The sequence below is a fragment of the Salvelinus sp. IW2-2015 genome, linkage group LG17, assembly GCF_002910315.2.
Source record: "Salvelinus sp. IW2-2015 linkage group LG17, ASM291031v2, whole genome shotgun sequence".
NCBI classification, from domain to species: domain Eukaryota; kingdom Metazoa; phylum Chordata; class Actinopteri; order Salmoniformes; family Salmonidae; genus Salvelinus; species Salvelinus sp. IW2-2015.
Window position 1 is genome coordinate 25,537,043 of NC_036857.1, and position 144,179 is coordinate 25,681,221.

At 42.8% G+C, this 144,179-nt stretch overlaps 5 protein-coding genes and 1 pseudogene across 16 annotated transcripts in view; 3 read left to right on the forward strand and 3 right to left on the reverse strand.

Annotated features, from left to right (window-relative positions):
- The window catches only part of LOC111976307 (integrator complex subunit 11-like), a 13,151-nt pseudogene extending 2,164 nt beyond the window's left edge, over positions 1-10,987 (forward strand).
- LOC111977209 (lysophosphatidic acid receptor 6-like) lies at positions 10,064-13,492 on the reverse strand. The gene has a single exon (XM_024006570.2). The coding sequence runs from the start codon at positions 13,465-13,467 to the stop codon at positions 12,331-12,333; it is 1,137 nt and encodes a 378-aa protein (XP_023862338.1). The 5' UTR covers positions 13,468-13,492; the 3' UTR covers positions 10,064-12,330.
- Positions 13,493-37,418: 23,926 nt separating this feature from the next.
- LOC111976526 (arf-GAP with coiled-coil, ANK repeat and PH domain-containing protein 3) lies at positions 37,419-108,663 on the forward strand. Of its 2 annotated transcripts, none has more exons than XM_024005412.1 (23): positions 37,419-37,614; positions 71,835-71,892; positions 75,778-75,897; positions 76,959-77,012; positions 85,525-85,583; positions 86,674-86,857; positions 87,706-87,750; positions 87,877-87,972; positions 88,574-88,648; positions 98,007-98,122; positions 98,471-98,522; positions 98,967-99,067; positions 99,312-99,423; positions 99,638-99,846; positions 101,231-101,395; positions 101,599-101,816; positions 101,966-102,067; positions 102,196-102,297; positions 102,513-102,742; positions 103,132-103,241; positions 103,512-103,622; positions 103,827-103,888; positions 107,298-108,663. In XM_024005412.1, exons 1-23 carry the CDS (start codon positions 37,568-37,570, stop codon positions 107,402-107,404), a joined length of 2,535 nt encoding a protein of 844 aa, XP_023861180.1. In that variant the 5' UTR covers positions 37,419-37,567; the 3' UTR covers positions 107,405-108,663. The 2 variants fall into 2 exon arrangements, with proteins under 2 accessions (XP_023861180.1, XP_070304122.1); XM_070448021.1 differs by having other exon boundaries at positions 102,205-102,297.
- Positions 108,664-113,340: 4,677 nt separating this feature from the next.
- On the forward strand, positions 113,341-136,569 carry LOC111976811 (homeodomain-interacting protein kinase 1). Of its 7 annotated transcripts, none has more exons than XM_024005957.2 (18): positions 113,341-113,667; positions 114,153-114,919; positions 115,048-115,239; positions 119,438-119,619; positions 119,839-119,962; positions 120,168-120,287; positions 120,510-120,602; positions 120,801-120,982; positions 130,353-130,494; positions 130,625-130,829; positions 131,140-131,258; positions 131,513-131,641; positions 132,575-132,744; positions 133,193-133,330; positions 133,509-133,670; positions 133,869-134,071; positions 134,232-134,365; positions 134,507-136,569. In XM_024005957.2, exons 2-18 carry the CDS (start codon positions 114,155-114,157, stop codon positions 134,891-134,893), a joined length of 3,447 nt encoding a protein of 1,148 aa, XP_023861725.1. In that variant the 5' UTR covers positions 113,341-113,667; positions 114,153-114,154; the 3' UTR covers positions 134,894-136,569. The 7 variants fall into 7 exon arrangements, with proteins under 7 accessions (XP_023861725.1, XP_023861726.1, XP_023861728.1 ...); XM_024005958.2 differs by having other exon boundaries at positions 132,578-132,744; XM_024005960.2 differs by having other exon boundaries at positions 120,510-120,596.
- Positions 136,570-137,575: 1,006 nt separating this feature from the next.
- LOC111976772 (coiled-coil domain-containing protein 42 homolog) lies at positions 137,576-139,234 on the reverse strand. The gene is made up of 5 exons (XM_070447736.1): positions 139,154-139,234; positions 138,889-138,993; positions 138,571-138,771; positions 138,089-138,310; positions 137,576-137,890 (listed from the first exon to the last, which is right to left on the reverse strand). The coding sequence occupies exons 1-5, from the start codon at positions 139,232-139,234 to the stop codon at positions 137,717-137,719; spliced, it is 783 nt and encodes a 260-aa protein (XP_070303837.1). The 3' UTR covers positions 137,576-137,716.
- A 623-nt stretch (positions 139,235-139,857) lies between these two features.
- Positions 139,858-144,179, reverse strand: part of LOC111976771 (45 kDa calcium-binding protein) — a 16,630-nt gene continuing 12,308 nt past the window's right edge. For all 5 annotated transcript variants that reach the window (XM_024005884.2, XM_024005885.3, XM_024005882.2 and 2 more), the window contains exons 4-7: positions 142,841-142,954; positions 142,442-142,600; positions 142,027-142,202; positions 139,858-141,472 (exon numbers count right to left, since the gene is read on the reverse strand). In XM_024005884.2, coding sequence (XP_023861652.1) covers positions 141,296-141,472; positions 142,027-142,202; positions 142,442-142,600; positions 142,841-142,954 — 626 coding nt within the window. In that variant the 3' untranslated portion in view covers positions 139,858-141,295. The remainder of the gene's footprint in view (positions 141,473-142,026; positions 142,203-142,441; positions 142,601-142,840; positions 142,955-144,179) is intronic.

The window sequence follows — 144,179 nt, forward strand, 5'->3', positions numbered from 1 at the left end:
TGTTTTTCATCAGCAGGGACTGGTTAACTGGTCAGAATTGAACTAATGATGTATGGCGCTAAATACAGGGAAATTCTTGAGTGAAACCTGTTTCAGTCTTCCAGAGATTTGAGACTGGGACGGATGTTCACCTTCCAGCAGGACAATGACCCTAAGCATACTGCTAAAGCAACACTCAAGTGGTTTAAGGGAAAACATTTAAATGTTTTGGGATGGCCTAGTCAAAGCCCAGACCTCAATCCAATTGAGAATCCGTGGTATGACTTAAAGCTGTACACCAGCAGAACTCATCCAACTTGAAGAAGCTGGAGCAGTTTTGCCTTGAAGAATGGGCAAATATCCCAGTGGTTATATGTGCCAAGCTTATAGAGACATACCCCAAGAGACTTGCAGCTGTAATTGCTGAACAATGTGGCTCTGCAAAGTATTGACTTTGGGGGGCGTGAATAGTAATGCACGCTCAAGTTTTCTGTTGTTTTGTCTTWTTTCTTMTTTGTTTRKCCCCCCCCCCCCCCCAAAAAAAAGAATGTGTGTCTTGTGGTGGCATATTTCTGCTTTACCAAATGAGGAGAGTTACAAACTTCACACACCAGTCAGAGTTATACATAAACTACATATTTAATAATAAGAGCTTTGCAATAGCCTTTGACTTTCAATGATGCGCTATCTCTAATGAACCATTGAAAGTGTCAACAGAAAAGTACAAAGATCTTTTCTAGCCAAGATACACCCCTCTCAACTTACATGACGAACCACAGATCTTAGGAACTGTTCACAAAGAAAGACTTTTACTTGAGAGAGAGGAGTATCCCATTGCCAGATAGAATTCGCTATAAATTATCGTTCAGTTTGATCCCTAAGACGAGGTTCTAATCTTGTTCCTGGTACTTCATAGCACAAAAACATTACCTCATGTTATCTGGAATGCTCTTTAGGTTTTATCACCCAAAGACATCATAAATCTCCTCTGTCAGTGCTATCTCATAGAGGCCCATCCTCAGTGGAACACACACACAATAGTTAACAGAATACTGTATTTTGTCGAATAAAATAACCATTATAATGCAATACAAGCATTATAACATAATCTTGCAATTTTCCACAACAGTCTTCAAAGTGGTAGGCATGTTGTGTACATCAAATGATTTAAACCCCCAAACAATCAATTTTAATTCCAGGTTGTAAGGCAACAAAATTGGAGGGGGTGAATACTATTGCAAGCCACTGTACCACACCTGTCAGGTGGGTGAATTATCTTGGCAAAGGAGAAATGCTCACTAACAGGGATGTAAACAAATTTGTGCTTAAAATTTGAGAGAAATAAGCTTTTTGTAATGAGATCTTTATTTCAGCTCATGAAACATGGGACCAACACTTTACATGTTGTGTTTATATTTTTCTTCAGTATAAATGACAGAGTGAAAAGAAGGAAGTCTGTACATAATACAAATATTCCAGAACATGCATCTTGTTTGCAATAAGGCACTAAAGTAAACTGCAAAGAATGTGGCAAAGAAATTAACTTTATTTCCTGACTACAAAGTGTTATGTTTGGGGCAAATCCAACACAACACGTCACTTAGTATTACTCTTCATATTTTCAAGCATGATGGTGGCTGCATCATGTTAGGGGTGTGCTTGTCATCGGGAAGGACTGTTTTTTGGGGGGGATAAAAATATATACGGAATAGAACTAAACATAGGCAAAATCCTAGAGGAAAACCTGGTTCAGTCTGCATACCAACAGACACTGGGAGACAAATTCACCTTTCCGCAGGACAATAACCTAAAACACATTGCCAAATTCACCTTTCCGCAGGACAATAACCTAAAACACATTGCCAAATATACATTCTTAAAATAATTATTCAAGCTCTGTCTAGTTGGTTGTTGATCATTGCAAGACAGCCATTTTCAAGTCTTGCTATAGATTTTCAAACCGTTTGAAGTCAAAACTTAACTAGGCCACTCAGATACATTCAATGTCATCTTGGTAAGCTACTCCGGTGTAGCAAATATTGTACAGCCCAGCTCTTAGAGACTTACCCACAAATACTCACAGCTGTAATCGCTGCCAAAGGCTGACTCAGGGGTATGAATGCTTATGTAAATTAGAGATTTCTGTATTTAACTTTCAATAAATTAGATTTTTTTTCTAAAACATGTTTTCACTTTGTCATTGTGGGGTATTGTGTGTAGATGGGTGGGGGATTATTTTTTTAATACATTTTTTATTCAGACTATAACAAAATATGGAATACAGTGCATTCGGAAAGTATTCAGACCCCTTGACTTTTTCCACATCTTGTTACATTACAGCCTTATCGTAAAATGGATTAAATAGTTTTTTTCGTTATCAATCTACACACAATACCCCATTCAGACCCTTTACTCAGTATTTGTTGAAGCACCTTTGGCAGCGATTACAGCCTCAAGTCTTCTTGGCACACCTGCATTTGGGGAGTTTCTCCCATTCTTCTCTGCAGATCCTCTCAAGCTCTGTCAGGTTGGATGGGGAGCGTCGCTGCACAGCTATTTTTCAGGTCTCTCCAGGGATGTTAGATAGGGTTCAAGTCCGGGCTCTGGCTAGGCCACTCAAGGATATTGAGACTTGTCCCGAAGGTGAACCTTCGCCCCAGTCTGAGGTCCTGAGTGCTCTGGAGCAGGTTTTCATGAAGGATCTCTCTGTACTTTGCTCTGTTCATCTTTGCCTCGATCCTGACTAGTCTCCCAGTCCCTGCCGCTGATAAACATCCCCACAGCATGATGCTGCCAGCACCATGCTTCAACATAGGGATGGTAACAGATTTCCTTCAGACGTGACCCTTGGCATTCAGGCCAAAGAGTTCGATCTTAGTTTCATCAGACCAGAGAATCTTGTTTCTCATGGTCTGAGAGTCCTTTAGGTGCCTTTTGGCAAACTCCATGCGGGCTGTAATGTGCCTTTTACTGAGGAATGGCTTCCATCTGGCCACTCTACCATAAAGGCCTGATTGGTGGAGTGCTGCAGAGGTGGTTCTGGAAGGTTTTCCCATCTCCACAGAGGAACTCTGGAGCTCTGTCAGAGTGACCATCGGGTTCTTGGTTACCTCCCTGACCAAGGCCATTCTGGCCATTCAATTGCTCAGTTTGGCTGGGCGACCGGATCTAGGAAGAGTCTTGGTGGTTCCAAACTTCTTACATTTAAGAATGATGGAGGCCACTGTGTTCTTGGGGACCTTCAATGCTGCAGACATTTATTGGTACCCTTCCCAGGATCTGTGCCTTGACACAATCCTGTCTCGGAGCTCTACAGATGTTTCCTTCAACCTCATGGCTTGGTTTTTGCGCTGACATACACTGTCAACTGTGGGACCTTATCTAGACAGGTGTGCGCGTTTCCAAATCATGTCCAATCAATTAAATTTACCGCAGGTGGACTCCAATCAAGTTGTAGAGACATCTCATAGCAAAGGGTCTGAATACTTATGTAAATAAGGTATTTCTGTAGTTTTATTTTATTCTAAAAACGTGTTTTTGATTAGGAAAAAATTGTATGTAGTCAATTTTAGAATAAGTCTCTAATGTACCAAAATGTTGGATAATTCTAGGGGTCTTTTTTTGACTGACATTTTTTGAATTAACTTAAAAATATATATTATCCACCATCAAATCTCGCGTAGGGCCTCTAAAAGGCCCTGCCCTGCCCTAGTGGTCATACATACGTAATAGGACTTTTATTCTGCATCGTGAATTTTTGTATAATTTTATGTTTTTTTCTTACCTTTTTAATGGAAAAACTGTTTTTAAAAAATGGCTTTTTAACCTTTTAACTGGCACACCAAGAAAAAGTATGAGAAAATGTATTTTTTGGCTAAATTTGTATGGAGCCTCAATATAGGCCATAAATTAAGATGTTGTTTGTTTGCATGATTTAAACTTTGATAATGCATCACAAACATCTCAACCAGCCAGTTGTTGCCCAATTAGCGTAAACTAATTTTGTACTGAAATTTGCATAGACTTTTTCAGTCATCTAAAAAATGATGCATACATACATTTTACATTATGTCTGCTTCATTAATTTACAATGGAAGTTAGGACTAATATCAGATATTAATAAAATATGATACATGTAAAAATATGAATATTAGAATGCATGTAAATTAATGCGTTTACAGTGTATATGCTTAGAATACCAGTACAATTACACGTACTGAATGATATTGTGAAACATATTGAAGATAACAGTCATACAGTGAATAATGATATGGATTTGAAAGGATTTTTGGATTTGCACAGATTTAAAAAATCCCATAATATTTCTCCATTGTACATTATCTCTAGCTTTGACTTAATACCATTCCGTTAATCGGCAACTCAACTGACCGGTAGAGCATGTTTTTAAAGAGTTCCTCAAATTGTAAAACAACAACATATTAGTAATTTAATCATTCTGAAGTAATTTTTTAAAGGTCAACAACATTTTGCAACGTTCTCATTTCCCATTTTAAACACAATTAGTAAACTAAACGTGTGGTACTGTAAATTAGGTTTGGTTTTGCTCATGTTCACGTCCTAGCAACTTTGAATGCCTTCTTCAAAAAATATGGGAGTTCGATAATGAAATCCATATGATCATTTTACAAAATAGTATTTGTTGAGATGATAAAATATCCCAAACAAAATGTGGGTTTAATTTCTATTAACATTGGTTGTAAAGACTTGGTCAACCGCCCGGTTGAGCTGCCTGTTAAACAAATGTTAAGCAAAATTGTCCATTTGTCACATCCCTAGTGTGTAAAATGATTTAGATCCATGCTTATGTGTTCTATAATAAACCATTTTTATTCTGTGTTGTCATAGGGCTGCATGGATTGATAAGTGTCGGCCTGACATCCTCATCTTAGAGTCTACCTACGCCACCACCATCCGTGACTCAAAGAGGTGCAGGGAAAGGGACTTCCTGAAGAAAGTACATGAGACAGTGGAGAGAGGAGAGAGGAGGAGAGGTGAAGACCACCACACAGGTTTCTTCTGTCCCTTTAGCTAATTCTGTCTCTAGAACTTGTGCCTAATGGAGGAAATGTTGTACTCTCAGGTTCTGATTCCAGTTTTTGCCCTGGGAAGAGCTCAGGAACTGTGCATTCTATTGGAAACATTCTGGTAAGGTTGTAATTCCGAGTTTAATTTCCGAGTTCAATTAGTATTGTGATCATAGTGTCCATTTGTTAAGATGCCATTCATTTTGTGTTGATTTGGTGTTAGGCAATTCAGAGAAGGATTTCACAGTAACACTCTCCTCTCCTTCCACAGGGAGCAGATGAACACAAAGGCCCCCCATCTACTTCTCCACAGGGCTCACAGAGAAAGCCAATCACCTCCACAAACTCTTCATCACCTGGACCAATCAGAAGATCAGAAAAACCTTTGTACAGAGAAACATGTTTGAGTTCAAACACATCAAGGCCTTTGATCGCTCCTACGCAGACAACCAAGGACCAATGGTGCAGAAACATCATAGTTTTGTATGCTACTACTATAACATTACTTTACAGTTGACTGTATGTTTAGGCATTGATATGCTTTAGATACAGACAATTCCAATAATTTGTCCATTATAGATACTATTCTTCTTATCCCAGTGAATATTCTACATAGTCACTGTAGACCCGTTGTTATTATTAGGTTTATCCATGAAATTGTGTTGGAGCAGATAGTGTGCGACTTTCTAAATTAAATTATTGAAATATCACTACTGAAAAATGTGTGTGTTCCATGCTTTTCAGGAATGTTGCATGCTGGTCAGTCTCTACAGATTTTCAAGAAGTGCGCTGGCAACGAGAAGAATATGGAGAGTCCCATTTAAGATCTATACCATAAGCCTCCCGAGAGGTGCAGTGGTCTAAGGCACTGCATCACAGTGCTAGCTGTGCCACTAGAGATCCTGGTTCGAGTCCAGGCTCTGTCGCAGCCGGCCACGACCGGGAGACCCATGGGGCGGCGCACAATTGGCCCAGCGTCGTCCGAGTTAGGGGAGGGTTTTGTGCGACAGGGATGTCCTTGTCCCATTGCGCTCTAGCGACTCCTGTGGCGGGCCGGGCGCATGCACGCTGACACGGTCGACAGGTGTACGGTGTTTCCTCCGACACATTAGTGTGGCTGGCTTCCGGGTTAACCAGGCATTGTGTTAAGAAGCAGTGCAGCTTGGTTAGGTTGTGTTTCGGAGGATGCATGGCTCTCGACCTTCGCCTCTCCCGAGTCCGTACGGCAGTTGCAGCGATGAGACAAGACTGTAACTACCAATTGGATACCACGAAATTGGGGAGAAAAAGGGGTAAAAAAATTAAATAAATAAAATCTATACCATAAAACTTCAATTAAATGGCGAGTCTCAAATAGCCACCATGTCTAAATGAATTGTTTACGAGGTTATCATGAATTACAATGAATTGGTTTAATGTTTGATTTGTTACATTACAGATGCCCTATGCAGAAATGCTCCGCCATTTCCTGGTTGCAAAAATTCTAATTGTTTGCCTAATTTCAGTTTGTGACAAAATATGCATGTACAGTGTAGAGAATCATTGTACCATCTACACCGGTGTGAAATATATTCTTATTCGTTTGTTTGAAGCTGGTTTACAAAACCGAAAGTAAAAGATGCAAATCTGAAACTTAAGAACGGGAAGCATAGACATAGCACACATAGAACAGATCTACCGCTTCTTAGACTTGATTTCAATGAGAGTGACAGATCTTTCTAACTAACTGGCAAACACAAAAAGCCTATTTCGGGAGTAAAGACCCCCAGAAATTGGCTAATCACCCTCTACTGGCAAAAGTAAGATCTGCCAAAAAATGCACAGTGAAAGTAAAGAATCATTTTCTGTCATGGAAAGTGTTGTTTTAAAAATATATATTTTTTAGCCATACTAAGACAAACATGACAAAGTGTGTAAATAAGAACACATTAGTGCAGGATATGAAGAAATTTATTATAATGCTGGAAGTGGATGCTGGAATTAAAATATTTACTACGCAAAGGAGAAAATGCTGTGCACATTAAGGAAATAGAAGCCTCTCTCTAGTAAGTGCCTGTTGTGTTCAGTGATTTAAGCAAATAAATGCCTGGGCTATTAATTTGAGTTTTATGTAGATTACAGAGCTGAAGTAAATACCCATTTCTGCAAAGTTGGGGAGAAAAACAATTCTACTTTTCATTTTATGTTTATCAGATCATCATGACTGGGTATTGTGTGCAAGGCACCATCAGACACAAGATCCTGAATGGTCAAAAGAAACTGCAGATGGAAAATAGACAAACTGTAATGCAAGATGAGATTATATTGAACTTTATGTATAATCATGATGCTACTGCAGTAATAGATATCAAGTGGATATGTTGAAATTGAGATCGGTGAGCCAACCTGCTGAGTTTGTCCTCTGTCTGTGACCCCTGCAGTTGGATGTGAATCTGCACGTGGAATACATGTCGTTCAGCGCCCATGCAGACGCTAAGGGCATCATGCAGCTCATCCGCATGGCAGAGCCTCACAACATGCTGCTGGTGCACGGAGAGGCCAAGAAGATGGAGTTCTTCAAGGACAAGATTGAGCAGTTCAGGGAGTGACACCAGGATGTCCTTGTAACCCTATCTGTTTCAAGAATGTCAGGGGTTTAGAGAAAAGGATATAGAATTGTAGTGTGTGCCACATGTTTGAGGAGCACTGGGTAGTGTTTAGTAGTAGGGCACAGCAAAATGTTTTGCAACAGAAAACAACAGTCTTCTTATTAGACAAGTTCACATTTCCACCTCCCTCGTTTTATTCCATTTGAAAGGTTTTTCTCCTCACTGAAGAGCCCTGATATTACCATCATCAGTCATTCTATGTGAATACAGGCATCAACTCATTCATTCCAACCAACGGTGAGACGACCACTGTGATCACCAACCCCAGTGTCCCGGTGGACATTTTACTCAACCTGCTCAAGAGGGAGATGGCCCTTAGAGGTATTTTTCAGTACACCTGAGTCAGTCTCGATCTATGTCACTCTCAGTTAATGTGTGTGTTATTCACTGTGATGTTTCAGAGGCCCCTTACCTGACCCGAAGAAGTCTCGTACCATGCATGGGACCCTGATCATGAAGGATAAAGTAAGTTCTCAATTCCATCAACTGCCATGCATACAAAATAAATATTCTGCTTTCTCTATTGTTTATGATATAAAACGTTAAACCAGGGCCTTGCCTTGCTAATTTAACACACCCTGTTAATGGCTGAAATGGGCTCAGTGGGATACTTTGGCTTTTCATTAAATCTATAAGAAAGCTAAAGCTTTGTCTGGGAATTAATGCACCGTCTCGACACTTACATCACAAGAAAGACGAAAGATAACTTTATTTTGATCGGTGTTCATTGTTTGTGGATGTGTAAAAAGTAATTTAATACAGTCGATGCACTGAAATGAAACGTCCGAAAATGAACACTTGGATTATAGTGATATTATGTCTGATCTCACAAATAATGTAAAATATGTTTAGATAGGTGTAACCTAGAGCCACGTGTGCTGAATTTTAATGGGAGGGTATCCTGTTATTGACACACTTGTTGAATTATGCAAGAGAATGTGACAACAACAGTAATTAATGAGCCAGTCAAGACCGCACATGCGAGTGCAGGTAGTGTAGACAGAGCAAATGTTGTTTGGTGTTTGTAGCCATGTTCCTCCCCTTTATGTTAATTTATTCATATACATTTACATTTACATTTAAGTCATTTAGCAGACGCTCTTATCCAGAGCGACTTACAAATTGGTGCATTCACCTTATGATATCCAGTGGAACAACCACTTTACAATAGTGCATCTAACTCTTTTAAGGGGGGGGGGGGGGGGGGGGGGTGTAGAAGGATTACTTTAATCCTATCCTAGTATCCTTAAAGAGGTGGGGTTTCAGGTGTCTCCGGAAGGTGGTGATTGACTCCGCTGACCTGGCGTCGTGAGGGAGTTTGTTCACCATTGGGGTGCCAGAGAGCGAACAGTTTTGACTGGGCTGAGCGGACTGTATCTTCCTCAGAAGGTAGGGAGGCGAGCAGGCCAGAGGTGGATGAACGCAGTGCCCTTGTTTGGGTGTAGGGCCTGATCAGAGCCTGAAGGTACGGAGGTGCCGTTCCCCTCACAGCTCCGTAGGCAAGCACCATGGTCTTGTAGCGGATGCGAGCTTCAACTGGAAAGCCAGTGGAGAGAGCGGAGGAGCGTGGGGTTGACGTGAGAGAACTTGGGAAGGTTGAACACCAGACGGGCTGCGGCGTTCTGGATGAGTTGTAGGGGTTTAATGGCACAGGCAGGGAGCCCAGCCAACAGCGAGTTGCAGTAATCCAGACGGGAGATGACAAGTGCCTGGATTAGGACCTGCGCCGCTTCCTGTGTGAGGCAGGGTCGTACTCTGCGAATGTTGTAGAGCATGAACCTACAGGAACAGGTCACCGCCATATATACTAATGTTCCCAATGTATTTATTCAGATGAGACACAAATATCCTGATTTCTAACACACACACAAAAAAGACCTGATTCAATAAGAAAAAGTATACAAAAAGAAGTGACATTTGACAGTGAATTGAATACCTGAATTCCCACCCGAATCACAGAATTCCATTCATTATTTGTACTTACCAGTAAAATGTTTTATGTGCTATAATTCAGTCGATATCTGATAGATGACAAAATTGTGAATAGTTTGGAGTTTTTTCATGCATTGTCCAAGAATGTTGCATTTATTACAATTGTTTTTAAAACCTTAACAATTTAGATGACCAGTTGCTAGTGTTTGTAATTCAGGGTTTTTTATTCTCTGCCTTTGGCCTTGCAAGTTTTGTTCTATTATTGCCCTTGGTTCACTTCTCCCCCATTTGTTCCCCTGCTCTCCCTGGGTGTAGAGTCTTTGGCTGGTCTCTCCAGAGCAAGCTCTCAATGAGCTGGGCCTCAACGTGCACCAGCTCCGCTTCACTTGACGAGTGCAGCCCCACGACGCGCACAGTGACCCCGACACCCTCATCAGGATCTACACACACCTCAATAGGTACAGTAAGACAAAGTTTACCATTTTTATTCTTATTTGGGCAACGCTTGGGCATAAAATGTACAAAGTTTGTTCTATGTCTTGAGCAAAAAAAAGTATACATGTATCACAAAAAAAGAGTTACAGTAAAAGGACTAATATGAATGATTCATTCTCCCATTTCTCTCTGTATTGCCTCTGTTCTAGTCTACTGAAAGGTTACACCATCCAGCACCTCCCAGGCTCTTCAGCTGAAGAGCCCAACACCAAGGTGTTATTGCTCTCCTGGAGCTATCAGGTAAGGAGGACGGGTGTTGGAAATGAGTGTTATTGTGCCAGACCACAGTGTCTGCTTAGCAGTATGTCTGGGTACACTGTCCATTCATGGCTCAAACCAGGGTCTGCATCGCAAACACGCGTGACCGTCTGTTTGACAACGTACTAGCCAGTTGCGCCACTGAAAAGCGATGTGATTGGAGGCAGTTCAAGCTTTGGAGTGTGCTTACGGTACTATCTGAACCATGTTGTACTATACACATTATGGCGCAGCCCACAACCTTAAAGAGTCCTGTGGTTTCTATACCTTGTTGCTTGAGTCACCGTCGCCATATCCTGTGATGCACTTCTATTTATTTGACCAAAAACATTTAGCTACAGCAGTACATGTAGCGACCACAAGCCATAACCTTTTCGAATCTAACCCTTTTTAGATAAACACTATGTAAATGTCAATGATATGATCAAAATAGACTTTAGGTTAGTATGTTTCCTGATAGAGAAGATTTACTAATCACAAGTCAAACTACTCCATCACATTCTCAGATGGTTCATTTCAATCCAAATGATGTCAACCTGGTTTTATTTGTAGGATGACAGTCTGGGGAGCTTTCTGTCTCTGTCTACTCTGCTGAAGAAAGGACTTCCATCGGGATCGTCTTCAATATAATCCCATTGTTCAGTGTAACTTTCTGTAAAGGTCAGTATGTCTGTTGTACAAAGCTTGAATACATACAGTTGAAGTCGGAAGTTTACATACACTTACGTTGGAGTCATTAAAACTCGTTGTTCAACCACTCCACAAATTTCTTGTTAACAAACTATAGTTTTGGCAAGTCGGTTAGGACATCTACTTTGTGCATGACACAAGACATTTTTCCAACAATTGTTTACAGACAGATTATTTCACTTATTCACTGTATCACAATTTCAGTGGGTCGGAGGTTTACAGACAATAAGTTGACCTTTAAAGTTTAAGTTGACCTTTAAGTTGTGCCTTTAAACAGCTTGGAAAATTCCAGAAAACGATGTCATGGCTTTAGAAGCTTCTGATAGGCTAATTGACATCATTTGAGTCAATAGGAGGTGTACCTGTGGATGCATTTCAAGGCCTACCTTCAAAAAGGCCAGACTACGGTTTGCAACTGCACATGGGGACAAAAATCGTACTTTTTGGAGAAATGTCCTCTGGTCTGATGAAACAAAAATATAACTGTTTGGCCATAATGACCATCGTTATGTTTGGAGGAAAAAGGGGGAGGCTTGCAAGCCGAAGAACACCATCCCAACCGTGAAGCACAGGGGTGGCAGCATCATGTTGTGGGGGTGCTTTACTGCAGGAGGGACTGGTGCACTTCACAAAATAGATGGAAAATTATGTGGATATATTGAAGCAACATCTCAAGACATCAGTCAGGAAGTTAAAGCTTGGTCGCAAATGAGTCTTCCAAATGGACAATGACCCCAAGCATACTTCCAAAGTTGTGGCAAAATGGCTTAAGGACAACAAAGTCAAGGTATTGGAGTGGCCGTCACAAAGCCCTGACCTCAATCCTATAGAAAATTTGTGGGCAGAACTGAAAAAGCTAGTGCGAGCAAGGAGGCCTACAAACCTGCCTCAGTTACACCAGCTCTGTCAGGAATTAATTGAGTGTATGTAAACTTCTGACCCACTGGGAATGTGATGAAAGAAATAAAAAATGAAATAAATCCTTCTCTCTACTATTATTCTGAAATTTCACATTCTTAAAATAAAGTGGTGATCCTAACTGACCTAAGACAGGAAATCTTACTAGGATTAAATGTCATGAATTGTGAAAAACTGAGTTTAAATATATTTGGCTAAGGTGTATGTAAACTTCCAACTTCAACTGTACATGTTTGCAAAGGTTGGTGGTTTACGATGGCAAAAATTGCTTCACCAATTGTCTTCAGAGTTTGTGAGTAGAATATATAAAGCATACAATTACATTAGTTGATAGGATACAGTTGGAGCCAGTTTATCCAAACCATTCACTGTCCTACAGCAATGGTATAGAGCCCCCTATTCCTCCTGGCCCAAATCCATCTGAACCTGGCCATGGAGGGACTCCACTTACAGCGACTAGTGGTGAAGTAGTAGAGCAGGGGGTCCAGACAGCTGTTGAGGCTGACCAGAGCCAGGGTCACCTGCCGGGCATTGTAGATGGCATTGGCATGGGGACAGTGATGGATGGCCCCTTGACGGCGGAGCAGGTGCAGGAAGTGAACCACATGATACGGCATGAAGCAGAGCAGGGTGATAGCCAGGATGGTGTAGATGACCCTCAGGGCTCCGCGGGCCATGTTGGTCCGGATGAGAGCGATGCGCCGTGCCACCAGAGGGTAACACACCAGGATGACCACAGAGGGCAGTAGCGAGCCGAAGACGAGACTGAATAAGCTGTACGGCGCCACACGCCTGTCCCACTCGTGCTTTGAAAAGTTCTCAAAGCAGCTACGGCGATGGGGGAGACCTCCGCCAGGTTTGCTGTCCAGAGGTCCGACTCGGATGAAAGACAGAACAGCCACCCCCGCCACCACCCACACCGCCACACTCACCACTACAGTATACCACGAGTTCCGGAGCCTCAGATAGATGTGAGGATGGGCGACGGCCGTGTATCGATCCACACAGATACAGGTCATGAAGGCGATGCTGATGTAGATGTTGGCGAAGAACAGTGTTCCTGTAATGCGGCAAGCCATGTCTCCGAATACCCAGTCGTTTCTGTTGAGGAAGTAGTGGATCTTGAAGGGCAGGGTGCAGAGGATGGCTGTGTCGGCTAGGGCCAGGTTGATCACGTACACGTTAGAGGACGTGCGGGGAGTGATCTTGAAGATGAACATGTAGAGGGCTCCCACGTTTCCTGGCAGGCCCAGTGCCATCACCAGACTGTAGACGGCTGGGAAGAGGTATAACTGGTAGTCTGCTGGGGTACTGCAGTTGCCAGGTAAATCTCCAACAGATGTATTCATTGTTTCAGGTCGGATAATCAAAATGAGCTTGTAGGTGACAGAGCCAGTGGGAGAGTTTACTTCTGCTTTCCTTTGCTGATTATGGAACCTATGGTGAAAGTGTTCACAGTCAGATATTATCACTGTTGATGTTTTACAGAAGAGATTTCTCATCCTATCCTCTGCTTGCTTGACTTATCATGCCGTAATTCACCAATACAATCATAGCTTCCATTGTTAAAAGTTGCTGTTTGAATTTCTTTATCTGATTTACATTTAAGTCATCGAATTGAAACTATCAAGATATTTTTCCACTTATGAACACCATGTGTATTCTGTGACTATAGGCTACAATTCTTACCTATGACTAAATAAAGTAAACTGTGTTGGTAAAAGATAAAGTATCTTTAAAGAAAAAAGTACTTGCGTTTCTGAAGAACACTTGCTGGATCCACAAATCCACCAAAAAAAGAGTCAGCGAATTATTACACAGTAGGCTAATAAACATGAGCACTAAACAAATGCATTGTCTGTTTTCCCCCACACCTTCATATGAGCTTGTTGTCATGGGCTTGGACATTTCTTTGTGAGCTCTGTCGTGTGAGTGGGTGGTGCTCAGTGCTATATCAAGCTACACAGGAAACCTTCAGTGCGTGTACTGTGGTCCTCAGTGTGTGGGTTGTATCAGACACCCACCATCCTGTCAAGTCGTTGCCTCGTTATTTTTTGTTGAAGGTGCTAGACCTAATTAATAACAGTACAGGACTAGCTGTCAACACAAGCAAGCCATGCCATTGCCACAAGGTCAGTTTAAGATTGACTTACTTTATAATTGACCGACTATTTAATCTTCTACTTAACTTGCATCTTCTACTGAACTTGCATCTTCTACTGAACTTGCATCTTCTACTGAACTTGCATCTTCTACTGAACTTAGCATCCTTCCTTCTGACTTGCATCTTTCTACTTAACTTGCATCTTCTACTGAACTTGCATCTTCTACTGAACTTGCATCTTCTACTGAACTTGCATCTTCTACTGAACTTGCATCTTCTACTGAACTTGCATGATAGTTTATTGGATCCTTGATACTTCCCTGGGGGTTGTGTCCTCACTAAATGATGCTAAGCTTGTCAAATTGGTGGCACTTGTCAGTGCATTTGATATGCTATTCTGGGTGTCTTGACTCTTCTTCAACACTGGAGGGCGTTTAACACAAATCAAATGTCCTTTACTGCCGGTCATGTCATTGTCTGCAGCACAGCAACAAGCCATACCGCTGAATAGTAAAAGCAAAATTCGAAAGCACAATTATTGAAAGGGATTTTGATCCATATATTTGCTGTGAGGGCTTTATGGCTTTGTCGATGTGCTGATGCTTAAATGTTATTCAAATATTTCATGCAAAATAGGATGTTTTGACGTTGACATTCAAATCATTATTTGGTTCATTGTTTTGAGTTATTCTCTAAAATAATGCTAAATTATACACAACAATACAATACCATCATGGAATATCCAGCAATGCATATCTTTCATTCATCTTGGATGACTGGAATGTTACTGAAATCCGTTATTGATTTGTACTGTAAGGGTTGTTCAAAGGGAATAATCAGGTACTGTTCATGTTGTGAACTATTCCTGAAAACCTTAACTGTTTTGGACCTGGTTATAAGAACAGATGGGAAACCCCCTCCATCACCACCAGGGAGAATCCAACACAGCCAGAGTCGGTTAGACACAGGCAGCAATCACCGGCCAGATGTACTGTAGTCTACTTGGCCAAGCACAGCATGATGGATGGCTGACACACACAGTCACACTCACAATACACGGCTGATAAGTCACAGAATCAAATTAGATGATGGCTAGAGCCAGGAAGTAGCTCTCTCTCTCATCCTACCCTCACTCTCCAGCCCACCCCCCTCTCCGCTGTGCCATCGCCTAGCAACGCTGCTGCTGTACTCACCAGTCTTTCACAACATCCAATCCCACCCTCCCCAAGAGGAGGGAAAGAGAAAGGGGGATACCTAGTCAGTTGCCCAACTGAATGTACTCAACTGAAATGTGTCTTCCGCATTTAACCCAGCCCATCTGAATCAGAGAGGTGCGGGGGGCTGCCTTAATCGACATCCATGTCTTCGGCGCCCGGGGAAGAGCACTGCCTCTATCAGTGTTAGACACATTTTACCACAGCCACAAGACACGAGCGAGGGCTAAAATATATTTTGTAGCTGCTCATTTCATGGTAACTCTATACACTGTAATTTCCCAAGAGGTATATATGGCTAAAGTAGCCTATGTGAGGGTTTAGTAATTAACCCGTGTGAAAAGTGGGTTGAGAGCTGACAAGTAGTGTTTACTATGGAATCTCTGCATTCAGATCAGGGTCAGAAACCATACATATTTACTGATGGTGTGAGGAGACAATCATTGTGGAGAGACACAAAGTGTGTGCGTGCCTTCAGAAAGTATTCACACACTTTGACTTTTTGTTACAGCCTGAATTTAAAATGGATTAAATTTAGATTTTTTTGGTCACTAGCCTACACACAATCCCCATAATGTCAAATGAAATTATGTTAAATAATATATATATATTTTTTTACAAATTAATTAAAAATGAAAAGCTGAAATGTCTTGAGTCAATATGTTATGGCAATCCTAAATATGTTCAGGAGTAAAAATGTGCACTCACTCTGTGTGCGATAACAGTGTTTAACATGATTTTTTAAATGTTTAGCTCATCTCTGTACCCCACATACAATTATCTGTACAGTCCCTCAGTCGAGCAGTGAATTTCAAACACAGATTCAACTACAAAGACCAGGGAGGTTTTCCAATGCCTCACAAAGAAGAGAGGGGGAAAAAACTGACATTGAATATCCCTTTGAGCATGGTGAAATTATACTTTAGATGGTGTATAAATACACCCAGTCACTAGAAAGATACAGGTTGTTCTTCCAAACTCAGATGCCAGAGAGGAAGGAAACCACTCAGGAAATGGTATCATAAGGCCAATGATGACTTGAAAACAGTTACAGAGTTTAACAGCTGTGATAGGAGAAAACTGAGGATGGATCAACAACATTGTAGTTACTCCACAATTCTAACCTAAATGACAGAGTGAAAAGAAAGACTCCTGTACAAAATAAAACATTTCCAAAATATGCATCCTGTTTGGAAGTTTTTTGCAAGATATTCACTTTTGTCCTGAATACAAAGTTTTATGTTTGGTGCAAATCCAATACAACACATTGCTGAGTACCACTCTTCATATTTTCAGGCATAGTGGTGGCTGCATCATGTTAAGGGTATGCTTGTAATCATTAAGAACTGGGGAGTTTTTCAGGATAAAAAATTTACGGAATGGTCTTAGCACAGGGGGAAAAAATTACATAATGGTCTTAGCAGAGGAAAACCTTGTTCAGTCAGCTTTCCACCAGACACTGGGAGATTAATTCATCTTTCAGAAGGACAATAACCTAAAACACACGGCCAAATCTACCCAATGAGTTGCTTACCAAGAAGACAGTGAATGTTCCTGAGTGGCCCAATTACATTTTTGACTTAAATCTGCTTGAAAATCTATGGCAAGAACTGAAAATGGTTGTCTAGCAATGATCAACAAACAATTTGACAGAGCTTGAAGAATTTTGAAAATAATAATAGGAAATGTTTCACAATCCAGATGTGGAAAGCTCTTAGAGACTTACCCAGAAAGACTCACAGCTGTAATCATTGCCAAAGGTGCTTCTACAAAGTATAAACTCAGGGGTATGAATACTTATGTAAATGAGATACTTCTGTATTTCATTTTCACAACAACAAAAAACACGTTTTCACTTTGTCATTTTTGTGTGTAGATGGGTGAGAAATCAAATATATTTAATCCATTTAGAATTCAGGCTGTAACACAACTAAATGTGGAATAAGTCAAGGGGTATGAATATTTGTATCTGCATATCACACTGTATCTGCATGTACACTCCTCTACGTGTTTATTTGGACATGAAGCTAAAACTGTTTAATTTGGCTCTACTCCATAAGTATTTGGACAAATTCACTTATAGTGTATTCAATTTGTCAAAAGTTTAGGATTTGGTCCCATATTCCTAGCACGCAATGACAACAAGCATGTGACCACAAACTTGTTGGATGCATTTGCAGTTTGTTTTGGTTGTGTTGCGGATTATGTTGTGCCCAATATAAATGAATGGTAAATAATGTATTGTGTAATTTTAGAGTCACTTTATTGTAAATAAGAATACAATATATATTTTTCTGAACACCTAAATTCATGTGGATGCTACTATGATTACAGATAATCAGCAATGAACAGTGTATAATGCTTACCTCCCCTGTTATCGCCAATAGCGAAAGGTTAGTATGTTTTGAGGATATGATCTTTGTGCATCTGTTACTTTCAAACGCATTATTATACACGATTCATTCATGTTTACCTGTAGTCATGGTAGCATCCACATTAATGTAGAAGTATTCTTATTTACAATAAAAGTGACTGCAAAATCTGAATTTGTACAAATACTTGACACCTTCAAATGGGGGGCCTAGATACATAGTGTTTTCATTTCTAAACGGTAAAACAGATATATTTGAAAATACCCTCAAATCAAAGGGGACATTCTGTAGCGGAGAGTGGGGTAAGTTGAGCCAAATGGTTAGTTGAGCCACCCCTTGTTTCTACAAAACCATATACAAAATGAATAATGCGACCAAATATTTAGGAAGAGGTCATCATTTCATGGAGTTTGTGAAGGAATAAACCACATGGAAAAAGAGGTAAGTAAGTTAGGTCCATAAAACGGAGTTTCACCAAGTCAAATGTGTGTTATAGGTTTCATTATGCTTTAACCAAACCAAATGATACCGTTTTAATATTGTTCTATAAATCAGTTGGGATCTTCATAAGCTTCAATATGAGGTCCTAAAACGAGCATGAAAGTGCATCCTTGTAGCTGTGCGCAACTATAGTAAACATTTTTGCCTTGGTGTAAATTGAGCCAATGGCCACCAAAATCTATACAAATTATGATTATATTTTATCCGTTTTAAGCATTATATGTATAGTATTTTTGCAATGTGTCATGCATATGAACTCAAAATAGGGCATTATTGTTGTTATAGAGCAGATATCATCATGCCCTGTGCATACAAATATAAAAGAAGCAGGGGTCTAGCCCCCCTTGAGGTTCTTGAGAGCAGACAAGGAAGTGGGAGAAGGGAATAAGTCCATTCGAGCAGCAGCAAAGGATAAAAACATTGACTGAATAGCTAGGTTTCCATCCAATTGGCCTGATTTTCCTGCAAGTATTCTGAAATCTGCATAAAGAAAATATGCGGATTTTCCCACCAGTGGTGTTACTCTTGTTGTTGCAAACAAAAATCAGTGTGTGATAACAGTGCACACAAAATGAACTTTTTCGCTTAAGTTTTCATGTACTGAATAAAAATCTAAAGATCAATGTGTTTCCATCGCATTTTCAACTCTACCGATAGTTTTGCCACACACCATTGCGTTACATAGCAAATGTGCCTCCTCTGGTGTTGGCATGTGCGCAGTTTCTAACAGCTCGCAAATACTGTGCAGGTAGACTAGTCTACTTGATGAGATTATTATTGATAAGAGCGAGAATATTTTCATTTGTCAAACAGCAGTCAAGCATCTATCATCATGTCACTCACCAGAATAAGGCCCTTGATATTTATTGGAAAGGAGAATCAAGCTCATCACCGTGCACTTTCACTACCCTGTGAAATTCATCATCATTTATTTAATCTGTAGCCTAATAAACTGCATAGTGTCATGAGTCATAGTGGGAAGAGTCGAAGGACCACACACCATATCATCGCGTGACTCCAAGTTTACTTCGATATGATGGTTATTGTATCAATATTTGCGCATAAAGGCATTTCCACCATAATTTCTCGTACATTCATTTTAAAGAGACAAAAAGATCCCACCATGTCGAACTAACAAATTATCTGTCGGCATTTATAAAATTGTACAGAAACTTCCAGTTTCCATCATAGCTGTCAAGATTTGTATTATTATAGTGCATTCGGAAAGTATTCAGACCCCTTGACTTTTTTCGCATTTTGTGAAATTATAGCCTTATTCTAAAATGTATAAATCGTTTCCCCCCTTATCAATCTACACACAATAACGCATAATAACAAAGCAAAAACAGGTTCTTAGAATTTTTTGCAAATATATAAAAAAAAAAAGAATAACTAATATCACATTTACATAAGTATTCAGACCCTTTACTCAGTACTTTGTTGAAGCACTTTTTCTTGGGTATGATGGTACAAGCTTGGCACACCTGTATTTAGGGAGTTTCTCACATTCTTCTATGCAGATCCTCTCAAGCTCTATCAGGTTGGATGGGGAGCATCGCTGCACAACTATTTTCAGGTCTCTCCAGAGATGTTCGATCAGGTTCAAGTCCGGGGTCTGGCTGGGCCACTCAAGGACATTCAGAGACTTGTCCCGAAGCCACTCCTGCTTTGTCTTGGCTGTGTGCTTAGGGTCATTGTCCTGTTGGGAAGTAAACCTTCTCCCCAGTCTGAGGTCCTGAGCGCTCAGGAGCAAGTTTTCTTGAAGGATCTCTCTGTACTTTGCTCCATTCATCTTTCCCTCGATCCTGACTAGTCGCCCAGTCCATGTCGCTGAAAAATATCCCACAGCATGATGCTGCATCACCATGCTTCACTGTAGGGATGGTGCCAGGTTTCCTCCAGACGTGACATCCCTGACCAAGGCATTTCTAAATTTCTTCCATTTAAGAATGATGGAGGCCACTGTGTTCTTGGGGACCTTCAATGCTGCAGACATTTTTTGGTACCCTTCCCCAGATCTGTGCCTAGACACAATCCTGTCTCAAAACTCTACGGCTTGTTTTTTTCTCTGACATGTACTGTCAACTGTGGGACCTTATATAGACAGGTGTGTGCCTTTCCACATCATGTCCAATTAATTGAATTTACCACATGTGGACTCCAATCAAGTTGTGGAAACCTCTCAAGGATGATCAATTGAAACAGGATACACCTAAGCTCAATTTCGAATCTCATAGCAAAGGGTCTGAATACTTATGTAAATAAGTATTTCTATATATTTTTTTGCAAAAATTCACACAAACCTGTTTTTACTTTGTCATTATGGGGTATTGTGTGTAGATTGGTGAGTTATTTATTTTATTTAATCCATTTTAGAATAAGGCTGTAATGTAACAAAAGGTTGAAAAAGTCAAGGGGTGTGAATACTTTCCGAATGCACTTTACGTATGACTGGATGGAAACATGGTTAATGACACTGAAGGGGTACATTGATATAAAATAAAATGAACATGTACCTGTGTGAATGAGAGGCTATGATAGACATGGAGTCTGAGCTTGCTAGACATAGCAAGAATCTCACAGAGCAGTTTCATGGGCTTAGTAGCCTCAAATGCAGAGAACTTGCCTATGACGTGGCACATCGAAACAACATCCCTGTCCCAGACAGAAATAGAAGGGTAAGTGATATTGAACAGAGAGCTCTACAGTGAGCTCCAAAAATGTTGGGACATTGATCAATTTTTTGTTGTTTTGGCTCTGTACTCTGGCACTTTGGATTTCAAATGATACAATGACTGTGAGGTTAAAGTGCAGACTGAGGATGTTTTTATCCATAACAGTTTAGAAATTACAGCACTTTTTGAACATAGGGGACCAAAGGTGTTGGGACAAATTCACTTACAGTGAATAAGTTTGGACACACATACTTATTCAAAGGTTTTTCTTAATTTTTTACTATTGTCTACATTGTAGAAGAATAGTGAAGACATCAAAACTATGAAATAACACTTGGAATCATGTAGTAACCAAAAAAGTGTTTTTTAAAAGCAGCCAACAAGTGCTCAGCATATGTGGGAACTCCCTCAAGACTGTTGGAAAAGCATTCCAGGTTAAGCTGGTTGAGAAAATGCCAAGCATGTGCAAAGCTGTCATCAAGGCAAAGGGTGGCTACTTTGAAGAATCTCAAATATAAAATATATTTTGATTTGTTTTAACACTTTTTGGGTAACTACATGATTCCATATGTGTTGTTTCATAGTTTTGATGTCTTCACTATTATTCTACAATGTAGAAAATAGTAAAAAATAAAGAAAAACCCTTGAATGAGTATGTGTGTCCAAATGTTTGACTGGTACTGTATATGTGTATTAAAGTAATTAAATGTTTACTATTTCGTCCAATATTCCTAGCACACAATGATTACATCAAGCTTGTGACTACAAATTTGTTGGATGCATTTGCTGTTTGTTTTGGTTATGTTTCAGATTACAGAACAGAAATTAATGGTAAATAATGTATGGGGTCATTTTGGAGTCACTTTTATTGTAAATAAGACTAGGATATGTTTCTAAATACTTCTAAATTAATGTGGAATCTACCATGATTACGAATAATACTGAATGAATCGTGAATATTGATGAGTGAGATAGTTACAGAGGCATAAATATCATAAATGGTTCACCCGATATATTAAAGCTGACAGTCTGCAATTTAACCTCATAGTAATTTTATCATTTCAAATCCAAGGTGCTGGAGTACAACAACACATTTGGAGTACAACAACACATTTGTCACTGTCCCAATACTTTTGGAGCTCACTGTATATCTGAATGTAGGCATACATTTAAGATTACAATATACCACACCCCCATACCATGAATTAAACTTTGACCTACCAGCACCACCAAGCACTTGTCACAGGCCACCATTAAGCACTGTCACAGGACACCACCAAACACTTGTCACAGGACACCATCACCCACTTACCCCAAGGTGGCTCAACTTACCCTGTCCCGATGCTCAACTTACCCCATACCCATACCGGAAAACAAGCTATGTTTTTAAAGCTGTTATGTTTACATCAATTCTGATTATTTCCAGGGATACACAACATCCCCCCCAAAAAAATGTAGATATCTTTGTTAGAAAGAATACTATATTTCCCTTGACGTAGTGATGCTGAATGTAAAAAAAATGGCTCAACGTACCCCACTCTCCCCTACTGTAGCCTCATGAAACATTTGATCTCAAATCCAAAATACTGGAGTAGTGAGCCAAATTAATAGTTTTACTTTCATTGTCCAAATAAATACGTAGGGGAGTGTTAGGCTTGAGGGGGTGCAGACTAGCAGCTGAGTAAAGCCTGCAGCTCATCTCGCCCTACCTTTCCAAAAAAACTAAGTGCATCACATATATTCATCATCTGAGTCATATCTTGTCTGAATTATTGAAATAAACGTAATGTCTTGACAGTCAGAGACAATGGCTTTCAGAACTCTTATAGTGATAGCTTTGAGTCTACACAATAAAGCACTCACTCTCTCATGTTTGTTAACACTTTCCTGGGTAATCAGCTTAATGCTAATCTTCACTGCTTCACTCACTCATCCCAGAGCAGTTCCCTTGTATTATTGGTGAATGTTCATTTAATTGTTTTTTTGTCCTCTCTGAAAATGACTGGTACTTTTCAGTTATTCAAGGGACTATTCAAGCATGGAATTTGACAAGCCTACTTTGGAGAAAGCGTGCCAGCGTACTACTTCCTGGTCAAAGGAGCCATGTGCATTTGAAATGTGCTTTTTTAGCTCAGAAATAGAGGGGAGGGTATAGAGATAAGGGAATATTTGTTTACAATATCATGGAAGATGCTCAGCAACTAACTATTAGTTCAGGTCTTAAGAATGTCCCAGAAATCATACATTTAATACTATATATCTATGTACTTTCACAAAGCTCAGTGTGTCCATGTATTTCGTTGTTTTGTCCATCTCTGAGTATGATCATCAAATTTAGTGAAGAACTGTTACATTCCGGTGTCATAAAAATGGCATTCCAAGACCTTCCACTTGGGGTTTGATGTTCTGTATCCCTCTTCTTCAGAGCAGCTGGCAGTTTGAAATGAACAGTACTTTCCTTTGTACCTGTTCCAGCGGGTCTGGCTATGACCCTGATTCATGTTAGCCAGCCTTGGATTCATAAGGATACTCTACTCTTGTTGTCTTGGCTGAAGACTTCAATTATGATTACGACAGCACTCAGGCTGCTATTGACTTTGAAACAGTGCTTCCTCTGCAGCACAAAGACCTTGTCGGAAGCAAAGAGGCTTTGCCTGCCTAGCTTTGGCTGTCAGTCCGAGACTCCTTAGGTAATTAGGCTTACCCAGGCTAACACGATTAACACACAATGGAGGCAAGGTCAAAACTTTTAATGACTCTTTACTACTGAACATATTTTAGCCTGGTTGCTTTTACATACTTTTCTTAATGGATGTTGACATACTGAAGGCTCCTCAACAGAGTTGTGATTAATGTCTGGGTCCCTCCCTGGGTTTATATAATGTAAACTACTTTCTAGGTTAAATATATGGATGAATATCCATTTAAAGGAGCAGCAGGTGAAACAAAAACATAGCGTTCTTCCTGCCCCTGTTTCGGTAAAAAGCCTAGGGATGGGTCTGAAGAAATGTAACCACTCTCAAATTCAGAGACTTACCATCCATGATATCAAAATGATAGTTGAACCATGTTTTGGGGCTATATATTGTTTGTTTAAATTAACTTGGTTTGCAAACGGAGTAAAAAAAAGCTTATTAATGGGTACGACAGTTGAACTAAGCTCATGAGGCATTTAGAAGTTATATTCTTCAAGAATCAATGGGTACATGTCATTCATTTATCAGTCCAATCATGGATGTAGCAACTGCAGATTGCCCCTTTAAAAGTATATTTAAAGAGACATGCCACTACATTACATGTACCGCGAAGAAGTGCATTACAGAACCAGTACTGCATATGAGTCATATGCACTAGATGATCATCACATTTACTTGTCACCCAACATCATTAACATGTTTTGACAGAGTCATATTTAATGCAAAGGACTGAGTGAACATATTATATCATGTACATGAAGGACTGTGATGGAGATCTAACTAAAGTATAATTTATCATCCGCTCTCTTCAACATTACTTATTTATTTTACATTTGATTGGCATTACCTTGTACTAGCTTACAGTGTCGGTAGCGATATAGTGTAGATCGATCACACAAAAATAGATTCATGTCAGTACATTGCAGCACCCAGGAATTGAGAGAGCCAGATGTAAGGTGTGCACACAATAGACACTACCAGCAATTCCCAAAGTTGTCTGGGCAATTTACACCTGATGTTTTCATTTAGTCCCTATAGGTGCTGGCCTTGATGTATCTCAGTGAGAGACATATTTTGCACATAGGGAAGGCTCTTTGCTGGCTTGCCTCCTGTAGCCAATGCTACATCTAGTGCCCTCAGCTGCAGATAGAATGGAGGGAGCAGTAGGGCTGAAAGACTTGGTAATCAACGTTAACAGGGGCTCTTGAATTAATCATGGCTGCTGTTAGCATGTTGGCTAAGTGCCTCGGGCTGGTCTCATACCTCTCTGGTAAAGGAAACAGCATCGTACTAGCTTGACCTACAAAGGCCACGAGGGCATGAGACACGTCTTATAGAAATGTTGTATACCCCAATGTGTATGTGTGATGATGTTTATCATTACCATTTCAATTATTGATAAGGTGCTCACGCTCAGGTTATTCTCCAATGTAGTCGGATGCTGAGTCTTCATAGTAAAGTCTCACTAATCATTATAATTTCACAATAACTGTATTGTATGATGATAAATAATGAGTGATTGAGGACATTGCCCTGTGTAGGGTGCTGTCTTTTGGATGGGATGTTAAACTGGAGTCCTGACTTTCTGTGGTCACTAAAGATCCCATGGCACCTATCATAAGACTAGGGGTGTTAACCGCTGTGTCCTGGTTAAGTTCCCAATCTGGCCCTCATACCATCATGGCCACCTAGTCATCCCTAGCTTCCAATTGGCTCATTCATCCCCTATAACTATTCCCCGGGTTGTTGTTGTGAATGAGAATGTGTTCTCAGTCAACTTACCTCATAAAATAAGAATCTTGCAGGATTCAATAGTTGGAATTGTAAGAATTGTTGCTCTTTCTCTGCGATTGTTATTCTAATTGAATCCAGAAAGAACAAAACCCTGTCCTCAAACATTTACATCAAAAGGTGCAAAGTTATGAGCAAAGACTCAAAACATCCACATCAAATAAAATATTTTTCTTGATCAAAAAGCATGACATTTTTTATAAAAATGTTGCAGTATTTATTTACCATCCTTACAAACCACTTAATGTAAACATACATTACTGTATTGCACATAGGGTGGTCATCTAGGTTTGTACCTGTAAATTTTCCATCACATGAAGGAAAACAATGGACAATACAGTAATTATGTACACTGAGCCATCAAGTGGTTTGTGATGATGTGATGTGATGATGTGGCTCAGTTGGTAGAGCATGGTGCTTGCAATGCTGTGGTTGTGGGTTTGATTCCCATGGGGGACCAGTACGAAGATATATACACTCACTACTGTAAGTTGCTTTGTATAAGAGCATCTGCAAAAATGGAAATGAAATGACTAGACCATTTCAGTTTTCACATAGAAATAAGTTGTTTTCAAACTATTTCAAGAAACTGAAAAACATATATCAGACAAGTGTTTTTATATTCCACAAGTGTTATCAGATTAACTGTTTTGTACAGATAATTATCAGACTCAAGTTACAAACGCTGGTAAACACTAAAATACTTTTATTTATTTTTTAAATCACAAAAGCACTGGGCCTTTACTAGTCCTGTATTAGTGGACCGATATAGCCATCTTCAGTTCAGGCAACAACATAAAAATCTGCATTACCCATCGGCAAAACAATCGTAGCACCCCCACCCCCAAACTACTTCCCGCGGCTATGGTTAGTTGACAACTCAACCAAATGTGAATAAAAAATGTACGTTGAACTGACGTCTGTGCCCAGTGGGAAAGCACCTCCCATTAGAACAGCAACATGTATTATCTGTAGCATCCTCAGTAACCCCATTAAGTTTTACACAGCATTCACCAAGCTAGATGCTGTCGGCTGTCTGAGGCACAGGAGGTTGGTGGCACCTTAATTGGGGAGGACGGGCTCGAGGTAATGGCTGGAGCGGAATAGGTGGAATGGTATTAAATATATCAAATACATGGTTACCATGTGTTTAATGCCATTCCATTTGCTCCGTTCCGGCCATTGATCATCCTTGGAGAGATTCCCTCTGTTATCCAAAGAGTAGAGTATAACATCTGGCATGCAATGGTGTCTTGATCCTTCTCACTATGGTGCACTTGGATACTTCCGTTTTGACATTTGATAGTTGAAAGTTGACAGTTGAAAGGTCAAACAATGACTCATTATTCCTTTAAGAAGAATTAGAGTCTACTCTGCTCCAATGAACTGTGAATGGATAATGAAGGCAGCCAAATCATCATTTTAGTACTCCGTTATTCTTCACATTCCCTTTCACTCTGTAGGAGATAAAAACGGTTAGGTAAAAAAGCTGACATAATGGGGAATAAATGTTTGAGTAGGGAAGTAGTGCGAACACACACATGCATAATATGAAATGTTCATAACAACACCCGAGCCACTCGAGGTTCTTCGTCAACCCCTGCAACTGCAGTCAGATGGGATAATGTTACAAGCTTTGTGCTCAGTGATGTGACTCACTCGAAGCTCGCCCCTCGCACCAGCAGACCAAAAAAGGGAGAGAGTGGAATGCATACTAGGATAGTGGAAGGGAGCAAAACTAGGTCACCTTCCTAGAGACCCACCTCTCCCGATATTTCCACGCTTCTGCAGCAGTGCTTGTGTCTGCCGTGAAAGGGCTGTCCCAAAAATTGGAGCCGACAGCATCAACACACTCAACCCCTTCTCACGATTCAGAGGCTGACATTTTACATCTGCACTCTCTGTGGTGGATGCCACGCAGCAGGGGACAGGTCATGAGTAGGGCAGTATAGGCTAGTGGCAGTCAACCCATGTTTAGACATTTACACATACTGTATCAGTCTTCCACCACACTCGGAGGCCAAGATTTCATGATGAATATCTGCCTTTAACTGGTTGATGTTTGACCACTTTGTCTTACTATTGTCTGAATAAAAGGACCTAATGACGGCTCACTTTGATCCTTTGTCATTGTTTTAGTGAAGGGCCTATGGATCTACACTGAGTGTACAAAACATTAGGAACACCTTCCTAATATAGAGATGCATCCCCTTTTGTCCTCAGAACAACCTCAATTCGTTTGGGCATGGACTCTACAAAGTGTCGAAAGCGTTCCATAGAGATGCTGGCCCATGTTGACTCCAATGTTTCCCACAGTTGTGTCAAGTTGGCTGATAGTGGATCTCTACTACGAAACCATTCCTGGACAATCCTTGCCTTGTGGAATGGGGCATTTTCCTGGTGAAAAAAAATCAATTCACAGATGGAAACACTGCTGCCATGAAGGGATGCACCTGATTGGCAGTGATTTTCAGATATGCTGTGGCATTCAAACGTTGCTCCACTTTTATCAAGGGGCCCAATGTGTGCCACGAAAACACACCGCACACCATCACACAACCTGCGATGTTGACAAGCGGCATGATGAATGCATGTACTCATGTGGTTTTCTCCATACCCTAGTGTCCTCCCATCAGCGTGAAACAGCAGGAACCGGGATTAATCAATCCAGTGTCCGTAGTCCACTGTAATCACTGTTTCTTGTTTTTTGCTGAAAGAAGAGGAACTGTGTAAGGTCTTCGGCTGCCATATACCATTCATGTCAAGGTACGACGATTTGTGTATTCTTTTATGGGTCTTTGGGCACCAATGTTTTACTGGACTGTCAATTGGCTAACTATTCTAATATTGATGAAATTTAAAATAATAAAAATGAATCTACACACTGTAACCCATAATGACTAAGTGAAAACAGGTTTGTTGAATTTGAAAAAAAACAGAAATACTTGTTTAGACCCTTTGCTATGAGACTCGAAATTGAGCTCAGGTGCATTCTGTTTCCATTGATCATCCTTGAGATGTTTCTACAACTTGATTGGAGATCAATTCTATTGATTGGACATGATTTATCATTTTATAGAACTCAATTTCTACCCTAAGGCACGCAGAGACCATCCCATTAAATAATAGTAAAGAGTCTGTTATCCCAGCACCTTTGACCCTGTTCCTCCTTGTTATCCAAATAGGCAACTTTGCCTGAGCAAACATAAAATTCAACAAAGCACATTGGGCCTTTTCCTTATTTGAATACCTGTACCCCATTATAAACATCCCAACAGTAAAAAACACCCCAACCTCTCACACAGACATTCCAACAGAGACATTAATGGCATTAACCTGGCGCACACAGAAAACACATGAATCACAGTTTCTCTCATAACACAGAAAAGACACCCCTGCCCGACTCCCGGTTCAACCTGTGCCAACCAGCTGTTAGTGGCCAGGGCTCCATGTAGAACCATCCACTGGAGGTCCCATGACCTCTTTGGTGCTGGGGGTTTGTAGAGCCCCCTCCATCTAAAACCCACCTTACTCTCCTCCCCACATAACCCCTGCCACTGATGTGCCTTCACTCCTGTTAGGATCCTAATGTTCCTCACCTTAATGCAGAGGTTGTAGAGGGCTTTACCTCCCCCCCAGGCGCGGAGTGTTCAAATCTAACACCTGCAATGGCAGAAACATTGGTGGTCCCTCCCCCTTTGGCCGCTCAAACACCCCCCCTTACCGGCTCAGACAGTGCCTCCTGGACCTCCTCCAGGAACCTCTCCAGCAGCCTAAGAGACGTTATTCCTGTTTGTTGTGCCAGGACTTCCGGGGTTTTCCACCTCTCCTCTCCCTCCAGTCACAGGTCACCCAGCCTTTGTAAACCCGCTGCCATCAGTCGCCTCTGCAGGGTGGCCGACTGAACCGATCTTAAAGGGATGGCTGGGTTTTGGAAGATAGGTCTTCTCACACTCACAGCCCAGGCTCCACACACCCATCTCGTGTGGGCCTTAGCAGCTGCCAGGTCCTCAGCACTGCAGAGTACAAATCAGAGAGACCTGCTGTACTCAGCCTCTCCAGCCTCATGAGGAACATCTGCCGGTCCAACCGTAATCCACCAGCTCTCCTCAGCAGTGCGCATGCTGGTTCCCTCCAGCCAGCATCAGTGTGGTATAGCAGTCTCTGCGCCGCCTTTAGTCGGAATGCAGCCACACTGCTCTCCAGTTCCACCAGGCCCTGTCCTCCTTCGTGGACGGTCAAGTACAACACTGCCGCCATCAGCCAGTGATGGCCCGACCAGAAAAAGTCCACCAGCTTGCGTTGCAGGTCTGCGAGCAGACCGGCGGGGGGGTTGAGGACAGCCAGTTTATGCCACAGGGCAGATGCCACCAGGTTGTTGATTATCAGCACCCTCCCTCTATATGACACTTGGGACAGGAGCCACCTCCACCTGGCCAGTCTTGACACCACTGCCTGTGACAGCCCCTCCCAGTTCTTCCTGACCCACCTCTCCGAGCCCAGGTACACCCCCAACATTTTAAGCCCTTCACAACCCCACTGCAAACCCCCTGGAAGCAGAGGAGGGGCCCTATCCCCCCATGCCCCACATAACAGAGCTTTGCTCTTGCCCCAGTTTACCTTAGCTGACTAAGCTCCCTCGTACACCTTCAGACTGGTCTCTAGTGCCTGCATATCCTGCCCATCCCTGACCATCACAGAAACACCATCTGCATACGCTGACACTGCTATGCCTGTCAATACACCCATGCCTGTCCAGCACACTCCCTGCAGTCTCCTGCGTAGCAGGCCCAAAAAAGGCTCAATGGCTAGTGTATATAACTGCCCCGATAGAGGGCATCCTTGTCTAATGCCCCGTCTCACCCAGACTGGCCTACTGAGCCTCCCTCCCACCTTGACCATACATGACGCCCCAGCATACAACATCTTCACACAGGTCAAAAAAACTCTTCCCAAACCCAAACAAAGACATCACATTAAACAGATACTCATGGTCCACTCTATCAAAAGCCTTCTCTTGGTCTAAAGAGACCAGTCCAAAGTACACATTAGAACCTCTCGACAAGTCCAACATGTCCCTGATTAAGAACAAGTTGTCCGTGATTGAGCGTCCCGGTACACAGTATGTTTGGTCCTTATGTACTATCGAGTCCAGATGGGACTTCAGTCTGTTAGAGAGGACCTTGGCAAATATCGTGCAGTCCGCACAGAGCAATGCCACAGGCCTCCAGTTCTTAAGTTCACACAAGTCCCCCTTTTTGGGCAGGAAAGTCAGAGCCGCCCGACGGCAGCTCATCGGCAACTCTTCTACCTCGACGCATTCATGCAACACGCAAATGAAGTCCAGTCCAATTATTCCCCAGAATTTTTTGTAGAACCTCATTGGGAGTCCATCGACCCCCGGTGCTTGACCGGGGGACATCTGGGTTACGGCCTCTGCCAGTTCATGGGACAACAGAGGAATGTCCATTTCATCCCTCTGTGCCAGAGAGAGCTTAGGGAGTTCTGCGAACAAGACCTGAGCACACGTAGGATCACACATTTCTGCCCTATACAACTCAGTATAAAACTCCACAGTTCGCTCTCGCATCTCCCCCACCACAGAGGTCACCCGCCCATCAGACAGCCGTAGACAATGCATACCCTTGGCTTCACCGCTCTGTCTTTCCAAACCCAAGACGAAGGAGCTGGGAGCATCCATTTCCTTGAGCATGGAGAACCTAGCTCTTACAAGTGCTCCCCTTGCTTTAACCTGGAAAAAACTGCCCAGGTCCCTACGTAATTCAGCTAAATTAGCCTGGAGGCCTACATTGCCTTGCCCCACCATCTCTACCTCCATCTCACTAATACTACGCTCTAGTTCCCCCAATACTCTCCTAGCCTCTGAGGATGAGAGAGCTGTATACTGTTGACAGAAAAGCCGAATTTGTACTTTCCCCACATCCCACCATTGACTCAGAGACTCATACTCCTCTCTTCGCTACCCCCACCTTTCCCAAAAAGTCCATCTCTAGCCTGACTAGTCCCAGCCTCAGCTACACCACCATCCATAACATGACTAGGCCCAGCCTCAGCTACACCACCATCCATAGCATGACTAGGCCCAGCCTCAGCTACCCCACCATCTCTGACATGACTAGGCCCAGCCTCAGCTACCCCACCATCTCTGGCATGACTAGGCCGAGCCTCATCTACACCACCATCCCTGGCATGACTAGGCTCAGCCTCTGCTGTCTGCATCTCATTGCCCCCTGCACGTTGACCTCGATTTCCCCCACTGGCGCTTGTACCCTCACCTTGTTTACGGCCTTTATGTGGGCACGCAAAGCTCTTATGCCCCAAATCCCCAAATCCCCAGACTTAAAACACTGTAGACTATCTGTGCTGGCAAACCCTGCGTAGAGCCCCTCCCCATGCCTCACTTTAAAATGCACATTTAGCTGTTGCTCATTGTTATTCAGAAACATGAACACTTGCCTCCGGAACGAAACAACGTGTTTAATGGCATCTGCCTGAAAACCTGCCGACAGTACACAAAACCCGCTAGCAAACTTACCAAAACGACTCAGCTCTTTCCTGATTTGTTTATCCATAATAAACGGAGGCAAATTTTCAACTACTACCCTTGTTGAAGGGGTAGAAAGAGGCAAAATTGGCACCAACACACCCCTTACAAATATTCCACTAGCAATTAGCCCACCAACCAAATTTGCTCTTTTCATGAACACAATGACAGCTTTGTTCATTCTGGAAGCGGAATGTATAAATTCAGCTCCTACCTGTTCACCAACTGCGAGCAGAACCTCCTCCACCTTAACTCCATTCTCAGGAACACACCTGAATCCATGCTGTAACGACAGCGTCTCCTCCACGCTATGCTTAGAAGCCATCGCGCACACCACACCTTCCAAGACCCAGGAAACTAACTCTGTCCTCTTCCACCCTAACTTTGAAAAGACCTGTGGATACCGCTAAAACAAATAGTGCATTAACCCTCCACCATATAAAATAAAAATTGAAAGAAAAGACCAAGACAGAGTCCAGAAAATTAGTTAGGACAGAGCCCTTCACACCAAACACTCAAACTCCAAAAAACTCCCAGCATCCACTGCAAGAGACAGAGAGAGAGAGAGAGAGCGAGAGCGAGAGAGAGCGAGAGAGTGAAAGCGAGCACAGTGGCCTCCATCATCCTTAAATGGAAGAAATTGGAAACACCAAGACTCATCTCTGCAGCACTCCACCAATCAGGCCTTTACTCATCTCTGCAGCACTCCACCAATCAGAAGCATCAGACAGCCCGCTTGGAGTTTGCCAAAAGACACCTAAAGGACTCTCAGACCATGAGAAACAAGATTATCTGGTCTGATGAAACCAAGATTGAACTCTTTGGCCTGAATGCCAAGCGTCACGTCTGGAGGAAACCTGGCACCATCTGTATGGTGAAGCATGGTGGTGGCAGGATCATGCTGTGAGGATGTTTTTCAGCGGCAGGGACTGGGAGACTAGTCAGGATCGAGGGAAAGATGAACCGAGCAAAGTACAGAGAGATTCTTGATGAAAACCTGCTCCAGAGCGCTCAGGACCTCAGACTGGGGCGAAGGTTCATCTTGCAACAGGACAACGATCCTAACCACATTGCCAAGACAACGCGGGAGTGGCTTCAGGACAAGTCTCTGAATGTCCTTGAGTGGCAAAGCCAGAGCCTGGACTTGAACCCGATCGAACATCTCTGGAGAGACCTGAAAATAGCTGTGCAGTGATGCTCCCCATCCAACCTGACAGAGCTTGAACGGATCTGCAGAGAAGAATGGGAGAAACTCCTCAAATACAGATGTGCCAAGCTTGTAGTGTGACTCAAGACTGTAATCACTGCCAAAGGTGCTTCAACAAAGTACTGAGTAAAGGGTCTGAATACTTATGTAAATGTGATATTTAAGTTTTTTATTTTTAATAAATTTGCAATAATTTCTAAAAACCAGTTTTTTATTTTATTTATTTTATTTCACCTTTATTTAACCAGGTAGGCCAGTTGAGAACAAGTTCTCATTTACAACTGCGACGTGGCCGTGCGACAAAAACAACAACACAGAGTTACACATAAACAAACGTAGAGTCAATAACACAATAGAAAAATCATTGGCAGCAGAGATCTGGAAGGAAAGGCGGCCAAAGTAGGTGTTGGCTTTGGGGATGACCAGTGAAATATTCCTGCTGGAGTGCGTGCTACGGCTGGGTGTTGCTATGGTGACCAGTGAGCTGAAATAAGGTGGGGCTTTACCTAGCAAAGACTTATAGGTGACCTGGATCCAGTGGGTTTGGCGACAATATGTAGTGAGGGCCAGCCAGCGAGAGCATATAGGTCGCAGTAGTGGGTAGTATATGGGACTTTGGTGACAAAACGGATGGCACTGTGATAGACTACATCCAGTTTGCTGAGTAGAGTGTTGGAGGCTATTTTGTAAATGATATCGCCAAAGTCAAAGATCGGTAGGATAGTCAGATTTACGAGGGTATGTTTGGCAGCATGAGTGAAGGAGGCTTTGTTGCGAAGTAGGAAGCCAATTCTAGATTTCATTTTGGATTGGAGATGCTTAATGTGAGTCTGGAAGGAGAGTTTACAGTCTAACCAGACACCTAGGTATTTGTAGTTGTCCACATATAAGTCAGAACCGTCCCGAGTAGTGTTGCTAGTCGGGCGGGCGGTGCGGGCAGCAATCGGTTGAAGAGCATGCATTTAGTTTTACTAGCATTTATTGAAGCTCGTTTGGAGGTTTGTTAACACAGTGTCCAAAGAAGGGCCAGATGTATACAAAATGGTGTCGTCTGCGTAGAGGTGGATCAGATAATCACTTTTAGCTTTGTCCTTATGGGTTATTGTGTGTAGATTGATGAGAGGAAAAAACGATTTAATACATTTTAGAATAAGGATGTAACATAACAAAATGTGGAAAAAATCTATGGGTCTGAATACTTTCCGAATGCACTGTATGTTCATTGGTGGAGTGGTGGCCTCTCTCTCTCTCTCTACCCTCTCTCACTATCCTCTCTCACACTCTCTATCTCTCTCTCTCACACACACTCTCTCTCTCTCTCTCTGTCTCTCTCTCTCTCTCTCTTTCTCTCTGCATAGTAGCATTACGCGAGAAGTTTCCTTCAAATATCTCACCCAGCATGTTCAGATCAGTCTGCTGACTCAATAGCTTTCAAAAAGCTGTGAATGTGGAACGAGAAGAAAGGCTTTGATCTCGGAGGAAGAAAGGGAGCAAGAGATGAGAGAGAGAGAGAGAGAGAGAGAGAGAGAGAGAGAGAGAGAGAGAGAGAGAGAGAGAGAGAGAGAGGCCTTGATTTAAGCAAGTCTAATTTTAGGGCCTGAAGAGATGAAGGATGTTTATGTAAGAGAGACTTTGGGATGCTGGGATGCTGCTTTTGTGATAGACTAACAAACTCCACAACACCTGCTCCAGTAGAACACATTCCTCTATCCTCTTCCTGCCTCAAGGACAGTTGGCCCACTGTCTCGGCTCACTGTAATGAAGGCTTATGGATCAATGGCTGTCTGTCAGATACATAGACTGAAACACAGTATTTTAATGGGGAAGAGAGGAGTTTTCTGAGTAAACTTTAGCACTTCAAGAAGGAAAGGATGTAGTTAGGAAATGTAATTTGCTGACACCTGTCACGCCCTGACCTTAGTTCCTTTTTGTTGGGGTGGGCATTCTATGTTTTGTATTCTATGTTTTCTATTTCTGTGTGTTTGGCCGGGTGTGGGTCTCAATCAGAGGCAGCTGTCTATCGTTGTCTCTGATTGAGAACCATACTTAGGTAGCCTTTTCCCACCTTTGTTTTGTGGGTAGTTATTTTCTGTTTTGTGTGTCTGCACCAAACAGAAATGTTTCGTTTGTCCCGCTTTGTTATTTTTTGTTCTAGTGTTCAGGTTTATTAAAAATCATGAACACGTACCATGCTGCACCTTGGTCCTCTTCTTCAAACAAACGTTACAACACCCCAAAGAAATTGAGTGTGCGTTTTTGGCACAGGTTTGGCACCTGTGTTAGAGAGTCAGTCCCCAAATTTCAATTACGATTACTCAATGGGTTACATTTTTGCAAAGCTCTAATAAATAACTATATCTTTACATCATAATTTAAACAAATGCCTGCCCTCTATATTTCCTTTCATACATATTAAAACCTGTCATGTATAATCCCACTCCAAATGTAATCCCACTTTTAAAATGAAATGGTCTTGAGAGTTGAGCCAGCAGTGGTGTCATTGAATGACATCAATGAAATAAACCGCAATGTTATGGMTTCCAGGGTCTATCCCATGATCGGAATGTATGCATCCTTTTCTTCACCCCTTATCATTTAGTTTATTTAGCTCTTGTGACTTCATGCTTACATCTCCATGAAAAAAAAACGAGTTAGTCGGGCCAAGTCTTGACTAGCAGCATTGCATCCAGCTAGTCAAGACATCTCCCCATCAGCAGAGTAGTGAGGCGAGGGCCGGGCGGTGAGATCATTCCTATTCAGGGGCACAGCTAGCCTCTGAAAGCAGGGATAAGAAGGAACAATAGTGTTCTATAAAAGCCTGCTGTGAAACCTCTAGCACTCGCTCCCTCCAGCTTTCCCATTTCCTGTGAATTAATCATATTCTCTCTTTTTGGCCTTACGTACGGGGATGGGGATGGGGAGGGGAATGGAGGATGCACTTGAAATATGGTATTCTATATTTATGGGGTTCATTGAACAGCTGGCAGGTAGATGTTTCTCTCTCTTCATCTTAGCTAATTAATACACCTGTCATGAATTTCTTCCCCATCATTTCCATAGGTTGTTAGTGCCTTATTGCTGTTATAAACTGGTTACCAACATAAATATAACAGTAAATAAAGTAGTTTGGCATCAGGTATATTGTCTGATATACACACGGCTAGAATGCTGTTTCAGCCAATCAGCATACACGGCCCAAACTACCTGGGTTATAATGTCCATCATGATGTTGCCTGGGTGTGGGTGTCTATAGTGTTAGTTATTGTATCACCTAGCAATAGAAGACCATTTCACAGACTGGAGAGTTAGGCTGTATGTGACTTTAGAATCTCAGATTTGTGATTCTAAAGGGACAGATTTGGTGATGACAAAAACCGACCCATTGCATGTGTGAGAGGCGAGTAGGGGTAATAAATTCCAGATTAATAGTGGAGATTTCTGCACAGCTCTAGAGCTCCTCAACTCCTTCTTGAACCAGAGCCACGCCAGATGTTAGCATCTTCGCTGTATCAGTTATCACATTGGGCTGCCAGGGCAGAAATCCTTTTTAATATCATGTTTCTCTGTGAGAATCTGTTTGCCTGTGTGAATGTGTTGCCTCCAGATCTCAACAGAGATGGGCACTGGGGAAAAGAGGAATTTAGTTGTGCTTCAGTCAAGGACTGCCAGCTGTGATGAGAGGCCAAAGGTCATCTGACTGACTGAGACTAGAGAGGAAACTCCAAGCTCAAAACAGTTAATTCATTCTGATACACTCTCAAGTATACTGACTTTAGTACCATTCATGCATGCAATGCACCGCACGCACGCCACGCACGCACACGCACGCACACACACACACACACACACACACACACACACACACACACACACACACACACACACACACACACACACACACACACACACACACACACACACACACAACACACACACACACACACACCACACACACACACACACACACACACACACACACAACACACAACTGCACACACACACACACACACACACACACACACACACACACACACACACACACACACAATGTGTGATAAGCATCCATGAACTGCTAGGGTTAGGGCAAACTGCAGGCTATGTGCACTTATACTGTCTCTGCAGTAATGGCGTAATACCTATAAATACATTTGTTTAATTGATATTGACATCATGCCCTTATACACAAATGTTGTGTGTTGTAGGCTATCATATGCGAGGTGATTTCAGTCAGGAAACGATCCCTAAATTTGAGTGCGCTTTTTGTTGAGAATGAACTATGACGATAGTCCCTATTTTTGCAGCGGTCTAGCGGTTCAAATATGCCAGGCTCTTGTTTCAGTGTAGTAGCACAGTGAAGACGGGGAGAGTTGGCTATCGCTGCACATCGGAATAGCCTACATATCTACACTCTTCTGTCGTTTATAACTTTCGGGAAATGAAATTTATTAATTAAGCTTGAAGACTAAATCCAGCCAAAATGACGGTGGATTTTGAAGAATGTGTGAAAGATTCACCCCGGTTCAGGTAAGAATTTGCGCAGATCTTCTGCTCGCTTGTTGAATTCTTCAGGGATTCGCCCTATCGAGGAAGACGATTGCCAGGATTCAAACATTCCAAAACGCCATGAATCTGCAAATAGTTGAACAGCATAGCCTTTTCATTTACATCATATTGTAAATAAGCTATGGTAAATTGCTGTCAGAGTGATTTTTTTTGCCTAATTTCAATTCATTTATCCTATATTTCCATTGCAAGGCAATTATTGCAGTGAATTGCATAAGGCTGGACATGGCTATTTACTATTAATACATATATTTGCAATTTTTCAAAGAAATGCGTAAAAATGTCCATTGCTTATCATAGGACAACCTTGGATGAATGGACAGTGAGCGCATGGTGAATTAACCCTGTGTGAGACCCAGCATGGCTCCAAATGAGGAAAACTAAATATTACCCTTCAGAAATACTTGTAATAGACCTCTGATTATGAAAATAATCATTTTTTAAATGTCAATTTTGTGGAACAATATTCTGGAAATGTTGAACAAATGCAACATTTTGTTGTAAGAAAACAGAAATGATATCAAAAGCATTGACATGTGATGGAACATATTGTGTAATGGTATATTAACCTGAAATTAAGTAATATTTGTCCTGAAATACCTAACTTTATCAACCTGACAAATCCAAATGTTTGTATGTTGCCATCAAAAACATATATTTTTTGAAAGAATCAACTATTTAGTGGGTTTTCTATGTATTGTTTTTTGTAATATTTGGTTACCTTTCTGACTTAACTTGACATAACCTAATTTCTTACTTCTTTACCATAAAACGWATGGTTGTCATTGGCAGTATTCTGACCTCATAAATCACATAAGAAAAATATATATAATCATTTTTGTTCTTTTATTGCGTAGAGGGAACATCAAAGTTACTCTTGAAGTATCTGCGGAATTTGCAGAATTTGCAAGGGAAACAATCTCTCTAACTTGTCCATCAATATGAATGTGACCCTATGCCTCAGTCTGGAAACCAATGATGGCAACCTMAAGACAAATGTTTCATTTTTGCAACACTTACAAAACGACCTCTAGTTCTGTCTCAGAATGTTGGTTTCTCAATAATTTTTTTCTACATAATCACTACATCGTACTTGCATGGATGGCTTACAACATATGCTTGTGTAGGAGACCTGTGTGGTCAGACAAGTGGACAGGCTTCTAGTGTTTCAGAGGCTACTGATGCCACAATAATTATACTGACACACAACACATACTACTAAGAGATACATCTCAGTCTAAGGAGCTGCACTGGGTAGTGTTTGACATTATTTATTTAGTTTAGAACCTGTACAGGATGCAATTTAGGAGCGTTGCATTTTTGCACAGGGTTAACAGGTGCGTGAAGGTTTGGCGCGGATCATGTGTCATTTTGTGTGGGGGGGGGGGGGGGGATTTCCTATCACTAAAAGTGTTACAGATGAAAATCCTATAATGTTATATTGTCATTAGTGTTAATATCTCGACTAGTGTCTGCTACATTCCGTTCCTCGGGTGATGAGCACATCCGTGGGACAGACGCCATGCAATTTCTCCCCTAACCGTTCCATGACACATGAACATTCATAGATCACATGTATTTAGAATCCTTAGCAGGCTTCCTCAAGAAAATCGTTTTTGGGAACCATCATGTGTCATACATGTGTCATACACTGACCTTGTGTTCAACTGCATGGTCACTGTCTGTACAAATGTTGGTAGTAATGTAGAATTTGAATGACCCTTTGATCTTCTACTTGTTCTTTAGAAAACACAATACTTATTGTTAATGAAAAATAGGCCTATTGTCCATTCCCGAAACACATGTCCATCCCTTGTCTCCACTAGATATTGGAATATTATTTGGAGGATCTAGAGATATGGGTCCCATGACTGGGACTGATTAGCTGGGATGTTATATGGCAGGAACTCTCCCAACTCCAAAGTCTCTTCCTTTTTAATGAACTGTTTTCCTTACAAAACGGCACAGTRACAAAAGGAAGCACTTCAAACAGTGGATCTGAGGGAAACTAAAAGGTCTCACGCACTGCCTCATGCTCCTCGTACTACGGCTGCTGCGGTTGCTGCGAAGCACACATAGCACCAAAAGTTAGGTAAATAAAGGAGGCATTCCTTTACACCCACATCCCTTCCCAATCCCCTTCCCAGCCTTGGATCTCATTCCTCCCATAGATTCCTACCTCCCCTGCCTATGTGTGGAAGGAACTGGAGGGGCTGTCAGGCAGCCTGTGTGGGGTGTCCGCCTGCATGCCTGGGTCTTTTTACATGTGTGTGCACCACTGCCACAGTAAAGCTCCCACGGATATAATCTGCTCTCCAAATCAAAGACTTCCAGACTTGGCAGCAGCACCTTAATGACTGCCATCTGGGCCTGAGAGAGAGGAGAGGCAGGCAGGTCTCAGGAAGCGCTGAGTGAAGGGTATTTACAGAAACCACTCTCTCCGTGTTTATGTGCTAAAAGAGCACGGCTGTACTGTAGCAACCAGAGTGGATCATCTCGCACTAGGCAGACGTTGGTTAGCCCATCTCTCAGAGCTTCTCAGAGTTTCTTCCTTGAATGCCTCAAGAGAGAGACGCAATGTAATAATAAGAAAATATATCTTTGTATTTTTCCATTGCTTTCCATTTGGAATGAAAATAACACTCCTTTAATGCAAAAGTTGGCAAGAGCTACTGACCTGTAAAATCACATAAAATTGTTCTTATCATGTGCAGACTTTTGAGCAAGGTTGAGCGATAGCTATGCCAACTCTATAACTAAATTCGAATGGAATGACGAGGCTGTTTTGTATCCCGAAATGACCAGCGCAGACACCAAAAGATGCACACTTCTGAAGCATATTCTTCCCACTGAATCCTGTCGGTGACAGGGCATTGAGTCCATATTCAAATGGGCCTTTGGTGGCAGTTAGAAACAGTGGAGGTATTACGTAAGAAACCCTGGAGCTGGACTGACTGACTGACTGATTGACTGACTGGGAGGAAACAGTCAAAACCAGAATAGAGGGAATCAAGCTTTTTCACATTTGATATTTGAAAGGCATACTAGGCCTAGTGGGCTACTTCCCAAATGTATAATAACATGCAGTCCATCAATTCTGCCTGGCTGTCTTCAAGCTCGGCATGTTGGGGTTTGCATTGTGAGCATTATGAGCTAAGACGGCTGTGGTTCACCATTACAATCCTCGTCAATACAATTTAAAATACAGTTGTCATATATTTAACGGGCTATTTAGTATGATTGATGTAGCCTTTCTACACCTCTTTTYTTTCCATAGGACAATGCTCTTTACACCTTCTTCAGTTGTGTTCTTACACTCTTGGATTCTAGATTACCAAGAAGCCAAATTATATGGTGCATTAAGTGGCCACCGTGTAGCTCCGAAATTGTGAAAATGTCTCCATTGTCCTCCATGACTGTGTGTACCCCGTGTTTGGTCTCTATGGATACACCGTTTGGACGGATGTGAGACTGCAGCCATGGCACTCCAATCCACATCTGTTTCGAGAGAGGTTTATAATGGTCACTCAGCCGCAGGGATGCATGTGTTTGTGTTTGCTGCAGCACAACATTGGCAACATACAGTAACATTGGTGCTGTTTCTCCCTTACTGAGATGTTAGTTTGAGGTCGCACTCACGTGCTTGTAAAACATGTGTCGTCTATCTGTGGCCTCACTTTCACTTATGAAGCAGTCCCACATAGGCCAACAGTATACATCACACACATTGCTGTATCTCACTGGTGCTGCTCTGCCTGTAAACCATGTGTAATGTAACAACAAACAGTGACATATATCCACAGTAGCTAACATGATAGCATGTAGGCCTATTTTCCTACTGACCCATTTTCTCCTGTTAATTATGAAATTACAGCACACTTTAAATAATACTGCCCGTGTTTGTGGGTGAGTACTGAGTATTTATGAAGCTGAGATGTGCAGTGCGGCTGGAGAGAACAGTCAGTTTACAACCAGCCCCCTGTCAATTAATGTGACTGCTGGCACTATCGCCCCTTCTGTCCCTGCTCTGTCCAACTCCTTGCATTGTCTCCTCCTCAGTTTGTAAGCAGAATGTGAGCATTGTTCGCCCAGTTCCCGAGTTCCATGCTTCCGCCGTGACAATACAGACTTTTTAATTGGAGCTGACTGGCTTCAGGCATTGAGCTGTTAGTGTAGGTTTAAAATAACAGAGGTTAAGACAACATAAAAGTTCCATGCGGGAGTGTTTGATAATAAACAAATTCATTGGACGAGCGCCTTTGCTGATTCTACAGGATTAGCATTGAAAACGTGACCAGCGGTCAGGAAATCAAGTAATAAAGTGGCTGTAGATCATTTGCAAAAACGTTAAATGTATAGAATGACTGTAAACAGTTATGCTATGTAGTTAGATGAAATTCACTACGATTGTGTTTATTTTCCACTTTAAGGGCTGTACTGCTAAATTCGCTTTGTCATTTTTGCTCGCATTGTTGGTCCATTTAACATTATAATTTTTTTAACCTTTATTTAACTTGGCAAGTCAGTTAAGAACAAATTCTTATTTTACAATGACGGCCTACTCCGGCCAAACCCTCCCCTCACCCGGACGACGCTGGGCCAATTGTGCGCCGCCCTATGGGTATCAAGGCAAAAGGCGAGACCCAAATGCAGACACATGAGGCAGATAGTTGGAGTCTTACAATGTTTATTAATCCAAAGGGGTAGGCAAGAGAATGATTGTGGACACGCAAAAAGGTCAAGACCAGAGTCCAGGAGGTACAGAGTGGCAGACAGGCTCGTGGTCAAGGCAGGCAGAATGGTCAGGCAGGCGGGTACAAAGTCCAGAAACAGGCAAGGGTCAAAACCGGGAGGACTAGAAAAAGGAGAATGCAAAAAGCAGGAGAACGGGAAAACTGCTGGTTGACTTGGAAACATACAAGACGAACTGGCACAGAGAGACAGGAAACACAGGGATAAATTCACTGGGGAAAATAAGCAACACCTGGAGGGGGTGGAGACAATCACAAGGACAGGTGAAACAGATCAGGGCGTGACAATGGGATTCCCGATCACGGCCGGTTGTGATACAGCCCAGGATCGAGCCATGGTCTGTAGTGACGCCTCTAGCACTGAGATGCAGTGCCTTAGACCTCTGCGCCACTTGGGAGATATTGTTTAGAATTCTTCTGCATTTATGCAAAGACTAATGGGATATTAGTATCCTATTGTCTTATCCTGTATTTTTTCAACCTAGGCTGTTATGCATAAGCATGGATCCTCCTTCCCCATTCTAGGAAACATCTGAGGCCAGTGTGTAATGTGAGGCTGCCTTGAAGCTGACAGCCTGCCGGCCTGGTTGTCATGATGAGCTCTGACAGATTCAAGGAGGACAGCCAGGGAATTCAAGGTCACTAACCTTTGATCTCCACTGTGTGTTTGTGCGTGTGTGTGTGTGTGCGTGTCTGTCTTTGAGAGAATGAATGACTTTATACATGACCCACAGTCAGATAACTGGGTGGAAAATCATAAATGTGTCAGATTCCAGGATATGGCCTGCATTGGAGGAATGCTGAGCATGTGACACAATGTCCTGCTCCGTAAAAGATGACAACTCTACCCTGAGGATACATTTAGTGTCATTTTGTATTTTATTCGGTTCTCAGAGAGCATCACAGGGTTTAATCACCTACTATCCATTTTGAGGCTCAGGGGAATGTAATGTGGCTTGTATATCATTTTGCTATTTAGTTGAGCTTTTACTTGCAATAATTGTTTTCAATCAGCCATGAATTGACTGTAGTTAAATTGCAATTTCAGGACATAACCTCAAGCAACCTCTCCTTTCACAAATCATCATGTGACAAGTATTTACAGTGAGATTAGCTAACCTCAAATTCTTAGTGTATTCTTCAAGAGAAACACACTTGTTGCTGCAAAGAAACGCCCTGGATTAATCCAGTGGACTGCTCTAGGAGAAGACCTGCCCAGCATTAGTTTATCTCTGCCAGTAACTACTAGGGAAGTATATTCCCATTCTGTTCCTCAGAATGAAAACTGAAGCACTTATGTTGGAGAGGATGAAGTGGGTCTTTTTAAACATTTAGATGGCCGTCATCCAAGATCTGCATAAGTGGTGCACTGTCCTTGCCCACAGGTTTTCACAACCTCAGGGGTTGATGTTGTTGCTATGATGTTGGAGTGGAGACATGACACATGTTGAGAAACCTCTCCAATTGTTCTGTATAGAAGAAGAGATATGCATGATGTTGCTTCCATGTCATTTTATCCACATCACCTATTTTAGAGACCTTTTTAAATGACAGTTCTCATAGCAACAAGCCATTCGGGTAATCAAGAGATTTCGTTGCTTCTCGGACATTTGCCCGGTAGTTATCCTTCTCGAAGATCTGCTTCGGCCACAGCTGCTCTGAGCTGGAAGAGATTCCTTCCTGCTGCGCTTGGTCTTGTTGCTTCTGCTCTATTTCATACTGACCTGCTTCTTCCATTTTGAATCTGTGAGTGAGCCGCCCTTCTGTTCCCTTAACTTAACAGTGCTCCTCCCAAGACACCCTGACCTTGGTCAACAGGAGGGGGGATACTGTATTAGTCTATTGGGGGGGGGAAGTCATTGTCCTAACCGTAAGATGCCCATCAAGTGCATTCGACCACACAGCTATGACTGCAACTGATACCCATAGTCGTGTGGTGAAGCTGTGATGAATTGTGAGTCATGCAATCTCATAGTGAAAGAGATCGGATACTMTTTTAGGTCATGGATGGAATGTGGTGGAATTTTATGGAATGGTGGTGCCTGCACTGTTTTATGTTTCTCACATGGTTGTCCCATTTTGAATCCCACATTAGACAAAATGCAGTTTTGGCTCTGCCGCCTTTCTCTCCCTCTCACCGCTTCCAGGTTTTTGGGGCTGTTTTAGCCTCCTTGATTTAATGGCTTTCCAACATCGGGCAGGCCTACGGGCATTCTCACCATTGAGGGTGTCAGTGATACTGTGCAGCGGAGTGGAGCTGACAACTCCAGGTGAGGAAAACGGGTGACAGGGATTAAGTCAGCAGTTTGTCAGTCACTCTTTCCTTTTAACATTTTTGTTTTCTCCCCAATTTTGTGGTATCCAATTGGTAGTTACAGTCTTGTCCCATCGCTGCAACTCCCGTACGGACTCAGGAGGCGAAGGTCGAGAGCCAGCTGGGCAGCACTGCTTCTTGACACAATGCCTGCTTAACCTGGAAGCCAGCCGCACCAATGTGTCAGAGGAAACACCGTACACCTGGCGACCGTGTCAGCGTGCATTGCACCCGGCCCACCACAGGAGTCGCTAGAGCGCAATGGGATAAGAACATCTCTGCCGGCCTAACCCTCCCCTAACCCAGACGACGCTGGGCCAATTGTGCGCTGCCCCATGGGTRTCCCGGTCGCGGCTGGCTGAGACAGAGCCTGGACTCAAACCAGGATCTCTAGTGGCACAGCTAGCACTGCGATGCAGTGCCTTGGACCACTGCACCTCTCAGGGGGCCCAGTCTCTCTTTCCTAATCAGGGATTAGCCCACATTCTCCCTCTCTCTGTTCTGTTCAATCCCAGGAGAGGAGAACGTCAAGGTGTTTCATCTCACTTCCAAACAAACACATTGTGCTGCTGGTGCAATGTCACGCTGGTGGGTGAATATTATTCAAATCAGTCTATTAGAGAAGCAAATTGTTTCCTATTCTCAAAGTGCACCTCTCATTGGACACCTATTGCCAAAGAAGCACTCTGTTTCATTTTACAATCTATTAAACAACCTTTACCTCAGCAGAAGCCAGCATTGGTTTTCCCCCTTTGAAACTGAAGCCATTGCATGCAGGCAAAAAGAAAGGCTTTCTTTCTTCAAGAAACGAGATGAGATGAAACTCTTTTGCCACTTAGAACCCAGTCTCACCAGGCTCTGTCTCCTCCAGCCAGCCAGTCAGCCAGCCAGCCAGCCAGCCAGCCAGCCAGCCAGCCAGGCAGCCAGCCAATGTAGGGCAGTCATTGGAGAACCCAGGCCTTCAACTTGATTACTGTACTGTTTGAAAGATCTACGTCCCGAGGAGCAGGGACGTCTTCACAACAAAGGGCGCAATTCCAGGGGGTGTCAGCTATGACATGGCACCTTGAGTTTGAAAAACATATCTTGGTTATCTTTTGGTTATTGAACTACAGTAAGTGAAGTGGATTTAGACCCGGTAACAGAATTATGGTAACCAATGTTCCCTCAAATTTTCAACCGCATTGAGCAGATTTCAGGTCTGCTGAGCGCAAACTTGAACATTGTGAAAATTCTGTGCATCTTCCAGCGTTTACTGTGAACACTGAGGCTGTACCCACTTTAAGTTACAGTTTTAACAGTGGTCAAGTAGGCTACTGTGGCTATTTGATCATAATGTAGGCCTACCAGAGTGGCCTACCATCAAAATCAATGGATAAAATGCATACCATAACATTAKATTTGATCCCCTTTTCTCCCCAATTTTCGTGGTATCCAATCGCTAGTAATTACTATCTTGTCTCATCGCTACAACTCCCGTACGGGCTCGGGAGAGACGAAGGTCGAAAGAGAAGAGAAGCAGTGCGTCCTCCGAAGGTCGAAAGCCACGCGTCCTCCGAAGCACAACCCAACCAAGCCGCACTGCTTCTTAACACAGCCCGCCACAGGAGTCGCTGGAGCGCGATGAGACAAGGATGTCCCTACCGGCCAAACCCTCCCTAACCCGTACGACGCTAGCCCGGGCGCAAACCCAGAGACTCTGGTGGCGSAGCTAGCACTGCGATGCAGTGCCCTAGACCACTGCGCCATCCGGGAGCCCCTCATACCATAACATTTTAACATGGAAATAGCTATTCTATCAGGAGGACCGAGGACCATTCTCATCGACGGGGCTGAAGTGGAGCAGGTTGAGAGCTTCAAGTTCCTTGGTGTCCACATCACCAACAAACTAGAATGGTCCAAACACACCAAAACAGTCGTGAAGAGGGCACGACAAAGCCTATTCCCCCTCAGGAAACTAAAAAGATTTGGCATGGGTCCTGAGATCCTCAAAAGGTTCTACAGCTGTAACATCGAGAGCATCCTGACTGGTTGCATCACTGCATGGTACGGCAATTGCTCGGCCTCCGACCGCAAGGCACTACAGAGGGTAGTGCGTACGGCCCAGTACATCACTGGGGCTAAGCTGCCTGCCATCCAGGACCTCTACACCAGGCGGTGTCAGAGGAAGGCCCTAAAAATTGTCAAAGACCCCAGCCACCCAGTCATAGACTGTTCTCTCTACTACCGCATGGCAAGCGGTACCGGAGTGCCAAGTCTAGGACAAAAAGGCTTCTCAACAGTTTTTACATTCAAGCCATAAGACTCCTGAACAGGTAATGAAATGGCTACCCGGACTATTTGCATTGTGTGCCCCCCCAACCCCTCTTTTACGCTGCTGCTACTCTCTGTTTATCTTATATGCATAGTCACTTTAACTATACATTCATGTACATACTACCTCAATTGGGCCGACCAACCAGTGCTCCCGCACATTGGCTAACCGGGCTATCTGCATTGTGTCCCACCACCCACCACCCCCTCTACACTACTGCTACTCTCTGTTTATCATGTATGCATAGTCACTTTAACCATATCTACATGTACATACTACCTCAATCAGCCTGACTAACCGGTGTCTGTATGTAGCCTCGCTACTTTTATAGCCTCGCTACTGTATATAGCCTCGCTACTGTTTTTCACTGTCTTTTTACTGTTGTTTTTATTTCTTTACTTACCAATTGTTCACCTAATACCTTTTTTGCACTATTGGTTAGTAAGCATTTCACTGTAAGGTCTACACATGTTGTATTCGGCGCACGTGACAAATAAACTTTGATTTGATTCTATCATTCAGCCTACAGTAGCAGCCAATGTGTGGTGTTCAATGTACTGTAGGCCTATAGTACATTCCATGAGGCTTTTGAAAAAAAACATGTAGGGCTTGACATTAACCTGCTTATCCACTTGTCCTTCAGACAAGGAGGTGACTGAAAATGTTGTTGTGTTTGATGCAAGGAACCACTTTACAAAATAAAATGCATTATTATTCCCATACTATTATTACAGAGAATACGTAATACTTCCCTCTGCTTATTGGCTACTTAGCTTTTTCAAGCCTGTCTCAAAATACACTGCCCTTCAAAGACAAAGAACTTACCTGACTTGTTTTTCAATTTTCAAAATGTTTTTCTCTTGTAGGAAGCAATCACCCCCTTATTGGTGACTACACATGATCTATAACTGGGTTAATAACTCACTAACTAGCAAAGGATATGAACAAAATGTGCACAGTGGCTACATGCAGCTCTTGCTTTGATCTCAAAACAAGGGCATCTACTCACGACCACAGCTGTGAACACAGTTCAGTTCAAAGTAAATGGCACAAATCCATATATGGCAATGGTGTATTTGCATATAGGCCTACTGCAGCTCTGATTGGCCATGCCACACCGGTCTGTGTAGAGTACAGGCTGAGTTGTGCATGTCAATGCAATAGAATCCTACAACAAAGTCTCTTGCATAGTTKATTTTGTTTCGGTGTGTTGCATTGAAAGTGGCTAATATTGCGTTGATTCGATCACAATTGCCACAGTAAAGGGAAACGTTGATAGTGTTAACTAACAGGGAAAACTCTAGAAAGTTGAGCGAAGTTCAATCTCGTGCTTCTCTCTGTGGGCTGATAGTTKTTCTGCGCTCTGAGCAGTCTTGGGGCTACTGCACGCCAGCGTGCAGCTTAGAGGGAACATTTATGGTAACGGAATTACATAACTTCTGTGTACTACACAGAAATGCATAACTATGGATATGAATGTCATTATCTTCATGTTTATAAGTTTGGACATCATAGCACAGCACAGCATCACACATTAGAGTATAGTGCAGTACATTACAGAACTGCAGAGTACAGTAGAGTTCAGTACTATACTCTACTTTTCTGTACTGTATTGTACTGTACTCTACTGTGCTCCACTCACTGTACTGTGCTGTGCTATCCAAACTTCTGAAACATATGTCTATGATAGGTTCCGATTTGGTCCAGTCCGGTCCGTCTGTYGACCTTATCATCAAGGCCAGGGGGGCCTGACTAAAAATCTATTATACTGAACAAAAATATAAATGCAACATGCAACAAATTTCAAAGATTTTACTGAGTTAAGTGAAATAAATAAATTASGCCCTAATCTATGGATTTCTCATGACTGACACAGATATGCYTCTGTTGGTCACAGATACCTTTAAAAAAGGTAGGGGCGTGGATCAGAATACCTGTCAGTATCTGGTGTGACCACCATTTGCCTAATGCAGTGCGACACATCATCTTCACATAGAGTTGATCAGGCTGTTGATTGTGGCCTGTGGAATGTTGTCCCACTCCTCTTCAATGGGTGTGTGAAGTTGGTGGATATTTCCGGGAACTGGAACACACTGTCGTACACATAAATCCAGAGCATCCCAAACATGCTCAATGAGTGACATGTCTGGTGAGTACGCAGYCCGTGGAAGAACATCTTCATCTTCCAGGAATTGTGTGCAGATCCTTGCAACATGAGGCTGTGCATTGTCATGCTGAAACATGAGGTAATGGCCGCTGATGAATGGCAGGACAATGGGCCTCAGGACCTCGTCACTGTATATCTGTGCATTCAAATTGCCATCAATAAAATGCAATTGTGTTTGTTGTCCGGAGCTTATGCCTGCCTATACCATAACCCCACCGCCACCATGGAAATCAGCAAATCGCTCGCCCACAAGCCGCCATACACATGGTCTGCGGTTGTGAGGCCGYAAGTACATACTGCCAAATTCTCTAAAACGATGTTGGAGGTGGCTTATGGTATAGAAATGTACTTTTAATTCTCTGGCAACAGCTCTGGTGGACAATCCTGCAGTCAGCATGCCAATTGCATGCTCCCTCAAAATTTAAGACATCTGTCTGACAAAACTGCATATTTTAGAGTGGCCTTTTATTGTCTCCAGCACAAGGTGCACCTGAGTAATGATCATGCTGTTTAATCAGCTTCTCGATATGCCACACCTGAAAGGTGGATGGATTCATCTTGACAAATGAGAAATACTAACAGGATTGTAAACAAAATTGTGCACAACATTTTAGAGAAATAAGCTTTTTGTCTGTATGGAAAAAATGTTCAGTATACTTTCAACATTCATGGATGTCCGGTGTCGGTCAGGATGCTGGTTACAGTAAATGGAAAGAGAGAGGGCTCATGGGTAGGTGTCAGTAAGAGCTGGGAGAAGTGACATTAACTGGAGAGGGAGAGAGGGAAGCAGAGAGAGAGAGAGGGAGGGTTGTCCAGACTGTTTTAACACTCCTGGTTTGACCACCAGATAACAGTAAGACTAAGAGAACCATTCTGAGCTGAACATAACAGTATGCCAGTGGAAGAAAGGACAGTAGCAGGTGACTCAACTGGTTTGTGACTATTATGATTTCCCATTGTAGCCAATTCAGTTGCAGTAACTCTGATACCGATTTTTTTTGGGGGGGGGGTAATTCCATTGAATCACTTAATAATTCATAAACAAAATTGATATCAGTAAAATCACTATAATTAATTGGTAGGTCTACCTTTACTTGTTACTTCTGTGAACGTTCATTGTCCTCAGGAGCGAAATGTTTTAATATTTTAAAGATATGTGGGTTTTTGATAACGGAATTACAAAGCACAAGGCAATATTTGTTAAACCTACAGAAGGTAAACAATTTCTTCGAAACGAAATATATGTATTGATATTAGTTGGCAGGGGTCTTTATGTCAACATTGTAGTGACATGTTGTATTTTTGATACCTTTTAATACTTTTTCTGGTAGATGTTTTCTAAGACTCCTTTTCCATCTGTGTATCCAGAAATCAAAGCCTTTACTTATGTCTGTTTTTTAAGATGGAAAATGGTTGAAAAATATATCTATGCCTTAATTTCCCCAAAATATGAACTCTTAGCTTTCATTTGATACCAAATTTGATATGCGCCTATAAACTTCACATGTTGGTGCTCATGMGTCCTTTTACATGGAAATGCCCAAAGCCGAAGCCAAAGGGAATGTGTGATGATTGCGGAGACTCTGTGATAGATCRCAAGATGAAGCAAGGACGGCTTCAGTCGCTTGACTGTTTTCACTGAGAAATCAGAAACACTGATACAACCAGATATTAACACTGGAGTCACCACAAAAGATGTACCAGAAAGTTCAAAACAGAAACCATCTAGATATATCTGATTTAATGTATAATTCYAACTGCAACAGGTTCTCTGTAGAAATTATGCTGTGACATTTGTACAAATTATTTCCTTCCATGCGAATGTTACAAAGCAGTCCTTTAATTTCCTGTTTGTTCTATGAGTTATTGGTACTAATGTAGACTAGTGATGAGTCTTGCTAACGGACTGGAGGGGTCTGGATTTAGCCTGCTTGAGTGGCTGGGGACACAGCACAGGGATGATGTCATCCAAGTCTTTGTGTTGGAGAGTCCTGGCTGTCCCTCTCATTTCTGTCTGATGAATAGCAAGATGCCATTCACACAACTCCACACAAAGGGCTGTGGTGCAAGGCGCTGCATACTGAACAGGGTGGTGGGGGTGGTGGTGTGTGTGTGTGTGTGTGTGTGTGTGTGTGTGTGTGTGTGGTAATCCACTTTTATAGGACATTCTGCAAGATGACAAAGAGACCTGGGATTTGGGCCAGCAGCCTATCACAAACAGAAACCTGTCTTGCCCAGATCTTAAGGGCACAACCAGAGTGTGTGAACACTTTATTAAGTGTGGGGAAATCTAATTGTCGAACCGTATTACTGTCACTCCTTTTTTTACTACTGGCGCCCTCTCTTTCAACGCGATCGGACAGTATTACCACAGGATGTGCATGCTGCGTTGAAGTCATTGAATCAGCACTATGGTAATGATGGTAGTATTCACAGAGATAGGCTAAATGATGCATAGGGTTATACAGACATTATTATTCCTATCACAGCCCACAGTAAATGACTAATAAGATAGGGAGGCAGAACCCACAGACGAAGGTTCACTTTGATGTGTAATAACATGAATCACATGGACCGCTTTCTTAATGATGTACTTTGGTCTTTGTTTTGTCACAGTCTGTCTGCCTCAAAACATTACGTGCTGTGTTTTTCCCACCAGATTGGATTTTTGGTTGGGCAACCCAACATCTGATCTCAATTCGATAGAGCTATCAGATTTCTGTCAACCGTTTGGGGAGAAAATCCACTTTTCTCTTGAGCTATATCCAGTTTCTGTCAGGGAACAGTCATGTGTGCTGAAGACCTACTGAGCAGTAGGACTAGTCATCTGAAAAATACAGTGTATCACTGTTACTTATACCTTATCATCTAGTAATAACGATCGTCTTTGAGTCATGGTACAGGAAGGGGATGTACAGTGCACAACCCAGATGATTTTGCTGGGGAACACAGCAGAGCTAACAGGTTGCTGGAATAACCATAGAATTCGCATCATCTGTGTACTGTCAACATTCCCCTCTCTCTGACCTTCTGTTCGCAAAGAGTTAAGCAGCCGCTGCCACGTGACTCCGTCCATTGAGGTTATGGCGATGCGTTTGAAATAAGCTATAACTCAGTTCATATAAATAGTCTGCCTAAAGCCCCTAGTGGATTAACCATAGGCTATATTGGAGCTGTGTGATTTAGTATAGGAAGCTAGAGGATGGTAAAACGTAGGAGGCAATCTAATGAAGATGTCAAGTCTCTCTTTGACCGCATACTGTTTCATGTGCCCCTCCATGACGCTATTTTGCGGCCCCCTATTTCAACATGCAAGCTTTTAAAAGGGATGTAAAAACACATTGGGAAATGGCATGTTTTCCTGCGGCACACCAGATAATATGCCTGCTCTGCTTAGGTCCAGCGTAGTGGAACAGAGCAGAGCAGAGGCAGAGCAGAGGCGTCATCTGAAGTACTGGTCACTCCAGACCAGAGAAAATGCAGAGAACAGAAGGGACTGGCCTCTCTCAGGGGAACATACTTGGACCAGGTTCTCTGGCCCTGTGCCTGTAGGCTCTGAATTAGTCATCTTCCAGCAGATGTTTGCCATGCCCACTGAGAGAAGACTAGTTGGATTAGTGGGAGGTATGGAGACCTGTGCTGCACAGGAGGTCTAGTGTGATTTTGCCTCCAACAGATCCTCTATCCCAACATTCAATCAATCGGCTCTCTCTCACAACTACAGCAGTGTTATAGCGATGATAACTAAGATCTTTGATATTGGTTCATTGATATCACATGTGACATGCTAAAACTATAAACGAGAGGGCCTATGGAGGTGACATAAAACGTGTCACGCTTAAAGTCATTAAGGGTTGCGTCTTCTTTGAGCTGTGTCTTTGTGTACATACTTGACAGTTGTATCAGGTTGACATGAGAGTTATGAGTGACAGATTGCTGCAGTTTTATGGAATGTGTCTGAAGTGAAATGTCTCCCCTGACAACCGGACTGCTCAAATGTTCCCAAGAACGTAATGTATCTTGCCCTGGACACAGCAGTTCCAGGTGAGTCAAAATTGCCCACCCACTAGCACCTTCACGGCGTATTGTCTGGATTTATTACCAAGTGGATCAGGAAATGGGAGGCTGGGGTTGGGTCCCTAATGGTCACCGATAGCAGTGGGGATTTCAATCATGGACTGAAGTCTCCATACTGTCACAGACCTGCTGTGAGAGTTACTCAAATAACATTGATTCATCCAATAACTGTGTGGCATGACAAGAGAGACATTTTAAGGATGAAGTTGGAGTAGCTAAACATGTCCAAGGAGGACTCAATGTGATGTTTAGCTGTTGACTCAACAGTAAAGGAGAGAGATCTTACTGGAGCTGGATGGGTTCTGGTCCACAGGCACTCTGGGCGTTCTGGTTCTAGAATGCTGAATCATATGTAACCCAGACCAGGCACCAGGCATCTGTTTCTGATTTGGCCCATCCCACTCACACACTTTCACTCCCCTCTCCTCCTCCTCTCTGTCGTCCTGCTAGGCAGGCGATGGGAGCGGGGGCAGCAGACTTCCCGGTTCTCATCCCTCACAGGGCCGGGCTGGAGCTGGGGAAGCATCAGGAAATGCGTCAGTCTACTGAAATATTAAAGAGGATGTTGAGTAAAGGCCATCGAGGGATATGYCCCGTGCTGAGGTGGCTGACCGGAACCTCCCAACGCCCAGCCCTGGAGCCTCCTCTCTGGGAACTGATTCACTACTGGATCCTGGCTCTGGAAATCACATATCTGGGGGTCAGGTTGAATTACGTTAAATCAGATAGTATGTTATAGTGAGTTCACCAACACAGTATACAATATATAATAATATTTTACTGCAGTGGGCTGAATCAGGATCACACGAGTGAGTCTTGGTACTCTTAAACAAATCTACTTTGAAACAAAAGTATACATCTCACACACATGGTGATGGGCTTAAAAAAAGAAGACACCTGTACCATGTCAGATATAGAATTACACTTTATATACACTACCATTCAAATGTGTGGGGTCACTTAGAAATGTCCTTGTTTTTGAAATAATACTTTGTGTACATTAAAATAACATCAAATTGATCAGAAATATAGTGTAGACATTGTTCATGTTGTAAATTACTATTGTAGCTGGAAACAGAATATTTTTTATGGAATATCTACACAGGCGTACAGAGGCCCGTTATCAGCAACCATCACTCCTGTGGTCCAATGGAACGTTGTGTTAGCAAACCCAAGTTTATAATTTTAACAGGCTAATTGATCATTAGAAAACCCTTTTGCAATAATGTTAGCACAGCTGAAAACTGTTGTCCTGATCAAATAAGCAATACAACTGGCTATCTTTTGACTAGTTGAGAATCTGGAGCATCAGCATTTGTGGGTTCGATTACAGGCTCAAAATGGCTAAAAACAAAGAACTTTCTTCTGAATCTCGTCAGTCTATTCTTGTTCTGAGACATGAATGTATCATGACACAAGGCGAGACCCAGATGCAGACACAGGTGGCAGAGGGTTGGAGTCTTACAATGTGTATTAATCCAAAAGGAGTAGGCAAGAGAATGGTCGTCGACAGGCAAAAGGTCAAAACCTGATCAGAGTCCAGGAGGTAGAGAGTGGCAGACAGGCTCGTGGTCAAGGCAGGCAGAATGGTCAGGCAGGCGGGTACAAAGTCCAGAAACAGGCAAGGGTCAAAACCGGGAGGACTAGAAAAAGGAGAAATGCAACAAGCAGGAGAACGGGAAAACCGCTGGTTGACTTGGAAACATACAAGACGAACTGGCACAGAGAGACAGGAAACACAGGGATAAATACACTGGGGAAAATCAGCGACACCTGGAGAGGGTGGATACAATCACAAGGACAGGTGAAACAGATCAGGGCGTGAKAGAAGGCTATTCCATGTGAGAAATTGCCAAGAAACTGAAGATCTCGGACAACGCTGCGTACTACTCCCTTCACAGAACAGCGCAAACTAGCTCTAACCAGAATAGAAAGAGGAGTGGGAGGCCCTGGTGCACAACTGAGCAAGAGGATAAGTGCATTAGAGTGTCTAGTTTGAGAAACAGACACCTCACAAGTCCTCAAATGGCAGCTTCATTAAACAGTACCCGCAAAACACCAGTCTCAACGTCAACAGTAAAGAGGCGATTCCGGGATGCTGGCCTTCTAGGCAGAGTTCCTCTGTCCAGTGTCTGTGTTCTTTTGCCCATCTTTATCTTTTCTTTTTATTGGCCAGTCTGAGATATGGCTTTTTCTCTGCAGCTCTGCGTAGAAGGCCAGCATCCCGGAGTCGCCTCTTCACTGTTGACGTTGAGACTGGTGTTTTGCGGGTACTGTTTAATGAAGCTGCCATTTGAGGACTTGTGAGGCATCTGTTTCTCAAACTAGACACTCTAATGTACTTGCTCAGTTGTGCACCGTGGCCTCCCACTCCTCTTTCTATTCTGGTTAGAGCCCCTTTGCGCTGTTCTGTGAAGGGAGTAGTACACAGCGGTGTACGAGATCTTCAGTTTCTTGGCAATTTCTCGCATGGAATAGCCTTAATTTCTCAGAACAAGAATAGACTGACGAGATTCAGAAGAAAGTTCTTTGTTTCTTTCCATTTTGAGCCTGTAATCAAACCCACAAATGCTGATGCTCCAGATACTCAACTAGTCTAAAGAAGGCCAGTTTTAGTGCTTCTTTAATCAGGACAACAGTTTTCACCTGTGCTAACATAATTGCAAAAGGGTTTTCTAATGATCAAWTAGCCTTTTAAAATGATAAACTTGGATTAGTTAACACAACGTTCCATTGTAACACAGGAGTGATGGTTGCTGATAATGGGCCTCTGTACGCCTATGTAGATATTCCATAGAAAATCTTCCGTTTCCAGCTACAATAGTAATTTACAACATGAACAATGTCTACACTATATTTCTGATCAATTTCATGTTATTTTAATGGACAAAAAATGTGCTTTTCTTTCAAAAACAAGGACATTTCTGTGACCCCAAACTTTTGAACGGTAGTGTACATCACAGAAGACTGAAACATGACAAAACTGTTTGACATAGAAACATCGGATTTTTGTCTGGGTTTTTGAAAGAATATTTATTAATGATGATGAAATTATGAAAAATATTCATAACATTCCACCCATGAGGCCAAAGAGGGTGCTTTTGGTCATTGACTGCAGGAAAGGGCTACTGGGTGGGTCTGTTTTACTCACTGATCATAGAATATCTTTTTTAGTTTAGTGTGATGGATGAGTTGACTATCACACTATAGCCTACAATCAATTTACTTGTTTATTGACCCTTCATTGGCTAAGTGTCAGCTTTGTCCTTCAGTGAAGTCATTAGCTGTTGTTTTCTCCGTCTTTGTTGATGCTCTTTATTGGTCAGGGGCCTCATTTAAAAACCGTGCGTACGTACTAAATACATAAAAATATAACTTGACGTGAGAATGTGCTCACCAGTGGAGGCTCCTCAGAGGGGGAAGGGGAAGACCATTCTACTCAAAGAGAGAGAAAGAATAGTTGAACAGTTTTTAACAAATACATTTCTTCAAAAATTAAGGAGATGCAGCAGAGAGGGAGAGAGAGAGCTAGCAAGCTATATTTAGATGTATTTTCCCTTTTTCTCTTACTTATTTGAGCTAATGCAGCTAGCTAATTCCCTTGCCAAATAAAGCACAAATTACAGATAAAGATGAAAACATTCTGCTAATACAGTAAATAGACTGGTAGTTTATGTAAAATATTTTACATTATGGGTAGGCTACAGTATTACTGTACGTGTGACAGGAGCGCGACATCATTGCCTATTTAATCTTAGAGCCTATATCAAGGCAGGACATAGAAACACAATAATCTATTGATAAACTAAATACTGAACTGAAATGTGTCTTTTGCATGCCGTGGCCTAAATAATGCCAATAGTTCCAAGTTATTCAGCAAATAAAGGGCGTTGTTGTCCCCATAAAAAAGTGAATGGAGCCGTTTTCCAGGTGGAGTGTTTATGCTCATTCACGCCCGCACAGTTTTATGACAGGTCTGATTTATAAAGGGAAACATGCGTATGTATTGCATGCGCCAAGTTTATAGATCTCAATATTTTTGTATGTGCGTCAACTTTTCAGAAATGGCGCACGCAGATATTTAGTGTGAAATTTACGCAACTGTTATAAATGAGGCCCCTGGTCTCTAGAGGCTGTGGTTTGTAGTGGAGCCCAGCGAGCCATGACTGACTGAAGCCTGCCTCTCTGTTTTGTAAACTGATGCTCCGTTGCTGCTCTGCTCCTTGTTCATTTAGGCTCCACTGGGACTAGCAGGAATGCTACAGAGAGAACTATTCAATGCTATTTTCCAGCATTGTTAACTGAGGAAATAGATCTTCCATTCTCTTTCATTCCATGATTGTGATGCCAAGTGTCAAGGTAATTGGTTCTATTGTAAATGCTCCCCATTTGCCTCAAGTTAGGCTTCCTCTCAATAGACTACTCCAGAACATGTTTCTGAAGAAACCTCTACTGACTAGAAAAATCAACAATGGTGCAATGCTCCCCTTCTCTCTCGAGAAATGAACAACAAACAAAGTCCTGCCTCAGAGCTTTCACACTTACGGTGGCAGCCAGCCAGGGTCTTACCAGGACCAGGCATGTGTGAGTTCACAGTTCACACAGGGGCTTGATCAACAACCTGGTCCTCCGCCCACTGGGGAGGGAGGGATGGAGTCATAGCATGGAGAGACGCAGGACATATGGTGACGTCAGGGGGAAAGTGCTGACTACAGGGTTGGAGGAAACACCTGGGGGAAAGAGGGGACAGATTGACATGGCCCAGACCCACCAATCACCTCCACTGTTATCTCTGTGTCTGTGTGTGTAAACAGTTCTTCTCACGTGAGGTCTGAGGCGGGCAGCATACAGTGAATGAACATATTTACACAATCTGTATGACATAAACTGCATAAGACTGTTGTTAGTGTTGGAATTAGTTTCCAAATGCAATGTATTTTGAGCATTTCTTTCCTATCCCTTAAGAACTGGACCTGTACAAACCTTCGTTTTCGCTATTACAAATCTGCTCAGTAAGAAATGGCCAACAATAATCAGACATAATATGACTCTTTGTGAGGACAACTCTCTGAAGCACAGACACTTAGTCTTTTGTTTCTGCGAGCCACATCTCAGACTTCTCAGACAGGAAAGAGCTGAATGCTTCACACGTCTGGTATGTCTTTCTAGTGCGAGCCAAGCTGCATGTTTAGCCCACAAAAATGCTGGGAAGACTCGCAGGCTCAGACTCAGCCCCGCTAGGCAGCACTGACTGGACATCATGGTGGGTGTCTAGGAAGGGATTTTCACTGGGGGAATTCAGTCAGTAATTTCACTGAAATATCAGGATTTTTCTTAAATGTTTTCACTCAAATGTCAGGAGTTAGGATGTGAGGATCAGCTCAGATACTTGGTCCAGACAGACCAGTGCTCCTTTCATTTCTTTCTGCAGTTCACCCAGTCCATTCACTCAGAGAGAGAGAGAGAGAGAGACGGGTTTGGTGGGCTGCTGCCCAGAATAAGGCTCAGACTCGAGGAGGGCTGCTGCCTTGTCTGTCTGTGTACCTCATTGTCTCCCACTCCACAACGGGACATTTTCTAGGGCCCTATTCCCACTACCAGAGATGAAGGAGAGTCTGAGGAGCAGAGTGGCGATAGAGATTTGTACTTTTCAATTCACATTACATTCTTGCCTTCCCATTGTTATGGCTGGCAACGCAACATTCTTGGTCCTTAGATCAAATTCCCTGTAAATATCACAGTAGCCACTAGCCAGTAAGCACAAACTATTTAATAATCCAAGCAACTTTTGTACTAGAATATATTTCAATATGAATAATGCAACCAAACCATATTACACTCTTGAATAATGCAACAGTCCACAAGCATGTGCAGACAATTAACGCTGCAATATGTCATTTTTTGGGCGACCTGATCAAATTCACATAGAAATGTGAGCTATAGATCTGTCATTCTCATTGAAAGCAAGTCTAAGAAGCGATAGATCTGTTTTATGTGCTCAATTTCTATGATTCCCGTTCTTACATTTATTTTTTGTGTCTTACTTTCGGTTTTGTATACAAGCTTCAAATAGCTGAAAATACAATATTTTTGGTTATTGAAAAAATATTCCACAGCGTTTTAGATGGTACAATCATTCTCTTGCTTGTTTTGTCACATAAACTGAAATTAGACTAACTAAAAAATCCAGACTCTTAAGAATACAGTGTGGTGTCTGCCACAGTCAGACTAACCATCCTGTACGGTAACAGGCATATTTTAATGCTATTCGGAAATAGGCTACTTCACAACCACTACATGCTGAGAGAGAGGCTTCTTAATGGTCCGTGTGTGTAATGACACAAAGCGATGTGCTGACAGCCTTTGTTGCCCAGCTCTGCTCCCTGTCTGAAGTGGCGTTTCCCCATGGGCTGTGGCCTAATTGCACGACCCTAACAGTGACTGAGGAGGGGGGTTAGCAGCACTAGCTGCATAATGCATAGCTTTTGACACCCAGCAGCTGCCTCAAATAATGATAGCCAATGATAAGGACCTCTGTTGCCTTGATTATACAGGAAGGATTCAGCATATTGAGATGAGATTTATGGATCTCTAACCAGTTAATATTAGAGGTTTGAGGTTATGTCAGAGCTATGGCAAGTTATTTATTTTCTTGAATGTAAATTGCAGGGATGTTGCCATCTGCTGTGTTTCTTTGTTTTTTTCTGCTCTCGCACGCCCACACACGCACACACACACACACACACATTCAGTGAAACTGGCCCTGGCTACTGAGGACAGCATACTACACTAATTGGTCATCTGGTTGGTAATATGGAGCCGTTGAGCAATCTTGCCATTCGSCGAGATGTATGGGAAGATATTGTACTGTGTCCATGTTGAGATGAGAATATGACATATTTTCATTGTTCAGTTACAAGCTGTTGCCTGATGATTCATACTGTAATACGTCTGTAATAAAGTGGCATTTTGGCACACAATGTCCATTAATTCATGGGAGAATGTGTCCATCCTGTTGCCCCTCACACTATCTAACATTACATGATATAACATTATAGTGTGAGGGGCAACAGGATGGACACATTCTCCCATAGTCAGCACCACCACCATGCTCTGTGGGATTTCCAACATGACTTCACCACCATTATGACATAATACCAAGGTCATGTGGCTAGTGCTGTGAACTCTTGGTGTATGCTGGCAATATTCCCAATCATTGTTTCTCGGTCAGTTCTGTGCTGTGTTCCACTCCAACTGCCAATTAAACATACTGTTGACAGGATGTTCAGGAGAGTGAGTGGGCAACACATAGCTAGCCTGGTCCCAGATCTGTTTGTGCTGTTTTGTCAACTCTTAGGGTCATATTTCACACCAAACATTGTGACAATGCATGACCATAGAAGTTGGCAAGTCAGCCCAAACCGATCTGGGACCAGGCTAAGCCTAACACATAGGATAGCAATTGGAGTAGCAACCAGATTCAGGCAGGCTTTTGAATCAATAAATATGCATGACATATTCCCCTCCGAGCATTATAGTAAGTGGGTCCATTATGTATGCTTGAGTGTATGTCATCAGTTATTGTCAGATAATCCCATAAATCTCCAGTGGCCTGGTATCCTGGTGTCCAGTGAAGAGGACAGGGGACGGACTGTGCTGACCAGACCTGGACTGGACACGTGGTTGGCTAGAGCACTTCAGAGAAATTAGAGTTGTTGTGATTTACAACCATTAGCTTAATCCATGCAAATCTGATCCGTCAATTACTCTACAGGAAGCAGACCACAGTGTCCCTGTGCAAGTTCATATGTGTTGCTGTATGTGCAACACGCTATCACAGCTTAGACACAAATTACTTATTTGAAATTCGTGACAGGCACACAAAAAAAGTAAACTTTTTTGTGTGGGTTACAGAATTTTCATCACAACACATTTCGTGTGTATTACATGAATTCCAGTTTGTTGTGGCTAACATTAGCTAGACTAGCTAGGTGGCAAATGTTAGCTAGGCTAGGGGTTAAAGTTAGGGTTAAGGTTAGGTAACATGCTAGATAAGTAGTTAAATGATTAGGGTTAGGGTTAGGAGTTAGGTTAAAGAGTTAAGGTTAGGGTTCAGGGAAGGGTTAGTTAACATACTAAGTAGTTGCAAAGTTGKTAAAGTTGTCCATGAAGACATTTGAACATGCAACCTTTGGGTTGCTAGACATTTGCATTATACACCCACCTATCCTCCCAGACCAAACTCACTCATATCGTTTCTGTCTTAAGTAACATATTTTATCTGTGATTGAAATTCATTGTATACAAAAGTGTGTACTGCACAATTTTTTTCTGTGTGCCTGTCACAAATTTCCAATAAACAATATATTTCACAATAATCTGTGATACTGGGTTGGTGGACAAGCTCCAATGGTAGCCGGAGGTGTCAAACTCTCAAGAAATAGCTTAAAAGTTGTAGAAACAATGAAAACTCTTACTATAATTACAAATTGTCCTGCTGCTGATGCTGCTTAGTGACCAAAACATGGAGCCACAGGCTCCATCAATGATGTTGATGATGCTTCTCTGAAAGCAGGAAACTGACACACCTGCCCTTACCAATCACTTCTTTCTCAGGAAGGAAGGATCCCACAGGTCAGTGCTCTGACGGCCTGCTAGTGCTACTAGCCCCCACCCCATAGAATATAATTGAATTACTAGAATGGACATTTCCATTCAAGTTAACGTTTTGTGATGCATTGACCGGCAAACTCATTGAATGTAATTGTCATCGTCTGAGGGGCTTCTCCAGTTCTAGTCATTCCATTTCTATGCCCCAGCCGCAACATCTCCCCTGGCCTTCTCCTGCCCTCCTGAGGCCTTAGCCAGAGGCTTATCACGGACGCCTGCCAGCCACACGGCCACAAATCCCAGCAGATTCCCAGATAAGCCCTGGTGCTCTGGTGCTGTCCTCTCCGACAGGCACTCCCCAATGTTTATTCCCCCTCAGTGAGACTGACAGCCCTGTGTTAGCAGTCAAATCCCTCAGGGACAAGAGAAGAATGGCTGCCTATCAGATTATCCAAACAGTTCAGGCAGTCAGAAAAGATGCTTGTAAAAGTAACAATAGAACAACAACTGAAGAAAGAAATGTGGTCTTTCACAATAAGTTAGACATGGAAAGGTTGGGAATTTTGTGGGTCTGAATGGATCTTTGGTTATTTTCTCTGAAATATCGTAGAGTATGTATCTGCCAAGTAGCAGTAATATATAGACATCTGCCTGAAAGCTGTCCCCAAGTTACAGCTTTGAAATATTAGCGGAAAAGGCTGACACAGGAAAGAACATTTTTCAAGATCCAGCTCGGATAAGAGAATGAAACATGGTCTTTTCATAAGACCTTTTTCAATAAAAAAAAGAATGCTTAGGCCTGTGACATTTTGGTTGAGATTTTAAACCATATTTCAGTATAATAATAGTGTTTCACATATTATTGTAGCACTGCATCAATCATTAATTGTTAAAGTGTGGTACTGCAACTGCATAGGTCATTTGCCCTATGAATCTGTCTGTCAGACATTGTCTCTGTCTTGAACAGCTGCTAAAATTAGATGATCCAGATGTTTTGCCTATTTGTATGGCTTACAGTGCCCTCGGCTAGGTTAGAGTTGGCCATGATGCTACTTCCATTWTTCAGGCATCACAAAATCTCCAAAAGCGTAACGGGCGACTTCACATTGTTTGAAAAAGCAATGAAGTAGCCCTTGTATAAAACTTGAGCTCTATCTTTTGATCTCAGTCAAAATGGTACAGCTCTTTCTTCTGACTCTCTTCCTATTTCTTTGACATAATCAGATTTAGTTTTATGATATTATTGACAGTTTAGTGCTGTCATTTGTTGTACTACAGTAAATCTTCATAAAAATATGTTCCCTCTCTGAACAGAGGCTTGTCTCTGCAGTCTTGGTGGTCATGTACTAGACCAGGAAGTCAAGACAGACATATTCTGAAAAGAGCGGGAAAGTAGCTTCTGTACCGTAGCTTCCCTCAACTTTTGCCGCCAGTCATAACAACAGTGCTTTGTCTCTCGGACTCGCTCAGTGGATCTGTGGAGACATACAGGATGGCTTTGTGTTCTTTGGCAGCTATTTAGCTCAGCCTCACTCACCCAGCCAGGCCATCTCTTTGGTTGGTTTTCGTGAGGTCTGAGCCTTCTGTGTGATGGGGCTATCCCAGTCACCCAGCCAGTCCATTTGCATGGCGGTTCATGAGTTTGTGTGGTCTGAGCCCTCTGGCAGGCCAGGGGCAGCTGCTCTATCCCCAGGGGTTAGGACACCCTTTCAGGTTCACATCCGGGTCACAGCAACAGTTACATGGTGACTAATTAGGCTATTAAGTGCCAGAGATTTATTAGCTGTAGTTCCTCCAGATTATAGGAGGTAATTGATTGGTGTGTGATTAAAATGTATCGTTATTGATTCATGCTAAATGATACCTTGCTTTGTGCATTGATGGACTGCGTGGGAAGGACAATGAGGAGCCTGGGGAGTTAGTGAGGCATTACCTGTCTGTGTTTCTTGAAGTACAACCCCATGCCAAGCAGTAAGACAGTTCATTTAGTATTCTCTTGTTGGCTCTGGGTGCCGAGATGATTGATTTAGAGACCTTTCGGCATTGAAGTCATGAAGAATTTACTGTGGATGTAAACAGCATAGCCCTCCTCCACACACCTGCTAAACTGAACAAAGCTTGCAATTTATTATTCATGTAGGGCTTGGGTAAAGACTAAATGTCACTGTTGCATTTTCATAGATTTTCAAATTGATCTCAGTTGAGAGAGTCTTCTTACAGACGTATTTATGAATCTATAAATGCTCACTGTCTACTGACTAGCCATGTGCAAATGAACTGCTGGAGTTGAGTGTTGTTTTCTGAATTTCTTGGACTGTTTTGTAGAGTTTGAACAATAACCAGACAGCTTTGGCAGCAGTATGGCAGTAAGGCCAGGAACAGAACAGAGTTCTCACGGGCCAGAGGGGGCTTATTTGGTTTGAATGTCTCTGTGGAAGAATGTGTGTCTGTTCTCTCTATGGGCATATTGAGAAGATGGGATGCATGTGGTCAGATTAAATGAGAATGTTCTCCTCAGCTCAGCTCTGGAGCTGCCTGTGAAACATTGGTTGTTGTTGGACGCGACCAGAGCTAACGTCTCTCTTTCTCCCAGGGAGGAACAGAAAGTATGTGCATGCCACGTGTTGTTCAAGGCTCAGCAAGTTACTTGGAGTTCCATGTGTTACTTTGTAACGGTTCTCTGACTAACGGCGTCCGGAGCACCTTGTTTTGGTTTAAAAAAGGAGGCGGTCCCAACAGATTCACAGCTTCTTATCCAATAGGACATTGCTAAAATGTTACAGGACAGTGCTAGCCAACACCCTGGGTCCTCTCTGACACCCAATGAATGCACTATGAAGTTCAAAAGAAAACTAAAAACTTTGAAGATATTGGACTTTCTTAGATGATTGCGTTTGCCAGTGTAAACACTAACTCATCATTTAGCTTCAAATGCAGCATATTGTCTGAGTGTGCTCAACCAGTCCTAGGTGGAGCCTTTTGTAAAGCTTTATGTGTTTGAGTCATTGCCATGGTTTGAGTTATGGGGCTTATAGGGAAGCGTCATAGATGAGATGATGGGTATGGGAGGTATCCTAATGCTGGGCTAATCCAGTATGCATGTGTATGGGCTGTTGTCCAGGGGAATGGTAGTCAGCAGGGAGGCAGCAGTGAGGCAGCAATGAGAAGGGCGGAGGCGCAGAAAGCAGACGGTCAGAAGTTCATCCTCAGCAAGAAGGCAGTTGGTTGGTCGTCTAGGTCAGACACAGGCCAGCCCATTGGAGGGGACGCCATGATATCTTCAGTAAAACCCTGTTGATTTTGGAGAGGTCAGTGTGCAGTCAGGCGAGGAAAACATTACCAGGAGCCAAAAAACGAGCCCCCGTCTCTACACTCCTCATCCTCTTTCCTCCAGCCTGCCATCCCAATCCAGACAACATTCTGGATTAGCAAGGTTGGGGAAAGAACTTGTCCTTAGCACACCAAACCACTTCTAATTCCAGTTCCAGAGAAGAGATGAGATATCACTGTTTAGAGCTTCTCTGTCAGGCCAAAGTGAGCTCAGCTGGTCTTTGCATGCGAATAAGCCTCACATCCCAGTGTGTGTCTATGGGGAATCCGTGTGGGGGAAAATACAGCACATGCTGTGTTGTTTTCACATATATTCACACGCACCACTCAGGTTTGGTGGACAGTAGACTGACTGCTTGCTGTGTCCAATCTGTCAGTCTCAATAGGTGTGCCAACTTCCAAATCCTGCACTGGCATTTGTGCTAGCTAGGCACAGTGGCCATAGATTGCCGGCTGGGCATAGCATGGCAACTTTTGTGGCACGTCTGGCCTAGTGTCCTCCCTCCCCTCTGCAGTGGAAGACAGACAGACCAGACGTGGTTGGTAGAGAATGCCTGTGCGGCTTGTCTCCCGGCCAGGAAGTTAACTGGTCTATTAGATGATGGCGCTGCCCAGATGAATCCAACGACTCAGTGCCAATTTTAGAATGTGAGACGGAATGTACTGTTTATGTGGACTCAAAATGAGCATAATTTCTCACTCTTATGCAATCTGCTCTCATATGATGCAGTCTGACAAAGAAATCCAAATGTTGTTTATTGCAGTGTTGTAGTGTGTTTTTTTAAACACATAGTTCATTCCCTTGACCGACAGTAACCTTTTCTCTCTGTGTCTCACAGCTAAGGAGAGAGGGGCAAAAGGGGCGTGGAGGGATTCTACGTTGTGCTGTGTCCTGTACGTAGACCTACAGCAGTGTGACATGGTGGTGACACACACATGGTTGACACCTTAGACACCATGAGCCATTGTAACCATGTGACAAAACTGCGGTCAGGGCTTAGGCTACACGCGGTAGAATCAATGCCTCGAAAGACAGTAGCACGCTCTGTCTCCCAGTACGGTGTAATCAAAGCATAGAGTAATTCTCGCTTTGCAGATGTGTCAGGTCTACGAGGCCATTAGTGCAGAAGTGTGTGTTCAGGGCCGTCTGAGGGTAACGCAGCAGCACTATGATGTAGTCTAGTGCACTGAAGTGAGCAATGTTTTACAGTGGGTTTTTATCGCAGCACTCTCAGAAAAGAAAGCATTTGCGGCCAGAGGTAGAAATATAAGCCTTCAAGAGGAAAGAACACGAGTTAAATGAGAGCTCGGTAACTTGAGGGTTTGTAAGATTGAAATAACATGCTGAAGATACTGTCGCTACTGCACGTGTTGGGGTAGTAAGGTATTTTGTTTGCATTCGAGGCAACTATTTTGTTCTGCTCTGAAAATAGGTTAGGATGAATTTGTTTAAGAATGGCATAGTTGACATAGTTGGGGGCATCTGTCTGACCCTGCATCACACAGTGGCTGAGCAGAGGTCTGGGCAAGGCATGGGGTGATGAGGTATAAGGAGACAAGCAGCTAGCTAAGAATAACCCTGGATACAATTTAAGGCCAAAGGGAAGGGAGTACAGGCAATACACTCAGGGACAGAGACACATTCCCCCCCATCAACCACCCATTCAGCCAAGCACAAGGGTCTCAATCAGAGCTCTAATGCAATCAATATTCCGACAAAATGCTGCCGACCCCCAGAGAGGAAGTGCCTTCGACACAATAGGGCCCTCAGACAGACCAGGGACCCGCCGTCCCCAGACCCCCTCCCACCCCCCACCCCCCTTTCCCCCCAAATAGCCCACTCTCCTCCCCACTAACTGACTGGAAACACCCTCTCTGTCCCCTGTCGTATCAGATTATGTTAACCCTGTCAGATAATGTTCCCCTAATGTCCCCTTTTTTCTACATGATGATTTTTAGAGCTATCAAAGGTGAAATATTGATGATGGCTTATTGGCTCCATTTCTAGAGCAATAAAATAAACTGGGCAATGGGCAGCATACAAGTATWCTCACGATTGATCAAACAGTCCAGTTAGTGATTACAAAGGATCACTTGAAGCTACTGCTCTGTTCAGTTTCACAGCTGTTCTCTCTCTCATTTGTATGCTGGGCTGTCTGAGGGTGTTCATTGGTTGATTGGGTCCCCCATTGGGGGGCGAGTTTGGCTTCCAGTAGGTTGGTGCGTCTCAGCTGGCGCTTGGTTTGGTTGTGGCTCAGGTGTTCAGTCAYTGTTCAGGGGTCAGTACCTCAGTTCTTGGTCCTGTCTCTGGCTCGTTCCTCTCCTCAGCAGACCCCCTGCTCATTACACACACAGGGCAGGCCAGGCCACCAGCCACCAGCCACCAGTCAGCTCTGCACCAGGCAAGGCTGGGTGGTACTGGCTCTCCCAACCCTCAACTCTCAGGGGCCTCTGGCTCAGCGGTCTGTCCTCTCTTCTCCTCCATCAAGTCCATAGCAGTCTGGCCCTGCCTGCTTACTAATGACCATGACAGAGCTGCAGAATACATTTGGAAGTTTGGCTGTGTATGGGTGTTCTTATGCATATAGGCTTAATGCAAATGTTCAGCACCACAATACAAATCCTGCCAAGAACCTCAACTCTCTCCAGGGTAGCTGCCGTGTGTATCCAGTTGGAATGAGAAGTGGACCATGAAAGAAGCAAGGGAAAACAAAAGGCGTTTTGTGTTTGGAGTCGTTAGTTTGGCGTAGTAAACATCACCTCAGCCCTTCCCTTCCTTTACCCTGGGGAAGCTCAGTCAGCATGTCAATGGGCCAACAGCAGCCAGAGAAGTGCTTATTCAGCACAATAGTGCTGTTGATTATTTTTACAACTACACACACCCACACACACACACACACACACACACACACACACACACACACACACACACACACACACACACACACCACACACACACACACACACACACACACACACACACACACACACACACACACCACACACACACACACACGCACACTGCTCCAGATCTGCAATGTTCCATGTCAGAAAAAAACACTCCCAGATTCTGCCTGCTAGGCCAAGCTAGTACCTCCAGCACTACAGCATTCAGCTGCCCAAATCTGTTAGTGGCTGCTACTGCACTCTCTCGTGTGAGTTTGTTCATGTTTCATCAGACATCAGGACACGCCATTAAAGTGTCCAGTCAAATAGGTCAATGAGGTGGACATAGCACTTCTTTGTGGCATGGAGTAAAGGAACTAAAGACATGTTTATTGATATTGAGTGGCAGTAAAGGTCTGTTGATGACTTATTAACAGCAGTGGTCCATTGATTGGGCTACACAGGCTGTGGTCAAGGCTGTTGTGTCATATAACCTATCCACTCCCTGTGGTGTGACTGTGTGTAGAGTAGGGGTCGACTGACGGACTTCCACAATGGGATCCACCGCAGCCCACTTCGGGAGGGTGGTTACCATGGCAACGGGCCTAGGGGGCGCCGTGTGCATCCATTATGGAAGTCACGTGCAGTGAGACGGGGCGATGGGAGTGAGGGCATGGGGGAGCAGCTGTCCCCCAAGCCAGCCCCCGACCACACGGGAGAAACATCTGGAAGGCTAACAGCTGCAGGGGTTCCAATCCATGTTAGCTCCACTAGGCTACTGTAGAGGAGAGATGTGTTGCCTGCAGGGGGACCATGCTCTAATGCTGGACAATTGACAGGAGAGGCTAGCCCCGCCTTCTATACAGGAGTTTTTCAACTAAAGCCCTTTCCTATCTAGCTTGTCTGTGCTTCACTGTTGTCCTTTATTGCCAATACCAATTGTTAATCAATAGCAACACTATTGATTAGATACTGTAGGAACTAGGAGTAGTGTTTACCGTTCTTCTGTGCTCACAGTCACAAGAAGAACAACTCCTTTTGGAAGTAACTTTGCAGAGAGAATAATCTGCTATTATAAATGGGTCACCGTTTCAGCATCACGCATTGCAGACACATGGGAGAGTGAAAGAAACATGGCATTTCAAGAACACTCACTGTCATGCTGCCTCTCAGAGGCACGAGCAAAAACATAGCTGCACAAAAGCAGAGCTTATCATATTATATTAACAGGGCTGTTTAAAACTGACATCAGCTATTTAAAAAAGCATGAGTTGTTTGCAGTAGGATTACTGGTGGGTGCGGTCAGTAGGCCTAAACGTCTCAAATGGGAATCAGGTAAGGTCATAAAAAGGGGAATCAGTTTAGTTTATAAAAAGGGGAATCAGTTTAGGTTATGAAAAGGGGAATCAGTTTAGGTCATAAAAAGGGGAATCAGTTTAGGTTATAAAAAGGGGAATCAGTTTAGGTTATGAAAAGGGGAATCAGTTTAGGTCATAAAAAGGGGAATCAGTTTAGGTTATAAAAAGGGGAGTCAGTTTAGGTTATTAAAAAGGGGAATCCGTTTAGGTTATAAAAAGGGGAACCCGTTTAGGTTATAAAAAGGGGAATCGGTTTAGGTCATAAAAAGGGGAATCAGTTTAGGTTATAAAAAGGGGAATCAGTTNAGGTTATAAAAAGGGGAGTCAGTTTAGGTTATAAAAAGGGGAATCAGTTTAGGTTATAAAAAGGGGAATCAGTTTAGGTTATAAAAAGGGGAATCCGTTTAGATGATAAAAAGGGGAATCAGTTTAGGTTATAAAACATAGAGCCATATGTTTGGTATTGATTAGGCAGTAGTATGGTTGGAATCCAAATCTAAGTCTGACCTTCCGATATTCCCTGTTCATAGTATTCAGGCATGCTCCTGTTGACTAACAGTAGTAAGAGTAAAGGCTGTGGCAGAGCGGAAGACAAGAGCACGTGGCGTCCTTCCTCCCCTGAGCCTTGAGCCTGCATACTGCGGCCTGTGCCAGCCAACCGGCCTAATCTACAGTACCCATGGCCAGAGGGATGGAGAGAGCAAAGGGAAGGAGAGGGAAAGGGAGCGAGTAGGAGAGGGTGAGAGAGAAGAAGGGAAGAGGAGAGAGGGAGGATTGCGAGAAGGGTGGAGAGAGGAGAGAGGAGAGGGAGAGAGTAAGAGAGAGAGAGAGCACTGTTGTGCGCTGCGGCCTCTATCTCCTCTCGTTCCAATGTAAAACATGTGAGAGATTTGCTGCTGCTTTCTGCTAATATGGAGCTGTACAGTTACCCTCCAAAAGTATTGGCACCCTTGATAAATAAATGAGCAAAAAATACTGTATAAAATAAATAATACAAATACTGAGCTATATTGTATGCTCAATAAAATGGGAAAATGATATACTTTTAAACTAATACAATTGCTCAGAGGAAGAGATTTTTTTTAACAAGTAATAACAAAATCTAAAACAAGATAGTTGTCAAAAGTATTGACACCCCTAAAGATTCTTATAAATGAAATCAAACAAAATGTAATCTGCATTAACATTCTACTTTTTAGAGTGAATCTCATCTTTCTCTGGTACTTTTGCATATTTTTTAGCTAGTACTGTAGTTCTGAATTTAACGCTCACGAGCCAAAAGTGGTCACCCAAAAATGGCTTACTACGTCACATATGTGTAGATACAGTATGTGTACCACATCATTGCTCTCTCTCTCTCTCTCTCTCTCTCTCTCTCTCTCTCTCTTCTCTCTCTCCTCTTCTCTATCTCTCTCTCTCTCTCTCTCTCTCTGCTGTGTGTGCATCTATTAGCTGTCACTCAAATGGCTAGGAGCTAAAGTTTATTGGCTGGAACTTGAATTGCTAGGGGGCTGGCCCACGTAGGGGCTGTGTCCAGCCACTCAGATTCACATCCGTATTTGTATTATTTATTTTTTGCTCATCTTTATCAAGGGTGCCAATTCCTTTTGGAGGTGACTGTATATACTGTATTTTTGATTTACACTGACTGACTCAAGTCAAGTGTGACCTTCCCAGTCCCACAGGGTAGTGAGAACGTATGGGAGGATGTTGAGAATATATGGCTAGAGATGAATTTGTACCTGTTTCATTGAGTTGTTCTGATTATGTTACAGCCCTTCCCCTTCATATCCCTACATCACATGACCCTTTCATATGGTCTTGAAGCCATCTCACCCTTTCATATGGTCCCCAAGCAATCTGAGGAAGCCGCCACCGTGCACACCCACAGCTGAGGCTTGTATAAACAGTGGTGTGAGCTAGTGGCTAGGGCAGGGACAGCGGTGGGCCACTGTGTAACCCACTCCCTAAAAGCAGGGCATAGGTAGAGGTCCCATATGCTTTGGCGTGGGGTGGTGGCAGTGACTAGATGAAGAGTTTATCGGGGTGTGACTGTACCACAGCTCTGCTGAACATCTTGTCACTCTGTTATGTCTGAGCTCAATTGTTTCCAGCCAGCGTCTCGATCTGTCACTTAACTTGTTAACACTTCCCCAGAGAACTCCCAAACAAGGCCTGTTTCAGCTTGAACATAGCTGTGTTCAGATCCAAGAACATCACTGTCAGTCTAAGATTAATGTTACTTTCCCTTCTCTTTCCAAGGACATGGGAAATGTGTGGTACAGTCACGGTGTATGGAGCGAAAAAATCATTATGATAAATGCAATATAACTCTTCTCTGTACTGATAAAACCTTTTTTTTTTTATCTTGCAGGGCAAACATTAATGAAGTGGAGACGGAGGTGGTAGAGATTGAAGTGAAACTAGACAAGGTAAGAAACCTTTGTTTTAATAACCCTTTATCCTCCTCAGGAAGCCTTTTCAACTAGCCTCTATATCCTATTATCCCTGTAATATAAGCCATATTATAAACTGGCTCATTTGGGTCCCTGATGCTCATTGGCTGAAACAGCATTTCAGCCGTGTGTATATCAGACAATACCCCTGGTATGACCCAGAAAAACGTGTTTACTGTTCTATTTATGTTGTTAACCAGTTTATAATAGCAATAAGGCACCGTGGGGGTTCGTGGTATGTGGCCAATATACCACGGCTCAGGGCTGTATCCAGGCACTCCGATTCGTGTCGTGCGTAAGAACAGCCCTTGGCCATATACCACACCCCCTAGGGCCTTATTGCTTAACTAAACCACTGTTGTCCTTCTAACTTTTGGCTTCAAGTGCTCAGTGGTTTTATTTTGATAGAAAGCATGTGATATATCCATTACAGCATATTTAGGAGTTCCTTTTGAGCTTACTGTACATCCCATCTACTACTACACCGATAATGGAATGAGAGTCCAGGCGTATACACTGAGTATGCAAAACATTGCTCTTTCCATAACATAGACTGACCAGGTGAATCCAGGTGAAAGCGATGACGCCTGATTGATGTCGCTTGTTGAAATCCACTTCAATCAGTGTAGACGAAGGGGAGGGGACATGTTAAAGAAGGATTTTTAAGCCTTGAGACAATTGAGACATGGATTGTGTATGTGTGCCCATTCACGGGGTGAATAGGCAATACAAAAGACTTAAGTGCCTTTGAATGGGGTATGGTAGTAGATGCCAGGTGAACCGGTTTGTGTCAAGAACTGCAACGCTGCTGGGTTTTTCATGCTCAACAGCTTCCCGTGTGTATAAAGAATGGTCCACCGTCCAGCCAACTTGACACAACTGTGGGAAGCATTATAGTCAACATGGGCCAGCGTCCCTTTGGAATGCTTTCGACACCGTGTAGAGTCCATGCCTCGACGAATTGAGGCTGTTCTGAGGACAAAACGGGGGATGCAACTCAATAGTAGGATACTAATGTTTGGTATAGTCAGTGTACAGTACTGTATATTGCAGAATTAAAGGATGATGGTGATAGCAGCTACCAATTTAAACCAGTTAACCTGCTACACTGGAGTGCCCCGTTCACACACACACACACGCACGCACACACACACACACACACGCACGCACGCACGCACGCACACACACACACACACACACACACACACTGATTAGCAAAGTGGCATGCAGCCCTCCTATCTAGACAACCTGAGTAGGACAAGTAGGCCAGTTGGGGAGTCCTACTACTGTACATTTACACCCATCAGTATAACACTGTATTCTTGTAATGGGATGGCCTGACTTAAACCACTGAGTACTGAGGCGATTAAAAAGGAAAGCATAATCTCACACAGTCGACTTGCTTAATGTTTCAGCAGCTCAGGTTTGTGTGGGCTAAACGTGACGTGGCAGGGCAGGGGGGATAGGGACGAGGACTGACAACATTAGAATGCATTAGACTGGCTTTCAAAGCATCGGGTTACCCTCTAACGAGGAAGCCTGATGCTTTGTGGTAAATGCTCATGATGTCACCAGTCCATCTGTTCCATTTGACCTTGAATTATGTGAGTTATGTGTCTGTGGAGGTTGGTCTGCTGCTTCGCTCTCCCTTCACTATCATCACTGTTGGCATGAGCAATGACCGTGAAAAGTGCAGAATGTCTCAGTTTGACATTATGTGAGGGTATGCGGCTCTTTGGCTCGTCAGATGTCATGATTTGGGTGTTCATATACTGTACGTACTGTACAAATAATGGAAACACTTGAGTAAAAAAATAAAAAACTTTGGTCGGCAGGTAGCCTAGTGGTTAAGAGCGTTGGGTTAGTAACCGAAAGGTCGCTGGTTTAAATCCCTGAGCCGACTAGGTGAAAAATCTGTCGATGTGCCCTTGAACAAGGAACTTAACCTTAATTGCTCCTGTAAGTCGCTCTGGATAAGAACATCTGCTAAATGACTAAAATGTAAATGAGGGATACAAAGTATATTGAAAGCAGGTGCTGCCACACAGGTATGGTTCCTGAGTTAATTAAGCAATTAAGATCCCATCATGCTTAGGGTCATGTATAAAAATGCTGGGCAGGTTATTATTTTGGCTCCCATGGCTATGCCCCCACAGGATGACAATGCTCCCCATCCACAGGGCACGAGTGGTCACTGAACGGTTTGATGAGCATGAAAACTATGTAAACCATATACCATGGGGTGTCTCAGTCACCAGATCTCAACCCAATCGAACACTTAGGTGAGATTCTGGAGTGGCGCCTGAGACAGGGTTTTACACCACCATCAACAAAACACCAGATGATGGAATTTCTTGTCCAATAGAGTTCCAGACAGATGTAGAAACTCTGCCAAGATGCCTTGAAGCTGTTCTGGCTCGTGGTGTCCCACCGTCCTATTAAGACACTGTATGTAGGTGTTCCTTTATTTAGGTTGTTACCTGTACTTAACTTACATCTTTTGGTATTAATTGTTGAATAAAAAACATATGTGAGACCATGTATCAAGTGTTATGCCCAAGGGTTTTCCAGGTTACTCATACTGTTTGGGTTTGAATTTGACTCACCCATGTTAACTCTCACCAGAAGCCCAAATCCACTAGCGTACTATCACAATACACAGAAGGGCATTACTCTACCCGAACATGAACCCACTGTCAAACCACTAATCCTGGCTCTGCCGCCTTTTCTTATCCCTCAGTAGGGAAACAGGTGGGACTCTCCTCTCAACAGAAAACACTGGCAGCCCATTCCTAGTTCTCTCCCTAGGAATTAGCATGAGAGGATATGGTCGGCCGGCCCCGAGTTGAGTCTGGCTAGGGGCTGTGAGGAAATGGCCGTTTGCTTGAGAAGGGTGAGAGAGAGAGAGAGGGGCTGGCCATGATTCAATGTCTTGCAAATGTAGAAAGAAACAACACACATTGTAGTGAACCATAAATCAGGCTACGTGGCAGAAGTTCAGCTGTCAGAAGGTAAACATTGTGACAGGCCCTTGGTGACTCCTTAGGGTCAAGTCTTCCACCTCTCTTTAGATTCCTATGAATTTAGAAATGTGACTTGTCATCTTGCTCTGTATTTGTCCGTGTGTGGATTGGAAGAGCTCTTTCGGCAGTTCGATTCTGTCCTATCCAAAATGTCCATGTTGCAACCCTAGAGTAGATAAATCAGTTTATAGATGAATCTTTGTGATTGGAACCAACAAGTCTTTACACTGAAATCTACACCGTTAATTCCCCAGTCCTGGACCGCATTTCCCCCCTCATTAGTGGCATGTGTGTTAGTTGCATGCTTATGTCATGGGGTAACATAACAAGCCACATGAGAATGTGCTCCACCACACCACACATTATCATTGGTGATAATTGAGGGGCTAAAACTAACATGCAACCATAGGACACGCGTAATCGCCAAGTGTGGCGAGCATGTGTTTAAATGTACAAAATGGTTAGGTTGGGAATCTCCGTGTGGGAATATGATGTGGGTATTTGCTGTGGAAAGGGGGAAACTACAGTATGCTACAAGAGCTCTGTCCTTACATACGCTCTCGAATCTGAGGGGGTACAAATCAAGTGGCTGTTCTCAGTATTCAATCATAGGTTTCATCTCAGTGATATAATCACATGGATGGCCCATTCAAGGTTTTTATTTCACCAGTCCATTTATAGGCCAGAGAAAGTCCCTCTACTGTACACAGTATTTAAGATTGGAATCGATTTGTACTGTACGTAGAGAGGTATATAATTTGCTACCCTGTATGCGTGCCCTACTTTCCTCTCCCTACCTCATTCGCTGCACCTCTTTCTCTCTTCTCGCCTCCCCTAGTTGGTGAAGCTATGCAGTGGGATGATCGAGGCAGGGAAGGCGTATGTCAGCGCCAACAAACTCTTTGTGAACGGGATCCGGGACCTGTCCCAACAATGCAAGAAGGATGAGATGATATCGGTGAGGTTCAGTTGGATCCGGAATGTCATATTCCGGAATGGCATATTCCGGAATGTCTAATGTAAGGTGTAATAAGTTGTCTTCTATGTGTTAGGTTACAGCCTCATAACCTTGTTATACTGTATTATGCACATCACTATTTACTGGATATGAATCATACACAACACACCTAGACTTTCTGCAGGTAGCCTAGCGATTAGGTGTGTTGGATCAGTAACGGAAAAGTCGTTGGTTCGAATCCCCGAGCCAACTAGGTAAAAAAATCTGCCGATGTGACTTTAAGCAAGGCACTTAATCCTCATTTCTACTTGTAAGTCTCTCTGGATAAGAACATCTGCTAAATGACTCAAATGTAAATGTAATAATATCTAAGTCCGTCACATAAAATGTATTCCTACAAAGCACAAGCTAGCCTTTTGGTATGTAGTAAAACACGCTTGAATGTTTTGGGGCCAAGCTCTGCATAGTGCTTAATCTTGGAAGTAGTACTTTCCTGCTCTCTGACCGCGTGCCTGAGTCAGTCTGTGTGTGAACCTGATTACTCTACTAATGGATTAGTCAGTGTCAGTGGAAGGATCAGGCCTGGAGTGGAGGCTTACGACGGCAGGCCTACGTCTTGGTCAGGGTTCCAGCACCAGCGTCCTCCAGTACTTTCTCCATAAGAGCTGAGTTCACGCCAGAAGTAGTAGACTTGTTGCCGCTAACATTAAGTGGTATTAAAGGCCTGCTAGTACATGGCTCTCCAATTGGTTCACCCTCAAGTCTAATTCTGAAGATCTTGTTAAACGCTGCTCTTATTTGTATTTTCCATTGAAAAAATGGAAAAGAGTTAGGCCTGCAATTATGTTTCCATTCTGTCTTAGTCTTGTACAATATGGGTGACAAAATAAATCTGTAAAATAGAAAAATGTTAACTTAATTTTACTATTTGTAAAATATAAATAAAATTATACTTGGCATGGCAGCATTAGCGAAGGGAACAGGATCCCTCTCTGTCTCTAATCTTGTTAAAATGCTGTAATACAATATTCTGAAGCTATTGTATCTTGTTTTCCTTGCAGGAGTGCCTGGAAAAGTGCGGGGAGAGCCTCCAGGAAATAGTCAACTACCACATGGTAAGTCTCTCCTCCTTTCCTCTCTCTCTCTCTCTCCTTTTCTCTCTCTCTCTCTCTCTCCTACTCTCTCCTTCTCTCTGTTCCCCAAACTGTACCCACATACTCAAATCCTGATACAGTACTGAAAGTCCATAGAGACCAGGTAGCACTGAGCACAATGATACAGTATCATAACATCTTGAAACGCTAACATGGACAGACATTTAGGCCTCGCAATGGTCTCTTATTCCCTTTAACACATGCCTGGGGGTGGGGGTCTGATCTGTCTTTAAATGATTCAACATGTAGTAACATTTAATTCACAAATCATTCAATGTCTCTTTTTCTCATTGTTCTCAGTTATGTGATGGCTCTGTCCTGACTGTATGTGGTCGTGTAACTATCACCATCTGCCAATCAGCACACTGTCACAGTGTGCCAATCAGCACACTGCCACAGTAGATCAGAGGGCACGAGAGGGTTGGATACGGCATAGCAGCTGTCTTAGACTCCTTTAGTTGCTTTTGGAACGTGTACAGTCTGGAAAATGTGACAGTGGAGAGACGCAGCCAGTTATTTGACGGGAACGCTATTACTGCGTAATGTTTAATGAAAACCGGTTCCCACAGGTTTTACAGTTAAAAATACACGTTTCCTTTACTTGGAGAGGTTTTTGCAGAAGTTATACCTGTTCAGTTGGCTACACGAGAAGCATCAAGGCAGAGTCACAAATTGCAATAACAACTTTGAATAGAAAAATCACTGCGTCGGCTGTGTTTTTGGACATGTGGAGGCTAAGGGAGCGTCTACACAGACTAGCACAGACTTAGCTCCTGCCTGGAACCAAAAGCCCTGTAATGTATTGCTGTGTTGTTTCACCACCTCCCTCCAAACTCAGACCCCCTGCTCTCTATAGCTTCTTTGAAGTCCATTAGTCTAAAACCCTGGCGCATGTTTGATGTTTCTGTTAGAGGAGCGTGAGCTTCACATTCCTTCTGAGGCCAGGAAAAGGGCCACGATAGCAAATCACCATTGCCTTTTCTATCAGGAGACTATATCTAGGGAGAAAGAGCAGCGCTATAAATMGGATGTTAATGGGTGAGGTCACTGAGGCCAGAGTGAATTAAGAGTGTAGGAGCTACAGGGATGACCCTGTCTGACCCTGCTTTCATCATGCAGGCCTCGGTGCAATGTGATTCAGAGAAGCCAGCAAGACCTGAATTGGTCAGAGGATCAGTGAAGTGATGAGTAAAATTGATACAATTCATCACAGTGCTTGTCCAGGGCTACAGCAAAAATGTTTACTGTTGGGGGTACTCGAGGACTGGAGTTGGGAAACACTGGTTGACTGTAGGTTCATCATTCATATCTTCACTCTTGGCCTTGTGTAACTGGTAAAGCCAGTGGCATTACTGTCTGTCTGGTAGAGACTGGGGGGTGCTGCCCTTCACCTGAGAGAGAGTGTTGGACAGTCTGATGAACACCCAGCTGGGAGCACCCTTCTCCCTCTTGTCTCCCCTCGCTCCATCCACTCTTAGTCTCTTCTCCACTCCACTCCCCTCCCCTCTCTATCTCCCCTCTCTGCTCCCTCTAGTCCACATGAAAGCCAGCTTGCTGTACATTAGCATTACTGCACTCTTAGAAAAAAGGGCTCCAAAAGGGCTCTTTGGCTGTCCCCATAGGAGAACCCTTTTTGGTTCAAAGTAAAACCCTTTTAGGTTCCATCTATAAACAAAAAAGAGTTCTAGCTGGAACCAAATAGGGTTCTTCAAAGGGTTCTRCTATGGGGACAGACAAATATTTGTTTTAGGTTCTAGAGAGCACAATTTGTTTCTAAGAGCGTGGGTCTCAGTCGTGCTTTGTGTTGCTTTGATGTCTTGAATGAGGAGGAGCAGACCAAGGACACAGACAGGATTGATAGTGATACAGTATGTATGCTATGAAAGGAATCAGGGGGAATCTCTCTTTGGTCTGTAACATTATCTGACATGTGTAACGTTTTGACCAAATTCACATAGAAATGTGAGATATAGCGCTGTCATTCTCATTAAAAGCAAGTTTAAGAGGCAGTAGATATGTTCTAATACTGAACAAAAATATAAATGCAACATGTGAAGTGTTGGTCCGATGTTTCATGAGCTGAAATAAAAGATCCCAGACATTTTCCATACGCACATAAAGCTTCTTTCTCTCAAATGATGTGCACACGTTTGTTTACATCTCTGTCAGTGAGCATTTCTCCTTTGTCAAGATAATCTATCCACCTGATAGGTGTGGCATATCAAGAAGCTGATTAAAGAGCATGAACATTACACAGGTGCACCTTGTGCTGGGGACAATCAAAGGCCACTCTAAAATGTGCAGTTTTGTCAGAAAACAATGTCTCTAGTGTTGAGGGAGCATGCAATTGGCATGCTGACTGCAGGAATGTCCAACAGAACTGTTGCCAGAGAATTTAATGTTAATTTATCTTACCATAAGCCACCTCCAACATCGTTTTAGAGAATTTGGCAGTACGTCCAACTGGCCTCACAACCACAGACCACGTGTATCCACGCCAGCTCAGGACCTCCACGTCCGGCTTCTTTACCTGTGTGATCGTCTGACATCAGCCACCCGGACAGCTGATGAAACTGAGGAGTATTTCTGTCTGTAATAAAGCCCTTTTGTGAGAAAAAAACCATTCTGATTGGCTGGGCCTGGCTCCCAAGTGGGTGGGCCTATGCTCTCCCAGGTCCACCAATGGCTGCGCCCCTGCCCGCGCCCCTGCCCAGTCATGTGAAATCCATAGATTAGAGCCTAATTTATTTATTTCAACTGACTGGTTTCCTTATATGAACTGTAACTCAGTAAAATGGTAAAAATGGTTGCGTGTTGCGTTTATATTCTTGTTCAGTATGTGTGCTCTATTTCTATGCTTCCTGTTCTTAAGTTTTAGTTTTTTGCATCTTTTACTTTCAGTTTTGTACACCAGGTTCAAACAGCTGAAAATACAATATTTTTGGTTATTGAATATATACCTATTTCACAGCGGTTTAGATGGTACAATGATTCTTTGCCTTGTTTTGTCACATAAACTGAAGTTAGGCGAACTATTAGAATTTTAGCACCCGGGACATTTCTGCATATGGCACCTTTAACATAATGATCTTTACACAGATCACCAGTCAAAGTAGCCATGTCCCCTTTCTGATCTGACGATAAGGGCTTTGCAGTTTTTATCATCTGAAGCATCATTGTAAAACTACTGTAGGTTTTCATCTTTTAGCTACATCTTTGGTTTCTTATTGACAAAGGAGCAACATTTTGAAGTGGCCTTGAGACTCCATGTGTCCATTCAGTAGTGTTGCAAGAGATTAATGAATAAGAAATGATGAGGGGTACATCTGTAGTTTATGACATGCCCCTCAATCCCCTATGAAGTGTGTGTGTGTGTGTGTGTGTGTGTGTGTGTGTGTGTGTGTGTGTGTGTGTTTGTGTGTGTGGGGAGGGGCATGGCAGCTGCCACTGTGGGAACCCCTCCAGACTACTAAAAGACCCATACAAATGGGACCATTGAGTGCCAACTGCCCCGGTCACAGCCAACCGCTTGTGCCCTCATAACCCATATTCATAACCCATATTCACAGTCATACACATGTGGGTAGACAGACACATACACTTGAAGGAGGCACACATCTCTAAAGGGAGCGCCCTGGCACTCTTCTCTCTCCACTTCCTGCTAATTCAGTTACTATGCCAGGCCAACCACCACAACAGAACAAACAAGCTATGTTTGCTTGGAAGTAAGACACAAGCAAGCCAAGTATAGCTCCCTTCTAAGCTCAGAAACTAGGCCTGTTTGTTCTTCTCTGGGGGATTCACAATATATTTCTCTGTCTTCTAGAACAACAATCATCAAGGAAAACTGGGCCAATTGTTAAATAGTCACTGTTTCATTCAAGCGTGAAAGTACATTTGAGTTTTTGATGAATCATTTATGTACATTTGTCTCTCTTAACATCCATTATTTTAGAAATGGGGTAATGGTAGCGATGTGGGTGAGGAAAGGGAGAGACTAGGGGAGAGACTGGGGGAGAGACTGGGGGAGAGACTGGGGGAGAGACTGGGGGATGTGGGGGCTTATTGCCAAGTCTTAATGTAATAAAACAGTTACTGAACACTATTTATTTACACACAATCCCTGGATTATCAGCGGGGGGTACAGCAACGTGACCATCCAGAGCTTTGGAGCTGGAAGCTGTAGACAAAGCATGAGGATGTGATGGGCAGGATTCCCATTCCAATCCCCATCACGTTCCCAGTTAGGATCAGCCACTAGGGATTCTCTGGATACTGTTCCAGGGCAGGGGAATGGGGTTCTGCTACATTTATATTGAATTCTCTACGTTAGTAAAATTCTGAAGTGGCATGCAGGATTCCCATCATGTTCAAGTTAGGATCAGCCAGTAGGGATTCTCTGGATACTGGTCCAGGGGAGTGGGATTGGATTCGACTGGATTCTCTACATTAGTAGAATTCTGCAGTGGGATGCCAAGTTCTGGTTTCTTGGCCATGCTAACTGATGAGAGGACAGAGTGGGTATCTAGCGTTCCACCAAGAGCATTCCAGCAACCTTTCCATGCAGAGAGTTAGGGCTAAGGTTAGCCTATAGATGTGGTGATGGGGTCAATGGACCGCAGACCGTGGGGAATAGAAGAAGGACGCCGGAAAGGCGCACATTCAACAAATCTGATCTAACCATGTGGATATTTGTCAAATCAGTCATGATTGATGTATAATTAGAGGCCCACAATGTAGTTACTAAAGTCAGTTGTTGATATATTTGGCTGTTTTCACTGGATAACATTTAGAAGTTGTCCTTTATCCGGTTTAGAAGAATTGACTGCTAAATGCTAACTCCCGTTTGTATAAACTGGTAGCATAGCTAGCATAGAGAAATCTGTGGCGGTCGTCAAAGTCTTTTTTAACTGTAATGCAGTTGATTGGTGATGATGACATGAACATGTGTTTGGGCTGACATCTATACTGTCACGCCCTGGCCATAGAGAGGCTTTTATTCTCTATTTTGGTTAGGCCAGGGTGTGACTAGGGTGGGCATTCTAGTTTCTTTATTTCTATGTTTTCTATTTCTTTGTGTTTGGCCGGGTGTGGTTCTCAATCAGAGGCAGCTGTCTATCGTTGTCTCTGATTGAGAACCATACTTAGGCAGCCCTTTTTTCCACCTGTCTTTGTGGGAAGTTGACTTTGTTTAGGGCACATAGCCTTTAGCTTCACGGTTTGTTTTTGTAGTGTTTATTGTTTTGTTCGGCGTCATTTTGATGGAATAAAGAAAATGTACGCTGACCACGCTGCACCTTGGTCCTCTCCTTTCAACAGCCGTGACATATAAGAGATTATACTCAGATTTTTGCCTCAACATAGTGTGAAATACACATGTAAACAACAGCCTAAATGTAAGCAAATTTTGCTGGGGGGCAATGAGGAGATTCGGTATCTTTTCCGCCCAGGGCATCATTCCCCCACACGTTTCCATGGCATTTCCATCGTGTTGGTTGAGTTCCATTGACCTCTTTACCACATCTATACAGCATTTCACTACAAAATAGATAAAGCCATCTACTATAAGTACAGTAGGGATCGGATTGCTTGGTGCTGAGTGGATTGGTGATATCTAATCTTTTGATTGCATCAAATATCCCCCTGTCCCAACATGCCTATGTAAGTGCCTATGTAAGTGCAGTTGTGATCCCACCCTCATTCTAGAGGTCTACTCTCAGGACATAGAGGATATGTGTTCTTCTAGTCCATAGAAACTATCCACATCCCCGTGTTTCTGTCTTTGGAGATGGATCAGTGAACCAGCAGGCAGTCTCTCGCTCTCTTTCCGCAAACAGGGAGCACCTGTGGCATCTTGGCCTAATTAAGGCAATGTATCTCCAGCCGCTCTGCCTCCACACACACAGGCTGCTGTCACCACAAAGCAGCTCAGGAATGTCACAGGCTGCACAAACCACAAACCGCCGGGCTGGGCTGGGCTTGGAAACCCACTCAGCACTTTTCTGTCTCCATCACGCGCACACACACACACACACACACACACAACCACACACACAACACACACACACACACACACACACACACACACACCACACACACCACACCACACACACACCACACACACACACCACACAACACACACACACACACACACACACACACACACACACACACACATGGGCAACCGTAGGGATGTTAACTACAAACCTCTCTATTTAAAACTCTGTAGAATACGTTATCCACCTCAAACCTCCCCCAACTATACAGCAACATGGCAGACGTACGCCCCATCAGAGTTCCAATCTGACAAGCCCACCTTACTTACACACTGGTGTTTGTTGCCAGCCCTGTTGATTGCATTTTGCTTGTCCGTGTGTCTGAAATGTACACACAGATTTAATTATCACTTGCTGTTTTGTGCTTATTAACTTGGGCAGGCAAAGCAAATGAATTGCCACACACAGCGAGAGGCGAAGAGACCGAGAGAAGAGAGCGAAGACGGTTGGTTTAGTGTTTTCCTCTGCTTGCCAAGCTCTGCTGATTACAGTGACAAAGGGTGGTCGCGTCCGCCCCTAACACGCCGCTTCATTTGAGAGCGATCCCAACAACCTTTAGAAAGGCCAGAAGCATCAAAGGCAGTATATTTACTGGACACAGTGAGGTGTACCTTGGATAGCATATTTATGGCTGGTTGAATGAGCAGACTCGTTGTTAATCAAGAGGGGCGCTGGGTCTCTGTTATGTGGGAGAAACACTACTTTCCAAAAGGAACGACTGTTCTGTTGCCCTTCTGGCTCTCTCTCATTCTATCTCTCTCATTCTCTCTCCTCTCATTCTCTCTCTCTCATTCTCCTCTCTCATTCCTCTCTCTCTCTCTCTCTCTCTCTCTTCTCTCTCTCTCTCTCTTCTCTCTCTCTCTCTCTCTCTCTCTCTCTCTCTCTCTCTCTCTCTCTCTCTCTCTCTCTTCTCTCTCTCCCTGTCTCTTTCACTCTCTCTCCCTTTCTCTCTCTCTCTCTCTGTCTCCCTCTCTCTGTCTCTCTCTGTCTCCCTCTCTGTCTCTCTCTCCCTGTCTCTCTCTCTCATGAATTGCCTTATTTGGACCCAGTGAAGTTCATAGAGCAATACAACTAACCGTGAAAATACACAGCTTATACCTTGTTAATTACACCTGTACACACTTTGTAGCGTTGTGGTTACAACTTCTGGTCTTAATTGAACAAAATGACATGTTTTTAAATGAGCTGGTTTGTCTCATGGTGGTGTCAGGTTTACTGTGACGACGTATGCAGTCTTAGAAGTCTTAACAAGGTCATCTTGTGGCGTCATTGTAATTGTATGTTGATATCCAGTCATGTTCTTTTCCATGTAATAAAATCAGTCAACGCTCTGTTCAATGCATGTGCCATAGCTACAGTACTGTATGTGGTTTCTCTTCAGTTGTGATGAGGATGTAGTATACACTAATAAGAGAGAGAGTTATCTAAAATATGCACCCGATCACGACCACATTGCCTCGTGGTTTTAACATGAGTGATAGACTGTGTCATGAAAAACGCCCAAAGCTATCCTACCATGGTTCAGCATGACGGCAACAGGTTTTGGAACCCTGGGGGGTTGAAACATGTCCAAAAAGAGAGCCTTTGCTTTGGTCGCACCACTTTACATGGTCTCCCAAAAATCCTCCAAAATCTGCCTTCTAATCCGAACACAGGAAGGGTCCCAGCTACCAATCACTCTGTCCCTCATTCAGAGAGAGGATGAGCCACCATCCACCCTACCTCTGACCTAACCCTGCTAATTGCTAAACACCGACATCAAATTCAATTGTTTTATGAACAAAACCAGAGAAAAACAAATTGTTTGATTGCATGTCTTTTCACCATGTACTGTTCTGTAGCTCTGGTATAGATTCTGTATCTGCAGTGCCGTCAAATTTATACCGAAAGCCTCCTCCCCGCCCTCCCTCTTCCTCCCTCCCTCTCTTGCTCCCTTCCTCCCTCCCTCTCTTGCTCCCTTCCTCCCTCCCTCTCTGCCCCAGTGACCTATTTTACTGCAGACGCAGTGTGGCAGAAGCAATCAATGTGAATGTCCTCAGAAGAGAGGAAAGGGGGGGGGGGGGGGGGGTTTGAATGAGTTGAAGTGTGTGTTCATGTCGGAGTGTGTTTGTGTGCACATGAATGTTATTCATCTCACAGTATTTGTATGCATGGAAAGGGTGATCTCAATTTTGTGTTGTTGTATTTGCAATTTTGCTTTGAATCAAATGAGAATTCAAGTGTTATAAAGGCAGTCCTTTATCGCCACCTGTTGGTTGAGATTGTATTTTACTAAAGGACCATCAACAGCCTTGAAAAATCAGAAACCTCTCAGTATCTACGTTTGTGGGCACAAAATAAGTTACATACCAGCTCAGAACATCTCACTCCACACTCCTGATCAGCACACGTTAATGGAAACTCATTTTGTGTTTCAGATACTGTTCGATCAAGCCCAGAGATCTGTGAAGCAGCAGTTACACACCTTTGTGAAAGAGTAAGTTTAAGACAACTTCCTTCCATTGTCACATACTGTCTCCCCTGTATAGCTAGGTAGCTTGAGACGATCCCCCCGACACCGCCTCTCGTTGTGTGGACTGGGACCTAACTGAGGGGAATGAAACTTTACTGATTTTTGATGTTAGTGCTCCGCATCAGAGAACGGGAAGCAGACAAACTATCCTGAGGCTCAGGGCCTTTTACCTGAGAAAGGTCCGGGATCATGACCCTGCCCTTGTTGTTGTCTTAACTACAACCTCCCGGGAAAACCCCTAGTCTGACAACATACTGAAACCACAGTTCAGGGATTTATTACCCACTACCAATAGGAAGGTGAACTGGGGTGATCTGGGTGGGAGAATAAGGAACATGTATCAATCAAACTGAATTCTTCTTATTGAATCTTCCAACCACAAACAGTATTGCCGTTTTCAACCATGTATTCAACATACCAGTCCTTAGTGAATCTGTCAATCATGATATTATACAGTATTGTCATTTTCAACCATGTAGAAGACATCAGCATGCTTCAGTTCGGCTGGTGTCTAGCCAACGAGTGTGTTCGCATACTCCCTTAAAATACCTTTGCTTGAAAAACTAGAAACAAGCGGCAATAGTACTTTTTGTCACTTTTGAGATACCGTAGCCAGTATCCACTTCCTCAAAATAGTCATAATTAATCTAAGCTAACTCAAGAAATCTGCCATTAATTTTGAAGTTTGTGCCAAGAAGATCTTAGTCTCGCAATTTTACATCTAAGATGTTTGGTGCAGTATATCTCAAAGAAAAAATGTGCATGAAAACGAGACGTGTCTCATTGAATGACAACAAAGACTTTATTGAAGAATCCCTACAGTTGACCAATCATTGACGAAGGGGTGTAGATGTTTCTCGAGTTTCCCGAAGTCCAAAACGAACAAAAGCATCCCAAAATGTTGTAACAATATATGCGCAAACTCTTCTGAACTGTTTCGAAGCAAGCAGACACCTTTACTCCTGTTATCTGCTCAGGTACAACTATAGAAATCACATGAAGTATCTGTTGTTTCTAGGACCCAATCTCAGTGTCCCCAATTTCTCATTCTCAGGGATGTCCGTAAATTCAAGGAGACCAAGAAGCACTTTGACCGTGTGCGTGAGGACTTGGAGATAGCCCAGGTGAAGAATGCCCAGGCCCCCAGGAACAAACCTCACGAGGTGGAGGAGGCCACCGGAACACTCAGCATCACCAGGAAGTGCTTCCGACACCTGGCCCTCGACTACGTACTTCAGGTCAGCGATAGAGAACCGTAACCAGGGATATATGACAACAGGAATTTAGACAGATTAGATGCCTTTAAATTCTGTAGGTCTAGAATAGAATAAAATACCAATTGGATTAGTGAATTCAATGGCAGGCCCTTAAAGATGGTGGTACAGTAGGTATGGCATTGTACTCAGTTAGGAAATTGTAGTCACATATTGTGGTTCAGCATGGTTTTAGCTCTGCATGCACACATGTTGTCTCCTCTCCACTCAGTCTCCAGACAGCTACTACGTCTATCTTTAGGAAAAGAGAACTGATGTGGTGTGATCTCTGTGGCTCCCTCTGTCTGTAGTATGTCTCCCGGCACTAACGTCCTCTCTGCTCTAATTTTGCAGTGTGTGTGTGTTTGTGACCCTGTTTGGTTTTAATTAGCTGAAGGCAGAGAAGGTCACGGTTGTGTCTGGAGATGTATTGTAGTGACCTCTCAAATGTAGCGCAAGATCTAATTTAGGTTTGCATCATTCATTAAGATAGCCAATGAGCTGAATMAATGTTTTTTCTTCTTAAATGCCAACATGATGACCATAATTGGTTCATATAAAGGTCATTACAGTATCATGTTGATGTTATGTTATTTTGTTCATAACATACATGAAAGCTGAGAGACAGGCAGGACTGCAGGACACATGCAGCACAGCTCTCGAGTGTGGTAAACGTTTGGTCACTGTTCTGACATTAGTGAAATGTAACTATTGTCCACTAGAGGGAGATGTTTCAATGCACAGTACAGTAATATCAGATCAGGCTGATTCTGGTGGTGTTGTAACATACCATATTACTACTCACTGTTACCCACTTCTCTCCCATCCTGCAGATTAACGTCCTTCAAGCCAAGAAGAAGTTTGAGATCCTAGATGCTGTAAGTGCCCTTAACGATCAGTCCCAACAACATGGAGTACAGCTCTGTAAAGTGTTTTGCTGTTGTTAAAAACATACCAATAATAGATTGCTTGTATTCCTCTGTCTGTCTCTGTTTCCCCTGCAGATGCTGTCCTTCATGCATGCCCAGTACTCCCTCTTTCAGCAGGGCTACAACCTGCTGGATGAGATTGACCCCTACATGAAGAAGCTGGCTGCTGAGGTGAGCATCACTATCATCCTCACCGCCCTCATCCAGAGCCACGGCCAGCCTACCGCTTTGCTGTTCCGTCAGGCCCTAAACCCTGGTTCCTGATTGGTATTGGATTGGTTCCGATTGAAAATATCGACCCAGGCAGAGTTGCGTCACCGAGGCTCTGTCCGCTGTTGTGCTGTCTGTTAACATAACAGTGCATTAGCCTTCTGATTTGACTGTGTGAAACCAGGGACATTATCTGTTGAAAATCCCTGAATGTGTTGGGTGGTAGATGTAGCAGATATACTGTAGTAGTGTTAGCCAAAGACTTCAGCAGCATGGTGTCCTCTCACATGTCCAGTATGCAGAAGAGTGAGACAAACTTGATCAGACGCTTCATGACAAAACATTGACCTCTCGCACGTCCCCGTGTTTGGACACTGCTAGTTCAAAGTGTTGCAGTCCGTTTCTGAGCTCCACTCTGTCTGACGGCTATTCTTTCACGTTGGAATTACCTATGTTTAAAATGAGGCGCTTCTGTGGACATTCCTTGGCTTAACCTCTCTTCTACCCACAAATCTCAGCTATGTGATCAACGTCATGTGTGTTTTGTAAATCTTGTTTCCAGTTGGATCAGTTGGTGATTGACTCGGCCATGGAGAAGAGGGATATGGAACACAAGCACGCCACCATACAGCAGAGGGTAAAGCAAGCAGCTATTTCACTCTTTCTGCTTCTCCTCTGGAAGTTGCCCGGGTCTGGGGAATCTTGAGTTTGCTAGCCTGGTCCCATATTGTATGTGCCATAGCCATGACTTCTCTATCGTTGCCATGCACCGCGCATGTATGGCTTGATGACACAGGAAGTTGGTGGCACCTTAAATTGGGGAGAACGGGCTCGTGTAAATGAATATAGAATGCATATGCTGTATTCTATTCTACTGTATCTTGGTCTATGCCGCTCTGACGTTGCTCGTCCATATATTTATATATTCTTAATTCCATTCCTTTACTTAGATTTGTGTATATTGTGTGTATTGTTGTGAAATTGTTAGATATTACTTGCTAGATATTACTGCACTGTTGGAGCTAGAAACACAAGCAATTCGCTACACCCACAATGACATCTACTAAACGCGTGTATGTGACCAATAAAATGTGATTTGATTTGATCAAATACATCAAACACATGGTTTGCAGGTGTTTGATGGCCTTCCGTTATGCGCCATTCTCCACTCAGCAGCCTCCTGTGCTTGATAATGATGGAAGAGTTGCAGGGGACCAGGGCTAGGATAGTCTTCTGTGAGTTGGCCATGTCTGTGTTGGGACTAGGCTGGGAGTTTGGCTGTGGTTTAGGAAACACATCAGAGCTCCCTCCAATCCTGAGTTCACCACCTGGCTACTGTTATGACTGGGGGATTAGGGAGGAGACTGGTCAGCGTTTGATTAGTCTGCCTCAGAAAGGCCAGTCGTTGGTTTAACCGTTAAACCAAGTGGAATTAAGTGTTTTTAAGAGGCTAATCCCAGTGTTGTCCACTGTAAATAAGAATGTTCAGCAATTTTGGTGTATGCTAGGCTAGCTAATCATTGAGATTTGTGGCCCGAACTGTGTGTTGTTGTTTTTTTGCTGACATTTGAAATGTGGGTTCTCTKCGTTCCGTACACGTTTACACAGGCGGCCAAATTCGGGTATTTTTTTCCCACGAATTGGTCTTTTGACCAATCCGTTCAGCTCCGAAAAAGATCGGATGTGAAAAGATTTGATGTGATTGGTCAAAACACCCATTAGTGGAGAAAAATATCCGAAATGGGGCTGCCTGTGTAAACGCAGCCTAGGAGTACAGAACGGAGAGAACCCACATAAAAATAAAAATAAACACACAGTTAGGGCGTAGACGTAGCCATAGTGCCTCTGATGTTATTTTAGTGCTTTAATGGATAATTTAGGTCTCACATGCAGGTCCACTGTGCCATGCTATATTTACTGACACAAATGTATCCGTCTGTGGGCTGTCAGTTTGCTGTGAAACTGGCAGAAAACAGACAGATACATTTGGGGCGAGTTGAAATTAGAAGTAACAAAATTGGTGCTATCCTCCCAACTTCTACGACAATTACCGTGAGTTGGCAAGGCAATCACAAACAGATCTGGGACCAGGCTAGTCCTGTTCTGGTTGTGAATGAATAATCCCTGGCTTGTTGAGTGGGACTTCCTGAGGTCCTCACGATCTCCATATGAATGAGACACTGCAGTCTCCAGTCTCAGGGTACTGAGCCCCAGGAACAATACTTACTTACCTCAGGAAGGATCAGTGGCCATCTGTCCATCCGCCTGCAGACAGCCAGGGAGACAGCCATGCAGACAGTCATGCAGGCAGCTAGACAGGCAGCCCTGGACACCCTATTTATCACCAGGCCACTGCCTGTAGTCTGGACACAGACAGAGAAACAGGAGGTGACAGATTGGATAAAGGCCTAGCAGTTTTTTATCTGTTTATGCCTGAAAACCAGTGGTTTTTTTCATGCAAGCGTCAAACTAACACACTCCATTGGAAAGTGGTAATTTGTGAGCATGTTAGCCAGTGAGCATAATGTCAGCATCTGGTCACAAATAAAATGTAGGCTATGTTTTTATAGGGCTGGTCATTTTAAAGAGGAGCTCAAAGATCAGGGACACGGTCTTCTAGAGTCAGATTATGAGATGCTGGAAGGCCAATAAATAGAATTATAATCTGAGGTGCAATGAAGCAGTTGAAATTATTGTATTATCACCCCACAATTGGTCTGCTATGTCCTCTTGCATGTTATAATGCTGCCCTCTTTATCTCTCTCTCTCTCTCTCTCTCTCTCTCTCTCTCTCTCTCTCTCTCTCTCTCTCTCTCTCTCTCTCTTTCTCACTCCTCTCTCTCTCTCCTTTCTCTCTCTCTCTCTCTCTCTCTCTCTCCTCTCTCTCTCTCTCTCTCTCTCTCTCTCTCTCTCTCTCTCTCTCTCTCTCTCCTCTCTTTCTTTCTCGCACTCTCTCTCTCTTTCTCTTTCTCTCCTCTCTCTCTCTAACCCATGCTGCGATCTGCTCTACCAGACTCTCATGCAGGTGAGTACATTTTATACTTCACATGCAACAAGCATGCTTGTCTGCTTCTTGTGATAGACTGATGCCGACTTACAGCACAGCTCAGAAGGGCCTCTGGAGAACATTAGCCAACCCCTTTGAAGTTATCTTAAGCACTAGTGTGTGGGGCTGCAGAGGCATACAACAGTACTCTGTGAATCATTTATATGACGCAATCAGATCCTCAGCGCTGACTGCTATAGGCATAGCATAGGATAGTATAGCATATACAGTCGTTTGTTCTGAAGTGGATGGCTCTGTTCTCATTTCTTCTCTTCTGTTCAGAAGTGTTCTGCTGAATGATTCTCTGGGTGTTTTGTAGATTCCGAGGCAAAGAAAGGTTGAATCTTATTGATGGACTTTTTGATGGATATTTGTTCTTAATTTCATACTATTGGGAAATGTGTTTGTTATCACACCACTTCAAGCATCACCTRCTAGCTCAGCTACGGCATTTGATAAATCAGTAGTGGCCTTATTACAACGGGCACAATTTTGTGTTCCCTTCCCCCTCCACTCCCTAAAGTCATACTCCGCTCTGAGCTGGTTAAATATCATAGYGATTTGATGGTTCTTCTCATCACATCTGGACATGAGAAATAACCCTTGTGTAAAGGTACATGGGACAATGGGGCACCCCTGACATTACCAGCAGAGAGATGAGAATAAAGTGCTGCCACCAAGTGTGACCGGAGCTCTATGGTAAACAGAGCAGAGAAAGCCTGTAAATGTCAACCCCCTGAGAGGTCTTATTCATTTCTAACTGTGGGTTTAATAGAGGAATTCTGTCCTCGGCCAAGTTTGATCTCTCCAGCTCAACACTAATACAGTACCATCACAACATATTGGGCTACTGTTCCTCTAGCACACAGCTTGTTAAAACTTCTTATGGCTGCAGGGGCAGTATTGAGTAGCTTGGATGAAAAGGTGCCCAGAGTAAACTGCCTGCTCCTCAGTCCCAGTTGCTAATATATGCATATTATTATTAGTATTTGATAGAAAACACTCTGAAGTTTCTAAAACTGTTTGAATGATGTCTGTGAGTATAACAGAACTCATATGGCAGGCAAAAACCTGAGAAAAAATCAAACCAGAAAGTGGGWAATCTGAGGTTTGTAGGTTTTCAACTCATCGCCTATCGAATACACAGTGGGCTTTGGGTCKGTTTGCACTTCCAAAGGATTCCACTAGGTGTCAACAGTCTTTAGAACCTTGTCTGATGCTTCTACTTTGAAGTGGGGCCGAAGGAGAGGAGAATGAGTTTGCCATGAGGTGACCATGCTCTGACCATGCGCGTTCATGTGAGAGCGAGCTCTGTTCCATCGCACTTCTGAAGACAATGGAATTCTCCGGTTGGAACATTATTGAAGATTTATGTTAAAAACATCCTAAAGATTGATTCAATATATCGTTTGACATGTTTCTACTGACTGTTACGGAACTTTTTGACATTTCGTCTGCTTTTAGTGAACGCGCTTCCTGACTTTGGATTTGTTTACCAAACACTCTAACAAAAATAGCTATTTGGACATAAATGATGGACATTACCGAACAAAACYAACATTTCTTGTGGAAGTGGGAGTCCTGGGAGTGCATTCCGACGAAGATCAGCGAAGGTAAGTGAAGATTTATAATGCTATTTATTACTTTTGTTGACTCCACAATTTGGCGGGTAACTGTATGGCTTCCTTTTGTGGCTGAACGCTGTTCTCAGATTATTGAATATTGTGCTTTTGCCGTAAAGCTTTTTTGAAATCTGACACAGCGGTTGCATTAAGAACAAGTMTATCTTTAATTCTATGWAAAACATGTATCTTTCATCAAAGTTTATGATGAGTATTTCTGTTATTTGATGTGGCTCTCTGCAATTTCTCCGTATATTTTGGAGGCATTTCTGAACATGGCGCCAATGTAAACTGAGGTTTTTGGATATAAATATGAACTTTATCGAACAAAACATATATGTATTGTGTAACATGAAGTCCTATGAGTGTCATCTGATGAAGATCATCAAAGGTTAGTGATTAATTTTATCTCTATTTCTGCTTTTTGTGACTTTGGCTGGAAAAATGGCTGTGTTTTTCTGTGATTTTGCGGTGACCTAACATAATCGTTTGTGGTGCTTTCGCTGTAAAGCCTTTTTGAAATCAGACACTGTGGTGGGATTAACAAGAAGTGTATCTTTAAAATGGTGTGAAATACTTGTATGCTTGAGGAATTATAATTATGAGATTTCTGCACTTTCACTGGCTGTTGTCATATCGATCCCGTTAACGGGATTGCAGCCCTAAGAATTAGGCTGATAAAAAAAAATATACATTTTGATTATAAAAAAACCTTTTCAGTGCTTTAATATTCAGACTTCAGGACTCCTGAGGTTTCTATACACAATCTCGTTTATATTTTAGGCTTTTACAAGCATTAGGAGTATATTGCAGGATTGTGATTTCAAAGACTTAATCGGCTAATTTGTCTGTGAAGGACTTGGTTAGGGGAATGAGAATGTGGGAGTTCTTTTTCACCAGTGTTGTACAGTGTCCACACACTCAAGATGGGTTCGGTTCCATGGTAACTGTTTCTCGTGGCAACAGCGAAGGGAGAGCTAAATAAACCAGGTGGGGCTCCGGATTAGGTCAGACAAGCTGTTGTGTTGTGGGTGGGGCTGAGGCTAGGGCTGGTAAGGCAAGGTGCCAGGTTAGTCAGTGGTAGATGACACCTCGGGTATGAGGGGACAAGAGGATCCTTGCTGGCTGCAGACAATAGTGGTGTAGTATGTCACTGCAGACAGACTGGCTAATCAGTGCCATCAACTGTCCTGTCCTGGCCAGGGCCCATGTGGCAAGGAGTGAGGGGGCATATGTGTCTCAGAGTGGTGGGTTAAATGCGGAAGACACATTTCAGTTGAATACGTTCAGTTGTACAACTGACTAGGAATCCCACTTTCCCTTTACCAGGTGGATGAGATATCAGGACGTTCCTCCCCAGTCTGTTTAGTTTAGTGTAGTCGACTTTAGTGTGTTCTTGCCTCATTTGACATGAGCTTCGGCTGATCCTGATCAAAATCTCCATCTTGTAGTATCTATGTGTATTTTTTATCAGCTGCATGATGTAGGCCACACACACTGCTGGGATTGCTGTTGAGACTGGACCGTTAAATGGCATATATACTGCTGAGGTGAATGAGTACATAGACATGAATAAATAACCGTTGTAAAAAGTGGCAACTTATTTCTGTGTAAACTGTCTCAAATGGCTTAGGGCAAGAACACACTCAGGAGGATAAAGGGCACATTTTATTACCCATTCAGCCGCTAACTGCCACTCCTTGATCGTCCTGAATTTCTCTCCCCTTTAGTCATATTTGGAACAATATCAGAGAGGGGTTTTCCAAGGGAACTTAGCACATACTTAACCAACTAAGATGCTCATGATGAGAATGAGATCTTAATATCTTACACACTCACATTTCAGCCAAGCAGAGTCTCTCTCTATCCAATATCCAAGGGAGTGGTAATGGCAGAGTACATCAATAGTGGGCCTTGTTGTCGGTCGGGAGGAAAGCCTGTGGAGAGTCAGACACCCACGTTGCTTTGCTCTGACCGATGGAGACCCAGGTCTTTGATATTGGAGAGTGTTGAGGGGTTCCTTCTCAAAGTTACATAAATATGTCCTTAGTTTGTCCTATAACTTCTTAGAATGGAGAGCAAAACATCGTCATAAGCCCTCCACAGCTCTGTACTCAGTAGCCTCTGACCTCTGACCTCTGTGGAACATGGCTGCTGGAATTAACGGTTTTCACCAGCATGGATTGCAACATCCATTCAACATCCATGCAACATCCATTCTAGTCTCCTTTCAATAATTGACTTATCAAATAAAGCACAAATGGGATTGCACCAGTAAATAGTTAGATTCGTTTTGAGTTCTCTGCGCCTACTAATTGGTGTAATATGTCTGACCAGAGCCATGATACACAACTCTATGTCTGACTATCTCACAGGCTGCTGTTGCCCCTTCGATGTCCTATCACATTCCACAGCTTCCAATTCCCCTCATCTGGCACAGCTCCGCTGCTGCTAGCATCCAGGCAAGGATCAGCTCATATAACCTAAGTTTAGGGTGRTAAGTTAGGGGACACAACAAAGCTCTAACAGTAAATAAATAAATAAAATGAAGTTAACGTAGCTTTTATTGTGAACCATTTGGTGTCTCTTGGTTTTTTAACATGGTGGCCCACCTGACTACATTGCTAACAAGATGCTCTGTTTCTATTCTTGTTGAATTATTTACTGCCAGTCATTTCCCCTCTGCATGATGCCAGATCATGAATAATGAATGGCCTTTATTGTTCGGTTAGCCTGCATACAGGAAATATTTGCTTCCCTTTTTCATAACATGTGTTGGGTTACTCTAAGGGCATTATGTTTATGGTAAGGATAAACATTCTTGAAGGGTACTGGACTAATTGATAAGTGRATATTTGTGTAGACTACACTATATGGTAAATGTGCTGCTACTGACATGTTTTCTGTAGTGGCTTGCATTTAGTTAGTTTACTCTTTGTTCGYGTCGATGGCAAAGTCTCATAGCTTCTCAGTGGTGATTGCTTGATTAACTGGGCTGGTTGCCAGATGGAATCATAGGGACGTGGGCCGGGCTCCATTTATTGCGCGCTGCAGAACACGCACGGGGTCCGAGTGTTGAGGAGTCGTAAAAGTGTCCAAACAGCGCAGCGTGGATTCTGGTGTCACTTTAACAAACTGCACGTCTTTGGGTCTAGAGCGACTGAAGGCAACTCTGGTTTGGAAGTTCGACGTTCCGCGAATAAACTGGCAGCTGTATGATAATAAGATCTAATCCAAAGACCCACACAGCGACGGCAGCAGGCAGGTGCTATTGTGGAGCGCGCACATGTCTGTATAGGGTAGTTATTCACGATGCGGTACTAACAGTCCCAGAATTGTTCAGTGTTCAGCGATCAGAGGACTTAACGGACGTTTCGTTTGCAGCTCGACAGAGATGCCTATTCACTGAGCATTTGATTAGAGTTCCTACATTTCCTGTTATATTTRTGTTTGCCTATTTACATGTCCAATGCTGGATAATTTAAAACGTTTGAAAATGAAGATATTTGGAAGGTTGGACCACACTCTGGTGGGTTGAGCTTTATTTTGTGGTCTATTAATCATTTATTTCACTTCTACTTTGTATTGTTTTGATTGCATTTGCATTATGTTGCTTTATGGAGAGTTGACCTTTTGTGAAGAGAGGAGACTCATCATTTGAATACGGATATTTTTGTGTGTCATAAAAATATGAATGTTTTTCATTTGTGTCATGACTTGGGAGTATTGAACAGCATATTAGAAATAATCTAGTTTATGGTAAACGGCAACACATTGCAGCTCAGACTGTAACAACAAATTGTACAAAGCATATTTGTGCATGTCAAAATGAGCGATTTTAAGAAGTAGTTGTATTATTCAAACATGGAGTGACTAGTAGTTAATGGCGTGCTGCCCTGCTCAGTGCTGCTAATACCCCGTTATGAAACTCAACTAATCACAGTGTCTGATGGGATCTGACTGTGTGCACCGTCACTGGCGTTCGTTTATCTAGGTCAGCTATGGAGCTATGGWGGTCAGCCTGAATCATCCTAAAAGAAAGAAATGACAGATTGGACAGAGTCGTCAAACCTTCACCGTTTTATTGCTTTTCATTAGAGAACTCATTATTCAGATGGAACTTGACCACGATGGGAAGATTGTGTTCAATAGGTTGTTTGTGTATTTGTCATGAAAAATAACCCAAACTGAAGCTAGATTAATGTTCTGTACCAATTCACCTGTCCATGGGTGAGTGTCACAGGCAAAGTTTCAGGACATCAAATGATTCTAATCTAATACTTAGATTCTTTCTTAACGTTCGTCTCACAAAAGACCGCCATATTCCTTCTCTGAGAACTCTTTCATCAAGACTCTATTCACTATTGAGACAATTGTGTCTTGGCAGAGGAAGCTTTACCACTGTGATGTAATGTGGTAAATGGGCCAGACAAAACACAGGCACTAAAATGTTTCTGTATTTCTGTTGAAGGCATGGTAACCGTTTTGTACATGTTGGTCTGTGTTGTGAGACATGCCTTTTTTTCAAGAATGATGCACATCATAGCTACTACTATCTAAATGAAACCAAATTACTGTCTGACTTGGCACAATGATTCATGATTCAGCTGAGACTTGAACCGACGGACTGCACTAGGACACTGAACCTCAAGTAGCTGCCTTTCACTGTGTAGTTGGTGTAAATGAAGAATCTGTGAAAAGGGTAGGGGGGGTAGTAATTCTCTTCAGCCAGAAGATGCTTACACAACCATTTGCGTCACAGTGAACATCTCAGATGGGAGTTCCTAAAGGGCACAGTGAATCGCTCTGTGAGGATGCACGGCACACTTTTCCCATCACATGCGCACACACGTGAATTGTGTTAACATGACTGCACAATCTATGCATCTTTCATGGAGGGCTTATATCACATCCTGATCTTATGTGATGTCATAGTTCAACAAAGCGCAGAAGAGACTCCACTTTAGTGGTTCTCATACCTCTCCTTTGGACCCCCAGACTTTTCACAATGTTGTTGTAGCCCTGAACTATCTCACCTGATTCCCCTTTTATAAAGGGATTGTTGACGAATTGAATCAGGTGTACCAGCTCTGGAATAGATCAAATACATGGAACGGCTAGGGGGGTTAGTTAGCATTTAACACTGCATTAGGGCGATGGACCGTTACAACATACTCCTCAGAGGACGAGTTTGAGAACCACTGCTTCAGTCACTGTCCCTCTCAAATGTGTTACCTCACTGACCAGTGAAATACCCTAATTTGTTCCTATGTCGAGTGGCAACAGGGTTAACTAGGTGTCCCCTTTTGTCTCTCTCAACTCTGACAGGACTTCTCGTATGACGACTCAAAGGTGGAGTTGTTCAACGTGGACGCTCCCAATGGCGTGGTGATGGAGGGGTACCTGTTCAAGAGGGCCAGCAATGCTTTCAAGACCTGGAACAGGTAACTAGATGACTGACAAGTAGCCATCACTAAACCAGCCATACTCTGGTTTCAAGTCTATATATGCAGTATTACAGTAATCCTGTTGATTTTGATCTCTACCGTGGCAATGGTATGTTTTGTGGATATTGTATAGGATATCAAGACATACCATAGGGAACTAAAGAAATAGTCTACTCGCTAGGAAACCAATGGCCATACTTGCTAGCATTGAGTTACCTTGGTTAGAGAGAGACCCCCATTTCCAGTGAGTTCACATCGTAGGAAATAGTGGAGATCTATAATATATACTGCCTGTAGAAACATATCCATTTAACATCCATCTGTTATTCATTTCTTGTTTTTCAGGCGGTGGTTTTCAATCCAGAACAGTCAGCTGGTCTATCAGAAGAAGCTGAAGGCTAGTCCACATAACCACCAGCTATCATCTCTATAGGTCCCTGGGGGGGGTTAAGTGCAACTTTAATGGTGTATAGAGCTCCTCTGAAAGTCACAGTGATCTACATTGGCGAAATGCAACCCTCCCTCATTTAACACTGCATTAGGGCGATGGACCGTTACAACATACTCCTCAGAGTCCTGTCCAAAGACTACGATGGATGGCTGTGTTTGTTAACCCCATCCTACGGCCTTACATAGACCCTCACATTAATCCATAGTGGGATATAGAATGTGAGCTTCAGTGTACCCATGTGCACATTGGTTTAAAAGGGAAAAGGTGCTCAACTTGGGAATCCAAACGACATGTCTTACTTACTCCAGGACACATTGGACATAATGTTGGTGTGATGAATAATTGAACTGATTGACTGACCGGGCCTTTTTCACTGTTACTGACCAATAGGATTCCCTGACGGTGGTGGTGGAGGACCTCAGGCTTTGCTCTGTCAAGCCCTGTGAGGACATCGAGAGGAGGTTCTGCTTCGAGGTTGTCTCCCCCAGCAAGTATGTTCTTCTTAGTGCCCTTATATTAAGGAATGAACTGTAACTCAATTCACCATTGTTCCAAGGGATTTGTCTTACACATCCATTAAATTTATTTAAATCCCTTGAGGTGAAATTTTAAGAAAATGTCCAATAATGATTTCTTCTAAATCATTCTCCTTCTTCTAAGAGGGCCAATGGGCTATAGTTTTGTACTGTTGAGAGACTGKGTGTTGTAATATGGGGCTGTCTTTCCATTCTACAGAAGCTGTATGCTCCAGGCGGAGTCAGAGAAGCTTCGGCTAGCCTGGATCCAAGCAGTGCAGGCCAGCATTGCCTCAGCATACAGGGAGAGCCCAGACTACCATTATGTCGAGGTCAGTTGGTCCATCTATCTTAAACATAACTGTCAAACAAACAATGATATTCTCTTCACTTTTTCATCACGACACGTCATTTATAAGCTTATATGCTTGCATGAAGTGATAGTCATTTGTGAGATATCTAAAATCAAGAGTCTCATGCCTCAGAGAATAATGCATGCCTCTAGTATGCTGTTTACCATGTGCGCGTGTCTCTTCTCACCACTAGCGCCTGGACAGGACCGCCTCGCCGTCTGTCAGCAGTATCGACTCGGCCAGTGAGCCTCGGGAGCGTAGCATGAGGGGGGAGAGTATTCTGCACCGCATCCAGTGTCTCCCGGGCAATGAGTATTGCTGTGACTGTGGCCAGGCTGACCCGCGCTGGGCATCCATCAACCTGGGCATCCTGCTTTGCATCGAGTGCTCCGGCATCCACAGGTAATGTCAGTTTGTATGGAGGCCAGGGCATCCTGCTCTGGCATCCACAGGAACTGTGTCTGGATGGACTGGAGACATCTGGGTCACATCAGTTTATATAGAGCATAATAAAAGATAGTCTTATGAGTTATATTCAAAATATATTAGCTCGAAAAAGTATAGCTATATATTAGCTAGTATAAGTTTAGCATAGCTAGCTTGGCCTGCCGAGAGCGACTACATAAAGGCATACTACACTGGCCACGCATACTGTTGTATGGTCTACTCTAGACCTAAGCTACTTTTGGTTGTAGATCAATGGATGTAATGTAGTAGCAGCAGATTGTAGCGTAGGGCGAGGGGTGATTTTTAAGGGGTCACTTGTGACTGTTTCAGACCATGTTTCTTACCTTGTGCTGGTCTCTTGGCTCTGAGAATATGAACGAGTCCCAATGACCAAAAGGGTGCCTTAGACTTACCTTGTCATCTGCTAGTATAGGGAACGTTCTGCCACACCCCCCGCTGGGTTTACTATGCGGCTGGGCCGCTTAWCTCTACTTATGGGATCACGCTGTGTTTGATTGGGAGAGCTCATTGAGTGAGTAGACAGGGTGGGAGTTAGACGATAAGCACCACAGCACTGAGACACTCTGAATATAATGGCATCCCTTTAATGGTGAAAGTACCCAATTGTTGACTAACCAGGCCAAAGCAAGCCGAAGATTCCTGTCTAATACCTGTCTGTTCTTAATACTGTAGCTCTGTTGACTCTAGAACTGCATTCATCGGAGCTGTACCCCGCTAGGGTATTTGTCAAGCATTAGGCTAGATGGGGAAAGTTCTCCTCCATTTACGGTTTACTGCAGAGATGCAGCAATTATCAATGCTTATGTAATCACCACCTCCTCTGGACCATCTGCTGAATATTCATGATCTGTTTCTCTTAGAGCCTGTCTTCTCACAGTGTTGAGATGAGATCACATGAGGTTTCCCATTAGAGTGGCGGAGGGATACAGAGACACTATCTCACACAGTTTTTATTTTGGCATGCCGCGCAGCAGTTGCCTGGATACCAAAAGGTTTTGTTGGTGGAGTGGAGATTTGCATGACATTGAGGGCAGCTACTCTGTTTCCAAGGGGATAACGCCCGTGTGATTTGAAACCTCTACTGCAGCTTTTCAACTGTCATAGAGCTTCCTGTGTTGCTTATTAGGGGAGGCTATTACGTCTGCCTTCTTAATGTTGTTATAAGCAAAGCAAGGAAAAAAATATGTGCGTCATGTTGTTAGCAACACTAACTTCAAATGCTTCTTACCCAATAATAATTCTAGCCACGGAACTTGAAGACATACATGATTCAAATGCCATCACTTTAAGTCTTGTTGTGTCTCGGTCTCTGTTGCAGGAGTTTGGGGGTTCACTGCTCCAAGGTGCGCTCTCTAACGTTGGACTCATGGGAACCTGAGTTACTCAAGTTAATGTGCGAGCTGGGAAACAGTGTCATCAACCACATCTATGAGGGAGCATGTGAGGAGCAGGGCCTGAAGAAACCAGGGCCCTCAAGTTCCAGGTAAGAACTGCCACACCCTATTCAAATGCCTCTACCTGATTTAAAAATATTTWAAAAATCCCCCTTTGAATATTTAGATGATCAATTATTTCCCCCCAGATTATTGGTGGAGACTGGGAATGTCCTCTGAGCAACTGTGTATATTTGATGGTTAGYTGCTAGGGTCATTGTCATCAATCAATATTCCATGCTATCTTCTGCAGGCAAGAGAAGGAGGCGTGGATCAAATCTAAGTACGTGGAGAAGAAGTTCCTGAAGAAGTTGGGGGCCACCGAGGTGCTGGTGAACGGCGGGCGAAAGTCAGCGCGCCGGTGGAGTGTGAAGAAGTGCCGGAGACACAACAGTGCCACCACAGTGCCCAAGACCCGACGAAAATATCGCCAGGAGCTGGGTAGCGCCTCCCCTGCCACCCTCTCCTCGGGTACTCTAATTGCTCTCCTGCCACTAGAGAAAGGACACCTTATTTACCTTTGTATTCATATTCCCAATAGTGCTAAACCATCAGTTGWCAATGAAAACCCAGTACATAAGACATTTAACATTTACACATTCCCTCCTTGTGCTTAACAGCGGCATCAGCTCTAGAGAGGAAGTTCCGACGGGAGTCACTGTTTTGTCCAGATGAGCTGGACAATCTCTTCTCTTACTTCGACACAGGATCTGGGCCTCGTAGTAAGTTACCTACCCATCTAATATAGAAACACGGCACCCTAAACTACAGAGATACTTGAATCCTTTGTGGTGAGTGAAGTGAAATAACTAGAAGCAACACTAACGTGCCCATGGCTTGGCTCCTATTGGCCCTGCAGGTCTGAGCAGTGACAGTGGCCTGGGCGGCAGTACAGACGGCAGCACCGACATRCTGGTGTTCGGCTCAGTGGTGGACAGTGTCACAGAGGAGGGTAAGAGAAACGCATACGGGTAACTGATGGAATGGTAATAAAATGTGCAACATACATGTTCAGCCATCGTTTTGAAATGCCATTTTCAGAAAACCTGATAATTGATCTCAATTATCCTTAATTGCCTTTGAGGGGATAAATAAAGTTGTATTGAATCCTAGTTGTCACGGTGGTTGTTCTGGTTTTGTAACTCTGCTGCTTCTGTCTCTCTGCAGAGCGTGAGGTGTCAGAGGACTCTAGCGGAGAGGCTGAGATGGAGCCGGAGCCTGAGACCCAGTCTGACCCAGAGGATAGGCGTGAGCTCCACCCTGGGGCGCTGCTCTACAAGGCCTCCCAGGCACGCAACCTGCCCGTCATGGCCGAGGCGCTGGCCCACGGGGCTGACGTCAACTCCGTCAACGACGAGGATGATGGCAAGAGCCCACTCATACAGGCTGTGATTGGGGTGAGCCATTGTAATAACAGGCAGGCTTGTTCTTAGTACACTGGCAAAGGCAGTCCTTGTCATTCACGATGAATAGTGCTGGAGGCATCTTGCTGAAATATTCTTCTTCAGTAGCCTCAACTGACAGCACTGCAACATACATGAATGTGTGCATCTATCCATGATCACAATATTCTAAATATGCACAACGTATTGGGAGCATATTTAGAGTGTGCGACTTTATGTAATTATTTTTATACGGTTTACCTTCCGTTAGTCAGCACCTCTACGAACATTTTTGGGTGTGCGTCAGCTTGTGCTTTTTACTGACCACAATATTCTGTCACATTTTATATGTGCTTTATTTGGCCACATGGAGAGAGCCTCACAACGTGTGTGTTCCATTCCAGGGCTCTTTGATAGCCTGTGAGTTCCTGCTACAGAATGCAGCTGACGTCAACCAAAGAGACGCAAAGGGGAGGGGGCCACTACACCACGCCACATATCTGGGACACACAGGGTGAGTAGTGCCAAGGCATAACACGTTCCCTGTTTCTTTGCTTACTATTGTCAATGTTCTTTTTGAGTCACTAGTGAAATTTTTTAAAGAATAGTTTATGGACAATGATGTAGCAGATTATTGTTCAGTTCTTTTTTACATTCATATTGTTCCTCGGACTAGATGGCATAAGGGACAAAGCTGCTGGGTCCAGTTCTTTTTACGCTGATTCGATGTGGGAGCGTTCAGTACATGTTCCCGTCTGATCTGTCTCCATGCTGCCCTCTACAGGCAGGTGTGTCTGTTCCTGAAGAGAGGAGCCACGCAGAACGACGGGGACGAGGATGGCCAGGACCCTCTGAGTATCGCTGTGCAGGCAGCCAACGCAGACATCGTCACCTTGTGAGTTTCAGTGGGACACAACACCCTTGTCCCTCAACTTACTCAGCCTCACACGATCCTTTGAAATACATGTTATGACCGGGGGTTAGCTTGCTAGACTACTGTAGCTCGTCACTTCTGGCAAGTATGAGTGGATCCATCTAACATGTTATGTTCCATCCCTCCCTCTTTCCTTCTCTCTCCCACCTCCCTTTTTCCCCCAAGGTTGCGTCTGGCCAGGATGAACGAGGAGATGCGGGAGTCGGAGGGACCGTTCGGCCAGCCAGGTCAATACCCCACCAGCAGCCCCACTGAACAGCAGTATAAGAAATGCATACAAGAGTTTATCTGTCTCAACATAGCTGAGTGCTAGAAGTCAGTCACACTACCTGGTCTAGTTCAGGCTTTCCCTTCTGGTCATGGTTGGAGGGGAAGCCAATAGCATACCAGGACTGTGGCAGGACAGGCCTGTCGGGAATCTTGTGCAGGAAGGAACGTAGTCCAAAACACACATTTCTCTACCAGATTCCCTACACGCTGCTGTCCCTCCCAGCTTTATGGTTTTTCTCTTAAAGACCTGTTTAACCCAGTGCTGTAGACTAACATTGTTCAAACGAGACCAGACCAGAATATGCCAACTACTATTCCTTATCAACGGTATAGGATGTCAGTATCGTTAACTCTTATCATGATGTCAAACTGTACTGTTGACTTGGACTGGCAACATTAGTTCAGAGTTAGATCATTTGTCAACAAATGGTTAGGGACCAACTTTATAATCGACTTTCTAAGTTAATTTAAATCATAATGTACCCTACCTAATAACCATGTCAAGTGAATTAATTCAGCTGCTCTTTATTCATTTGGAGAGGGGACAGGTGTTTGCTTGTGGTTTTCAAGGTAGGGTAGTGTGCTCCGAACCAAAGACCAGATCAGACCAATATGCTGCACAATACTTTCATCAAGCTACTCTACCTGCTCATGTAACAATAACAGAGCAGCATACGGTAGTCTTGTCAAYGGTATAAAAACAGACCATTTCAAGGCCTGTAAGTTGTTGTCTTTATATCTTGTCAGTTCTGCTCCAGCTGTGTTGTGTTGTGGCATGAGGTGGTTCTTTAGTACACGCACGTTGTGTGAAAAGAGGCAGGTACTTATGAATTTCATTATGGTGATTAGACAGGATAACAATGAAGCTAAGGAAAACTGTGATTGAGTGTAGATGATGTGGATTATTTATCATTTCATAGATTTTAAAGCAACATTATGCACTTTTCCTACCAACAATGATTTGAATTTCATTTAGTTACTTTTCGGTATTTTCATTTAGTAGTGTAGGTTTTCACCTTAATTTATGATGAACTGCCCAGAGCAATAGTGCAATGATAATTTAAATACAGATACTCTGTATTTTTTGTATTAATTTTATCAATACGATGCAGATGGTATTTTTTTAACTGGATATATTTTGTTAGATTTTTATTTTCCTGAGCACAGTTAACCTTCACTGTCATTTCTTCACCTCTCTTCTTGGAAAAGACAACCACAACTCACAATCTTATAATAGAAAATGKCCGGGATTTACCTTAAACTGCGATGAGATGGAAGTTTTTTTTATATAATATGAAAACTAAAATGTATTGGGTACAGTATTTGTATATGTTTGTCGAAAATATTGACTTCTTATGGTATTCTGATGTATCATGGCTATACAGTATTAGATTAGTTCTGGGTTTCTTGGTTAAATAGTGCATGGGTTGCCGGTGCCCAGGTCTTTCAAAGCCATGTTGGTTTTGTTTACTTCATTAATCTGTGTATGGTAATATTTTATATATTGTTAAAAGAAAATAACTGCGTGATGTGCTGCCAAATCATGAGAACTGTACATAAAAATACATTACAGATCAGTTAGATCTGTGGTCTATAATCAAACTAAAACAGATATATTGGATAGAATACCCCATAATATACAGGCATAGTTTCCCATTGACTTCTACAGGCCTATGAGAACAGGAGAGAAAGCTTGGTCCATGCAAATATGCCAGCTTTCCCTCTAGCTCCTCTGAATACCAACAGAATACCCCCTTCTCTGTAAGCACTGCCTGTGTACACACTATACATGCCGTGTGTACATAGTGAGAGGGTGACCACAGTGCCCAGGTTTAATTTGATACTGTGCAGTTGCTTACTGCCATTTTGAAATAATCTTAAACAGGAAATGTAATTAGTTGTCCTCGCTTAAGGCTAGTAACAACTTATGTTTGGCATTGCGTTTGTGTTGCTTGAGTTTACTTCAAGCCAAAGACCACACAAAGTTCAAGTCATTTGAGGAGAAAATAATGAGTAAAAAAGAAGACGAGACCAAGAGTAGTGACTCTAATGAAATATCTGGGAAACAATGTTATGACTAAACAATGCCGATGATTTGCATCAAGCCACTAAAGGTTTACATGTTGTACAGTGTATGAGTCAGTGGATTGATTAAACTATAGGTTGACTAGGTGACTGTTATGCTGTAAATATGCTAAAAACTATTAACACTTAACTGCTTGCTTCTATCTTCTGTATTTTCATTTTTGTGTTTCTGACTTAAATCTGTACATTTTCTTTGTATATTGTGAGAGAACACGTGTCTCTGAATATCTTTGTGCAAGTTACACTACTGCTACCGTTTATGTTCATTTCCTTTTCCTAATATCTTCTAACATGAGAAAATACTGAAAATAAATGAAAGATGTGATTCAAAGCCTGACTTCTCCCGCTGCTTCTTGCTTCATTTATTCTGTTCTTTTATATATCACCGTTATAACACTTTCCCTCTGTCACTACAACTAACCGCATTAACCTGAACTGGCACTGTACCTATTAGTCAACACATTTTTTTGGTCAACACATTTTCAGAGATTAAGAAACGTTGTCCTCTGACATTTAACTCAAGTATGGATTCAAATGAGTTATATGATGAATCCAGTTTGCCCCTATAACATTAATGATTTACAAAACCCTACTTGTTTCAGCACTTTGTTTTCAATTTCTCACCTGTAGGTGGTGTGCTGCTTAAAGAAAAGGTTCCCCCATTTTGAATGTTATATTGTTTTTGTGCATCTCTGAGGGATGTTCTATTGATTCCCGGGGTCATTTCATGTGTATCTGAGTTATTGGCGTTCAAGTAGGCAGAGATCTGGCTGATATGACGTACCACCATGACAAAGCCGCTCTCATTACACTGGAAGTTAATAGGAATATGACTTTTAGATCGCGAAAACATCTATCATGTCAGATTTCAATACTGGCGATGTCATAACTCGGGAAGGATGTCTTCTCTCATATGAGCCATTGATCATAGACACACACAGGAAGAGACTGGAATGTTATTTTTAATTAGTCAAGCTGAGAATTTCTCAGGAGGTCGAAAGGAGTTCGACAGACTGTAACCATGGTCACCAGAAAACTAAAGCTTGAGAATTTAGAAATAGAGTGAAGCCGAGCGTCTTGGTGCCTAGACTGGTTTTGTTCCTCTGTTGATTTATCTAGATTAGAGGCTCTGTCGTTTTTGAAAATCATTTCAGGTTTTGAACAATCGATTTCATTTACACAAATTCCACATTATTGTATGGTAGGCCTACTGTTATTTACCAGATCGATTTAATGCAATTCTTGATGATAATGTTCTGTTACATTGCTATGCTTTTTCAGGAGACACTACTTACCTGGATATCTTCCGAGAGTTTTCTCACATGGCCTCACACAACCCAGAGAAGCTGAAGCGGAGGAGTGTGCATTTCAGACACTCTTTCAGGTAGCCCACGGAGGGATGAGATGTTTGGGAAGTCATACTTGAAGAGTGCAACAGTCACTTTCCTTACATCATTACAGATTTGCATAGTGAATCAAGCCCCCTCAGAACCTGACTTCACTAATCCTCTCCGATCCTCAACTCATAAATGTTCTTCACAAATGAGAACCACTATTGCCCTCTTCCAAATTGCCCCACAACAGCTATTATCTCTACTGATAATSCCAATACCACCTCACACTAAATTACTCTGATCATCTTAATGGTAAAACCACTTTTGTCAACATGCACTACAGTATATGGGAGATGCCTAGAAATGTTGCCTCTGAAAACATAGGGAGATGCTATCAAGAATTATTGTCACTGTGCTACAAACATCTGTGGATTCTTAGATGATGTTCATGTATTACTTCTTTGACAGAAGATGCTGATGCTTTTCAGCAATTGAGAAGTGTATTTTGTTGGAGAATGCTGTATGTTACAAATGTGTGAGATGCATATTCTGTCATCAAATCAATCCTTTGTTTTGATAACTTTTTGTAATGTAGCCTGTACTCGCTTTATGAGGATTTGCTGGACTTGTCCTCTCTTATTTGCCGTATGACATCGTTTTTAAGCGTTGTTGTTAAACGTTAACTTTAGATAAATCCAAGCACTTAACAGTTTCTCATCCTGTGTTCTAGATAGATGTTAAGAGTCTTTAAGCATTATGCGTTTTCTTATTTGTGTGCTCAGATCAGCTTTATTATTTTGTTCAATGTACCTGACTCATTATAGAAGGAATATAAGCATATTATTTACATTGCAAAATGTTTAGTTTTTTTGTATTCAGCTGTGTGTGTAATGCATGCCTTTGGTCCATTTTATATTTCTTACACATAAACAAACTTGAATTAAGCAGCGATGCCTCTACACTACAGCCTATAGGCTAAATGGATAGGGTTGTTTACTGTGTATACCATCCAGTTCTTTGAAATGTGTTATAATGTCAGTATTATTTTTAAAATACATTTTGTTTTTATCCTGGAACTATATGGAAGGTGATTTTTGATTTTGACTATGCTGGTATAGTCTTAATTTTTGATGAAATGTAATGAAAAATCTCTTTATATTCATACCACTATGAATTTCAATGCAGATATTGTATATAAACGCTGTAGAGGCAAAATGCTAATATATCTGAAAGGAAAGTTATTTTGTCATGAATATTTTTGGAAGATGTATGCCTCTTGAAGGGTGAAAATAAAGAAAGTCTCTTAAATCTGACTGTTTTTTTGTTGACCCAATGGTTTGTTGCCTGACTGGCAGTTAATCAAATTACACAAGACTGATGTGTCCATATTTCTGAAACTAATTATATTTAAGGCCAGACGCCACAGGCTGAAATTACATTTTTGCATCTACCTACCTACCAATTTTGCGATTTTATGGTATTTTGGTCCATCAATATTAGTTTTTTCAAAAAGTAAACATACAATTTTTTAAAACTTGATGAAAATGTATATACTTTCTTTAGTTCATCATACTACCGTCATCAATGTTCAATCATTTCAAAGCTCATGACATTAAATTACATATAATTTAAAAGCCCATTTCAGAGAGAATGTTACAAACTGGAATATATTTAGTAACTTATTTTGAAGAGATGGTGATTGGGTCTAGTTTGGTAGTMTAAATTCAGTGTACTTGTCTAACTCCCATTTCCTGAAACATTTTCTCAGCTTCAGACACATCTGCATTCACCAAATTGTGCATGGTTATCCTTAGAAATATTCTCCAGACTTGCCCAGATGGAATTGTTGATATGTTGTCAATTCTTTATTCTAGATAACATTTTCTTTGGAAGAATTTGCCAAAAATGCATTTTACAAGCATGTCTTTACTATTTTACAAATAGAAAGATGATAAAAGTATTTATCCACAATCTGCTCTGGATAAGTCCGAAACCAAAATATTGTGACTGGCTTCATACATTGTCCAGAAAAATTGATTTACGCAATACGCAAATATGCACATATTTAATGAGGTATTTCCTCATTTGCATATTTTAATAAAATATTTCACTTTCTTTTATTCCAAAAATAATTAGATTTGTGTCTATATTCAACTGGTAAAAGTATATATAATATGATTCTTAAAAATATGACCATTGGCTGGCAGCACTCTGATGAGATTGAGAGTCAGAAGAACACGGCATAGAAAGGCAGTTTGAGATACTAACCATGTTTCCATCCACAGTTTTTATGCGAGTACCATACCATATTTAAAAAATCATGACAGCTGTGATAGAAACTGGAAGTGTTGGTACAATTTTATAAATGCCGATAGATCATTATTTAGTTCAACATGGAGGGATCTTTTTGTGTCAGTAAAATAAATTATGCAAGAAATAGCAGTGGAAACGCCCCGATGCACATATATTGATATAGCCTAACCATCATATCGAAGTAAACTTGTGGTTACGTGATGATATGCTGTGTGATCCTCCCACTACGACTCAGTAATAAATTAGAATGACCTTCACAGTGTGGTGAAAGTACAKGGTGATGAGCTTGATGCTCCTTTCCAATAAATATTGAGGGTCTTAAACTCTTATTCTGGTAATATGATGATCAATGCTTGGRTGCCATTTGACAAATAAAAATGATCTTGCTCTTTTGCCAATAATAATCTCATCATGTAGGCTATACCCACATTGTATCTGCAGGCTGTTGGCTAGAGTGCACAAGGTTGAGCAATAATAACAATAAAGTCATGCCGGTGATGTGACAGATTGGGAGGATGTGCCTCTGCTTTTCATATAAAACCATACATCAATAAGAGTCAGCGAAACAGGAAAGTACTGATGGTCTACCAGGTATTCGTTGAAGCATAGTTACATTCGTAACTTTCCGTTCTATTTCATACCTTTCAGACCATCAGTACAGTTGAAAGTATGGAGGACTCATACCAACAAGGTCTCGAGGAATAGAACAACTAATCTCTGATTAATGTGCCGATGCCACTGGGAAAATGGTAGACCCCATTGTTTGGCAGGATGCGACGTTGACCTTGTAAAATCTTGAGAACGTGCAGGGGACATCAACAATCCAATGTGAAAGCCTCTGCTTGGACAATACAAGGCCTTTTGATTTCCCACTGAAGCCCAGGGAAACACCTTGTAAGAATTTGCCGATGAGGCCGTGGACCCGTCGCTTTACCATCGATGCGTAAATGGTTTGCCGGTATGACTGAGACATTCACCTTCAAGGTAGAATTAGAGCTACCTGTGTCCAATAGTGACTGAAGGAAGCTCAGTATGACAGGTACGGAGCAAGACACCGGGTCCTCCGCCCTGGTAGAGCTCCATTTGGTAAACAGGTTCCAGGGACCAGCATACATCATCCTGGTTGATAGTGCTCTGGCGTTCTGTAAAGTCTCGATGACAGTGGGATCGCAGCCGATCAGTAGAGGGTTGGGCTCTTCAGAGGCTARAACCATAGATGTAGTTGGTCTGGGCTGGGATGCCATATCCTGTGGTCCAACTTTGAGAGCAAGTATTGTCTAGGTGGCAGCTGCCAGGGCTCTCCCTCCAGAAGACTGAGGAGGGTTGGAAACCAGGGCCTGTGCAGGGTTTCTAAGATCATGGGTAGTTGGAGGGAAAGCATACAGCAGGCCCTCTGGCCATGTGTGCGCTAAGGCATCCATGCCCAGGGGGCTGTTTGTCTCTGCCATGGAGAACCAGAGTGAGCAGTAGGATGTTTGCTCTAAGGCGAACAGGTACATATCTGCTGTTCTTAACTGCTGCCATATCATCTTCACTACTTGTGGGTGAAATCTCCATTCCCCCGGGGGCGGTTTCTGTCCCAACAAGAAATACGCCACCTCGTTCACCTTGCCTGGCAGATGGATGTCTCGTAGGTTGGCCAGTTGTGGTAGGACCCATGTCAGGAGTTGTTGGGCCACCTGTAGGGACCGTACAGACCTACCTCTGATCGCATCAAGACATGTTTGTGTTTGAGAACAGGCAGAAAGTGTTTCAGAGCTAGGTAAACTGTCCGATGTTCTAGCATGTTGGTATGCTCTTTCCTCCAGCGGGGGAACCACTCTCCACGTACAGTCCTGTGTTGCCACACTGCTCCCCAGCCTGTTAGTGAAACATTGGTCGTCACTACTTCCCGCCTTGATGGAATTGATCTGAGAGGGATACCTGTAGTCAGGTAGGTTCTCTTTTTCCACGGCCACAGAGTAGAGTAGCACGCCCTTGTCACTCGGATTTTGGTGTTTCTGTCCTGCTTGGGGTCCAAGCGGATTTTGTTGAACCACACTTGAAGTGGTCTTAAAGACAGCAGGCCTTACGGTGTCACCCCGGAGGCTGTCGCGAGCATGCCCATCAGTTGTTGGAATGTTCATACTTTCACCAATGCTTTCAACTGGAATTGTTGCAGGAGAAGAAGAATGCTGTCCAAGCACTGAGGTGTTAAAGGTGACCTTTTGGTTTGGTGTGAAGTTGCACTTTTCGTTGATCACAGTAAGACCCAGTGTATTGATGTGGGTCAGTGCTGTGCTCTCGGCCACACGTTCGTGAGAGGGGGCGCAGATGAGCCAGTCGTCAAGGTAAGAAAGGATCTTAATCCCCTGTAGGTGGAGGAAGCTCAGGGCTGCAATCATGCATCTTGTGAAGACCGGAGGAGCCAGGGAGAGGGTAATACTACAAACTGGTATGCCTGGCCTTGGAAGGTGAACCGCAAGAAAACGTCTGTGTTCAGGTAACACAGGGACGTGGAAGTAAGTGTCCTTTAAGTCCAGGGACGTGAACCATTCCCTTGTAGCTACAGTCTGGAGAACGTTGACTTTCCGAAACATATGAAAGAGGAGAACTGGATGGATGCCTCAGTCWTTCTTCAGAACCAGGAAATAGGTTGAGTAAAAGACATCTTGCTGTTCTGATGCTTTTACACTAGTGATCACGCCCTTCTCTAAGAGAGATGTAATTTCCTGGCTGAGGGTGAAAACTTTCAGGGGGTCTGTGACTGAGGTCATTCTTACCCCTGAGAATGGTGGGGATTGGCGTCAGAACTGCAGCTTGTACCCTTGTGAGAGGGTCCTCACCATGGGTCTGAGGAGTATGATGCACAGTAGGCCAGGTTCTGCTGGGTAAACTGGCCAATGGCCGACCCCTGCCATTCAGTTTCTGCCCCCTCACTAATGCTCTTGTGGCTGAATGGAAGCAAGTCCCCGCAGCAATGTTCCAGCATCTAGTGGAAAGCCTTCCCAGAAGAGTGGAGGCTGTTATATCAGCAAAGGGGGGACCAACTCCATATTAATGCCAATGATTTTGGAATGATGTTCGAGAGCAGGTGTCCACATCCTTTTGGTCATGTAGTGTATCGTTGCAAGTAGAAATAGGAGACATGGTCTGACCTAAGGTTTTATATGAACCATGGCGGCATGACTTTGCTTTTATTATTACTCAACCTGCGAGGAGCGTGAGGGACATATCCCTCGTTCAAAACTGGGAACTCACAGCTGGGAACCGGAAATCTCCGACTTCCGAGCGTTTAAAACAATTGGGAAAATTTTTGCTCCAACTGGGAAAAATCTATTTGAACAGTCATCCAACTCAAACCTCTTTCTAGAGCAACGACTTTCCGACCTGAAAATCACTGTCGTCATAATTTGAACTCGTTTTTTTCTGAGTTCGCAGTTGTATAGAACGTGGCAATAATCCATACTTTCAACCACACTGACGGTCTGAAAGGTATGAAACTGTAGAACCGACATGAAAGTTACTTTACGCTCATAAAAAGGATGGAAACGTGATTACTGAGCAACATCAGAGCATGTGTGCAGCGTGTCACAAAGCCGAAACCTCGTGATTTGGCAGAGTTAGAGAAAGGTTTTCTTTGATTTGGACTCAAGAATGTGGGCTTTTATTTTGAAGGTTTCCTCATTACTATACAAAGTGGCGTCATCATTTGTGCTGCTGGCATAGTAATACTAGTGATGGATCATGGTCTCTCCTGGTGTTTTTGGAATTAGTTTGTCATTTTCTAGCTAGCTAGGTACCTCCGAATTATATGATGTCGTGTGATATCTCCGTAGCTAATGTAACTATGATGTTCCGGTTGATGATGTGAATGATGTCGCGTCAGAGGAGAGATCTCGAGGGGAGATCTTCTGCATGAATCTCGCCGTAGCTGCAGCTAGCTAACACTTCATTAGACCAAGAACAATGTGGCCTGCTGTTTCGGGAAAACGATCGGAACTGCGGGACTAAACCAAACACAGGTGACGTTAATCTGTTTTTGTTTTACATTATGTTCTTTTCCGGCTGTTGACAACCAGTTTTCCATAACATTTAGCTAGCTATAGCTTCTTAGGCTGCTTGGCTGCTGCTTTGTTCCGCAATAAAATGGCTGGCGCCGCTAGCAGAATACTGATGCTCTACTACAGTTTGTAAATGTAGTTCACTTGGTATGAGTTGTCAAGGTGATTTCATTTAAATTGATTTAAACTGTTTGATCTATTACAACTATGTAAGACAACTAGCTACTTAACACCAGCTGTCAGTTTATGGTGATTGTCCCGTGTGGTTCAGTTGGTAGAGCATGACGCTTACAACGCCAGGGTTGTGGGTTCGATTCACACGGGGGACCAGCATGAAACATTTATGCACTCACTACTGTAATTCACTCTGGATAAGAGCGTCTGTCAAATGACTAAAATGTAAATGTAAAATGCAATCATCTCTATTTGCCTCCCATTTTGTGTAGACATGGCTTCCGAGCTCCAGGTGTTCTCCTCTCCCTCAATCTCCTCCAGCGCCTACACTCGCTCCAAGAAACTGAAGGTAGAGAACAGTGTGTGGGATGTGAGCAGCCAAGTGGGAGACAACAACAACAGTTACTACCAGCAGCAGGGCCCCAGCCAGGGCAATGGAAACACATCCTCCCCCTCTTTATCAAGTTTCAACCCAGCATACAACTCCTCCAACTCCAACCAGGGGTATCCATCAACGGGGGCAGGCTCCCGGGAGCAGACGGTCGTACGGGCGGCAGACAGCACCGGCAGCGTCCGAGGACCACCTTCCTCTTCATCTTCCTCCTCTTCCACCAGTTGCCTTGTCAAAGATGCRGCATCATCCTCCCAGCCAGGCGACCTATACCAAAATCAGTACGGTAACAGCCTGAAGAGGAAGAGTGAGGAGGTGGACAGCAGTGACAGTGTTCAGATCCTGGAGGAGCTCTCGGCCCCTGTGCTCTGCAACCGCACAGCTGCTGGCGGGGGGACCACCACAGCCCAGTCCATAGCACATTCCACCTCCACCACTAAGAGTAGTACCTCCCACAGTGAGGGGGACTACCAGCTAGTGCAGCATGAGATCCTGTGCTCTGTGTCCAACAGTTATGAGGTGCTGGAGTTCCTAGGGAGAGGTACATTTGGTCAGGTGGCTAAATGCTGGAAGCGTGGCACTAATGAGATTGTGGCCATCAAGATCTTGAAGAATCATCCCTCATATGTCCGGCAAGGTCAAATTGAGGTTAGTGTTGTATCACTAAGCAAAAGTGACTTTCTTGTAAGCTTTAACCAAACATTTTGTAAAAGTTTGGGAGGAGAAAGAATAATTAGAAATATAATTGAACACATCTGCCCTTCTCCACTCGCCAGGTGAGTATCCTGAGCAGACTGAGCACAGAGAATGCTGACGAGTTCAACTTTGTGCGTTCCTACGAGTGTTTCCAACACAAGAACCACACCTGCCTGGTGTTTGAGATGCTGGAGCAGAACCTCTATGACTTCCTGAAGCACAGCAAGTTCAGCCCGCTGCTACTCAAGTCCATCCGGCCTGTGCTGCAGCAGGTACGATACAGTCCATTATATGCTTTATTATCCATATGGGGAAAATAGTCTTGAACACTTTTTCAGTACTGCTGTTGACTGTATGCAAAATAACACAATACATTTTGCATTACCCACTTGACACATACATTGATACATATATTGCACGTTACCCATATCATACACCTATCATACAGCCACATACATAATATATACACTCTCCTATGTATTTATTTTGACAGTGAAGCTATACATTTTAATTTGGCTCTATACTTCAGCATTTTGGATTTTAGATTTAGTGTTTTTATAGGAGGCTACAGTACAGAATGTTACCCCCTTTCCCCCCATTTTTTTCCATACCTGTTTTAGTGTTTAAAAATGAGTGCACTTTAGGTATCTAGTCCCCCCCCATTTGAAGGTGTCATAAGTATTTGGACAAATTCACTTAAAGTGTATTAAATTTCGTCAAAAGTTTCGTATTTTTCCTCCCAAGTGGCGAATTGCAGTGCTTAAGGCGTCACTACAGCCAATTGTACGGTGTTTCCTCCAACACATTGTTGCGGCAGGCTTCCGGGTTAAGCGAGCAGTGTGTCAAGAAGGAGTGCGGCTTGCCAGGGTTGTGTTTCGGAGGACGCATGGCTCTCGACTTTCGCCTCTCCCGTGTCCGTACGGGAGTTGCTGCGATGGGACAAGACTAGCTTCCAATTTGCTATCATAAAAAAATACAAAATAAAAGTTTAGTATTTGTATTTTATAGCACGCAATGACTACATCAAGCTTGTGACGCTTGGATGCATTTGCAGTTTATTCAGGATTATACATAATAATGGTAGCATCCACATTAATGTAGAAGTGTTCAGAAATATATATTGTATTCTTATTTAAAGTAGAAGTGACTCCGAAATGACACAATGCATTATATGTTATTCATTTCTATTGGCCACAACATAATCCGAAACGAACAAAACTAACTTTAAAAGCATCCAAAAAGTTTGTAGAGTCACAAGCTTGATGTAGTCATTGCGAGATAGGAATATGGGACCAAATCAATTTGTATTTGTCACATGTGCCGAATATAACCGGTGTAGGCCTTACAGTGAAATGCTTACAAGCCCTTAACCAACAATGCACAATGCAGTTTTAAGACATATATATATATATAATAAAAAATATATATGTCTTAAAACTGCATTGTTGGTTAAGGGCTTGCAAGCATTTCACTGTAAGGCCTACACCGGTTGTATTCGGCGTATTTGTATTTGGTCCCATATTCCTATCTTGCATATGGACTTACATTACAAGCTAGAGACTTCCTTAATAATATTAGATTTTGTACACCAGTGTTATTTACAAATAGACACAGACCGCCACCCCTTGCTTTTTAATAAAAAGAAAAAAAGAAATTTAAGGGGTGTACAGGTTAATATTGCGGAAAGATTGTTGCTTCCATCAATGTAATTGCATCATTTCCAATTTTTGGTAACTATACATCACATTTACATTTAAGTCATTTAGCAGACGCTCTTATCCAGAGCGACTTACAAATTGGAAAGTTCATACATATCATCCTGGTCCCCCGTGGGAATGAACCCACAACCTGGCGTTGCAAGCCATGTCTACCAACTGAGCCACACGGGGCCCGTGACATACATACATAAACGTATGCCTACATATACACGACAGTGGGGAGAACAAGTATTTGATACACTGCCGATTTTGCAGGTTTCCTACTTACAAAGCATGTAGAGGTCTGTAATTTTTATCATAGTACACTTCAACTGTGAGAGACAGAATCTAAAACAAAAATCCAGAAAATCACATTGTATGATTTTTACAAGTAATTAATTTGCATTTTATTGCATGACATAAGTATTTGATCACCTACCTACCAACCAGTAAGAATTCCTGCTCCACAGACCTGTTAGTTTTTCTTTAAGAAGCCCTCCTGTTCTCCACTCATTACCTGTATTAACTGCACCTGTTTGAACTCGTTACCTGTATAAAAGACACCTGTCCACACACTCAATCAAACAGACTCCAACCTCTCCACAATGTCCAAGACCAGAGCTGTGTAAGGACATCAGGGCTAAAATTGTAGACCTGCACAAGGCTGGGATGGGCTACAGGACAATAGGCAAGCAGCTTGGTGAGAGGCAACAACTGTTGGCGCAATTATTAGAAAATGGAAGAAGTTCAAGATGACGGTCAATCAAACCCGGTCTGGGGCTCCATGCAAGATCTCACCTCGTGGGGCATCAATGATCATGAGGAAGGTGAGGGATCAGCCCAGAACTACACGGCAGGACCTGGTCAATGACCTGAAGAGAGCTGGGACCACAGTTCAAAGAAAACCATTAGTAACACACTACGCCGTCATGGATTAAATCCTGCAGCGCACGCAAGGTCCCCCTGCTCAAGCCAGCGCATGTCCAGGCCCGTCTGAAGTTTGCCAATGACCATCTGGATGATCCAGAGGAGGAAATGGAGAAGGTCATGTGGTCTGATGAGACAAAAATAGAGCTTTTTGGTCTAAACTCCACTCGCCGTGTTTGGAGGAAGGACGAGTACAACCCCAAGAACACCATCCCAACCGTGAAGCATGGAGGTGGAAACATCATTCTTTGGGGATGCTTTTCTGCAAAGGGGACAGGACGACTGCACCGTATTGAGGGGAGGAATGGATGGGTTCATGTATCGCGAGAATACTTGTTCTCCCCACTGTATATAAATACACATACTTATATAGACATACATACTTTTAAAGAATATACCTTTATTATTCCCTGCAAACCCTACCACCCTTCCCCCAATTGGAGTAAACTAATAAACACTTAGGCTTCTACCTTCAGTTTATACATCTTATACACATTTTACAGACACAATCTATTTTACAATAGTTATATTTTGTTTGTTTTTAGTCCTTCTATTTCTGATGTCCATCCAGTTTGATTTCTATTAGTAACTGTGCTATTTCACAATCTCTGAACCTATATACATTTTACAGACCCCGTATGTTTTACATTGGTTATCTTGTTATTAGTCCCACCCTTCAGCTCCATTCAACCCCTCCCATCTATTTCTCAACATCATCTATTTTGGATTTCTATTTGCCATATATTTTTCAACTGTGCTGTGATGTATCACAAAAGTCCTGAACCTTTCTATTCTCATAGCTTCTACAGATTGTACATTTAAAAATAAACATTTTTGCTAAAATAATTATTATATTATTGATTGATTGACTAGGGCTTTTCAAATCACCCTCGTCTTACCGGAGGCAGCTGTTCTATCTTGCAGATGGACCGAAAACCCAGCCAGCTGTATGTTATCCATGTCGTCGTTCAGCCACAACTCAGTGAAACATAAGTTATTACAGTTTTTAATGTCCCGTTGGTAGAATATCCTTGATCGGAGCTCATCCATTTTGTTATCCAAGGATTGCACCTTGGCTAATACGACTGATGCTAGAGGGGGTTTACTCACTCGCCTACGAATTCTCAGAAGGCAGCCCGACCCCCCCCCTTTTCTCCGTCTTTTCTTCACACAAATGATGGGGATTTGGGCCCGTTCCCAAGAAACAGTATATCCTTCGCGTCGGACTCGTTAAAGAAAAAATCTTCGTCCATTTCGAAGTGAGTAATCACTYTCATGTCCAGAAGTTATTTTTGGTCATAAGTGACGGTAGCAGCAACATTATGTACAAAATAAGTTACAAACAACGTGAAAAATTTCACAAAATAGCACAGTTGGTTAGGAGCACATAAAACAGCAGCCATCCCCTCCGGCGCTATTCTTACACACGGGACTGCAGGTATATAATGAGGCCAACCCAAGAACAGTTCAGCAATGACTAGATATATAAAGTGCGTTCATTTCTAAAAGTTAAACAGATATGTATGAAAATACCCTAAATAAAAGGTGTCATTCTGTACTGTCGCCTCCTATGAAACATTTTGTCTCAAATCCAAGATGCTGGAGTATAGAGCCAAATAAAAAGTTTTGCTTCACTGTCTGAATATTTCTTTTTATTTAACCTTTATTTTACTAGGCAAGTCAGTTAAGAACAAATTCTTTACAATGACGGCCTACCCTGGCCAAACCTGGACAACGCTGGACCAATTGTGCGCCGCCCTATGGGAGTCTCAATCACAGCCGGATGTCATGCAGCCTGGAATAAATATGTAGGGAGTGTATATTTTACTCTCTTGTGTGTCATCAGGTGGCCACGGCCCTGATGAAGCTGAAGAGCCTAGGTCTGATCCATGCTGACCTGAAGCCAGAGAACATCATGCTTGTAGATCCTCTCAGACAGCCCTACAGGGTCAAGGTCATCGACTTTGGCTCTGCCAGCCACGTCTCCAAGGCCGTGTGTTCCACCTACCTGCAGTCCCGCTACTACCGGTGAGTGTCTGACTGTCTCATGGGAGGCACAAGCATAGAAATAGAATTACTGGAACAGGCAAAGCCCATCAGACCACTGCAATTTACTTAAATGGGGATACTAGTTTTAGTAATTATATTTCTATGGGCACAATCTGAGTCCCAGTATTCTTGGAGGATGTATTGCAGGCTCAATGTACAACTATGGACATGTCCAATGGTTTGTGTGTGTTATTACAGGGCGCCAGAGATCATCCTGGGCCTTCCCTTCTGTGAAGCGATCGACATGTGGTCTCTGGGCTGTGTCATGGCTGAGCTGTTCTTGGGTTGGCCCCTTTATCCCGGTGCCTCAGAGTATGGTCAGGTCAGCAGCAATTATTCTACTGTCAGTGAGACAATACACTGTCATCTATCGTTGACATGTATTTGTTTCTTTCATTTTGTAGTTATACAGTATTGTATCTAGCATTTTATACAGTATTGTCTTTAATGCAATGTGCGATTGTATTATGAGCGCTGCTTTTTTAATACAAACAATATCTGATTTGCATTTCCCTTGGTTGCATCAGATCCGGTACATTTCCCAGACCCAGGGCCTGCCTGCTGAGTACCTCCTGAGTGCAGGCACTAAGACCAGCCGCTTTTTCAACAGAGGCCCTGACTCTAGTTACCCCCTCTGGAGGCTCAAGGTACAGTATGTGGCAACAGAACATCTCAGGGTTGTTGATATGTACATACTTTGTTCATGAGTGTAGCTAGGCCTGTATGATACAGTACTTTTGGTAGCATGTTATTACTGCTTGTAACTAGTTTCCAATTTATTACCATATTATTACTCCCTTATTCCGTGCAGTAATGTGTAGTGCTACTGTACATAATAGTTTTCTGCTGTATTTTGTTTTTGTCTGTAGACACCTTCAGAGCATGAGGCAGAGCTGGGGATAAAGTCAAAGGAGGCGAGGAAATACATTTTCAACTGTTTGGATGACATGATGCAGGTGAGGGTGAGCAGGTTACCATTCATTCTATTAAATAACTCACTCCTGTATTTGATGTCTTAATGTTTTTGTATTATGCTAATATTGGTTTGTTTCATGTCATAAATATATTTGATTTCTTCAGAGGAGACTTAAATGTTTAAATTTGAGTCATTTAGCAGACATTCTTAGCCAGAGAAGGCAACTTTCTGTGTTTTGTTGCAGGTGAACATGACTAGTCTGGTGGGGACTGACGTCCTGGCAGAGAAGTCTGACCGGAGAGAGTTTATTGATCTGCTAAAGAAAATGCTAACGCTGGACGCAGACAAACGCATCACCCCCATGAAGACCCTCAACCACCCCTTCGTCACCATGACACACCTGCTGCACTTCCCTCACAGCTCACAGTAAGTAGAGTCAGGYCTAGGGCTGTTGCGGTGACCGTATTACCGCCACACCGGTGGTCACGAGTCATGAAGGCAGTCAAATTCTGGTATTCAGCACTCTATTGTCCCTCTAATCACTCTGACATCAATGCAAATGTATTCGAAAATCTAATCAAACACTTAATGAGCGCCCATGAGCTCATGTGCTATATTTCTATAGGCTATGCAATTGCGGGAGAAAACCGAGTGATGGCCGCTAATAAAAAGAGGAGGATCCCATCAGCTTTCTATTGGCTAGGCCTACTATATTTATTTCTCAACTTTCCTAATATTAAGCACATTGCTTATTTACAACAGGAGTATAGGCTACCTGGCTGGCATGAAAATAAACCACGGGGAAAAGCGTCCTCCATTCGCTATTTAAGTACATAGATAACATGCATTATTTTCCACGTTGCCCCTATTTTGATACAGGTGCATGATAATGGTCTTCTAAATCGAAACAAATATCACACACACATTATTTAGTATATGTAATGACAACATTTTAAATAAAATAGTCTGATGGGTGACTATTAGCCTAAGACTTGTGAATTATATATTATCACTTGTGAATGATGCCCAGCATAAGAAACAATGCCTTTAAAAAAAAAAAAAAAATGTTTGAATTATAGCTGCACACCTAGCCCATAGGCCTATATGTTTTAATAAGGTTTGTATCACAACTAAAATGGCAAAATAACTTCTTAAAACTAAGCACATTAATCCGCTTTACAACGGTTGTTGATCCTAACTGGCATATAAACTCAGCAAAAAAAGAAACATCCTCTCACTGTCACCTGCATTTATTTTCAGCATACTTAACATGTGTAAATACTTGTATGAACATAACAATATTCAACAACTGAGACATAAACTGAACAAGTTCCACAGACATGTGACTAACAGAAATGGAATAATGTGTCCCTGAACAAAGGGGGGGTCAAAATCAAAAGTAACAATCAGTATATGGTGTGGCCACTAGCTGCATTAAGTACTGCAGTGCATCTCCGCCTCATGGACTACACCAGATTTGCCAGTTCTTGCTGTGAGATGTTACCCCACTCTTCCACCAAGGCACCTGCAAGTTCCCGGACATTTCTGGGGGGGAATGGCCCTAGCCCTCACCCTCTAATCCAACCTCAGTGGGATTGAGATCCGGGCTCTTCGCTGGCCACGGCAGAACACTGACATTCCTGTCTTGCAGGAAATCATGCACAGAACGAGCAGTATGGCTGGTGGCATTGTCATGCTGGAGGGTCATGTCAGGATGAGCCTGCAGGAAGGGTACCACATGAGGGAGGAAGATGTCTTCCCTGTAACGCACTGTGTTTAGATTGTCTGCAATGACAACAAGCTCAGTCCGATGATGCTGTGACACACCGCCCCAGACCATGACAGACCCTCCACCTCGATCCCGCTCCAGAGTACAGGCCTCGGTGTAACGCTCATTCCTTCCACGATAAACGCGAATCCAACCGTCACCCCTGGTGAGACAAAACCGAGACTTGTCAGTGAAGAGCACTTTTTGCAAGTCCTGTCTGGTCCAGCGACAGTGGGTTTGTGCCCATAGGCGACGTTGTTGCTGGTGAGGACCTGCCTTACAACAGGCTGGTCTGAGGGCTTGTAGGCCTATTGCGAACAGTTGTTGTTGCCATCCTGTACCTGTCCCGCAGGTGTGATGTTCGGCTGTACCGATCCTGTGCWGGTGTTGTTACACGTGGTCTGCCACTGCGAGGACGATCAACTGTTCGTCCTGTCGCGCCGTCTTGGGTGTCTCACAGTACGGACATTGCAATTTATTGCCCTGGCCACATCTGCAGTCCTCATGCCTCCTTGCAGCATGCCTAAGGCACGTTCACACAGATGAGCAGGGACCCTGGGCATCTTTCTTTTGGTGTTTTTCAGAGTCACTAGAAAGGCATCTTTAGTGTCCTAAGTTTTCATAACTGTGACCTTAATTGCCTACCGTCTGTAAGCTGTTAGTGTRTTAARGACCGTTCCAAAGGTGCATGTTCATTAATTGTTTGTTTATGGTTAATTGAACAAGCATGGGAAACAGTGTTTAAACCCTTTACAATGAAGATCTMTGAAGTTATTTGGATTTTTACGAATTATCTTTGCAAGACAGGGTCCTGAAAAAGGGATGTTTCTTTTTTTACTGAGTTATAAGCAGCYCGTGAGTTTCAGGTTTGGGGAAGATAATTTACATTATAAAAATACACATTTATAATAAAATCTTTACATGCATAATTGCATTTGTGGTCACTTTTGATAATGGTGTTTTCCTGCTATTGGAACATTTGCGCTTATAGCCTACTACCATGTGCGCATTGCTGCGCTTATAATGTGAAGAAATAGCTTAATAGTTTATCAACATTTTAAGCTAAATGTTCTGATCTGTTGCATCAGCCACATTGCATAAACATTTTTGGGGGGATGCTATTGGTTGTATTCATTTGGGATCTATCGCATCCCACAACTGGCCCAGGCTGTTTGGAATATTTATTTCTCGCACAGAATAGAATAGGTTGACTTTTGTACTATGGGGGATAGTAGATTGACATAGACTAGTGCTTTTGCTGTTTGTTAGGCCGACTGATATTGTTGGCTGACGAAAAGTAAATGTGGACAGTTCATCCAATATCTTCAATATGCACCTCGGAATTAGATAAGGATGAGCGCAGTTGCGTCCCCGATGTGTCTGTCTTAACTTGTAGCCTGTGAGAGAGACCGATTCACGTGATGGAGAGCCGTGTGAGTGAGAGACACTTCGATTGCGCAGTACACTCAGGGAGAAGGGCCATAACGCAGCACTCCGGGCCGCAAAAGGCATTTATTTCAAATGCAATTTTAAGGATGAATAGGTTACTTCAGAAGCTGTAAGATTCATTACTTACCAACAACAGCTGAAAATCCCAATAAAACTACATTACTTTTTGAAGCTAGCTTTGTCTAACAACACTATCATGAATCTGGCAAAGAAGTTTTGTGGGTCAGAGTGCAGTATTTTAGTTTCGTAGCACAAACGTTTTCAAGCAAGTTACCTACAGGCCTGTCCGGGAAAGTCCAGGTTGTTCCCTAGCAACACGTGCCTCTGAGGGAGGCAATGTCTGCATTGAAATTCCCATGATTCAATGTTAGGTTCGGACCAAACAGCTAGTGCGACAGCTAAAATGGGCCTGTCACTAGTTACCACAGCCAGAAAGTCAATGACCATATAATAAACATTTATGGAATGTTGTCTCAATTTAAGGTTAGGCATAAGGTGGCCTCGTTACGAACCAGGCTTCCCTAAAACAGGAAGCCTGGGGAAGTTCAATGGCAGAAATCAGCTAAAGAGGGGTCCGATCCCGATGTAAATCAGTGATGCCTCGCAACACGTCAAACCATTCAAATGCCTTGGTTGGGTGGAGCTCCAAAGGTGCTCACCAGATTAGTGCTGTAGGAGCAACAGTACCTGAGACTAAAAATGTAAACAAAACAAGGATGTGAAAAAACATTTTAGAATGTTTGCAGCACATTGGTTTTCACAGCATTTCTTTATTATTTAGAAATGAGCTGCAGCAAGAGCTGAGAAATGGTCTACAATGTTGGCCCTATCGATATTGTTTATTTTGACGTTTATGAATTGATATTTGGCTGTAAAGGGTAGCACGAGGGACAAGTAGCTATCCACAATGAGGTTTGTTTTGAGAAAAGTCAGCTAACCTTGTTAGCTACCTAGGTATAACTAACTAGCTAGCATATTATTGACCTAAAAGGTTAGCCATGTTAGCCCAGTCGCTATCTTATCCAGGGTCTGTGATACAGCACAGGCTTGCTCTATATGTCTCCATCTATGGGAACTGCAATAATGTTGCTAACATTGCTAGAATGAATGAAATAAYATGTTACCTGTATTGGTCATCTCCTGTAGCCTAATTGTCATCTCCTTATTTTCATACTGTACCTAATTTACAAGTGTTGGATTTGTGCAGAATTGTACATGTCAGCACTTAAAAGGCATGTTCAAAATCTGGTACAGTGGCAAGAAAAAGTATGTGAACTCTTTGGAAATAACTGTATTTCTGCATAAATTGGTCATAACATTTGATCTGATCTTCATCTAGGTCACAACAATAGACAAACACAGTCTACTTAAACTAATGACACACCAACAATTATGTTTTCATTATGTCTTTATTGAACACACCGTGTAAACATTCACAGTGCAGGGTGGGGAAAGTATGTGAACCCTTGGCTTTAATAACTGGTTGACCCTCCTTTGGCAGCAATAACGTCAACCAAACGTTTTCTGGAATTGCGGATCAGACCTGCACAACGGTCAGGAGGCATTTTGGACCATTCKTCTTTACAAAACTGTTTCAGTTCAGCAATATTCATGGGATGTCTGGTGTAAACCGCTCTCTTGAGGTCATGRCACAGCATCTCAATTGGGTTGAGGTCAGGACTCTGACCGGGCCACTCCAGAAGGTGTATTTTCTTCTGTTGAAGCCATTCTGTTGTTGATTTACTTCTGTGTTTTGGGTTGTTGTCCTGTTGAGCTTCAATTGGCAGACAGATAGCATAACATTCTCCTGAAAAATGTCTTGATAAACTTGAATTCATTTTCCCGTCTGATAGCAAGCTGTCCAGGCCCTGAGGCAGCAAAGCAGCCCCAAACCATGATGCTCCCTCCACCATACTTTACATTTGGGATGAGATTTTGATGTTCATGTGATGTTTCTTTTTTCCCCCCACCATATAGTGTTGTGTGATCCTCCCAAACAACTCAACTGTAGTTMAATCTGTCCACTGAATATTTTGCCAGTAGCGCTGTGGAACATCCAGGTGCACTTTTGCAAACTTCAGACGAGCAGCAATGTTTTTTTTGGACAGCAGTGGCTTCTTTCGTAGTGTCCTCCCATGAACACCATTCTTGTTTAGTGTTTTACGTATCGTAGACTCGTCAACAGAGATGTTAGCATGTTCCAGAGATTTCTGTAAGTCTTTAGCTGACACTCTAGGATTCTTCTTAACATTGAGCATTCTGCGCTGTGCTCTTGCAGTCATCTTTGCAGGATGGCCAKTCCTAGGGAGAGTAGCAACAGTGCTGAACTTTCTCCATTTATAGACAATTGGTCTTACTGTGGACTGATGAACATCAAGGCTTTTCAAGGTACTTTTGTAACCCTTTCCAGCTTTATGCAAGTCAACATTTGGTAAGCTTAAGTCTTCTATCTCTTTTGTTCGAGGCATTGTTCACATCAGGCAATGTTTCTTGTGAATAGCAAACTCATATTTTGTGAGTTTTTATAGGGCAAGGCAGCTCTAACCAACATCTCCAATCTCGTCTCATTGATTGGACTCCAGGTTAGCTGACTCCAAATAGCTTTCCGAGAAGTCATTAGCCTAGGGGTTCACATCGTTTTTCCAACCTACACTGATTGTTTAAATTATGTATTCAATATAGACAAGAAAAATACAATCATTTTTTGTTGCGACTTAGATGAAGATCCGATCAAATTTGATGACCAATTTATGCAGAAATCCAGGTAATTCCAAAGGGTTCACATACTTTTTCTTGCCACTGTATATGCTTTGCGTCATACAGTGTCTACTGGTATCATTTTCTATTGAGAACATACACTGAGTGTGTAAAACATTAAGAACAGTCTCAATTCGTCGGGGCATGGACTTTTACGAGGTGTCAAAGCGTTGGACAGGGATGCTGGCCCATGTTGACTCCAATGCTTCCAACAGTTMTCAAGTTGGCTGGATGTCCTTTGGGTGGTGGACCATTCTTGATACACACGGGAAACTGTTGAGTGTGAAAAACCCAGCAGCATTGCAGTTCTTGAAGCAAACTGTTGCGACTGGCACCTACTACCATGCCCTGTTCTAAGGCACTTAAATATTTTGTCTGAATGGCACACATACACAGTCCATGTCTCAATRGTCTCCAGGCTTAAAAATCTTTCTTTAACCTGTCTCCTCACCTTAATCTACACTGATTTGAAGTGGATTTTTTTTAAATCCAATTTTACTACTTGCATCAGTTACTTGATGTGGAATAGAGTTCCATGTAGTCATAGCTCTATGTAGTACTGTGTGCCTCCCATAGTCTGGTTTGGACTTGGGGACTGTGAAGAGACCTCTTGTGGCATGTCTTGTGGGGTATGCATGGGTGTCCGAGCTCGGTGCATTCAACATGTCAATACCTCTCATAAATACAAGAAGTGATGAAGTCAATCTCTCCTCCACTTTGAGCCAGGAGAGATTGACATGCGTATTATTAATATTAGCTCTCTTTGTACATCCAAGGGTCAGCTGCGCTGCCCTGTTCTGAGCCAATTGCAATGTGGTCAAGTGCCTTTTTGTGACACCTGACCACACAACTTAACAGTAGTCCTGGTGCAACAAAACAATGGGCCTGTAGGACKTGCCTTGTTGATAGTGCTGTTAAGAAGGTAGAGCGGCACTTTATTATGGGCATACTACTGTTGTATCGAAATATGTTTTGACGGTGTACAATCCAGGGTTACTCCAAGTAATTTTGAGCACTTTATTGAGCACTTTTCTTCAGCAGAGGCATTCAGGGCAGTTAGAGGGACATGATTTAGGTTACTTACTTTGTGTCTACCAACGCCCCTGGTGTAATGTACATTTGCTGAAGCATTATGACAACTCTGCGTCACAATGGTAGGGATTAGCTGAGCTGGGCTTTGAAAGGATCCAGGAACCCGCATTATTTGAGTGGATCCATCCTCTTTATATAACGTGTTTTGTTTCCAAAAGGTATCGTAAGATTGTCAACAAAAGTTAAACCCATTGAGCTGCAATTGTCCCGTAGCCAGCTGTGAAGKGAATGAACGCTTTAGCAGGATTCTATYCCACGATTCAAAGAAGGCACAGGGCCAGATATGATGGGTCTTTTGTTAGTGTCTAGCAGAGTTTTGCTGGGCGGCCAGCTCTCGGAAGAGTCTTGTTGGTACCAAACTTCTTTCATTAAAGAATGATTGTTTTTGGGGACCTTCAATGCTGCATACATTTTTTGGTACCCTTCCCCATATCTGTGCCTCAACACAATCCTGTCTCGGGGCTCCACGGACAATTCCTTTTTGGTTTCATGGCTTGGTTTTTGCTCTGACATGCACTGTCAACTGTGGGACCTTACATAGACGGGTCTGTGCCTTTCCAAATTATTTGTAATAAATTTGCAAACATTTTGAAAACCCTGTTTTCGCTTTGTCATTGAGGTATTGTGTGTAGTTTGCAGATAATTTAAAAAAAAATCTATTTTAGAATACCAAATTATGATGTGTACTATATTACATGGTGGATCAATAACTTTTATATTGTTGTGTAGTTTACCAGTAAAATGGTCTGACGGTGATGTGGACATACTCTGTATTCATATCCCGAAAGAAAGAAATGATCTCATTAAAATACATTTTTATAGAAAGTTAGCAAAAATAGATAAGKTCTTGCTACCGTGGAAAGGAAAATACCTGTTTATTTGTGATTCAACTCTTCAGTCATATCCCAGTTTACCTATTTGCTTATGGCCTTGTGTTTTTTTAAATTATATGAGCAAACAATATTCCCTTTTATTAGGAACGGCAAGCCAGACAAAATTAAACGTGCGTATTTATATAATGAATATGAATTCGGAGGGCAGAAATMATTCAATATTAAAGCATTAGACCTCTCACTAAAGGCATCAGTCATTCAAAAGTTATACTTAAATCCAAACTTGTTCTCTAGCAGATTAGTTAGAATGCCTCACCCCATGTTCAAGAATGGCTTTTTCCCCTTTATTCAGATTACAAGCTCTGGTTATTTGAAAATGAAATCTCCAAAATATCACAATTTTAAAACAAACCATAGGAAGTTGGTTGCAATTTCAGTTTAATCTACCAGAAAAGACAGAACAAATATTACAACAACATATTATGGTTAAACTCAAATGTATTTTTTTATCAATTAGTGTATATATTTTTACCCCCTTCGATCTTGTCTCATCGCTGCAACTCCCCAACGGGCTCGGGAGGCAAAGGTCAAGTCATGCATCCTCCGAAACCCGCCAAACCATGCTTTATGACCCGGAAGCCAGCCGCACCAATGTGTCGGAGGAAACACCGTTCAACTGACGACCAAGGTCAGGAGTCATTAGAGTGCGATGAGCSATGTAAATTATTATACAAAGTTTGACTAAAAACAACAACTAATGTACAATACTGTGTCCGTAAAGTGTATATAGGTTCATAACTTTTGTGAAACAGCACAGTTAAAAATATATATGGCAAATAGAACTGGATGGTCTTCAGAGATAAATGGGATGGGTTGAGGGTAGCTGAAGGGTGGTATTTAAAAACAACTATTGTAAAATACATTGTGTCCGTAAAAGACTTCTCGACACATTATAAACATAAGTGGTGTTGTCCATTAGTTTACTCCAATAACAAGGGGTTAGGGGAAGGTAATAAAGGGAAATATAAAAAAGGGGTATTGGAAATGAGGCAGACAATTACATTGATGSAAGCTACAATCTATCTGCAATATTAAAGCTGATCTACCCCTCAAGATATTTTCAGTGGTAGCAAAGCACAGCCAGCAGCCATGTGGACGTCTTGAATGGAGACAAGGAAAAAAGTGTTTGTCACCAGAACATTTTAGAACATGTTGTGACGTTTGACTTTACCTGCGTCATCTACTWTCAATAAATATAAATCGCAGACTGTTGGCAACACTTGCTAACTTGAAAACGACCACTTGAAACTAGCATAGCAACAACTACCTGGACAGAAAACAGTGACGCACATTACGCACAGCACCCCTTCTATAAGCGTTTTGGGGGAGGGTTCTTGAAATGTAACATCCAATCTAAATCTTCCTCTTCCAGTGGACCATTCAAACTGTTTTTGCGATACAAAATTCTCCAGACCTCCAAGGGAGACGTGACAACAACTTGATTTTGGAGGTATTGCAACGTGAGACTAGGCATAATGTTAGCAGTGTGGTTTTGGTTAGGTTTAAAATCTGATTTTTAAGATACATTTTGAAGGGGGGGTTAAGCCATAATTATGACTTGTGGTAACTAATGACAACCTTAAAATGGCTGTGAAAATAAAGAAAAGATTTCAGCCAATAGAAATGTGGGTACATTTGTGGACAACATTCTAACTTACTGAACCTTTACGTTCTATTTGATTTAATATAAAACATTTCGGCATAGAGCTCTTACACACAACAGTCCAGGATTAGGGCAGCTTTGCAAATCTTGTTCTCTTTTATGATTTTCCAGGCCTCCTGTTTACCTTGCTCCTTTAGAGTTACATGTGCCTTGATAAATATTATTATTTTTCAGTGTGAAGTCATGCTTCCAGAACATGGACATATGCAAGCGCAGGGTCAGCGCTTTCGAGAGTGGAAAGAATCTGTTTTCTAGCAACAACAATCCCAGTGCAGCTACAAACCTCACTGTTACATTTAGCAGCCAGCACAACCAGGTGAGAAACTAATGCCTTGTATTGTCAGACTTTCTCAGGATGTCCTTTCAACACGTAAATAACGTAAATAATATTTGACAACACATTGTGATGAATGGTTGGTTATGTCGTGTTATCCCCACCGTGTCAGATGGCGTCCACCGGTGGCCAGTCACTGTCAGTGAGCAGCAACGTCCCTCTGCTGAACTACCAGCCGGGCCTGTATCAGCAGGCTACTATCAACATCCCAGGTCTCCCCCAGCAGAGTGTCCCTCTGCAGACCAGACCCACCCAGCTATGTGGCCAGGCTGAGCCTTTCCAGCAGACTCTCATCGTCTGCCCACCCACCATCCAGGGTGAGCAGAGAAGCAACCGTATGGAGCAGGGTTACAATGTTAGAACAATAGTTTGTTTGCGTCTCTTGTTGCGCTCGTATGAAGACCAAATTCATGTCGCAGCTAAGTAAATATGTTGTAATGTGGGAGACAACTTTCAGTGGGACATGTTGTCGTAGCCTTATGTGATCTATTAACACGGGATGATCTGAACTTCATAATTTTGATTCCGCCCAATTGTCTTAAATTAGCTGTAATGTCTGTAATCTGCTTCTGCAAAGCTGTATATTCATTACATTGTAACTAATCTACCTCCTTCATTTCTTTGTAGGCCTCCAGACGTCCGGTAAACACTCTGGTTTCCCAGTGAGGATGGACAACGCTGTTCCCATGGGGCCCCAGAACCAGTCCACTCAGCCTCTACATCTCCAGCCTGGAATGCTCACACAGGTACAGCAAGACTGACTGCTGCATGACCACCCACCCACAGCCTGACTCCATGTTTGGAATCCTATGAATAACTTAGGTCTATCTCACCAGAGTAAAGACAGGATTCATCACAACGTGTTAAACCTGTTTTAACGTCCTCTCCTTTCTTTGGGAATCAATCTCAGACTCTGGTGAAGGGATGTGGCGATCAGATCTGTCCCCCATGTCTAGTTATCTAACCCCTACACCCGTCCCTCAAACCTCCTCCCCACCAGGCCTCCTGCAATCCTTTGATGGTAGCCACTCTGCACACCCCTGTGGCAGGAATGGCCCCTCTGTATTCGCTGCCCCTGGGCTGTGGGGCTGGAAGGCCTGGCCTGCTGGATCAGAGCTCCACCATGCTGGTAAAGCACCAACACCACTCCTGTTGCCCCCGTCTTCCCTGTACCCCTTTCTCCCCCTGACACATTTCAGGGGTGTGCAGAGCATGTGATGCATGTGCTGTTGCTTACTATAGTCTGCGCTTTTGCTTGCAGCGTCTCATCTCTCCCTTTCTCTTCCCTTTCCAAAAATAAGGCTTTTGCATTATTATACAGTGACAGCTGAAGTTTCCGGAAGTCTTGCTGAAATGTAAATAAATTCAACCAAATGTAAATGTGCCCTTCATCGCTGCAACCTTGGGAACCTGCTGTTGATTCAAATTATTAATGCCGTTGCTTTGGTCCTGGAATCGTGCAGCAGACATGAGAAATGCCAGCTGGAATGCTGCCGCTTGATTATCTGTCATGTTTCTCTTAATAGATTCGTCTGAGTTCCAGGTCTTAAACCAGTGTTTTGAACGTACTTTCTCAGTTCTACAGTACTGCCTTCCAGGACATGTGTGCTTGGCTTGAGAGCATGAACTGTTTTCTCCTCTGCCAGTTGGAGTTCCCATTTTAATAGTGTTTTGATTTTCAATCCTATTTCTTTCCTCGGCAGTAACTATTGTTTAGGTGGAAGTCTGGGGAACAGAGACCGGTCAATGGATGTTTATTATATTTTTTTCAGTGTATCTTTCMCTTCTGAATTTGATCTTGACTCAGTGGGGGCGTGCTGGATGCCTATAACTTTTCAGGTGTGACAGGAGCAGACACCGAATCATGTCTGTCTACAAACTGCATGTGCTCGTCATGCACCTGCATTCTGTGGTGGTCTGACTGTCATACTCACATTTAGCACAGCATTTTTCAATTTCTCTCAAAACAGACTTTAACTTGCAATTGATTTCAGTATTAGTTGTTCGAGAAGCAAACCTACAATAACTCTGTTAATGTCTGTACATGTGTGTGTGTGTACAGCAGGGCTGGCCAGCAGGGACCCAGCAGATCCTTATCCCCTCCACGTGGCAGCAGATGCCAGGCATGGCCCTTCACAATCCCAGCCAGAACCAGACACTGGTCCCTGACTCTCCCATGGGAGCCCCTCTCTCTGGTGGAGACAGCTCAGGACAACAGGCCTCACACCGGAGGTGAGTAGTGCAGTGCTGTCCCTCTGGGCTCAGTCACTAAGGCCAAATTTACAGWTTTTTTTTTAACCTTTATTTAACCAGGCAAGTCGGTTAAGAACAAATTCTTATTTTCAATGACAGCCTAGAAACAGTGGGTTAACTGCCTTTTTCAGGGGCAGAACGACAGATTTGTACCTGGTCAGCTCGGGGATTCGATCTTGCAACCTTTCGGTTACTAGTCCAATGCTCTAACCACTAGGCTTCCTGCCGCACCATATCACTGACCAAACAGCAGAAAGTTAGAGTAATTTCAGAGGAAGCAATTATTTGATATTTATGCCATTTTTTTGGTATCTAGGTTACAGTATGTGGAGACATTAGTTGGTTCAGATAACTACCCACTTATGCCAGTGTGTTGTACTGATTCCAATATGCTAGGGAAGCTAATTCCAACTTGTTGTGATGCCAGGGGTCGTCATGGCAGTCATTACGATYGCATCACGCAGCAGGACCTTGCACTGGGGCGTCAAGCACCCACGGCCCCCTCCCAAGCAAGACCCCAGCAGGGGAAAGGGTGTAAGGCTCGACATGCCGACAGTAGGGCCAGGTAACTTTCAAACCCAAAAGACACTTTTATACTYTATTGTTCCCTTCCTCACCATGTATGTAATTTATGTGAATCAGTGAGAGCTTTATGATTGACCACTTTTAAATCTTTACATGTTTTAATTACATTGAAACATCTCAGTATACTTTACATTAAAAAGGAGTGCTGCCCTTTGCAGGCCTGTGTTGTCACTGGAGCAAGCTGCCTCTGTGGTCTACAACACCCCTGCCTTCAATGGTGATCCAATRGTCATCTCTGATACTCCCAGCCCCGCTGCCAGCATTATCACCATCCACAGCGACACAGAGGATGAAGATGACAGGAAGTTCCCTGCTGCCGGGTGAGGTCACGTCCTGTGTGAATTCATGAGACGCTGCTGTTTTGAGTAGCTGAAACCAGCACTGTGTATGACCCTGGCTTTCAACCCCTTTGGGTATGTGTGTCTTGTCTCTCAAGGGGTTTTGGGTTGAAAGCAAAAGATGAATATCTGTTTTCTGAAAATACAATTGTAAAGTAATCTTTCTCTTTTCTGTCACAGCTCTGGTGTTAACCAGCGAGCCAATGTGATCAGCTGTGTGACGGTGCACGACTCGCATGACTCTGACTCGTCGATCAGCAGTCCCCTGAGCCCCAAGCGCCTTGCCACCAACTCCTCCTCGTCCCAGTCCTCCTCCAAGTCCCTTGCCATCATCCTGCCCTCAGTGAAGACTCAGTCTGGGGAGAGCGGGACCCACAAATCAGGTTAGCACACACCTCCAGCCTAGTGTTTCCCCTACCATTGTATAGGTGGGGCGGCCTCTAGCTTTGTTGCTTTGGGAACTATCCTGCAATGTCTCACACTAAACTATTCTCACAGCATTAAGTATGTGGGATGTTTTTTWAAATTGTTTTTGTTTCTCAGATCAACATGTTAATGTTTCTGGTAAGTCCAAGAAGGTGACAGCTCAGCAGTCCAGCAGGGCAGGAGGGGCCTCCAGCTCTGATCGCCATCAGAGGGCCACAACTAGCAGATCTCAACCTCTCAACCTGAGTCAGGTATAAAGCGATATGGTTGACCTCACTTGTCATGTCTTAGGGTTTTTGTTTATCCTCTTCTTATTTCAAGTTTAGTCTCGGGGGCAGAAAGTATCTAAATGCGAGTAGCGTATTATAGTGTAGAATTATATTCCTCCCCAGGTACAGCAGTCTCTGATGTCATCATCACAAGACAGAACAGGAGGCAACAGCAGCTCCTTGCGTCGTCAGCCCACCTACCCTCCTCCAGTCTCCTCCTACCGCTTGCAAGAGGCTTCCTCCATCTTCACCTCTACCCCTAACCTGTACGCCTACCCTGCCTCTGCCGCCCTGGCTTCTGTCTCTCAGGCCATGGACCAGCTCCACGCRGGGGGCTCTTCTAGACACGCCCGGCCCAGCGGGCCCTACTCCTCCCTGGGGCTCCTTCATGCCCAGGGACAGTACCACCAGCAGCAGCAGCTGGCGGCCCAGCCTTACCCCATCCCCCGGTCCAGCGCAGCGGCCTACCAGCTCAGCCAGAGGAAGCTCAGTCAGTACCCCTACCTGTGAGGAATAGAGGCTGCCATAGAAATAGAATATCCTAGATTCTATTTCTGTGGAAAGAACAGCTATCTAGTCCAGCGGAAGACCAAATGGAGACCAAGACTATAAAGGCACTGCACAAGTTTAGCACAGGCACTATGATACTTAAATACCACTGATATTTTTAAATGTGCAATTTAGTAAAGCCTCGTTTAGAATTATTTTAACAGCTTTGTTCGCAATGTCCTGATTTGAAGTGGTAAATATTTTTCATTCCCTGTTACTTAAATGAAATGCGCTTATGTGCAAGAAAGTCCAAAAACATTTCTCCTATGTAAAGCCAGTATTTTGCTATCTTTGTTTTTAGAATATTAAGCTTATAAAAGCACTAACCGTGTGTCCTTTGTCGTTATCATGACATTTTATTTCCATGTACTGCAGCTAATCAAATTGTACTAGAATTATAAGACGGTCCCTTTTTTATTTATTTGTTTTTATCATTATTTTGAATGTCTACGTATTGCAAATAACGCTGAACAGAGTTTCTCTGTTTCCCGTGTCTGTTGTAAAAGAATACAGATAAAATAATAAGTTTGTCGACTAAATGTCACCTTACCTGAAACACTTCCCTACACATGTACACTCCTCTACGCAMTTATTTGGTCAGTGAAGCTAAAACTGTTGCTTTGGCTCGATACTCCAGCATTTGAGATCAAATGTTGTATATGAGGCGACAGTACAGAACGTCACCAGGGTATTTTCATATCTGTTTAACTCTTTAGAAATGAATGCACTTTATATATCTAGTCCCCACCCATTTGAAGATGTCATAAGTGTATTAATGGGCGGCAGGTAGCCTAGTGGTTAGTGTTGGGCCAGTAACCAAAAGGTTGCTAGATCAAATCCCCGAGCTGACAAYGTWAAATCTGTCGTTCTGCCGTTGAACAAGGCAGTTAACCCACTTTTCCTACGCCGTCATTGTAAATAAAAATMTGTTATTAACTGACTTGCCTAGTTAAATAAAGGTTCAAYWTACATGTCAAGTTTAGTATATGGTCCCGTATMTCTAGCACACAATGATTACATCAACCTTGTATGCATTTGCAGTTTGTTTTGGTTATGTTGTACACCCAATAGAAATGAATGGTAAATAATGTATTGTGTTATGTTGTGCACCCAATAGAAATGAATGGTAAATAATGTATTGTGTTATGTTGTGCTCCCTAATCGAAATGAATGGTAAATAATGTATTGTGTTATGTTGTGCTCCCAATAGAAATGAATGGTAAATAATGTATTGTGTTATGTTGTGCTCCCAATAGAAATGAATGGTAAGTAATGTATTGTGCCATTTGAGTCACTTTTATTGTAAATAATAGGATGTTTCTGAACACTTCTACAGTAATGTGGATGCTACCGTGATTAAGGACAATCATTAATGAATTGTGAATAATGACAAGTGAAGTTTAGAGGCGTAAAATCATATCCCCCCCAAAAATGCTATTCCTCAGTGTTTTGGGGGCATTATCTTTGTTCAAATGGGACTACATATATAAAGTGCTTTCATTTCTAAACAGAAAAACAGATGTATGAAAATACTCTCAAATAAAAGGTGACAATGTCGCCTGATAAACATTTGATCAAATCCAAAATGCTAGAGAATAAAGCCATATTAAAAGTGTCAACTTCACTGTCCATATAAAGACGTGMAGGAGTGCATTTTCTCCAGCATGTCACCGAAGCGCTTGTCAAAGGCCCTTTAACACGCGATTCCACACACCAATCACGTGTTCATCTCATCACCACTTTAGGCCTATTGATAGGCCCCTGTAACCTGGTTAAGCTTACTCTTGGACTGAAAAGTATGTTCAATGGAGAATGCCTCCACGTCCAGGAAACCAGCCCTATGTGTTTAAGTAATTCTTAAGGATCCGTTAAGTAGGCTGTCTAGGCCTTATAAGTCAATAGTGTTSTTGATAGTTAGGATCTTGTCATGTGGAATGATGGTGTATGTGAACTTGTTAATGTGTAAAGTAGAAATCCGATTGGGTATCTCACACTAAGTAACCCCAGTCCATTAGACCGCATTGCAAATGGTGATATTCAGTCAACCTTGAATTGTGTTGAATCCAATGATGATTCATGAGTATATGAATAGCTGTTGGATATAAGAGTGAATGGTTTGTGACATGGTCGTTCATACAATCTTACTATGTGAAGTGCTACATGGAACACACTTTAATCAATATATTTAGATGGATATTGTATTATTGCCAACTGGTCAATCCCAAACCCCCCCCCCAAAATACACTATCCGTGTCTCAAAAGATCTTTATTTTTGATCTGATCAGTGCAATAATGCTTTTTGTTGACAAGCAAAGGGCAATGACAATATAGTATAGAATCTAAACTTTCATACAAAACAGCTATATTGATTGACGCGGATCATCTATTTGTGTCCMGTTGGCCCTGGCTGATCTGGCTTGTTCACCTCCTCCCAAATGCAGATCAGATCGGCTAGGAAGGTCTGGATCTGTCAAAATAAGTCATATTAGTTATATGAACACGCTGGTCTAGTGGAAATGCCCTCTGAATACCTGACAGAGTTGATGAATGAGTAATAGAGGATTCACAATTCATGCAAATGTCTAGTCAATATGATATGATATCCGCTATATATTCTGGCAGATGAAAGAAATCCRTGTGATCAGAGACCGGTAAATTATGCATCAGAGCACAATGGTCACATATCAGGATGCTAATCATTTCTACCCCCCTATGATTTATGCCCTATGATGCACTATGTGCTGTGAGTTCATGAGTAATAATGAGTCGTGAGTTAACAGTACCCTAAAGTACCTTTTCCAGCTGCTTAACAGTGTCCTCTGGGGAAATAGGTGATTCTCCAGTGTCTTTCGCCCTCTTGCACACACACTGGTACAGATTAAGAGTGGCCATCTTGATTGTGCCCAACAGCAGTGTCTTCTTTGCAGCTGTGTTCTGAATGTGGGCCCATCTCGATTCCTGTATATCAAGAGAGAAATGGTCATCCTTTGATCAGACTCTTAGTTCCCTTTGAGGACACTCAGGGCTGGTGTCCCGAACACAAACTGAACATGGGAGGTCCAGGACTGGCTTTATTAAGCTGTGTCTGGGAAACTGTCCCTCAGAGATCAATCACTGTAAAATACCCATAGGGAGCGTGATCATCTCATGTCTCACCCAGATCATGCCCTCAGCGCGGGCCTTGTCCAGCTGGCTCTGTAGCTGGGCCAGAGTGTTGTTGTAGTGCAGCAGGGTGTCATTGCTCTGCTCTGTGAAGCGGGCCAGCTGGGCTCGGGCGTTCTCCGTGCTGTCCTGGTTCTGCTGGGTGGTCCGCACCAGGTCCTCCCGGGTCAGCATCAACGTGTCGTAGCGAGACATCACCTGTCTGGCCTCCTGAAACTGAGATGCACAATAGGAATTCCAAATCAACCCCTAACCCCTACGGTTTAGGCTCTTGTGTAGACCTAAGAGGATGGGACAGGTGTCAGCAATATGGCTACAATATTCCACCTGGCTTATCACAGGGCAAGATGGCGCCACCAATATATTGCTTAGAGCTATCCAATCTGGTCAGATACAAGTGGCTAGGGATTGGTTAGTCTGTGAAGGCCAGTCAAATCACACACTACCTCAGAGTTCTAATCCTCACTATGACCTACCTGTTCACTGGCCTGTACCACTTTATCAAGGTAATGGGGGTATATGGCATTCTTCTGCACTCGTTTCTCCAGACGGTTCCTCTCTTTGACGAGAGCTTTCGTCTCCTCCTGGAGAGTGAGCAGGTCCACCTGCTTCTGATTGGTCAGTTCCCTCTCTCGGCCGGCCTTCCTAACAGCTCGACATCGTTTCACCTCGTTCTCCTGAAATGAGATCACGGAAGAGCATGACCAATTCATCTCAGTCTGACTGATGGGCAGACTACAGGACGGGGTCAATAGTTTAGTCTAAGAAGTGATGTTCAGAAGCTATGACGGTACCTTCAGAAAGTTGTCAAATTTCTGCAGATATTCCTTCATCTGGCCCTCCTTCTCTATGAGCTCATCCTTGCGGATTCTCAGGGCTCTGAGAGTTGACTCAAAATCCTGAAACCCAAACAGAATGTAAAGTGAGACCATATCATACAGGAGGATTGTGTGGAGACTTGACTAAGAGGATTGTACTAATTCGTCATATAATTTTATTGCCAGGAATTGTTGGTTTGAGGTACAATGAGACAATTAAAAAAATACATATGTATTTCACCTCTCTTTGCAGCGTCATAGCATTGTTGACCTCCATGGCCTCCCGTCTCTTCTGCAGGAGACGGGAGGAAGGGGCCAGCATCTCATCAGCTGCGGACGTGGCCTTCCTGTCAAAATGGTCAGTGGGGATTGACTATCTTATTTCTTCTTAACATAAACCATGAGCCTTCTGCTACTGATAATGRTGTGTTTGGGTAGGGAGAGGAAAGTAATACATTAATGGAACAGATAGAAGCTGCTAACATTTTAGGACAAAAAGTTCCTTAAACGTCAAGGTTAAATGTCATATTTTTACTCACAATAGCTGGTCTCGAAGGTTCTCGCCAAAATAGCTTTTGAAATAGTCTGACAAATTTACAGACATGTTTATAATCTACTAATAATATTTGGTCATAAATAAGATAATTGATAATTCAAGGCCTAATGTTATTGTTTTGACTATTTCTGTGGGTGGCTTTAGAAAGCCAATGCGGTTCACAGAATTTTGAGTCAGAAAATAACAATGGTCTCATAGCAACTACTACAAATAAAAACAGAATGAGGGACATGAATTGCCTGTTTTCTGGCAAGCTCCACTCATGGCAAGCTCTAAAAAGTACAATTTAAAAAGCCTAGTGGAAAACTATTGGCCATCATGTTAGTGTGCTAAAATGATGAAACATTTATGGATGCATAACACATTAGGGTACAAAGTATGGTCAGAGATTGATGAGAAATATTTATTGGTTTACAAGTAAATCGGGAATACAATGTATAAAGCTTTGTCACATTCTGATAGTATGAGCTCTTTAATAAATTCAATGAGATGACAGGAGCTTAGAGGGATCCAAATTACTGATATTTCCACAGGATATTGTCCTTGAAGCAGGAAAACAATTGATGAATGCATATTATAGAGCTTTGGCAAAGCATGACAAGGGGTAATATGGGATTTCTTAATGACAATTAAGTCATATTCATCAGAAATGTATGGAAAATATGTAATTAGCATAACCTGAATAAAACATAAGTATTGAACAACAAAGTACAACACTGGGGAAATACTGAATATTATTTTTACGGATTTATATAATTGCTTTAAGAGAAAACAAAAATGCAGACCAACAACAAATAAATAAATAAGTTAATTTCTTACACCAGTTTCAAACATTAAACTGAGATGTTGACAATTGACTCTAGCATTTTGGAGATGCTTAAATGCACAATCCCATTTGGAATTATAGATACAAAAGCAAACAAATGTATGGAGCAGGGAGCAGCAGGGAGTTAAAACATAATTATCACACATAAGCACTAGTTGTAAAGAACAGGACAGAGAATCATAAACACCTATTAAAAATGTACCAGTGTAACCCTTAGTACTCCCATTACCAAATAGAAAAATGTAAAATAACTGTTCACAAGGGCAGCAAGCACATTATGGAGTCAGTGAGTGTGAAGAATGGTTACTGTGGTTCAGCTCAATCATCAARATGATTGCTAACTTCGTAAAGACCAGTTACTTCCAAGCAACATTGTGGTACGTACGTAGGCTATAACTCATTTTGAAATGGCAATGAAAATACGTGATGTAAATACCTTCTTTATTTGGATTTACCATTGTTGTGCGAGTTTAAAATCAACATGTTGAGTAAAATTAGAGACCCTGCTACAAATAATAGGTTTGATTGTGTAATCCTCCTCAACTTAGACTACTTCGATAGAGGGGATAAAAAAAAAAGGAATCTTGTTTGAATCCCTCATATACATACATTTCACAATATAGCATCCACACAAATGAACCATGAAGGTGACGTAGTGTCTAGAATGCACTGAAAAAGACCAATACATATAGGTAAGACAATGCAACTTGAGTACCACTGTAGACAGAAGGCAGACCTCGGCTATGGTTAATTCTGATGGGATGTTTAGAAGAGGCAGACAGTCCAGAAATGAAGGATGTTTTAGGCCTTACTTTAAGAGTCAGTAGAGGAGGCCAGGGCGGGTCAGTCGGCTGGGACTAGGATTTAAACACAATMGCACACTAAAACATCCCAACATTAAGCTTTTTTTTAAGACAGACCTGTCGTTAGAGCAGACTTACCAGGATGCCCCCARTAGAAAGGAAAGGGAAGGATTTTGTAGGACAGTTTGTCTTTAGAGCTTAGAACTCCTCGTGAACATTCCGGGCATAGTCCATGAGCTTGCTGCCAGTGAAGTATTCACTGTACTTGAGAATCTCCTCCAGTTCCAAGTTGTGGTTCTGGTTCTCGTCGGCCACAGCAATCATCTGCTTAGCCTCGTTCAGCGCGTTGTACTCATTCATCGGGTCCATGTACTCCTGGAGAGCAGAGAGAGCACGGGGGAAAGACGGGGGAAGAAGGAAACAGTGTAAAAAAATGTTTAATACATTTTCGGGATGGAAAAACACTTTGTGTAAACTTAAACTACTAAAATCATATACAAAGTATGGATAATGGAGCTATATACATATCTATTTTTTAATAATATCTTTGAGAACTAACAAGCACCAAAATATGAACTACACAGTGAGGGAGAATTGAGATTTCCAAAAACAATGAATTTAGTAGTATTTATTTGTTATTTAAAAAAACACAGCAGTAGCCATGGCAAAATGCATAGAATGGGAGGCAATGTGTTTGTAGGAAATTTGCTTTTAAAACTGCAAAAGTTGCTAAAGTTTCTCTCAGCTCCATGGAAAAAATGTGTAGAACTGCAGAAAAAAAAAGAAAAAAAAAAGTGTATAAAAAGATTCTACAGCGCCAAGATGGTGCGGGTTCTGTAAAATGTAGCCACGCCCACCCAAACCCCTTTTTTATTAGAAAAGACCATGCCATCAGGTCCTGCAGTATAACCAGCACACACGGCACCCACCTGTAGTTCCTCCATGGTTACGATGCCGTCATGGTTGCCATCGATGACCTCCTCAAACTCCTTCTTCCTCTCTCGTACCCAGTCATCATCGATGTCCTGAGCCTGCTGGTTCTCCACAGTGCCCATTGGAAGGGAGATGAACTCTGAAAGAGTCAGCTTCTTGTCACTGTCTTGGTCTGTAAAAACAACACAAAATACACATCACACTCAGATAGCTTTATAGTAACACTTTTCATGATTGATCATGGTCATCCACAACTTATGTATTCCTTCTGCATGTTTGTCTTCCACCTTTAATTCATTCACGTTTTCATACTCTAACTATCACTTATAGTAAAACGTATAGCATGATACATAGAAACAATAAACTGAATTCAAATCAAAACTAAATGTGAGCGAGTAGAGAAGACCGTACCTAGGTCGCGAACAATCTCCTTGACCATGTATTTGAGCATTCCTTTGCTGTGCTCCGGGTGCAGGAAGGAGAGGAACTCTTCCTCGTTCAGCAGCTGGTCAGCTGGGGGGTTATCAGCCTGGAACCAGCGGTCCTTCAGACTCTCCAGCACCTCCTGGGCTGCAAAGAGACAGTAAGTACAAGCATTACTGGCAGAGCTAGGGGCAATAGGCTACTATCGGGGATGTGATCAGGAAAACTTAGGGGGGGGAAATTATATTGGTTTGGGGTAGGTCAGTTTCAATGATAGTATGAAAAGAGGAWAGTCAGAAAAGCCAGAATTCCTGATTAATCAGTAGAAATGCACAGACTACAACCAAAATAGTGTTGTGCAGGTTGTATTACTGTGGATGAACTTACTCTCCTCGTCTACCTTCAGTTCTTCACTGTTCTTTATCTTGTCAGCCATTTCCTTCTTGTTGAATCCTTTGCTGGCCAGAAACTTTACCCGGTATTCATCCCATGTCACATGGCCTATGAAGAGAATATAACGGTTTAGGGATTGGGGCTAGACCGTTTAGGAAGGATTTTGAGGCAGTTTTGGTAAACAGTGCTGTATTGTCATCAGGTCTGAGATATATTGTGGCCCACACATTCCAGGTCTGAGATGTATTGTGGCCCACACATTCCAGGTCTGAGATGTATTGTGGCCCACACATTCCAGGTCTGAGATNTATTGTGGCCCACACATTCCAGGTCTGAGATGTATTGTGGCCCACACATTCCAGGTCTGAGATGTATTGTGGCCCACACATTCCAGGTCTGAGATGTATTGTGGCCCACACATTCCAGGTCCTGAGATGTATTTGCTGGCCCACACATTCCACGGTCTGAGATGTATTGTGGCCCACACATTCCAGGTCTTGAGATGTATTGTGGCCCACACATTCCAGGTCTGAGATGGGTATTGTGGCCCACACATTTCCAGGTCAATTGGGCCCACACATTCAGTCTGGATGTATTTGTGGCCCACACATTCCAGGTCTGAGATGTATTGTGCCACACATTCCGTCTGAGATGATTGGGCCCACACATTCCAAGGTCTGAGATGTATTGTGGCCCACACAATTCCAGGTCTGAGATGTATTGTGGCCCACACATTCAGGTTGAGAATTGTTGTGGCCCACACATTTCAGGTCTGGAGTATTGGCCCATTAGTCTGTATTGTGGCCCACACATTTCAGGTCTGAGATGTATTGTGGCCCACACATTTCAGGTCTGTGGCTATACACATTGAGTGTAATTGTGGCGCCACACATTTCACGGTCTGAGATGTATTTGTGCCACACATTTCAGGTCTGAGATGTATTGTGGCCCACACCATTTCAGGTCTGAGATGATTGTGGCCCACACATTTCAGGTCTGAGATGTATTTGTGGCCCACACATTTCAGGTCTGAGATGTATTGTGGCCCACACATTTCAGGTCTGAGATGTATTGTGGCCCACACATTTCAGGTCTGGAGATGTATTGTGGCCCCACCACATTTCAGGTTCTGAGATGTATTGTGGCCCACACATTTCAGGTCTGAGATGTATTGTGGCCCACCACATTTCAGGTCTGGATGTATTTGTGGCCCAAACATTTCAGGTTTGAGATGTATTGTGGCCCAACATTTCAGGTCTGAGATGTATTTGTGGCCACACATTTCAGTCTGAGATGTATTGTGGCCCAAGACATTTCAGTTCTGGATGTTTAT

Excerpts from the sequence above, each read along its gene's own strand:
- LOC111977209 (XM_024006570.2), bottom strand. The coding sequence starts at position 13,467 with ATGAGAAATCTCTTCTGTAAAACATCAACAGTGATAATATCTGACTGT.
- LOC111976772 (XM_070447736.1), bottom strand. The coding sequence starts at position 139,234 with ATGCTGGCCCCTTCCTCCCGTCTCCTGCAGAAGAGACGGGAGGCCATG. Across the intron at positions 138,311-138,570 it reads TGGTACAGGCCAGTGAACAG|TTTCAGGAGGCCAGACAGGT; the intron begins GTAGGTCATAGT and ends TGTGCATCTCAG. Across the intron at positions 137,891-138,088 it reads GCGCTGAGGGCATGATCTGG|GAATCGAGATGGGCCCACAT; the intron begins GTGAGACATGAG and ends CTTGATATACAG.